The 109583-nt window shown below is 38.6% G+C and overlaps 8 protein-coding genes across 11 annotated transcripts; 2 read left to right on the top strand and 6 right to left on the bottom strand.

Annotated features, from left to right (window-relative positions):
• Positions 1 to 2520: 2520 nt before the first annotated feature.
• On the bottom strand, positions 2521 to 10485 carry slc26a11 (solute carrier family 26 member 11). Its single transcript, XM_087805545.1, has 14 exons — positions 10347 to 10485; positions 9637 to 9967; positions 9378 to 9570; positions 9223 to 9308; positions 7888 to 8107; positions 7515 to 7693; positions 7375 to 7447; positions 6233 to 6344; positions 6115 to 6170; positions 5296 to 5436; positions 5111 to 5238; positions 3831 to 3930; positions 3637 to 3770; positions 2521 to 3573 (listed from the first exon to the last, which is right to left on the bottom strand). The coding sequence occupies exons 2-14, from the start codon at positions 9841 to 9843 to the stop codon at positions 3478 to 3480; spliced, it is 1725 nt and encodes a 574-aa protein (XP_087661671.1). The 5' UTR covers positions 9844 to 9967; positions 10347 to 10485; the 3' UTR covers positions 2521 to 3477.
• Positions 10486 to 10546: 61 nt separating this feature from the next.
• On the top strand, positions 10547 to 16297 carry sgsh (N-sulfoglucosamine sulfohydrolase (sulfamidase)). Its single transcript, XM_087805532.1, has 9 exons — positions 10547 to 10692; positions 10908 to 11068; positions 11203 to 11308; positions 11382 to 11713; positions 11819 to 11900; positions 12243 to 12446; positions 13222 to 13388; positions 13451 to 13668; positions 15203 to 16297. The coding sequence occupies exons 1-9, from the start codon at positions 10611 to 10613 to the stop codon at positions 15384 to 15386; spliced, it is 1536 nt and encodes a 511-aa protein (XP_087661658.1). The 5' UTR covers positions 10547 to 10610; the 3' UTR covers positions 15387 to 16297.
• A 1526-nt stretch (positions 16298 to 17823) lies between these two features.
• npb (neuropeptide B) lies at positions 17824 to 19234 on the top strand. The gene is made up of 2 exons (XM_087805519.1): positions 17824 to 18102; positions 18929 to 19234. The coding sequence occupies exons 1-2, from the start codon at positions 17839 to 17841 to the stop codon at positions 19055 to 19057; spliced, it is 393 nt and encodes a 130-aa protein (XP_087661645.1). The 5' UTR covers positions 17824 to 17838; the 3' UTR covers positions 19058 to 19234.
• Positions 19235 to 19256: 22 nt separating this feature from the next.
• On the bottom strand, positions 19257 to 60067 carry gnav1 (guanine nucleotide binding protein (G protein) alpha v1). Its single transcript, XM_087805480.1, has 9 exons — positions 59678 to 60067; positions 58093 to 58184; positions 35014 to 35106; positions 32390 to 32550; positions 30133 to 30261; positions 25345 to 25474; positions 22865 to 22936; positions 20724 to 20811; positions 19257 to 19821 (listed from the first exon to the last, which is right to left on the bottom strand). The coding sequence occupies exons 1-9, from the start codon at positions 59805 to 59807 to the stop codon at positions 19631 to 19633; spliced, it is 1086 nt and encodes a 361-aa protein (XP_087661606.1). The 5' UTR covers positions 59808 to 60067; the 3' UTR covers positions 19257 to 19630.
• Positions 60068 to 61727: 1660 nt separating this feature from the next.
• pcyt2 (phosphate cytidylyltransferase 2, ethanolamine) lies at positions 61728 to 67754 on the bottom strand. The gene is made up of 12 exons (XM_087805468.1): positions 67507 to 67754; positions 66430 to 66518; positions 65074 to 65235; positions 64850 to 65001; positions 64733 to 64774; positions 64155 to 64293; positions 63917 to 63999; positions 63740 to 63817; positions 63603 to 63668; positions 63434 to 63499; positions 63196 to 63284; positions 61728 to 62273 (listed from the first exon to the last, which is right to left on the bottom strand). Exons 1-12 carry the CDS (start codon positions 67629 to 67631, stop codon positions 62162 to 62164), a joined length of 1203 nt encoding a protein of 400 aa, XP_087661594.1. The 5' UTR covers positions 67632 to 67754; the 3' UTR covers positions 61728 to 62161.
• Positions 67755 to 68207: 453 nt separating this feature from the next.
• Positions 68208 to 75324, bottom strand: sirt7 (sirtuin 7). Its single transcript, XM_087805454.1, has 10 exons — positions 75201 to 75324; positions 75007 to 75144; positions 73510 to 73614; positions 73370 to 73440; positions 73223 to 73295; positions 72333 to 72431; positions 71845 to 72081; positions 70483 to 70563; positions 70286 to 70392; positions 68208 to 69018 (listed from the first exon to the last, which is right to left on the bottom strand). Exons 1-10 carry the CDS (start codon positions 75297 to 75299, stop codon positions 68829 to 68831), a joined length of 1200 nt encoding a protein of 399 aa, XP_087661580.1. The 5' UTR covers positions 75300 to 75324; the 3' UTR covers positions 68208 to 68828.
• Positions 75325 to 76128: 804 nt separating this feature from the next.
• cp110 (centriolar coiled-coil protein 110) lies at positions 76129 to 87479 on the bottom strand. 2 transcript variants are annotated; one of them, XM_087805432.1, is made up of 10 exons: positions 86736 to 87478; positions 86045 to 86170; positions 83788 to 85855; positions 82919 to 83019; positions 81200 to 81265; positions 80633 to 80749; positions 78765 to 78866; positions 78325 to 78441; positions 78023 to 78100; positions 76129 to 76869 (listed from the first exon to the last, which is right to left on the bottom strand). In XM_087805432.1, the coding sequence occupies exons 1-10, from the start codon at positions 86859 to 86861 to the stop codon at positions 76843 to 76845; spliced, it is 2928 nt and encodes a 975-aa protein (XP_087661558.1). In that variant the 5' UTR covers positions 86862 to 87478; the 3' UTR covers positions 76129 to 76842. The 2 variants fall into 2 exon arrangements, with proteins under 2 accessions (XP_087661558.1, XP_087661568.1); XM_087805442.1 differs by lacking the exon at positions 81200 to 81265 and having other exon boundaries at positions 86736 to 87479.
• Positions 87480 to 87908: 429 nt separating this feature from the next.
• On the bottom strand, positions 87909 to 109313 carry mafgb (MAF bZIP transcription factor Gb). Of its 3 annotated transcripts, none has more exons than XM_087805499.1 (3): positions 109207 to 109313; positions 93840 to 93905; positions 87909 to 92752 (listed from the first exon to the last, which is right to left on the bottom strand). In XM_087805499.1, exons 2-3 carry the CDS (start codon positions 93873 to 93875, stop codon positions 92270 to 92272), a joined length of 519 nt encoding a protein of 172 aa, XP_087661625.1. In that variant the 5' UTR covers positions 93876 to 93905; positions 109207 to 109313; the 3' UTR covers positions 87909 to 92269. The 3 variants fall into 3 exon arrangements, with proteins under 3 accessions (XP_087661625.1, XP_087661633.1, XP_087661618.1); XM_087805507.1 differs by lacking the exon at positions 109207 to 109313 and adding an exon at positions 93996 to 94482; XM_087805492.1 differs by lacking the exon at positions 109207 to 109313 and adding an exon at positions 94000 to 94482.
• Positions 109314 to 109583: the final 270 nt, after the last annotated feature.

Genomic DNA, 109583 nt, shown 5'->3' with positions numbered 1-109583 from the left:
ACAGGTGTGAACAGAGCAGACAGACAGTCCTTCATTAAATCGCTGAATAATCTCTAGTCTGTTTCAAGCTACCCTTGAGACAGTGTATATCAGTATGAAAGTGAAATGTTGGTTGTGAATGTGTATTTAAACGTTTAAGCTCTTAGATGAGGCTAGTATTTTATACTCTATATTTTGATCATCTTTTTAGCATTAATTTAACTTATGGCTTATACGTATAGTGTATAATAATTTCCAATCTAACACAACTGTTAGTTAATAATCATTGTTCCTTTTCCTGTTACTGTGATAAAGATTACTTACTTACTTACTTAATAACTGCCATGTTTATAGGTCATCGTAAGTTACATACCCACACGGAACATGAGCTACTAAGTAACTCCAACTAAGTTTATCCAGTGGTTATTGTGGTGTTTAGTGAACTTTATTTTCATATTTATACTTTATAGTCTTGTTTATTATATGCATGTATTTCTTGTTCATGATACAAATGTCAATATCATCACATTTACTTATTGATCCGTGAGGATTGTGTTCTTCTGGCTGCTGTGTTGAATGGATCTCCATTTTGATTCAAATTGATTTTTCCCAACGGATCAATACCGATCTATCAATATATCAACGTGAACTTAAAACAACTTTTATCTCGAACATCTCGTGGGTCACATGAACAGTTTGGAGGCCCATGAGTTTAACATGTGCTGTAACGAGACCACGGGCAGCAGATGACATGACTCAAACCCTTGTAGGAGTCAAGGTCTCAAGCAGTTCCCACTCATTTTAAGATTAGCTAGCGGCTGTTACACTAAATAATAACACTAATATAAAGTTAAAGTACTAGTTTGTGACTCTCTATTTTAAAAACACACCTTTGATTTCTACTTTCGAACCGAGAAAATTTGAAAATGTTCATTAGACGAGAGTTAAGGAAGAATAAAAATACTAAAAAAAGGGTAATATTAAGAGGAGGTTTTGTGGGGACCCCTGAAAAGTATCAATGGTAGCATCACAGAAAAACTGGTGGTAAAATGATTAAAAAAAAACTGTTTATTTCAGATTTGTGAGCCGGCTTGTGTCTTTGTAGGTCAGCGGTTCTTTGATTGACAGCCCAAGTGGCATAAGGAAACAAAGGCAACCTTGTTATTTGACACAAAAGTTGCTGAACTCCAAGACAGAAAAGAAAATGCTTGTTCTGTTTGTTCGCCTTTCATGTGACAACACCACACCTTTCAGCGGAGAACCAACACTTCCTGAAGTAGCAGCGTTACACAATGTGACCGACATCGAGCCAGAGCGAAGAAGAGATGAAGAAAATGTGTTTTCATTTGATGATTACACTGAGAATTCATCTAAATGTTAATAATAAAGAGGTAAATAAAGTTTTCAAAAATGTGATCAGTCACTGAATGGTTTCAGTACTGAAATATTTAGTTTAGTTTAAGTGAAACCAAACTTTTGCTCGGTGAGAAACTCGCTGAGACAACAGAGCGAGCGAGGGTTTTGTGTTCAACGCCGCCATGATGCCAATGTTTAGTCAACACTGCGTTGTCAGGTGCAGTCATGCTACGCAACATTTTGTAGTTTCATAAACTAAACACCGGACAATCAATTTATTATTAATTTTAAACATATAGAAAAATATACTTAGAGAGCAAACCTCCCCCAAGCAGCCCATTCACCTCCTTTTTTTTAAACTTTTTTTATTCCAATGTTGTTGTTCTTTTAAAGAGCAAGTATTGAAGTTACGTTTAATTTTACAAATGTTGAAGAATGAATTAATCTTTTTTTTTTTACACATAGAGCTCGATATACTAATTATAAAAATAGAATAAAAATCAAAATTCAAATTGTTTTCATACTTTGCCAATTAAATTCAATATAAAAATGTTGGTATAATAATGGCAAATATTTGCACATTATATAATGTTTATTTATTATTAGAATAATAATTCATTAATACATTTTCAAATATTATATTAAATTAAATGTTATATTAAAATATAAAAATGATTTAATTCAATTATTCAAAGCAGATTTAAATGAAAAAAAAGAAACACTTCAATACAAAAATTCAAAGTTTCAACTTTTGAAATGTTAAATTCGCTCTGCTATACTTCCACAATAAGGCACCTTGGGATCTTGTTCACAAGTGAGGGAAGATTGAAAGGGAGACAAACCAATCCTGTGGTCACGAGTGACTCCTTTTAGAATCTCTTCTAAAGGATCTTCCAAACTAATAATAACAGTGTTTCACGTCGTTCCTTGACTCAAGCATTACTGACAAACTTATATTGAAACTTTTGAATAATATTAATAGAGTAAATATTACTTCCTTCCTTCGGCACTTTTATATACTGTACATACTTTTCAGGGCCGTGTGGTGATCTCGACCGACTCACAGCAAGAAGTTTGCAGGTTCCCTTTCCAAGATGGCGAGGAAGTCAACTTGTGTCAACCAAATAAAACTATTTGTAAAATTAAAAATGAATTTAAAAAAAAATATACAATATATATAGAAAATTGAGACTTTGGGAATGTTTTATTGCAACAGCAAATGATTTCAAGGAGCAAAAAGTTCATTTAAAAAAATGAAAAAAGGTATGTAAACACTAGAATCATCGTTTAGTGCCATTGTGCAAACGTCCAGAGCTCAGCTAAATGTAACTTCGGCTTGACTTGAGTGAAAAGTTTAAAATTCATCCTTTTCGAGGTAGTTAACAGTTCATGCTTCATTGTTCTGGTGTTACAGTTCGATAAAAGCATGTGTTTCTTATTTAAATATGGTCAAACACGAGTTACCCACTGTTATAAAAGTGTAATTGCAGCAGCGTAAACAGTCGTAAAGTCTTAATCCCAGCTGTTCATAATGGAGAGATAAATGCTATTGTTGTGTAGGTTTTCTTTTTCTTCTGTGAACTAAAAATAAAACCAATCAATGCAATGTTTAAATGCTTTTTAGTGATGTTTTGCTACATATTTTAAGTATGTATTGTTTTCGAATGTTAAAGCGCTTTGTGACCCAAGTCTAGAAAGGCGCTTTACAAATAACTATTACTTACTTTCTTACTTACATTACCTCAAAAAGATGCCTTTGAATAATTTTAAAATCATTCAAATGTATTTCGCGTTTTCGCCAGCAGAGGCCGCCAAACCGTTTCGCACTGCGGGCTGGTTTGTATTTATTAGCGTCATGTTTAAGGACCAAACCTTCCGATAAAAAACAGTAAAAAATAAATCATATGACGTTTTCAAAGGTTTTTTTTGGTGTAAATTGAATAAAAAGTGTCAAGAGTCACAGGCTAATATTACTTCAGAGAAAATACCATTTTTCTTCTGAACATCTTTCACACAGTAATAATCAACATAAGAATTTCTTTTTAGATTAGTTTTTTCTTTCTGTGCGGCCCGGTAATAACTTTGAATTAAAATAGTGTAAAAGTGTTTTCTGAAACATCAGAGTTGTGGTGAGGCAGTGTCTCAACAGGGGACCTGGACCAGAAGTGCTTCCTCCACGTTGTCAGTGTGTCTGAAACCCTGGAGGTCGGCAGTGAGCAGCACCTGCAGGACGGAGGGCTGCGACAGGAAGTAGAAGAATGAGCCGCTACTCAAAATGGAGTCCGTTCTGATGGTTGATACCTGAACTCTGTAGAAGACCAGGTTCACTTTCTGGAGACTGAACTGTCGCAGCAGGTCTCGGAGCTCGCTGACCACCGTGTAGTCGATGACGCTGACGTGGCGGAAGTCCAGGACCACCGACCGCGGAGGAGACGCTGAGGATCACAGGTTATAAGAGGCGACCATGAGGCGCTGGGGTGGTCGGCGAGTCTCACCCTGCAGGGCTCGTGTGTGCAGGACGTGGCTGAGATGCTCCGTGGCGGGAAAGCTGAGTCCACTGCTCAACTCCATCAACAGCATCCCCTCATCGGACACCTGCGCACACGTGACCTTCTGAGCTCCAACAATGTTCCCCAGATTTTCATAGTCACCACCTTCTTTTCATTTTCCCGTTGCAATTAAACATCTGGCCGCTAGATGGCAGCATTCATTACGCCCTCTGCAGCTAAAGGAACAATGAAAATCCCGCAAGATCCTGACAATGACTGAGGGCGAGAGGATACAGTCGACTCCAGCAGCTTTTAAAGCTGATGTTTGGACATATTTTGGTTTCAAAACAAATGAAAGTAGTTACGACTTCATCAAGTCGAGGCCGGATATGTTGCAATGAGTCAAAGATGAAAATCTGCAGGACGGAAGTCAGATTTGCATCAACGACTAGAAATTGCAACTAAGCTCTGCGTTAGTTAGCCAACGTGTGATAGAAAATATGGAAATATATATTGCTTCACACAATACCATAGTCAATATTCAACAATACCTTTTTAAACTTTAAAATACGATTTATTTTTCATTATAGTCCTTTTATTGTATAGTTTTTTATTTTTTATTAAATAATTTGATTAACAATTAACATGCAAAAATTCACAGCTTTTCTTCATTTTTGTGTAGCAATTAAACTGCAGCTCAAGGAACAATGAAATCCTGCTAGATCACAGCGATGACTGAGGACGAGAGGATACATGTGGTCTGTAAATTCTGCAACACCAGAGTCAAGTACTCGACAATACTAAAAATATATTCTTGTTACTACAGTTTCACTAAATACATTATCATTGACCATGTATCACGAAACAAATCACACCTACTTTTAACCAACATTTCTGTACTAAACATGGTTTTAAGTGAATTATTACTCAGTTTAAACTTCAAGTCTCTAGAGAACCTAAAGATAAGGAACATTCGTGCCACACAAACCATTCTGTTGGAGTCAGTTACTAAAGGACTACATTTGCTTAAGGACGTTTGTGATGCCGAGGTCTACTTTCTTTTAGGGATTCAAAAAGCAAATATAATTATTATTTATATACTATAATTAGCATCGGCAATGTTAGCGTATAAGCCAAAAGGATGGGGGTGTTTTGTGTTTAACTGATGGAAGTTTTACATCATTATACACTGTGTACAAATACTCAATAAAAGATGTGTCGCAGACAAAGAGCCTGGAACACTCAGAATGCAGATTAACCTCAAGGGTTTCAAAACAGATCCGTACCGTGATCTTGGGTCTGGCTGAGTGGTAGAGCAACATCACTCCAGACACCGCCACACCTCCCATGATGCCGTACTGCACCTGCCAGAAGCTCATGGCGAAGGTCACGAAGAAGGGCAGCAGGTCCAGCTCTGACGATGGAAAAGTTAATTCCTGAAGTTGAACCGAATCATGTTCTCTCTACTCACTGCGTATCTTCCACATCTGAGCCACGGCCTGGACATCAAACATGGGAGCCACGGCGCAGATGATGACGGCGGCCAGGGAGGCTTTGGGGATGTAGTAGAAGGCCGGCATGAGGAACGCCAGCGAGAGAATCACGGTCAAGCCTGGAGGACACAGTGCAACTCTTTAAAAAATAACTTTTAATAATAAAATCCTTCAGACGATTCAATAATAAGATGATAATTAGATTTACATGGACACTTTTATTTTAATTACAATAATATCGCTGCTATATTGTTTAAATGTGTTTAGTCATTTGTGTATATATGTGTTTATTTTTAATACTTTTTTATTGTATTTGATCTTATTCTATTAATTCATTTTAATGATCTATAAATGGTTTGAACTTAAATTCAAGGTAGATTCTAATTAGATTGTAAACAAGGTTTTAAGTTAAAATCTTCTTTCAGTCTCGTGGGATGAGGCAAAAAAAACACCTTTGATCAAGTTCAAACTGTAATAGTATTTAGGAAATAATGCTTTTACCTTCTTATAATCACTTTTTTTTCTCATATTACAAAAGAGAACTGACCTTTTTGCTACCATTTGAATTTTAAAAAATCAATTATACAACATATATTAAGTGTTTTAAATTTAAAGAAATAAATTAGAATTAGAATCAGCCTCATTTCACACTGTAAAGTATTAAATGATAATATAAATATAACTATTGTAATGAAATATACAAAAAAGGGCAAATTTATTTAATACATTTTACGTTGTTGAGAGTGTTCAACAACATACATCGCCACTAGAGGGCGGTAGAGTACGAGAGGACTCACCGGAGACGATCCCTCCAGCTGGAGAACAAACACCGGTCTGAGAATTCACTGCAGTCCTGGATGAACGAAAGACATGTTGCTTATCTATAAGTATGAAAACACAAACATACTCACAAACCTCCCAAAGCTGCCAGTGACTGGATAAGCCGACACGAAGGAGCCCATGATGTTAGTCACTCCGATTGCCAGCAGTTCCTGGTTGGCATCGATTCTGTAGTTATTCTGACTTCCTGTAGAAACAGAATAAAATACAAAACAAGAATTTATATCTTGTGAGAGGATAGTAACACATCTTTTAATTATCCACGTCAGGTTTAAATAGTGCCATCTTCAATTGTTAGAGTAAATGAAATATTGCAATAAAATAAGTAATCAAACAAATAGATTTAAATTAAAGCATAATGTTGTTATTTTTTAGCATTGAAATATTAAAAGACACATTGGCTTTAAAAAAAGGTGTTGCTTTTTTGTACTAAAGAAGAAAAAACGACGTAGTAATGTATAAACAAATCAAATGAAAACGTTTAAGAAATATATTTATCATATGTTTTGCCATTTGGCTGCGGATTTATTTTATTATATAATTTTTTTTGTCAGATAAGTTTTTTTTCAATGCCAATTGAGCCAAATACCATAAAGACCAGTAGATGGCGCAAACATAGATTTTATCTAGAGAAAAATCTAGTGAATTTTAAGTTCAACGACAAACCATTTTAGAAGTTTTAGACAATCTAACACCATTTTTTACTAACATTACCGTATTAAAATGAATATACAACATTAATAAATTATAATATCACATCAAATAGTGCAATTTTACAAAGAAAATCAAAATTCCAAGATATAAAAACCTAAATCATTGTATTTTTCAACCCTATAACATGCTAGGAACTGTACAATGACATGACATCCTACTTCTGAAACCATTTGTCGTTAAACTTCTGACAATCAAGAGAATACTATAAAAGCTTTTTTTTTAATAATTAAAAAAAGGTTTCAGTGTTTGGTCACATGTTCTGATTGCCTTAGACTAGCATTAGTTTGTTCATCTGTACTTTTTATCTTCGCCCAAAACACAACTTTGTAAGAGCGAATGCTTGTCTGTCTGTCTAGGCCCCGCCCCCTGTTTGTAGTTCGTTCCTGTAGCCCCACCCACTTGACTATATAGGCCTTGTCTGTATCTATAGGCTGCGCCTGTAGGCTCCGCCCCTTGTCTGTCTCTGTAAGCTCCGCCCTCTCTCGAAATGAGTCCAGACTCACCGAAACTTTTGGCGATAGCGATGCTCTCCAACAGACCCATCAGAGGAATCACAGCCAGTCCTGCTCCGAAGTCCTGCCAAACAAAAGGTTCAAACTCCAGATCCATAAAATGTCCCCGTAAAAAAAACACCCGTCCTCACCTCCACGATCTCACCGAACGGCACGACCGTGCCATTGGATGTGACGTCCGTGGTGGGCGGAGGGCGAAACGGCGGCAGCCCATCCGTGGTGTTCCCGGTGATGCTGAACACGTGGTGCCCGGAGACGTCCCAGGCGAACGCCACGAGCGACGCCGCGACGACGACTAACGCGTTTCTCACTGAGAACGAAACAAGGAACCTTGTTAATGAGCCAGAAACCGTCAATAATGACTGTTTAAAAGCACAGGTATTGATCCCGCCTCTGACTCATGGATCATCAAAACGAGGAAACATCTCGGTCAATTATTTGCATCGATGGTTGTCGACATGAACGAGGAGGTGCAGAGATGATGACCCGTGGGTCGGTACTGACTCGTGGAGACGGTCCACACCAGCTTCCTCGCCGCTCTGGAGTAGGCCGGGGCGGCATCGTCGGACCTCAGGTTGGCCTTCATCAGCATCAGCGTGACCAGCAGGAGGAGACAGAGAAGACCCAGGACCACGTCCCCGACCCTGGCCTCGCCGATCCTGCAGAAGGTGTAGTAGACCTGCAGGTAGAACTCGTGCGGGATCTTATTCAGACCCAGGATGTTCTAGAAAAAGGAAACAAAAAACGCACAGTATAAAAAAATATTACTAAGGCACACACACTAGATAAACACATTAACTTAAATACACACACATTCAAAGACAAACACTTGCATAATATACACACAATGAAGCATAAGCATTGACACATTTTAACACACACACATAAGGAATTGCACACAAACAAAACACCAAAACAACAGCTTGCACACACGTGTAATAACACAAACACAACACCTCATACACACACATAATTGCTTAATTACACAAACACAACAATAAAAAGTCATACACACAGAAGTAAATACACGAATACAATACCAAAATGAAAACTTGCACAACACAAAAAATTACACAAATACAACTTCGACAAACAACAGAAAATAATAACAACAAATAGACAAACATTTCATTGCACAACATAAAAAAAAACTTGTACACACCCATGTAATTACACAAATACGAAACGAAAAAACACCTCATACACACACGTTATTAGACAAAGAAGGGAAAAAACAACAACTCACGCCGACAAGTTGTAACACAAACACAACACACACGCACATAATTGCGTAATTACATATAATTACACATGCAGTTACACTACAAACACAGCACTAAACAAAACAGCTCATACATACACACACATATAATCACAAAAACACAACACTAAACAAAACAGCTCATACACACACATGTAATAACAAAAACACAAAACTAAACAAAACAGCTCATACACACACACATATAATCACAAAAACACAACGCTAAACAAAACAGCTCATACACACACACATATAATCACAAAAACACAACGCTAAACAAAACAGCTCATACACACATGTAATAACAAAAACACAACGCTAAACAAAACAGCTCATACACACATGTAATAACAAAAACACAACACAAAACAGCTCATACACACATGTAATCACAAAAACACAACACAAAACAGCTCATACACACATGTAATCACAAAAACACAACACTAAACAAAACAGCTCATACACACAAACATGTCATCAGAAAAACACAACACAAAACAGCTCATACACACACATATAATCACACAAACACAACACCTAGAAACACACGTGTGTTAAAAATGAATCGTCACCTTAACTTGACCGAAGCCGATGGTCACTGCAGCCGCACACGTGAAGCCTTTAATGACCGGGAAAGATATGAAGTCCAGCAGGAATCCTGCAGCGGCGACACTTCAGTTCCTCACGACTCTCTGTACTACCTCTCACGTACGTCTCCGACACTCACCCAGTCTGAGCAGCGCCATCCCCGCCTGGATCAGGCCGCACAGCAGGCTGAGCAGGACGGCCCGTCCGGGTTGTCCGCCCACCACGCCGGAGCAGAGCAGGGACATGATGGCCGTCGGACCCAGAGTCACGTCCTTGGACGTCCCCAGAACCGTGTAGATGAAGCCGCCCATGAAAGCAGAGTAGAGTCCGTACTGGGGCGGGAAATTACTTTTTTTTATTAGTATTTCAACGTTGGGATCGATGGATCTTCACCTCACCTGCACAGGTAGACCTGCTACTTCCGCGTAGGCCAGGGCCTGCGGTACCGTGGTCAGGCCCACGGTCAGGCCGGCCAGCAGGTCCATCTGCAGCCATTTCAACTTGTACCGGGGCAGCCAGCTCAAGATGGGGAACAAGGAAGTCAGTATTCTGCAAGATCTGTGGCGGGACCTCACGTGTCCCCCCAGGAGAAGAGGTTCCTCCATCCGACGGCCAGCGTGAGACGACGCTGTAGAAGTCGAGGCCGACCCGATCCGGATCAATCGCTTACCGGGACAAGCGTTTAGAAGGAACTCGTCGGCCGCTCGTGAAACCTCGAGCGAGGGCCGCCTGTGAAGTCAAAACAAAGAGTATAGTTTGGTTAAAACACCTGATTTAAAGCTCTCAGGTGAGAATCATAAGGGAGTCACATGACAGAGTGTCACTGACTGCACTTAACCATGACCTTACTTGACCCCTAGGTTTATGAGAGCAGAAAGACTTGTTTCTAAGTTATTCCAAAAAAAAACAACAAAAGAGAAACACAGATTCGTATCGACAGGAAGCCTTACACAATCAAAGAGCGAGAAAAAAAACCCCGAAAAGATCAATTAAACATTTGTGTCATTTGCAAGAACAACATAAGAACTATTGTTGTTTTACATTACAAAACCAGTTAGTGTAGATAACACACTAGGACGAAAATAATTAATAAAACATCAAACGTTACCGAATATCTTGCTCCACATTTTTGATATGAAGCTTTCGCTCAGGAGTGATTCATTTTAGTTCTGTGAAATACTTCCTAAATTCAGCTTCTCGTCCTGCTGGCGATCAGATTCCGTGTCTCTCGCTGCCCTGCGGTCACGTGATGCGTGTCATGTGACGCTCAGTGGGCGGGGCTCCTTTGTGTTTACGGAAGTAGTGTTAGTGAGCTAACGGATGTTGTTAGTTCCTTGTGATCGAAGGAAAAGTTTTAGTCATTATTATTATTATGCTTCAGCTGCTTATTTGTCTCTTTTTGGCGTCTTGTCACATCGCGGAGTCGAAGAAAAGAAACGTGCTTCTTATAATCGGTGAGACTAATAAAGTTTTGATTTTTTTTTTAAATGTGAACTTTTGAAAACCTAGATTGATTTCTTTGACAAGGAAATACATTTTTCAGTGAAACATGTTAAGGTTTAAATATATTTCTTGAGCTAGACGACTTGTTTTTCTTTTGTTATGAAAAACTTGCATAGTTTCTAATTGAATCAATGTTTTCCTGAGATCTTTTCTTTCTGCTTCACAGCTGACGATGCAGGTTTTGAAACAGAGGTCTACAACAACTCTGTGGTCCGAACCCCCAACCTCCGCTCTCTGGCTCAGCGCAGCCTGTTGTTCAAGAATGCCTTCACTTCTGTCAGCAGTTGTTCTCCCAGTCGCTCCAGCATCCTCACAGGCCTGCCACAGGTAACGCACAGGTGTACAAACTCAAATGATGGCAACTACAGTTTCAGCCGTGTGTCACTGACACTGTCCCAACGTAAAACTTATCCATTCATTTGGGGTCTGGTTTATTTTTGGATTTCTGTATCATCTTTTAGCACCAGAATGGCATGTACGGCCTCCATCAGGGGGTCCATCACTTCAACTCCTTCGATGAGGTTCAGAGCCTGCCACTGCTCCTGAGCAAGACCGATATACACACAGGTATCATTCAAATAAATACTTGAAATACCAGCCAACTGTAGTTTGTGTATTCAATATCTATTTTCCTCACAAGGCATCATTGGAAAGAAACATGTTGGTCCGGGGTCCGTCTACCCATTCGATTTCTCCTACACAGAAGAAAACAACTCTGTCCTGCAAGTCGGGAGAAACATAACCAGGATCAAACTACTGGTCCGAAAATTCCTCCAGACCCATAAAGAAGAAGTCTTGACGAGAGAGGCAGAGAGGCCGTTTTTCCTTTATGTTGCGTTTCATGACACACACAGATGTGGACACTCGCAGCCTCAGTATGGAGCGTTCTGTGAAAAGTTCGGGAATGGCGAGACAGGGATGGGAACGATTCCCGACTGGACCCCGGAATATTACACACCAGAACAAGTGAAGGTCTGATATCATGTCATTTTAATCACTTTTAGTAGTAGTTTTGGTTTAGTATTTTGAAAACCTACCAATAAATTCTCAAGTATTCTCAAAATATTTTGAATTCAGGTTCCGCCGTTCGTGCCGGACACTCCGGCTGCACGAGCCGACCTCGCTGCACAGTACACGACCGTCAGCAGGTTGGATCAGGGTATGTGGATCACGTACACAAACGGTTGTAATTGTCATTCAATGTCTCAATGTACATGCTGCATCAACCATTTTAAGACTTTATCCACTTGTTTGGGAATAACGATACAATTGAGAACATAAACAAAGTTCTGCTTAAAAAACATTTAAGATTCAGTTCTTTGATTGCCCTCTGTTTTAATGAAAAATTCCCAAAACTTTTTTTTCCCCCTTTATTAGTTATTTTTCTATTCTTCTTGTTTATTTTTTTTATTTCATACAAACCTTCTCGTAAATGTTATAAACATCAACAATATATTGGGGTTACATAAAATGCCTTTTCATTTCCTCTCATTGTCTGCAGGAATCGGATTAGTTCTTCGGGAGCTCCGGGACGCTGGTTACGAGAACGACACACTGATCATCTACAGCTCCGATAATGGAATCCCCTTTCCTAACGGCAGAACCAACTTGTATCACTCTGGGATCGCGGAGCCCATGCTGGTGTCTTCCCCCGAGCAGAGGCAGCGCTGGGGAGACGCCAGCGACGCATACGTCAGCTTGCTAGGTAGGACTTGAGATGTTAATACGACATCATTGAGCTAATTTATTTCTATATTCAAAGTTGAAAGGTTAACTAACTTGTGTTTTCAAATTAAGAATTACACTTCACTTTGATTTTTTTAATTCCAAGAATTCCAAAATAAGCTTTTCTAATTTCAATTTGTTCTAAACCTCAGACTTAAAATTCAATATAAAAATGTAAGTCAAATAGAGCCACCAGACAACACCGTTTAGCTTTGATGAATTGACGCGCGAGTGCTTCTAAGTGGTCGATTGATCTTCTCTGCGTCACACGATTGGCCGAAGATCGATCAAGTAGCTCGGTACTCTTTTGGTATTGTCTGGTGGGACTATTATATCAACATTATTATATTGAATTCAAAAGGCTATGAATAAAAATTGAACAAATATTTGTGAATTATTAGAACTATCATTTAAAAACTACTGTTCATTATTTTAATACTCATCTTGAAAATATTCAACATTTTTTTAATTCAATATATAAAAAAACAAATGCTACCTTTTAATATAACAATTATTGAATTTTGAGTAATTCAATAAGAACAAATGAAACCTTTTAATATTGAAATTGTAGAATTTAATTAAGCGATTATTAGCAATAAGAACAAGGCTTAAAAAAAAAAGTTAAATTGGATCTATTCGATATACTAGTGTTACTGATAAATTACAATAAAATCGTTTTATTTTTTATTTTTTATATGAATAAAAAACCCCTCTTTGATGAAAGTAACAATCAGGGATCTATCTCTTCTGTGCAGACATCACTCCCACCATCCTGGACTGGTTTTCTATTCCATACCCTTCCTACTATCTCCCCGCCAGCTCTGCCACCCAAGTCCACCTCACAGGTCGTTCCCTGTTGCCTGCACTCGTCACTGAACCCGGGTCCCGGAGCACCGTCTTCGCCAGCCAGTCTCTGCACGAGGTTATTGAGCAAAGCAGCTTCTCACAGCAACTCCTCACTGATGCATCTTTCTGCTCTCGTAGGTGACGATGTACTATCCCACCCGCTCCATCCTGCAGGGGGCGTACCACCTCCTTCACAACCACCAGTACCTCATGCCCTTCCCTATCGACCAGGATTTTTATGTGTCACCCACTTTCCAGGACCTGCTGAACCGGACCAGGCGACAGCAGCCGACTCACTGGTTCAAAAGCCTGCGGCAGTATTACTACAGAGAGCGCTGGGAACTGTACGACACCAGGTGTGTTGACACGAGCTCACAACACACACATTTTGATCATGTTTACTACACTTTGATTTGATCAGAGAGGAGACGAGACACTTTCCATAAAGCTCACGCAGAAGATGAAGACACATTTAAGGCTTGGAACAAATGTTGATTTGTGTAGATGTGTGTAGGAATTAGATGTATTGTCGTCATCTGAGGTCCTACTGCACCACAGAGAGTGATGAATCTTCCAAAAGATTTATGGATGAAGATAAAGGGATTACGATTTCTTCAAAATGATACCAACATACCTTAAGTTACTTATTATTCATACTTAATATTAATACTAATGAGCCTCGCGGAGTAATACTATAAAGATTCGCGGAGTAATACTATGAAGACTCGCGGAGTAATACTATGAAACCTTGCAGAGTAATACAAGGAAGTCTCACAGGTTAATACTAGCAAGCCTCGCCGAGTAATACTACTGACCAAACCTTGCGGAGGAATGCTACTGAGCCTCTCGGAGTAATACTATCGAGCCTCTCGGAGTAATGCTATCGAGCCTCGCGGAGTAATGCTATCGAGCCTCTCGGAGTAATGCTATCGAGCCTCGCGGAGTAATACTATCGAGCCTCTCGGAGTAATACTATCGAGCCTCGCGGAGTAATGCTATCGAGCCTCGCGGAGTAATGCTATCAAGCCTCGCGGGATAATACTACCAGGCCTTGCCGGATAATACAACCAAGCCTCGAGGAGTAATGCTTTCTAGCCTTGTGGGATAATACTACCAAGCCTCGCAGAGTAATGCTTTCTAGCCTTGCGGGATAATACTACCAAGCCTCGCAGAGTAATGCTATCGAGCCCTGTTGGATAATACTACCAAGCCTTGCTGAGTGATGCTATCGGAAGTACGGGATAATACTACCAAGCCTCGAGGTATACTGCTACCAAGCCCCGGGGAGTAATACTATCGAGCATTGCGGAGTAATACTACCAAGCCACTCGAAGTAATGCTAACGAGTCTTGCGGGATAATACTACCAAGCCTCATGGAGTAATGCTATCGAGCCTTGCGGAGAAATACTACCAAGCCTCGCGGAGTAATACTACCAAGCCTCACGGATTAATACTACAGAGCCTCGCGGATTAATACTACAGAGCCTCGCGGATTAATACTACAGAGCCTCGCGGATTAATACTACAGAGCCTCATGGCGTGATACTACCGAGCTCCGCAGAGTAATAGTCCCAAAAAGGCAGTATTTTGCATACGTTCACATGATCTCCCTGACGGAGGTGAATATTTGTGCTGCCTATTCCTCCCAGAGCTCCCAGTAAGCTGTGATCGAATCAGAATAGAATGAGACAGAATAGATCACGGCGTGTGAGGTTTGCAAACTGTCTTCATATTAAACTGTGGCATCTTTATAGGTCACCATATCAACACGAATCTACCTTGATCTTCAGCAAACACTCCTAAGTGCCGCATAAAATGACTTTGCCGCGACAGATGTGAATATCGCGGCGATGAGAAAGATGAGTGAAAACCTCTGCTCTGCCAAACAGGTCGGATCCTCTGGAGACACAGAACCTGGTGTCGGACCCGTCCTACAGCGACGTGCTGGAGGGCCTCAGGCAGAGTCTGCAGAAGTGGCAGTGGGAGACAGGGGACCCCTGGGTCTGTGGACCAGACCACGTCCTGGAGGACAAGCTGGAGCCGCGCTGCAGACCTCTCTTCAACGGACTCTAACGATGCAATCTCTGCTGCCCCGGGTTCACCTGGAATAATTGACCATTAGTATTTTTTTATCGTCTAATACGCACACTAAACTCTCGGATAAGAACCAGTTTTTTAAGTCTGTCGCGGTAATTGGACTGATCAAGATCTGTAAACAGTTTGATGCATTTAAAGGTACATTTCCCCTCGTCCGGACCCTTTTGTGACCCGCTTTTATAGAATTACCGGGAGTCACTGGTCGCATGATGGGAAGTCGCCCGTGTCAAGCCTTTCATGAGCAGAGTTCATGAAGCGTAGCAGGTGAGGTCAGTCAATCAGATCAGAGTATTGATGAGGCCGACTTTTCGTCTCTTCAAATGGAGTGATTAGGAAAATCTGATTGAAGCTCAACACACGTCACTGAAACATCCTAATTGATCTTCTTTTGCTCCTAATGCTCTTGATCCTCTCTTTGTTTTTCATGTACGCCATTAAAAAGTGAAGTCCTTCAGTCCGGGAGCATCTCTATGGCTACGTATATAAATCCAGGCCTCATTTCTTTCCCTTCATGTTCCCCCACATTTTGTGTTTGTCTAACTATAATGATTGAATTATTGTTGGGTAATACTTTCCACCGTCTTATAACATCTTCACCGCTTTACTCAGAATCTTTAAATGAAATATATAGAAAAAAAACAGGAAAATAACATTTTGTTTGATTTTATTTTTTCATACCTGCACTTGTTGATATCCTCATTTATAACATTCTCGCTTTTGAAGACTATATTAAATTATTTTTGATCAAAAACTACATTCCTCGCCTAAAAATGATGAAATATTTTCTCTCCTGTCTTATGACTCGTTTTTTTTCTTACTGAGATTGTTCTGAGCATTAACAGAAGTTAATGGGTTTTTATTTTGTGTCACTAAAGTGTGATTTTGGAGCATTTGTTTCAGGCATATCCTTATAATCGGTCCCAACAGAGTCCCTTTAACAAATGCTGTCTGGGTCACTTTTCATACCTGGTACCTTTAGTCAATTTCACAAGTTTTAATTAATAAAATAAAAATAGTAAACATAGTTTTGTGATCGACATTAAACAAGCTAATTATGAATCTACACTTTTAAGTCATTTCTCCAAAAACACAGACTATTTCCACATACAATAAATAGCTGGCAAATAAAAGGTATAAATACATAAATTCATGATGGGCTCTGCAGTGTTAAATACTGATAACGCTCACATGTTATGTTGCTTTTAGTGACAAAACACAAAAACCCTTGCAGGAACCAAGGTCTAAACCAGGGAATTTTCCACACAATGATATGATTTATTTGCTCTTTCTGGTATTTATATGCATGTTATGCCTTAATTTACCACTCTTACGTTTCACGTAAAAATAAGCCATTAATATACATATATTTTAACTGTAATGTTAAGTAAGTAATTTTTATTTGTATAGCGCTTTTCCAGACCAGGGTCACAAAGCGCTTAAACAATCAAAACAATATTCAACAAAGTCTATACTTTAAAGTTTAAGATAAAACTGAGAACAACACAGGAGTTCCAGAAAATCAAGGAAAAGCCTGAACAAATAAAAATGTCTTAAGATGTTTCTTGAAGGAGTCAGTAGATCAAACACAGAGGGAGAGGAAGATCTTAGGAGCAACAGTCTGGAAGGATTTCTCTCCTCTGGTCCTGTGTTCAGAAATCATCAGTAGATTCTGATCCACAGACCTCAGAGCCCGAGCTGGGGTGTAAGGCTGGATCAGATCACTGATGTAAGGAGGAGTCTGACCATGAATAGATCTGAAAGTAAGAACCAGAATTTTAAAGTTGACCTGAAAGAAACTGGAAGCCAGTAAAGAGTTTTAAGGATCGGAGAAATGTAAAAAATAAATACATATAATAAAGTAAAGAATATTTTCACTGAAGTCTGTATTTACAAGCTTAACTCGTAGATAGTAAAGCCAGCAACATCATTCTGATGTGAAATCCACCACCTTGTGATTCTACTCTTGTGTCTTAATACAATGAAATAAAGTTGAATCAAAGTGAATTAAATGTGTTTCTTACATACGCTGCGGGTGAAAATGAGTAACTACTCTGGCAGGGGAACGTCTTTTTAAATCTCCGCACCGCTGGCATGTCTGGCGCTTGAGATAAAACACTGATTTGAATCTGAATCTTTCTAACTCGACAGATTCTTAAAACACAGCTGCTGTCGAAAAACTTTATCGATGACGTCACCGGCGGGTAATCTATGGCCGCGCGTCACAGGCCGCTGACGTGTCCGCGCATCTTCATTCCACACGCGCATCCTAATGAAGAAAACCATCAATCCAAGACCCCAAGACCCAGCTTCCATCACCCGCCCACCTCACGCGTGATTCGACGCGCCCCCCTCTGGACCTCTGTGATGTTCCTCAGCCAGACTATAAAAGGCGCTAGAAGTTCCTCCAGCAGCAACATCTGCAGCAAACATGGACAAGTCGCTGAGCTTCGCCGCGCTGTGCGTCGGAGCCTCGCTGCTCTTCTCCTGCCAGCTCGCCGACGCCTGGTACAAGCAGTCCACCGGACCCAGCTACTACTCCGTGGGCCGAGCCTCCGGGCTGCTGTCCGGCATCAGGAGGTCACCGTACAACCGCAGGTCCGAGTCCGAGGAGTCTCCGGTGATGGACGGAGAGACGGCGAGTGACAACGTGTTGCAAGAGTCCAGCAGGCAGATCTCCATCCTCAAGAGCATGGTGAGGAACCCCCTGAGATATCTTCAAACCATTGATGATCTACTATTATTTATTACAACTATCTGTAGTGTAGAGGGAATCGTGCGTAAAAACCGAATTAATTCAATATAAAATGACTTATTTCCTAAATTAAACAAATTCACGAAAATAAAAACCAATAAACTACGTTTTGGAAAAATATTTTGAGCATAAATCGACATGGAAATAAAACCTAAAATTAATAGTTGGGACAATAAATTGAAAAATAATTTTAATAATTGTAAATAAATAGATACAATATGTACAAACTTGAAAACTACTTTTTAAATAACCCCATTACAAAATATATAAAAATAATTTAACGGGAAATGTATTTTTAATTATAAAAATAACAATTTTTAAAATACATCAATTAAGATTTTTTTTTTTTGCATGGATCGAAATGGAAAAATCCTGATTGTAAGTAAATCCGATTGACGATAGAATAGATCATTTTTTATTTATTTATTAGTTATTTTTGGCATTGATCAAAATGGAAACAAGGCCTAAATTTAAATACAAGTAACTAAAATAAATTAATTATTTGAAAAAAATATTCATATCGAATTTGAATTAATCAATTAGTTACTTGAAATAAATCAAAATATAAATAAAGCGCAAATTTATCTAAAGTGAATTGAAAAAAATGATATACTTTAAGTTAAAAAATTGAATTTTATGTATTAAAATTATAATCAGCTATTTTTGGTACAAAAGCCTAAACTGAATTACGTGGGATTAAAAAAAAAAGAAGTTATTTAAACAAATTGAGTGATTAGTCATTTTTCTAAACGTGAATCCTCTGCAGTCCATCTGCGTGAAGGACATCTCTCCGAACCTCAAGACCTGCGAGCTGATGCAGGACGGAACAGGAACTTTCCAGTGTAAGGCGGACGTCTTCCTCACCCTGGACTCCCTGGACTGCCTGTCTGCATGAGTTGTAGCACGTCTCTGCACCCCCTCCCCTCCCATCGCCCCCCCTTGACGACCACGACGATGGAACAAGCGTGGGATGGAGCTCAGGAAGAGGTCCATCGTCGGTCTTAACCTGTTCTCCACTGTTGCTTTCACTCAGTATAAAGATCACGGATCCTGAAAAAAATGATATAAAAACACGACATCACGTACTCCCTGAGCAGACTTCCTGTAAAAGGCTATTATTTATTTTATCTATTAAAATGAACTGGTAAAACGACGAGTGGCTCCTGGTTTGTTTTTTTTTTCTTTTTTCATCTTGGATGAAGACAGCCGCTGTGAAAATGTAAAAGTTTCAGTCAAAATGTTCAGACGTCCATGCTGCCCGATTTACGCCCCCAGCTCAGATCGGAAGACGTACGAGCAGAAGACAGAGGCACGGACCCCCCGTAAATCCTCTCCCACTCACAGCTCCGCCCCCACACTAACAAAGAGGGGCATCACCAGCTAGTTTTGGGGGCTCGTGAGCGCAGTTCACCTGAAATCTTCTTAAAAGGTTAAAGGTAAAAAAAAAGAAAAAAGGTCCAGTTCTCAGCTACAGAAGAGAGACCGCCTCCAGGTTCTCCTTGATAATGGTGTCCATGACCACCTGGAAGACCACCTGGATGTTGGAGGTGTCGGTCGCCGTGGTGAAGTGGTGATACACCAGTTTGCTGGGAGTGTTGTTGAGTGAGATGAAGGCGGCGGCGATGAACCTGGCGGCGGAATCCACGTCGCAGTCGGCACCTGACAGAGGGAGAGACCTGGATGGTTGAATCATGTGAAACGAGGCCCTCAGGCCATTTTACATTATATCATTTTAAATCATATTTTATTAAGTTGTTTAAATATTAACAATATCAATAAAAAATAGCTATTTTCTTCTTAAATATCTGAAAAAAACATAAAGAAAAAAAAGAATTCACAGAGTGGTGGAGATATTGTGACATTTTAACACAAATCAATATTTTCTATTTCATCAGCAAACACCATCAATAACAGAGACTTATCAATATAATACGATCAGATTAGATGATTAAAATAAAAGCATTGGAATTTCTTGTGGTGTTTGAAATACATTTTAAATATAGATAGATATAAATAAATAATAGAATAAATAGAATTATTTACATAAAATACAATAAATTACATCGATACATTTAGTTTATTTTACAATAATGTGGGTATACACACATTAAATAACTACATTTAGATAAAGATTAAAAGACAATAAAAAAAAACATGTTAAGAAAAGGAGAACATTTAAACTAAATTTAAAGTACTTTTTTTTTTTTTTACTGAATATTTCAATTTCATTTTTTTTACAGTTTCAAAATGAATTGTTCTTTCAATACACAGTGTTTACTATTGTAATTTCAATAATCAATTAAATCTATCATCTAAATTCAATGTTTTTATTTGTATAAGCCTTTTAATTTGATATAAAACGTGTATACCAGTAATTTGAGTCAAATTTCACAATACATTTCTATGGTATTATTAACAATTATGCAGAAGTTTCCAGATAAACCCAGGACAGTTGGCGTCTGTGAGATATAATACGCCTTTTCAATTAGTGTGTATCTTCCAGCAAAAGTAGAGATTGACACACATGCACGAGTAGATGAGCAAGGCAGGAAATATTGCACCTGTGAACTGGGGCAGGTAGTGGCGCAGGTGTCGACCCGAGTGCAGAATCTTGTCTTGAAATAAGTCGATTTTGTTCATAAACAAAATCTGCAAGAAAGAGCAAGAAGCAGTGAATGATCACGTCGACCGACAGACATTGATCCGCGTGTGAAGATAATACATCAACCGTCATCATAACACCAGCTTTATTGATGCTGGATCAATTATCATTGTTCAATCAGAGACAGTCTACAGGGACTTCCACTTTACTGCTGTTGGTTGAAGCAAATAATAAAATGAAGCTAATAATAAAGCTAATTCATGATGCTAATAACAAAGCTAATGCATGAAGCTAACAATAAAGCTAATTCATGAAGCTAATAATAAAGTTAATTCATGAAGCTAATAATAAAGCTCATTCATGAAGATAATAATAAAGCTAATTCATGAAGCTAATAACAGTGCTAATTCATGAAGCTAATAATAAAGCTAATTCATGAAGCTAATAACAGTGCTAATTCATGAAGCTAATAATAAAGCTAATTCATGAAGCTAATAATAAAGCTAATTCATGAAGCTAATTCCAAAGTTAATGCATGAAGCTAATAATAAAGCTAATTCATGAAGCTAATAACAAAGCTAATGCATGAAGCTAATAATAAAGCTAATTCATGAAGCTAATTACAAAGCTAATGCATTAAGCTAATAATAAAGCTAATTAATGAAGATAATAATAAAGCTAATTCATGAAGCTAATAACAAAGCTAATTCATGAAGCTAATAATAAAGCTAATTCCTGAAGCTAATAATAAAGCTAATTCATGAAGATAATAATTAAGCTAATGAGACATTTATTTCACAAAGCTAATTCCTGCTGCTAAATGATTAGCTTAATTCATTGATGCTAATTGTAAAGCTTATAATTGATGCTAATAATGAAGCAATTCATGAGAGGCTAGTATTGAAACTAGTTCCTGGAGCTAATAATAAAGCAAATCCATAAAGCCAAAACAAGGCTAATTCATGAAACTAAATATTGCGCTAAAAATAACACCAAAAAAGGGGCTAAATTATGAAGCTAATAATGAAGCTAACTCATGAAGCCAAAAAGAGGCTAATTTATGAAGCTAATAATTAAGCTTATTCCTGGAGCTAATAATGAAGCTAATAATGAACCCAATTCATGAAGACAAAAAGAGGCTAATTTATAAAGCTAATAATGAAGCCAAAACGAGGCTAATTTATGAAGCTAATAATTAAGCTAATTCCTGGAGCTAATAATGAAGTTAATAATTAAGCTAATTCATGAAGACAAAAAGAGGCTAATTTATGAAGCTAATTCATGAAGACAAAGAAAGGCTTATTCATCAAGTAAAAGATTTGGCTAATTCATGAAGCTAATAATTGTGCTAAGAATGAAGCCAATTCATGAGAGTCTAGCATTAAAGCTAATTAAGGAAGCTAAAGACCATTTTAGACATAGCACATTGTCTGTTGAGACCTTGGCTCCTGAAGGGTTTGAATGAAGTCATCTACTCTCTGCGATGGGATCGTAATGTAACTACCGTATGGGCATAAATCATTACTTTTGCGTTTCAAAATAAAGTTAGGGCTTAGGTTGAAAGAAAATGGAAGTTTTTGGAAGATAAAATGACTCACATACTATGTCTTTTTTTTTTTAAGAAAACATATTAATATTTACCTCTTTATTCATACACTTATGGCGACAATTCTATTATTCTCTCTTCAGCAGACATATGATTAAAACGCCATAAATCAATAAACAGTCAATCCAAAGTTAGCATCAATCCCCCGAAAATGATTAATCTCAGTAATTACGAACCGGTGCAGACAATATGTGGCGTGACAGGCCTTTGGAAAGTTGAGAAAACACATTTGACATCACTGTCAGCGGCCACCGACTCGCCATCTAACTCGGCTTTTAAAGCGAGGTAAGTGGAATGAATTGAAAGACCCGATGGTTTTAACTCCATTATTTAGCGGAAACTTTAACGGAAAAAAACACTGAGTGGGGAAAGTGTCACGGATCTTGTAATCACGGCCGCTGTTTTAATTACAAGTGACGGGCGGCAGGTCTGTTGTGTTTGAGCTTGAAATGTGATTTGTCTGCTCAGACGTGACCCTCAGTCACGCTCCTCACCATGGATGTGCAGCGGAAGAAGACGTTGTTGCAGATGGAGGAGAAGAGCTTCATGCTCTCTTGCAGACGATTCTGGAGCAGAATGAAGAAAAAAAAGAGACAATTTAAAATCTGTGTAAGGATTAAAATTTTCACATTCTTTTAAAAATTAAGTGTAAGTATTTCACTTCCTCAACATTTTTGATTGTGAAATTATCCACGTGGATATTTGGAAGGACACTTGTGTAAAGAAGACCATGTCATCATCTCCATATTGTGACAGATGGGGGGTAGATCGTTGATGTACAAGCGGAATAGTAACGGCCCTAGAATAGAACCTTGTGGGACGCCCGTTGTACAGGGTTTGAAAGGTGACGTTTTGTCGTCCTCCAGGGGGAGGATGTAATGGCCTCAAGCCCTCATAGATGCGTCCGGTGGCGTTGAAGGCAGCTCTAGGTTTAAGTGGCTGCTCAGTTGTGTAATTGACGTGATAAAAAAGTAAATGAAAAGAGGCAACTTTTAATCTGTCTTTGACAGTGGCTTGAGTTCCAGGAGAAGACATAGTGTTAATGGAATTTATGTTAAGTTCTATAGTTTCATTTATAGTCCGTTTCTTTTCCTGATAATTTGTCAATTGACTTTCATATCATTTTACTGTTTCCTATAGCTTGTTTTATTATTTCTAAGAAAAAGTTTGCTCTTGCTTTTCTCAGCTGTCCAGTGACTTTATTTCTGAGGCTTTTGAACATCAGCTGATCAGTCCGCAGACAACATTTCAGATCCTTTTTTAGGGCAGCATCTATTTCCTTCATTAAAAGCCATAACCTCTCATTGAGCCATGGTAAGGATTTTTTACTTTTGAAGTTTTGCAACTGTGTTTTTGGTGAATTTAAGAAGGATTTGAGTGATGGCACTTTTGAGTGTCCTGGCCACAAACAAACTCATTTTGGACAGTATTATTTATTTCAGTATTTAACAACTCCATGTCACGCTTTGGAATACATGAAATAAAGACCTTTTTCTCTATTTAGATTTCTGTATCGAGTTGTTGAGAGTTGCCTTGAGACCAGGGTTAAATTGTGGTCCGACACCCCAGTAGTTAAGTTGTAGGTTTACTAACACGATCACAATTGTTCAATTAAGTCCAAGAGTGTTTTTGAGGAGCTAGTAATCCTCGTTGGTTTCTTTATCATTAGGGTTAGATTGAATTGTTTCATGAGAGACTTAACTTACTGGAGCGAGCTTTATCTAACCAATTTAAGTTGAAGTCACCCATTAGTATTGTTTCTTTGTTATGACAGGCTTTGAGAACATCCTTCAACACGTGAAATAAAACATCGTTTTCACTAGGTGGCCTATAAAGTACAATGATATTAAAAGACATTTCAGGAGATTCACCCCCCTTTTTTATGAAGTCTGTCGTTCCGACGAAATTGTAATTTGGTATAGAGTAGTAACCTGCAGGTGAGTAAATAGTATTTTTTTGCTATAAATTTTTCCTTTGCGTACATTTAGCAGTTTTGCTTGGATTTGGCTTTTTTTTCCTCCGCTAACATTTAGCAGTTTTTCTTAGAAATATTATTTTTGCTAGCATATTTTCTTTTGCTCAAATGTAACATTTGTGCTTACATTTAGCATTTTTTTTCTTTTTCTATCATCTAGCATTTTTGCCTACATTAAGCATTACTTTCTTTTGATAACTTTTAGCATTTTTGCTTATATTTAGCATTTTTATACTTAAAACTGTAAAACTGCTAAATGTTAGCAGTTTTACTTAGATATAGTATTTCTGCTAGTATATTTTCTTTTGCTTACATTTAACATTTTTGCTTACACTTAGCATTTTCTTTCTTCAAAAAGTTAGCATGTTTTTCTTTTGCTAACATTTTGTATTTTTGCTTACATTTTGCAGTTTTTCTTTTGCCAACCTATAGCAGTTTTGATTACATTTTGCATTTTTTCTTTTGCTAACATTTAGCAGTTTTACTAACATAATGTATTTTTTGCTAGCATTTTTTCTTTTGCTTATATTTAGCTATTTTTTTCTCCTTTTTTTTGCTATCATGTAACGGTGGTGTCTACATATAGCACTTTTGCTGGCATTTTTTTTTCTTTTGCTTAAATTTTATTTATTTTTTATTTTATTAAATTTATTTCATTTACTATTCTGGCTACATTTAGCAAATTAGCTTACATTTAGCATTTTTCCTTTACTTACATTTAGCATTTTTATTCCTTTGGCTAACATTTAACAGTTTTGCTTATATTTAGCATTTTTTCATTTTGGTTACATTTAGCATTTTCTTTTGCTAAAATTTAGCAGTTTTTGCTAGCACTAAGCATTCTTTTTTAGCTGACATTTAGCATTAACTTTTACGAACATATATAAAATAGCATGTTTAAGTTAGCATGTATCAGCATTATCTTATGCAAAGATTTAGCTTTTTTTTCTAGCACTAGCATCATTTTAATTTTGCCATCACTGTCATTGTTTTTCTTACCATGGCAGGATCTTCCATCAGAGTCATGTCGTAACCACTGAGCGACACCACGAACAGAACCGCCCTCACGTCCTCGAAACATCCGATCCATTTTCTCCGCTCGGTCCTCTGACCCCCGACGTCATACATCCTGGAAACCAAGCACGGAATGTGGATTCAGAGAAAAGAAAAACGCTCGATAACCTCCAAATAAAACTGATATTGGATTGATAGTGATTATCAGTGAGACTAAAAGTGTTTTTCTGACTCTCTGACACACACATATATATATATATATATATTAGAACATGTGTACTGATGTATACACTCTTGTGTATCCTGTCAAAGAAGATCGTCTCCATGGACTCAAAGGTTATTTTATTGTAATAAGGAGGGTTAAGATATGAGCTGTAGAGAAGATGAATCATCGTTTCTTTTTTCTAATATCAACATTCATTGATATTATTTTTAAAATCCATTCAGAGATTTTCCACTTAAGATGCCAACGGGCAGAAAAATGGCTGAAGTGCGAACACGGTCTGAGATCAGTTATTGAAGTCAATTCAGTTATTCGGTGCGAGCGTCGACGCTCGCTGACGCGACAACATGGAGTGTCCAAAAAGTAAAAGGTCAGACATCTCCAAAGGATCCGGAGAGAAACGCAACAGGACTCCCGGTGTTTTTATCCTGATGCGGCATCACACGCGTCTTCTCCGTCAGCATTCATGCAGCTAACGTTCCTGAGAGGAAGCCTGGACGGCAGGAATCACAGGAAACAAGAACATGCAGAACGTCCTTGATCTCTGAAGAATGTGATTCATTCTGAGACACATGAGCTTCGATTTATTAGCAACAACATCATATCGTTCACAAAAAGATCCTGTCAACATTCTTACAACAAAATCTTTAATCTAAAGTAGTTCCAGCTACAATGTTGCAGCAGACACTCAGTCTGTGTAAACTTCCTGCATGACTCTAATGTTATTCTGCAGGATAATATCATCGTCAAGCAGAAATCCAATTACACATTAACTCTGTTAAATATAAGATACACACTTTTATGTTTGGAAGAAAACATATACAAATAAATAAATAAAAAATAAACAAATAAAATACCATTAAGTAAGATTTAAAGGATGTTTTCTTTGGCTAACATTTAGCATTTATCTTAAACAAACAGTTATCATTTTTTTTTTATTGTTGTTAGATGGAGCTTTTTTTTTTACTTTTGCCAATATTTACCATTTTTGCTAGCATTTAGCTTTGTTTATTATGCTAGCATTTAGAACCTTTTTTGCGCATTATTTTCTTTAATTCGCATGTATTTAGCATTAAGCATATTGGTTTCACTTAAATGTATTATGTTTTGCATCAATCAACGATTTTCTTTTGCCAACATTTTTATTTGCAAGTATTAATTCCTTTTCTCTTGCTAACAGATAGCTTTTTCTTTTTTTTTATGCATTTTTGTTAAAATTAAGCTTTTTTCTTTTACATGTTTTTAGCTACTTTGCTAGCAATTAGCATTTTTATTTAACTAACATTTAGAATGTTTTTTTTGCCAGCGTTCAGCAGTTTTACTTTGCTAACATTTAGATTTTCTTTTGCTTCCATTTGCATTTTTCTTTCGCTAACATTTTTATTTGCAATCATTAACCATTTTCCTTTTTCTTACATTTAGTATTTTTATTTTTGCATGCATTTCACTTTTTTGATAATATTAAGCAGTTTTCCATTGCATGTATTTCGCTTTTTTGCTAGCATTTTATTTTGCTTACATTTAGCATTTTTTGCTAGCAGTTTTAGCTTGCTTAAATGTAGTATTTTCTTTCATTTTATACTTTCTCTCTCATTTTATAGCATTTCTTTAAAAAAAAAAAGGCTATTATTCATATAATGAAATGGGTCAAAATTAAGTATACAATCATCTAAATTAAGCTTTTTTTCCGTAGGACCCTCCCTCTGGTAAACCTGAGACATCCAAATCCTTCTTGTTTCAACCGATAACAATCGACTAAATTTGAGAATATTGTGTGTGTGTGTGTGTGTTTATATTTAATTTAATATAATCTAAGGTTTTGACCTTTCTCAACATGTTTTCTTAAGACTGCTTACAAAACAAAAATGTTTCTTTAATGACCCTCTTGATGCCAACTTTGAAATAATGGTATTCATTTATGCTAAGCTCTCCATCAGCTCGAGGGTCTCTCCTCGACACACACACACACACACACGGGCGTCAATCAACCAAATATTTATCTCCCTTAAACACCGGCTGGTGAGAAGGAGAAGGAGTCGAGACTCGCGTCCCGGGGCCTCCCGGTGGAGCCTCCTCAAAACTGACGCCAAAACCCAAAACGAAAAGAAAAAAAATCAAAGATAAATAAACAATAAACGCTGACGCAAACGTCGCCACTCTGAGGAGAAGAAGAGAGGAATTCACATCTGAACAAAGTGTTCAAACTTTTCCTAATGGACTGCTATCAAGCGTCGAAATGAAACACACACACCTGTGAAGGCGTCGACGGTTGATGAATCAACTATATGAATCAGTCTATTTTATGAGGTAATGTGTCGCACAGAGACGCTCAGGTGATTAAAATGTCAAACTGTGGAGAGGATGAGCTGCTCAGGTACGTGTTACTAAAATATGATCAGATTTCCAGACGCAAAACGCATCCTGTTCACCTTCAGAGGCTCAATTTAATGTAATAAAAGCAAAACTCTGGAGAAGAGAAAATCCATCATGCTGCTGTCATAACAGAGAGACAACATTTCCAGCAGAAGATTAATTGTTTATTCTTAAGAACACATGTTTTAATGCGGTTAAGATTGAAGGAATCTAATATTCCTCCTCAGATGAAGTCAATCAAAGTATCTTCATGTTGAAAAAAATCTATTTCGCCTGTTGTTAGTGTTTCTCTTATCAAAGATTCTAACTACGTAGAATTGTGCACAGAATAAATATGTAAATTGATTTATCAATGTGAACACAGCATACTTTTGAACTTGAACAAATTATTGTCAAAAAATATTTGTTTATGTGTACATGGATTTAGAAAAATTATACTATGTAATGGTATTGTAAATGTGTATATGGGATTGTAGATATGTATCATGAATTGTTACTTACTTTATTATTTATTGTGGGATTTAAATGTTTATATGGGATTCTTAATGTGTATACAGGACTGTTAATGTGTACATGGTATAATAAATGTGTATATGGGATTGGTACTTTATATATGGGATTCTAAATGTGTATATGAGATTCTAAATGTGTATATGGGATTGTAAATGTGTATATGGGATTGGTACTTTATATATGGGAATGTAAATGTATATAAGGGAATATAAATGTCTATATGTGATTGTAAATGTATATTTGGGATTGTAAATGTGTATATGGGATTGTAAATGTACATATAGGAATGTAAATGTGTATATGGGAATGTAAATGTGTATATGGGAATGTAAATATGTATATGGGAATGTAAATATGTATATGGGAATGTATATGTGTATATGGGAATGTAAATATGTATATGGGATTGTAAATGTATATATGGGAATGTAAATGTATATAAGGGAATATAAATGTCTATATGTGATTGTAAATGTATATTTGGGATTGTAAATGTGTATATGGGATTGTAAACGTGTTTATTGGATTGTAAATGTGTATAGGAGATTTGAATTGTGTAGACAGGATTTTAAATGTGTATACGGGATTGTTAATGTGTATATGTGATTATAAATGTGTATTTGGGATTGTAAATGTGTATACGGGATTGAAAACATGTTTATTGGATTGTAAATGTGTATATGGGATTGTAAATGTACATATAGGAATGTAAATGTGTATATGGGAATGTAAATGTGTATATGGGAATGTAAATATGTATATGGGAATGTAAATATGTATATGGGAATGTAAATGTGTATATGGGAATGTAAATATGTATATGGGATTGTAAATGTATATATGGGAATGTAAATGTATATAAGGGAATATAAATGTCTATATGTGATTGTAAATGTATATTTGGGATTGTAAATGTGTATATGGGATTGTAAACGTGTTTATTGGATTGTAAATGTGTATAGGAGATTTGAATTGTGTAGACAGGATTTTAAATGTGTATACGGGATTGTTAATGTGTATATGTGATTATAAATGTGTATTTGGGATTGTAAATGTGTATACGGGATTGAAAACATGTTTATTGGATTGTAAATGTGTATAAGAGATTGTAATTGTGTATACAGGATTGTAAATGTGTATACGGGATTGTAAATGTGTAGCATTGATAGTTACTTAAATGAATATGCACATGTGTGTATGGAATCAAACAGCAAAATCTCCACACAAATGGATTTTTCAACAACATAACATGAAATGAGACGTCCCACGCCCTCTCAGTGAACTCAGTGCTGCAGCTGCATTGTTATTTCTACTGACAACATGTCATGCATCGATTTTGCTTCTTTTTTTTTTAAAAGAAAGAAGACTTGAGACGTTGCTGTGATTTAAACTTTCATTAGTAAAATGATGGATGTTTATTCACGTCAAGGTCACGACGAGCGATTATTGAAGGAAAGCAGCTGCTGCGTCACTGATCGATCAAATATCAACTCTGCAGCTCCACTGATAAGGCATGTGTGTGACAGTAGAAGTTGACGTATCGCATGATCTCTGGCGTCTTAATCCGACATCCGAGTCGATCACATGACTGGAGAGGCCGATAAGAAGGGGCCACGGAAGGGACCTCGCGCTTGAACACCAGGGGGCGGTAGAGAGGGAGTTACCTGAAGACGAGGTGGTTGACTTTGAACTGGGTCTCGATCACGCCGGTGGTCCTCAGGCGCACTCGCAGAACATCCGTCTCCGTGGGAATGTAGTCGAGAGACGTGATGCGAGGCATGTTCTCGAAGAAACTGGAGGTCACGGAGAGGAGAGAGAGAGAGAGAGAGAGAGAGAGAGAGAGAGAGAGAGAGAGAGAGATTTTTTTAACTTCAGGAAAAACATGAGATCAAAAGAAGAAGAAACAACTGGTGTCACAATCAGGTGTGCAGTGATAAGACTTGAGCCGAAGGGGGCGCACATCACAACGTTGGTTTATCATGTTCACACACTGAGGGACACACACACACACACACACACACACACACACACACACACACACACACACACACACACACACACACACACACACACACACACACACACACACACACACACACACTCACACACACACACACAAATGGCCGTGATTGTGTGTTTGTTTGAGAGCAAACCTGTTGTTTGAGACGCACACACAATCCAGCACTAACACCAAGACACAACATTGATATGTTGACTTGAAAGTAAGAGTTGGTACAGTCACCAGTCTCTCCTGACACTCCGGTTTCCTCTCAAAACCTGAATGATTTCTTTCTTTTTTTTTTTATAAAAAAAGTTTTCTGCCCTTTTCTTAACCAAGTCGACTCTGATTCAAACTTGTTTTTTTAAGGATTTAATAACTTTCCTTTTATTTATACTCTTTTGAATATTTATTATTGCTGAAGAGGAGTGAAGCCATTATTGAATCATAACAGACTCCGCTCTCGTAACCTCTGGTTCGCTGAGATTTCAGATGTCGATTAGTTTCCTAAATAATAAACTATTTTCCATTTGTACAGGATTAAGCATTTTTCTTTTTCCAAGATTACATTTTTACATTTGTATAGGATTTAGAATTTTTCTTTTTCTAACATTTCATTTTTACATTTGTGTAGGATTTAGAAATGTTCTTTTTCTAATAATACCTTTTTAAATTTGTATAGGATTTAGAATTTTTCTTTTTCTAATAATACTTTTTTTTAATTTGTATAGGATTTAGCATTTTTCTTTTTCTAACAATACTTTTTTTAAAATTTGTGTAGGATTTAGAATTTTTCACTTGCAAACATCTGGCATTTCGCATTTTTTCTAACATTTAAACATTTTCTTTTGCATCATTTCACATTTTCTTGTTAGCATTTAGCTCGTTGTGCTAGCCTTTTCGCATTTCTAGCTAGCATTTAGCATTTACATTGCTAACACTTAGCTTTGTCTGGCTAGCAATTAGCAAGTTCAATCTCAACAGCAGATCATGAAAAAGTTCCAGTCTATCCCGTTTAAATAACGAAGTATCTTAGAAAACCTTTTCGAAGTTTTTCTTGATCTACTATCTTACTCCTTTAAGAAACATCTTAAGACGTTTTTATTTGTTCAGGCTTTTCCTTGAGTTTCTGGAACTCCTGTTGTGTTATCAGTTTTATCTTGATCTTTAAAATATATACTTTATTGAATATTGTTTTGATTGTTTAAGCGCTTTGTGACCCTGGTCTGGAAAAGCGCTAAACAAATACAAATTACTTACTTACTTACTAGTGGGCAGGGACTTTGTGTATTGACCAATAGAACAATATTTATTCTATACTGTCATCACCTCAACATATTTGTGTGTCGAGTTTTTAAATTAATCTTTTAATTTGATCAATATCAGGGAAATATTATTATTTGTAAAACAGTTATTCCATCCTTGTTATTTTAGTATATTTTATATCATATTAAAGGTCATTTCTCATCACTGACGGCTCATAAATCAATCTTTTTTTTAAACGTTATTCACATTTACGAGCTGCTGAGTTATACGAGTCACTCCAGTGGATGTTTCGCTCAGTGACGTCGCATCAGAAGGCGTCCGCTGACACGAGCTGGTGGTCACAGTGGGTTACGGGGGGCAGCTGTCGGTGTGGATCACCCCAGTGTGGAGGCCTCTGGTCGGGCGGAGGACGAGAGCCGACGGCCTCCTGGAGAGTCGCTGCTCGTCCTCCTTCCTCACGTCTAAATAAATAAAACTCCTCACGTCTAAAGAATAAAATAAAAAGGGTCTTTGCACGTGTTCAAGACAATTAAAAGAACTTGATGTCATGTGACAGCGAGCAGGCGGCCCACCATCGGCCACTAATTCGAGCTCATTAGATCATTAGACCCCCGCGACGGTGTGTGTCCGCGGCGCGGCGTGAGCTCTGGACTTACTACAGCGCCGAGTCGTTGAGCTCGTACTCGTAGCCGCGAGACGCCGCCGCTCTGACGCCCTGGTCGGCCCACAGGCACGTCAGGGCGTGGCTCAGGAAGGGGAACAGGACCTGGTCTTCGTCAAAACTTCGGCCGCAAGACAGCACTGAGTGAGCGTGGACCTGCAGAGAGAGAGGGGGGGGGGTCGTGGTGAATAAAAAGCAATATATTGCAGCATGCGTGTGTGAGTGTGTTTTATGACGGGCGTGTGTTAATAGCATGTTCTTATGTGTGTTTTAGCATGTGTGGGTGTGTGTTTGTATAATCTGTGTGTGTTGGTAGCCTTTGTGTGTGTGTCACAGTGTGTGTGTGTGTGTTTGTAGAATGTATGTGTGTGTTTGTAGCAAGTGTGTGTGTTTGTAGCATATGTGTGTGTTTGTTTGTAGTATGTATGTGTGTGTGTGTTTGTCGCATGTGTCTGTGTTTGTAGCATGTGTCTGTGTGTGTGTGTAGCATGTGTGTGTGTTTGTAGCATGTGTGTGTGTTTGTAGCATGTGTCTGTGTGTGTTTTTAGCATGTGTGTGTGTTTGTTTGTAGCATGTGCGTGTATATGTTTGTAGTATGTATGTGTGTATGTTTGTTGCATGTGTGTGTGTGTTTGTAGCATGTGTGTGTGTGTTTGTAGCATGTGTGTGTGTGTGTTTGTAGTATGTATGTGTGTTTGTGTTTGTAGCATGTGTGTGTGTGTTTGTAGCATGTATGTATGTGTGTGTGTTTGTAGCACGTGTGTGTGTTTGTAGCACGTATGTATGTGTGCGGGTGTGTGTTTGTACTATGTATGTATGTGTGTGTGTTTGTAGCACGTATGTGTGTGTGTGTGTGTGTGTTTGTAGCATGTGTGTGTGTGTTTGTAGCATGTGTGTGTGTTTGTGTGTTTGTAGCACGTATGTGTGTGTGTGTGTGTGTGTGTTTGTACTATGTATGTATGTGTGTGTGTTTGTAGCACGTATGTGTGTGTGTGTGTGTTTGTAGCATGTGTGTGTGTGTTTGTAGCATGTGTCTGTGTTTGTAGCATGTGTCTGTGTGTGTTTGTAGCATGTGTGTGTGTTTGTTTGTAGCATGTGTGTGTGTATGTTTGTAGTATGTATGTGTGTATGTTTGTAGCATGTGTGTGTATGTTTGTAGTATGTATGTGTGTGTGTTTGTAGCATGTGTGTGTGTTTGTAGCACGTGTGTGTGTTTGTAGCACGTGTGTGTGTTTGTAGCACGTGTGTGTGTTTGTAGCACGTATGTATGTGTGCGTGTGTGTGTTTGTAGTATGTATGTGTGTGTATTTGTAGCATGTATGTGTGTGTGTTTGTACTATGTATGTATGTGTGTGTGTTTGTACTATGTATGTATGTTTGTGTGTTTGTAGCACGTATGTATGTGTGCGTGTGTGTGTGTTTGTAGCATGTATGTATGTGTGTGTTTGTAGCACGTATGTATGTGTGCTTGTGTGTGTGTTTGTAGTATGTATGTATGTGTGTGTGTTTGTAGCACGTATGTATGTGTGCGTGTGTGTGTGTTTGTAGCATGTATGTATGTGTGTGTGTTTGTAGCACGTATGTATGTGTGCGTGTGTGTGTTTGTAGCATGTATGTATGTGTGTGTGTTTGTAGTATGTATGTGTGTGTATTTGTAGCATGTATGTGTGTGTGTTTGTGCTATGTATGTATGTGTGTGTGTTTGTAGCACGTATGTGTGTGTGTGTGTGTGTGTGTGTGTGTGTGTGTGTGTGTGTGTGTGTGTGTGTGTGTGTGTGTGTGTGTGTTTGTAGTATGTATGTGTGTGTATTTGTAGCATGTATGTGTGTGTGTTTGTAGCATGTATGTGTGTGTGTTTGTAGCACGTGTGTGTGTTTGTAGCACGTGTGTGTGTTTGTAGCATGTGTGTATGTGTGCGTGTGTGTGTGTTTGTAGTATGTATGTATGTGTGCGTGTTTGTAGCACGTATGTATGTGTGCGTGTGTGTGTGTTTGTAGCATGTATGTATGTGTGTGTGTTTGTAGCACGTATGTATGTGTGCGTGTGTGTGTTTGTAGCATGTATGTATGTGTGTGTGTTTGTAGTATGTATGTGTGTGTATTTGTAGCATGTATGTGTGTGTGTTTGTGCTATGTATGTATGTGTGTGTGTTTGTAGCACGTATGTGTGTGTGTGTGTGTGTGTTTGTAGTATGTATGTGTGTGTATTTGTAGCATGTATGTGTGTGTGTTTGTAGCATGTATGTGTGTGTGTTTGTAGCATGTGTGTGTGTTTGTAGCACGTGTGTGTGTTTGTAGCACGTGTGTGTGTTTGTAGCACGTATGTATGTGTGCGTGTGTGTGTTTGTAGTATGTATGTGTGTGTATTTGTAGCATGTTTGTGTGTGTGTTTGTACTATGTATGTATGTGTGTGTGTTTGTAGCACGTATGTGTGTGTGTGTGTGTGTGTGTGTGTGTGTGTGTGTTTGTAGTATGTATGTGTGTGTATTTGTAGCATGTATGTGTGTGTGTTTGTAGCATGTATGTGTGTGTGTTTGTAGTATGTACTGTATGTGTGTATGTGTTTGTAGTATGTATGTATGTGTGTGCGCGTGTGTGCGCGTGTGTGTGTGTGTCCACCTTGTTCCTGCTGTTGAACAGGTTGATGCGCAGGACGCCCATGCCGTGCAGGACGAACTTCATGGAGGTCAGCAGGTTGTCCAGCACGGACGGCTGACAAAACAAAAACACTTTAAATTATTATTTTTCTTTTCTTTCCCGCCCTTTTCGTTGTCACACTATTTTGGAGGCGCGTGTCGCAGCTTCTCAGAAAAGGTAAAGGAACCATTGAGGAACATTTAAACTCGATGGCGCCCTCTATTGACGACAACACAGAACTGCAGCTTTCTAGGGCGCTTTGTTTTGTTTCTTGGCACCTGACAGATCACATTCCACCGCGATTCCATCACAGTCTGGTCGCCCTCCTGTCAGTGTGTGTCTTTTGTGTGTCTTTTGTGTGTCTCTGATGATGGAACGTGAGAAGAGTGTGTTGTCTCCACATCTGCACGCATCGATTACTGACTGATCTGCTCTGTGATTTCACAGTGATCTTCAGACCTCCATCGCTACTTCTACAAGTGTCTTTGCACTTTATTAAAATACAATTATTATTTAAAAACTCTTTTATTAAAAAAGAAACATCGTTTTTTTCATAGACGTAGTTAATGACTGAGGTCCGGGGGCCAAATGTGTCCAGAGAATGAACCGAAAGTGGCCCTGATGATGTTTTTTGTTGAATTGTTTTGTGTAAATGCTAGTGTAATATGTTCTTAAAAACCTTTACAAGTAAAACGTGTGCGTCATTATTCACTGATAATCCTAGGCAGCGGCGTGTCGACTCAGGTTACACAGAGATGACACACCTTTGGCCTTTACTTTTGTCTGTGTGTGTGTGTGTGAGTAGTTAGTTAGTAATAGTTATTTTATGTTTTATATTTTAATGAACTGTGTTTGAAATAAAATAATTCAATTTACAATTAACTTAAGGTAGTCATTACACCCTAAGCAGCTAAAGGAACAACGAAATCCTGTGAGAGAAGACTGAGGACAAGAGGATACAGAATCTTTTAAAGCTTATTTTAAGATGTGTTTTTTTCAAATATCTATCCTTAAGATAAGTTACTGATAACATTAAATAGTTTCACACACATTTTTTTTAACTTGTTTTTTATGCGACTGTGTAGTAGTGGTTGTGTATCATGTGCACAGATTTAGTCGACAACGTCGACAAAAACAAAAAAAGTTTATCACACCGATCGTAAAAAAAAAAAATCCTCATCTTTCTTGTCGTCCTGAAAACAACACGACGGCCTCGGGCGGCAAATAAAGAAGGGATGAGACAAAGAGAAACCATCGCTTGGGTTTCCTGTCGTCCTCCCTGCGGCGCTGCTCTGTCACGGCTCCAAACAAAAGAGAGGTAAGTATTCCAATGAGAGGTAAGTATTCCGATGGTGCCTTCAGGGGCCGACGGAGAAGGTGGTGGGATCTCCTGTTCAGTTCAAGTCTGGGTCAAGAATCTTGGACCAACACTGAAGGAGAAATGATTTGGTGCGAGTGTGTGAGTGTGTGAGTGTGTGAGTGTGTGAGTGTGTGAGTGTGTGAGTGGGTATGTGTGTTTTTCGTATTTGTGTGTGTGGGTAGGTGTGCAAGTGTTTGTGTATGTGTGTGTGCATGCTTGTGTGTATGTGTATGCATGTGTGCATGTGTTTGTGCATATTTGTGTGTGTGTGTGCAAGCTGGTGTGTCCATGCGTGTGTCCATGTTAGTGTGTGTAAGTGTGAGTGTGTATGTGTGTGGTGTATGTGTGCATGTGTTCTTGCACGTTAGTGTGCGTTTGTATGTGCATGTGTATGTATGTGTGTTTGAGTGCATGGTGTGTACATTTGTGTGTATGTGTGTATGTCCATGTGTCTATGTACGTGTGTATATGTGTGTGAGTGTCTCTGACTGCATGTGTTTACATCTGTGTGTGTGTGGGGGGGGTGTATGGGTGTGTGTAATTGCGTGTGTTGGTGTGTTCATGTGTGTGTACGTCTGTGTGTGTACATGTGTTTCCATATGTGTGTGTGTGTGTATGTGCGCACGTGTGTGTATGGGTGTGTGTACTTGTGTGTACTGGTGTGTGTACGTGTTTGCTTACATGTGTGTGTATGTGTCAGTGTACTTGCGTGTACTGGTGAGTGTACATGTTTGCTTACATGTGTGTGTATGTGTCAGTGTACTTGCGTGTACTGGTGTGTGTACATGTGTACGTGTGTGTATACATGTGTTTACATATGTCTGTGTGTGTGAATAGGTGTGTGTGTGTGTGTGTGTGTGTGTGTATAGGTGAGTGTGTTAGTGAGTGTGTTAGTGTGCGTGTGTGTGCAGGAGCTGGCATGGCTCAGGAAGGGCAGAATCACTTTTCCGTCCAGAAAGAGGCGTGTTGTTACGAGAACAAAAGATCAAACCGACAGTGAAACGCTCCAACAAACCTGCTGACACACGAAAACCGTCACTGGTGTTTTTGTTGTCACGCAAATGGTTATTAAAAGAGTTTGGATCAAAGAAGTCCCGATAGAGACGAAGAAAATTGATTCTAAAATTCATGGAATGTCTATTCTAGGATGGGAATAAAAGGTTGAAGAGTCATACTTTTGAACAAGTAATTGTGAAATTAAACAAGGACTTTGTAAACTTTTTCTAAAGCTTCTAAAGAGCCGATCAAGAGTCTTCATGTACGTTTGTTTCAAACACTATAAGTATCTTTAACTACTGCTCAAACTAAAAACGTACTGTACATTTTATCACCTACTGGAGTTTTATACTTCTTTTATTTTGACAATTTTAAGAAATATAGTTATCGGAACCAGTGGTTTCTACCGCAGTTTTTTTTCCACTTTCTAAAGATTCATGTTTAACATGGAACGTTAAGGTCACGCTAAAAAACATCAAGACCACAAAATTACTACATTTATATTCACCAAACTTTCTTTAATGGGAGTATTAAATTCTAAATTCTATGGGTTTTTAGTAATTTCAATACGACGATATATCGCAATTTTATTTTTGACAAAACTTTATGGATTTTTTTTAATTTTCAAAAGTTCTTTGGGGTATTACCAGAGTTATTTTATGGTTTATAGTTCCAAAAATGTGTGTTGAATAAAATAATTAATTTCTTTTAAATTTACAATTAACATGTAAATATTCACTGTGTTCCTTTTTGGGACGCAATTCAATTTTCCAATTTCGCAGCTAAAGCAACGATGAAATACTGCGAAACCCCTGGCCACTGAGGACAAGGGGATACAGTCGACTCCAAGTTGATGTATCCTCTCATCCTCAGTCATCGCAGGGAGCCTGCACAATTTCATTGTACCTATGAGTTGTGAATGCAAGCGGCCGGAAGTTGAACTACAACACAAAGATGAACAAATATTCCCATGTTCAAAAATGTAATTATTTTATTTTATACACACTTTACTGAAATATAAACGATAAACAATACAATGATAAAACTAGAATATGATTTTAAAGCAAATACATAATAACTAAAAACAAAAATGGTTGAATATCGATTTTCTTATGTTAATCACTTAAGTATTTATAAGAAAATAACCTCTTCTTGGCCATAAATTAGTTGGTTAGTTAGTTAGTAAGTTAGTTGCACGAGACCCTTTTGTAATGAAAAGTTCATGCACAGACTCAAGCGGCCGTGGAATCAAAGCTGGCTGGGATGTTTGCAGCCGAGCCACACGGACCTCAGAGCGTCTAAAAATACAGCTTAAAGACAGATGTTCAACCAATCGAAAAATCACTACTTGCTTTGTTGAAAACTGTGTTTTAAGTCTATATTTAAGTCGACCGAACGGACCGGGCTGCACTAAATCATCCTGTTGTTGAGTCGATGGTTTACTTCAGTACTTATAGTTTCTTACTCTTCTTCACTCTCTTGTGTAACCTGCGACGACATATTTGGGTGTGTTATCTATGATGAGAAGGGGATGAGAAAAGAGGAGGAGGAGGAAGACAAAGGTTTTCTGAGCCATGACAAAACAGGGAGAGTCCGTTCTGTCGTCACCAACTGACCACACGCATGCGGGAGAGTGAAGACCAGGAGGAGGAAGTCGGACAGAAAATATTGAATCTGTTTCCACGTGTATGTCGGCCAAGAAAGAAAATACTTAAGTTTGTGTTTGTCGAACCAGTTTTCTTTGTTGTGAAGCCGTCGACTCGCACACATGTCTCGAGACGCTCCAAAGGGTTTGGTTTGCAAGAGTGTGTTACAGTGATATGAGAAGTGTATTTGACAAATCTACTTTTCTAGGTTTCATAAGTGTGCGCACTAGTTTGTATCAGAGAGCAAGATACTCACTTAATACTAAAACTTTTTTTGTGTGCTCACAAGACGTTTAAAATGTGTGTGAAGAGTAGGTTAAATAAGTTTAACAAATGCTTCAGTTTATATGTGGTTATTGTCATTTCAGTGCCACATGTTTTACTAGTGTGTGATTATTGTTATACCTGTGTGCCACATGTTTTACTAGTGTGTGATTATTGTTATACCTGTGTGCCACATGTTTTACTAGTGTGTGATTATTGTTATACCTGTGTGCCACATGTTTTACTAGTGTGTGGTTATTGTTATACCTGTGTGCCACATGTTTTACTAGTGTGTGGTTATTGTTATACCTGTGTGCCACATGTTTTACTAGTGTGTGGTTATTGTCATACCTGTGTGCCACTTGTTTTACTAGTGTGTGATTATTGTTATACCTGTGTGCCACATGTTTTACTAGTGTGTGGTTATTGTCATACCTGTGTGCCACTTGTTTTACTAGTGTGTGATTATTGTTATACCTGTGTGCCACATGTTTTACTAGTGTGTGGTTATTGTTATACCTGTGTGCCACATGTTTTACTAGTGTGTGGTTATTGTTATACCTGTGTGCCACATGTTTTACTAGTGTGTGATTATTGTCATACCTGTGTGCCACTTGTTTTACTAGTGTGTGATTATTGTTATACCTGTGTGCCACATGTTTTACTAGTGTGCAGTTATTGTCATACCTGAATGCCACATGTTTTACTAGTGTGTGGTTATTGTCATACCTGTGTGCCACATGTTTTACTAGTGTGTGATTATTGTTATACCTGTGTGCCACATGTTTTACCAGTGTGTGGTTAGTGTCATACCTGTGTGCCACATGTTTTACTAGTGTGTGGTTATTGTCATATCCATGTGCCACATGTTTTACTAGTGTGTGATTATTGTCATACCTGTGTGCCACATGTTTTACTAGTGTGTGGTTAGTGTCATACCTGTGTGCCACATGTTTTACTAGTGTGTGGTTATTGTTATACCTGTGTGCCACATGTTTTACTAGTGTGTGATTATTGTCATACCTGTGTGCCACTTGTTTTACTAGTGTGTGATTATTGTTATACCTGTGTGCCACATGTTTTACTAGTGTGCAGTTATTGTCATACCTGAATGCCACATGTTTTACTAGTGTGTGGTTATTGTAATTTCAGTGCCACATGTTTTACTAGTGTGTGATTATTATCATACCTGAATGCCAGATGTTTTACTGGTGTGTGGTTATTGTCATACCTGTGTGCCACATGTTTTACTAGTGTGTGATTATTGTTATACCTGTGTGCCACATGTTTTACTAGTGTGTGATTAGTGTCATACCTGTGTGCCACATGTTTTACTAGTGTGTGGTTATTGTCATATCCATGTGCCACATGTTTTACTAGTGTGTGATTATTGTCATACCTGTTTGCCACATGTTTTACTAGTGTGTGATTATTGTCATACCTGTGTGCCACATGTTTTACTAGTGTGTGATTATTGTCATTTCAGTGCCACATGTTTTACTAGTGTGTGATTATTGTCATACCTGTGTGCCACATGTTTTACTAGTGTGTGATTATTGTCATTTCAGTGCCACATGTTTTACTAGTGTGTGATTATAGTCATACCTGTGTGCCACATGTTTTACTAGTGTGTGATTATTGTCATACCTGTTTGCCACATGTTTTACTAGTGTGTGATTATTGTCATACCTGTGTGCCACATGTTTTACTAGTGTGTGATTATTGTCATACCTGTGTGCCACATGTTTTACTAGTGTGTGATTATTGTCATTTCAGTGCCACATGTTTTACTAGTGTGTGATTATTGTCATATCCATGTGCCACATGTTTTACTAGTGTGTGATTATTGTCATTTCAGTGCCACATGTTTTACTAGTGTGTGGTTATTGTCATTTCAGTGCCACATGTTTTACTAGTGTGTGATTATTGTCATACCTGTGTGCCACATGCTTTACTAGTGTGTGATTATTGTTATACCTGTGTGCCACATGTTTTACTAGTGTGTGATTATTGTCATACCTGTGTGCCACATGTTTTACTAGTGTGTGGTTATTGTCATACCTGTGTGCCACATGTTTTACTAGTGTGTGAATATTGTCATACCTGTGTGCCACATGTTTTACTAGTGTGTGATTATTGTCATTTCAGTGCCACATGTTTTACTAGTGTGTGATTATTGTCATATCCATGTGCCACATGTTTTACTAGTGTGTGATTATTGTCATACCTGTTTGCCACATGTTTTACTAGTGTGTGATTATTGTCATACCTGTGTGCCACATGTTTTACTAGTGTGTGATTATTGTCATTTCAGTGCCACATGTTTTACTAGTGTGTGATTATTGTCATTTCAGTGCCACATGTTTTACTAGTGTGTGATTATTGTCATACCTGTTTGCCACATGTTTTACTAGTGTGTGATTATTGTCATACATGTGTGCCACATGTTTTACTAGTGTGTGATTATTGTCATTTCAGTGCCACATGTTTTACTAGTGTGTGGTTATTGTCATACCTGTGTGCCACATGTTTTACTAGTGTATGGTTATTGTCATTTCAGTGCCACATGTTTTACTAGTGTGCGATTAGTGTCATACCTGTGTGCCACATGTTTTACTAGTGTGTGATTATTGTCATACCTGTTTGCCACATGTTTTACTAGTGTGTGATTATTCTCATACCTGTGTGCCACATGTTTTACTAGTGTGTGAGTATTGTCATACCTGTGTGCCACATGTTTTACTAGTGTGTGATTATTGTCATTTCAGTGCCACATGTTTTACTAGTGTGTGGTTATTGTCATTTCAGTGCCACATGTTTTACTAGTGTGTGATTATTGTAATTTCAGTGCCACATGTTTTACTAGTGTGTGATTATTGTTATTTCAGTGCCACATGTTTTACTAGTGTGTGGTTATTGTCATATCCATGTGCCACATGTTTTACTAGTGTGTGATTATTGTCATACCTGTTTGCCACATGTTTTACTAGTGTGTGATTATTGTCATACCTGTGTGCCACATGTTTTACTAGTGTGTGATTATTGTCATTTCAGTGCCACATGTTTTACTAGTGTGTGATTATTGTCATTTCAGTGCCACATGCATTAATAGTGTGTGATTATTGTCATTTAAGTGCCACATGTTTAACTAGTGTGTGATTATTGTCATTACAGTGCCACATGTTTTACTAGTGTGCGATTAGTGTCATACCTGTGTGCCACATGTTTTACTATTGAGTGATTATTGTCATTTCAGTGCCACATGTTTTACTTGTGTGTGGTTATTCTCATTTCAGTGCCACATGTTTTACTAGTGTGCGATTAGTGTCGTACCTGTGTGCCACATGTTTTACTAGTGTGCGATTAGTGTCGTACCTGTGTGCCACATGTTTTACTAGTGTTCGATTAGTGTCATACCCGTGTGCCACATGTTTTACTAGTGTTCGATTAGTGTCATACCTGTGTGCCACATGTTTTACTAGTGTGCGATTAGTGTCATACCTGTGCGCCACATGTTTTAAATGTGTGCAATTAGTGTCATACCTGTGTGCCACATGTTTTACTAGTGTGCGATTACTGTCATACCTGTGGGCCACATGTTTTACTAGTGTGTGATTAGTGTCATACCTGTGTGCCACATGTTTTACTAGTGTTCGATTAGTGCCATACCTGTGTGCCACATGTTTTACTAGTGTGCGATTAGTGTCGTACCTGTGTGCCACATGTTTTACTAGTGTGCAATTAGTGTCGTACCTGTGTGCCACATGTTTTACTAGTGTGCGATTAGTGTCATACCTGTGTGCCAAATGTTTTACTAGTGTGCGATTAGTGTCATACCTGTGTGCCACATGTTTTACTAGTGTTCGATTAGTGTCATACCTGTGTGCCACATGTTTTACTAGTGTGCGATTAGTGTCATACCTGTGTGCCACATGTTTTACTAGTGTGCGATTAGTGTTGTATCTGTGTGCCACATGTTTTACTAGTGTGCGATTAGTGTCATACCTGTGTGCCACATGTTTTACTAGTGTGCAATTAGTGTCGTACCTGTGTGCCACATGTTTTACTAGTGTGCAATTAGTGTCATACCTGTGTGCCACATGTTTTACTAGTGTGCGATTAGTGTCATACCTGTGTGCCACATGTTTTACTAATATGTGATTAGTGTCATACCTGTGTGCCACATGTTTTACTAATATGTGATTAGTGTCATACCTGTGTGCCACATGTTTTACTAATATGTGATTAGTGTCATACCTGTGTGCCACATGTTTTACTAGTGTGCGATTAGTGTCATACCTGTGTGCCACATGTTTTACTAGTGTGCGATTAGTGTCATACCTGTGTGCCACATGTTTTACTAGTGTGTGATTATTGTCATTTCAGTGCCACATGTTTTACTAGTGTGTGATTATTGTCATTTCAGTACCACATGTTTTACTAGTGTGTGATTATTGTCATACCTGTTTGCCACATGTTTTACTAGTGTGTGATTATTGTCATACATGTGTGCCACATGTTTTACTAGTGTGTGATTATTGTCATTTCAGTGCCACTTGTTTTACTAGTGTGTGGTTATTGTCATACCTGTGTGCCACATGTTTTACTAGTGTGTGGTTATTGTCATTTCAGTGCCACATGTTTTACTAGTGTGCGATTAGTGTCATACCTGTGTGCCACATGTTTTACTAGTGTGTGATTATTGTCATACCTGTTTGCCACATGTTTTACTAGTGTGTGATTATTCTCATACCTGTGTGCCACATGTTTTACTAGTGTGTGAGTATTGTCATTTCAGTGCCACATGTTTTACTAGTGTGTGATTATTGTAATTTCAGTGCCACATGTTTTACTAGTGTGTGATTATTGTTATTTCAGTGCCACATGTTTTACTAGTGTGTGATTATTGTCATATCCATGTGCCACATGTTTTACTAGTGTGTGATTATTGTCATACCCGTTTGCCACATGTTTTACTAGTGTGTGATTATTGTCATACCTGTGTGCCACATGTTTTACTAGTGTGTGATTATTGTCATTTCAGTGCCACATGTTTTACTAGTGTGTGATTATTGTCATTTCAGTGCCACATGCATTACTAGTGTGTGATTATTGTCATTTCAGTGCCACATGTTTTACTAGTGTGTGATTATTGTCATTTCAGTGCCACATGTTTTACTAGTGTGCGATTAGTGTCATACCTGTGTGCCACGTGTTTTACTAGTGTGTGATTATTGTCATTTCAGTGCCACATGTTTTACTTGTGTGTGGTTATTCTCATTTCAGTGCCACATGTTTTACTAGTGTGCGATTAGTGTCATACCTGTGTGCCACATGTTTTACTAGTGTGCGATTAGTGTCGTACCTGTGTGCCACATGTTTTACTAGTGTTCGATTAGTGTCATACCCGTGTGCCACATGTTTTACTAGTGTTTGATTAGTGTCATACCTGTGTGCCACATGTTTTACTAGTGTGCGATTAGTGTCATACCTGTGTGCCACATGTTTTACTAGTGTGCGATTAGTGTCATACCTGTGCGCCACATGTTTTACATGTGTGCAATTAGTGTCATACCTGTGTGCCACATGTTTTACTAGTGTGCGATTACTGTCATACCTGTGGGCCACATGTTTTACTAGTGTGTGATTAGTGTCATACCTGTGTGCCACATGTTTTACTAGTGTTCGATTAGTGCCATACCTGTGTGCCACATGTTTTACTAGTGTGCGATTAGTGTCGTACCTGTGTGCCACATGTTTTACTAGTGTGCAATTAGTGTCGTACCTGTGTGCCACATGTTTTACTAGTGTGCGATTAGTGTCATACCTGTGTGCCAAATGTTTTACTAGTGTGCGATTAGTGTCATACCTGTGTGCCACATGTTTTACTAGTGTTCGATTAGTGTCATACCTGTGTGCCACATGTTTTACTAGTGTGCGATTAGTGTCATACCTGTGTGCCACATGTTTTACTAGTGTGCGATTAGTGTTGTATCTGTGTGCCACATGTTTTACTAGTGTGCGATTAGTGTCATACCTGTGTGCCACATGTTTTACTAGTGTGCAATTAGTGTCGTACCTGTGTGCCACATGTTTTACTAGTGTGCAATTAGTGTCATACCTGTGTGCCACATGTTTTACTAGTGTGCGATTAGTGTCATACCTGTGTGCCACATGTTTTACTAATATGTGATTAGTGTCATACCTGTGTGCCACATGTTTTACTAGTGTGCGATTACTGTCATACCTGTGGGCCACATGTTTTACTAGTGTGTGATTAGTGTCATACCTGTGTGCCACATGTTTTACTAGTGTTCGATTAGTGCCATACCTGTGTGCCACATGTTTTACTAGTGTGCGATTAGTGTCGTACCTGTGTGCCACATGTTTTACTAGTGTGCAATTAGTGTCATACCTGTGTGCCACATGTTTTACTAGTGTGCGATTAGTGTCATACCTGTGTGCCAAATGTTTTACTAGTGTGCGATTAGTGTCATACCTGTGTGCCACATGTTTTACTAGTGTTCGATTAGTGTCATACCTGTGTGCCACATGTTTTACTAGTGTGCGATTAGTGTCATACCTGTGTGCCACATGTTTTACTAGTGTGCGATTAGTGTTGTATCTGTGTGCCACATGTTTTACTAGTGTGCGATTAGTGTCATACCTGTGTGCCACATGTTTTACTAGTGTGCAATTAGTGTCGTACCTGTGTGCCACATGTTTTACTAGTGTGCAATTAGTGTCATACCTGTGTGCCACATGTTTTACTAGTGTGCGATTAGTGTCATACCTGTGTGCCACATGTTTTACTAATATGTGATTAGTGTCATACCTGTGTGCCACATGTTTTACTAGTGTGCGATTAGTGTCATACCTGTGTGCCACATGTTTTACTAGTGTGCGATTAGTGTTGTATCTGTGTGCCACATGTTTTACTAGTGTGCGATTAGTGTCATACCTGTGTGCCACATGTTTTACTAGTGTGCAATTAGTGTCGTACCTGTGTGCCACATGTTTTACTAGTGTGCAATTAGTGTCATACCTGTGTGCCACATGTTTTACTAGTGTGCGATTAGTGTCATACCTGTGTGCCACATGTTTTACTAATATGTGATTAGTGTCATACCTGTGTGCCACATGTTTTACTAATATGTGATTAGTGTCATACCTGTGTGCCACATGTTTTACTAGTGTGCGATTAGTGTCATACCTGTGTGCCACATGTTTTACTAGTGTGCGATTAGTGTCATACCTGTGTGCCACATGTTTTACTAGTGTGTGATTATTGTCATTTCAGTGCCACATGTTTTACTAGTGTGTGATTATTGTCATTTCAGTACCACATGTTTTACTAGTGTGTGATTATTGTCATACCTGTTTGCCACATGTTTTACTAGTGTGTGATTATTGTCATACATGTGTGCCACATGTTTTACTAGTGTGTGATTATTGTCATTTCAGTGCCACTTGTTTTACTAGTGTGTGGTTATTGTCATACCTGTGTGCCACATGTTTTACTAGTGTGTGGTTATTGTCATTTCAGTGCCACATGTTTTACTAGTGTGCGATTAGTGTCATACCTGTGTGCCACATGTTTTACTAGTGTGTGATTATTGTCATACCTGTTTGCCACATGTTTTACTAGTGTGTGATTATTCTCATACCTGTGTGCCACATGTTTTACTAGTGTGTGAGTATTGTCATTTCAGTGCCACATGTTTTACTAGTGTGTGATTATTGTAATTTCAGTGCCACATGTTTTACTAGTGTGTGATTATTGTAATTTCAGTGCCACATGTTTTACTAGTGTGTGATTATTGTCATATCCATGTGCCACATGTTTTACTAGTGTGTGATTATTGTCATACCCGTTTGCCACATGTTTTACTAGTGTGTGATTATTGTCATTTCAGTGCCACATGTTTTACTAGTGTGTGATTATTGTCATTTCAGTGCCACATGCATTACTAGTGTGTGATTATTGTCATTTCAGTGCCACATGTTTTACTAGTGTGTGATTATTGTCATTTCAGTGCGACATGTTTTACTAGTGTGCGATTAGTGTCATACCTGTGTGCCACGTGTTTTACTAGTGTGTGATTATTGTCATTTCAGTGCCACATGTTTTACTTGTGTGTGGTTATTCTCATTTCAGTGCCACATGTTTTACTAGTGTGCGATTAGTGTCATACCTGTGTGCCACATGTTTTACTAGTGTGCGATTAGTGTCGTACCTGTGTGCCACATGTTTTACTAGTGTTCGATTAGTGTCATACCCGTGTGCCACATGTTTTACTAGTGTTTGATTAGTGTCATACCTGTGTGCCACATGTTTTACTAGTGTGCGATTAGTGTCATACCTGTGTGCCACATGTTTTACTAGTGTGCGATTAGTGTCATACCTGTGCGCCACATGTTTTACATGTGTGCAATTAGTGTCATACCTGTGTGCCACATGTTTTACTAGTGTGCGATTACTGTCATACCTGTGGGCCACATGTTTTACTAGTGTGTGATTAGTGTCATACCTGTGTGCCACATGTTTTACTAGTGTTCGATTAGTGCCATACCTGTGTGCCACATGTTTTACTAGTGTGCGATTAGTGTCGTACCTGTGTGCCACATGTTTTACTAGTGTGCAATTAGTGTCGTACCTGTGTGCCACATGTTTTACTAGTGTGCGATTAGTGTCATACCTGTGTGCCAAATGTTTTACTAGTGTGCGATTAGTGTCATACCTGTGTGCCACATGTTTTACTAGTGTTCGATTAGTGTCATACCTGTGTGCCACATGTTTTACTAGTGTGCGATTAGTGTCATACCTGTGTGCCACATGTTTTACTAGTGTGCGATTAGTGTTGTATCTGTGTGCCACATGTTTTACTAGTGTGCGATTAGTGTCATACCTGTGTGCCACATGTTTTACTAGTGTGCAATTAGTGTCGTACCTGTGTGCCACATGTTTTACTAGTGTGCAATTAGTGTCATACCTGTGTGCCACATGTTTTACTAGTGTGCGATTAGTGTCATACCTGTGTGCCACATGTTTTACTAATATGTGATTAGTGTCATACCTGTGTGCCACATGTTTTACTAGTGTGCGATTACTGTCATACCTGTGGGCCACATGTTTTACTAGTGTGTGATTAGTGTCATACCTGTGTGCCACATGTTTTACTAGTGTTCGATTAGTGCCATACCTGTGTGCCACATGTTTTACTAGTGTGCGATTAGTGTCGTACCTGTGTGCCACATGTTTTACTAGTGTGCAATTAGTGTCATACCTGTGTGCCACATGTTTTACTAGTGTGCGATTAGTGTCATACCTGTGTGCCAAATGTTTTACTAGTGTGCGATTAGTGTCATACCTGTGTGCCACATGTTTTACTAGTGTTCGATTAGTGTCATACCTGTGTGCCACATGTTTTACTAGTGTGCGATTAGTGTCATACCTGTGTGCCACATGTTTTACTAGTGTGCGATTAGTGTTGTATCTGTGTGCCACATGTTTTACTAGTGTGCGATTAGTGTCATACCTGTGTGCCACATGTTTTACTAGTGTGCAATTAGTGTCGTACCTGTGTGCCACATGTTTTACTAGTGTGCAATTAGTGTCATACCTGTGTGCCACATGTTTTACTAGTGTGCGATTAGTGTCATACCTGTGTGCCACATGTTTTACTAATATGTGATTAGTGTCATACCTGTGTGCCACATGTTTTACTAATATGTGATTAGTGTCATACCTGTGTGCCACATGTTTTACTAATATGTGATTAGTGTCATACCTGTGTGCCACATGTTTTACTAGTGTGCGATTAGTGTCATACCTGTGTGCCACATGTTTTACTAGTGTGCGATTAGTGTCATACCTGTGTGACACATGTTTTACTAGTGTGCAATTAGTGTCATACCTGTGTGCCACATGTTTTACTAATATGTGATTAGTGTCATACCTGTGTGCCACATGTTTTACTAGTGTGCGATTAGTGTCATACCTGTGTGCCACATGTTTTACTAGTGTGCAATTAGTGTCATACCTGTGTGCCACATGTTTTACTAATATGTGATAAGTGTCATACCTGTGTGCCACATGTTTTACTAATATGTGATTAGTGTCATACCTGTGTGCCACATGTTTTACTAGTGTGCAATTAGTGTCATACCTGTGTGCCACATGTTTTACTAGTGTGCGATTAGTGTCATACCTGTGTGCCACATGTTTTACTAGTGTGCGATTAGTGTCATACCTGTGTGCCACATGTTTTACTAATATGTGATTAGTGTCATACCTGTGTGCCACATGTTTTACTAGTGTGCGATTAGTGTCATACCTGTGTGCCACATGTTTTACTAGTGTGCGATTAGTGTCATACCTGTGTGCCACATGTTTTACTAGTGTGCAATTAGTGTCATACCTGTGTGCCACATGTTTTACTAATATGTGATTAGTGTCATACCTGTGTGCCACATGTTTTACTAGTGTGCAATTAGTGTCATACCTGTGTTCCACATGTTTTACTAGTGTGTGATTAGTGTCATACCTGTGTGCCACATGTTTTACTAGTGTGCAATTCGTGTCATACCTGTGTGCCACATGTTTTACTAGTGTGTGATTAGTGTCATACCTGTGTGCCACATGTTTTACTAGTGTGCGATTAGTGTCATACCTGTGTGCCACATGTTTAACTAGTGTGCGATTAGTGTCATACCTGTGTGCCACATGTTTTACTAGTGTGCGATTAGTGTCATACCTGTGTGCCACATGTTTAACTAGTGTGCGATTAGTGTCATACCTGTGTGCCACATGTTTTACTAGTGTGTGATTAGTGTCATACCTGTGTGCCACATGTTTTACTAGTGTGCAATTCGTGTCATACCTGTGTGCCACATGTTTTACTAGTGTGTGATTAGTGTCATACCTGTGTGTCACATGTTTTACTAGTGTGCGATTAGTGTCATACCTGTGTGCCACATGTTTAACTAGTGTGCGATTAGTGTCATACCTGTGTGCCACATGTTTTACTAGTGTGCGATTAGTGTCTTACCTGTGTGCCACATGTTTTACTAGTGTGCGATTAGTGTCATATCTGTGTGCCACATGTTTTACTAGTGTGCAATTAGTGTCGTACCTGTGTGCCACATGTTTTACTAGTGTGCAATTAGTGTTGTACCTGTGTGCCACATGTTTTTACTAATATGTGATTAGTGTCATACCTGTGTGCCACATGTTTTACTAGTGTGCGATTAGTGTCATACCTGTGTGCCACATGTTTTACTAATATGTGATTAGTGTCATACCTGTGTGCCACATGTTTTACTAGTGTGCAATTAGTGTCATACCTGTGTGCCACATGTTTTACTAGTGTGCGATTAGTGTCATACCTGTGTGCCACATGTTTTACTAGTGTGCGATTAGTGTCATACCTGTGTGCCACATGTTTTACTAGTGTGCAATTAGTGTCATACCTGTGTGCCACATGTTTTACTAGTGTGTGATTAGTGTCATACCTGTGTGCCACATGTTTTACTAGTGTGCAATTCGTGTCATACCTGTGTGCCACATGTTTTACTAGTGTGTGATTAGTGTCATACCTGTGTGCCACATGTTTTACTAATATGTGATTAGTGTCATACCTGTGTGCCACATGTTTTACTAATATGTGATTAGTGTCATACCTGTGTGCCACATGTTTTACTAATATGTGATTAGTGTCATACCTGTGTGCCACATGTTTTACTAGTGTGCAATTAGTGTCATACCTGTGTGCCACATGTTTTACTAGTGTGTGATTAGTGTCATACCTGTGTGCCACATGTTTTACTAGTGTGCAATTAGTGTTGTACCTGTGTGCCACATGTTTTTACTAATATGTGATTAGTGTCATACCTGTGTGCCACATGTTTTACTAGTGTGCGATTAGTGTCATACCTGTGTGCCACATGTTTTACTAATATGTGATTAGTGTCATACCTGTGTGCCACATGTTTTACTAGTGTGCAATTAGTGTCATACCTGTGTGCCACATGTTTTACTAGTGTGCGATTAGTGTCATACCTGTGTGCCACATGTTTTACTAGTGTGCGATTAGTGTCATACCTGTGTGCCACATGTTTTACTAGTGTGCAATTAGTGTCATACCTGTGTGCCACATGTTTTACTAATATGTGATTAGTGTCATACCTGTGTGCCACATGTTTTACTAGTGTGCGATTAGTGTCATACCTGTGTGCCACATGTTTTACTAGTGTGCAATTAGTGTCATACCTGTGTGCCACATGTTTTACTAATATGTGATTAGTGTCATACCTGTGTGCCACATGTTTTACTAATATGTGATTAGTGTCATACCTGTGTGCCACATGTTTTACTAGTGTGCAATTAGTGTCATACCTGTGTGCCACATGTTTTACTAGTGTGCGATTAGTGTCATACCTGTGTGCCACATGTTTTACTAGTGTGCGATTAGTGTCATACCTGTGTGCCACATGTTTTACTAATATGTGATTAGTGTCATACCTGTGTGCCACATGTTTTACTAGTGTGCGATTAGTGTCATACCTGTGTGCCACATGTTTTACTAGTGTGCAATTCGTGTCATACCTGTGTGCCACATGTTTTACTAGTGTGCAATTAGTGTCATACCTGTGTGCCACATGTTTTACTAGTGTGCAATTAGTGTCATACCTGTGTGCCACATGTTTTACTAATATGCGATTAGTGTCATACCTGTGTGCCACATGTTTTACTAGTGTGCAATTAGTGTCATACCTGTGTGCCACATGTTTTACTAGTGTGCAATTAGTGTCATACCTGTGTGCCACATGTTTTACTAGTGTGTGATTAGTGTCATACCTGTGTGCCACATGTTTTACTAGTGTGCAATTAGTGTCATACCTGTGTGCCACATCTTTTACTAGTGTGCAATTAGTGTCATACCTGTGTGCCACATGTTTTACTAGTGTGCGATTAGTGTCTTACCTGTGTGCCACATGTTTTACTAGTGTGCGATTAATGTCATATCTGTGTGCCACATGTTTTACTAGTGTGCAATTAGTGTCATACCTGTGTGCCACATGTTTTACTAATATGTGATTGGTGTCATACCTGTGTGCCACATGTTTTACTAGTGTGCGATTAGTGTCATACCTGTGTGCCACATGTTTTACTAGTGTGCGATTGGTGTCGTACCTGTGTGCCACATGTTTTACTAGTGTGCAATTAGTGTCGTACCTGTGTGCCACATGTTTTACTAGTGTGCAATTAGTGTCGTACCTTTGTGCCACATGTTTTACTAGTGTGCAATTAGTGTCGTACCTGTGTGCCACATGTTTTACTAGTGTGCAATTACTGTCGTACCTGTGTGCCACATGTTTTACTAGTGTGCAATTGGTGTCGTACCTGTGTGCCACATGTTTTACTAGTGTGCGATTAGTGTCATACCTGTGTGCCACATGTTTTACTAGTGTGCGATTGGTGTCGTACCTGTGTGCCACATGTTTTACTAGTGTGCAATTAGTGTCGTACCTGTGTGCCACATGTTTTACTAGTGTGCAATTAGTGTCGTACCTGTGTGCCACATGTTTTACTAGTGTGCAATTAGTGTCGTACCTGTGTGCCACATGTTTAACTAGTGTGCAATTACTGTCGTACCTGTGTACCACATGTTTTACTAGTGTGCAATTGGTGTCGTACCTGTGTGCCACATGTTTTACTAGTGTGCGATTAGTGTCATACCTGTATGCCACATGTTTTACTAGTGTGCAATTAGTTTCGTACCTGTGTGCCACATGTTTTACTAGTGTGCGATTAGTGTCATACCTGTGTGCCACATGTTTTACTAGTGTGCGATTAGTGTCATACCTGTGTGCCACATCTTTTACTAATATGTGATTAGTGTCATACCTGTGTGCCACATGTTTTACTAGTGTGCAATTATAGTCATACCTGTGTGCCACATGTTTTACTAGTGTGTGATTAGTGTCATACCTGTGTGCCACATGTTTTACTAGTGTGCAATTATAGTCATACCTGTGTGCCACATGTTTTACTAGTGTGCGATTAGTGTCATACCTGTGTGCCACATCTTTTACTAATATGTGATTAGTGTCATACCTGTGTGCCACATGTTTTACTAGTGTGCGATTAGTGTCATACCTGTGTGCCACATCTTTTACTAATATGTGATTAGTGTCATACCTGTGTGCCACATGTTTTACTAGTGTGCAATTATAGTCATACCTGTGTGCCACATGTTTTACTAGTGTGTGATTAGTGTCATACCTGTGTGCCACATGTTTTACTAATATGTGATTAGTGTCATACCTGTGTGCCACATGTTTTACTAGTGTGCAATTAGTGTCATACCTGTGTGCCACATGTTTTACTAGTGTGCAATTATAGTCATACCTGTGTGCCACATGTTTTACTAGTGTGTGATTAGTGTCATACCTGTGTGCCACATGTTTTACTAGTGTGCAATTAGTGTCATACCTGTGTGCCACATGTTTTACTAGTGTGCGATTAGTGTCTTACCTGTGTGCCACATGTTTTACTAGTGTGCGATTAGTGTCATATCTGTGTGCCACATGTATTACTAGTGTGCAATTAGTGTCATACCTGTGTGCCACATGTTTTACTAATATGTGATTAGTGTCATACCTGTGTGCCACATGTTTTACTAGTGTGCGATTAGTGTCATACCTGTGTGCCACATGTTTTACTAGTGTGCGATTGGTGTCGTACCTGTGTGCCACATGTTTTACTAGTGTGCAATTAGTGTCGTACCTGTGTGCCACATGTTTTACTAGTGTGCAATTAGTGTCGTACCTGTGTGCCACATGTTTTACTAGTGTGCAATTAGTGTTGTACCTGTGTGCCACATGTTTTTACTAGTGTGCAATTACTGTCGTACCTGTGTGCCACATGTTTTACTAGTGTGCAATTGGTGTCGTACCTGTGTGCCACATGTTTTACTAGTGTGCAATTAGTTTCGTACCTGTGTGCCACATGTTTTACTAGTGTGCGATTAGTGTCATACCTGTGTGCCACATGTTTTACTAGTGTGCAATTAGTTTCGTACCTGTGTGCCACATGTTTTACTAGTGTGCGATTAGTGTCATACCTGTGTGCCACATGTTTTACTAGTGTGCAATTAGTTTCGTACCTGTGTGCCACATGTTTTACTAGTGTGCGATTAGTGTCATACCTGTATGCCACATGTTTTACTAGTGTGCAATTAGTTTCGTACCTGTGTGCCACATGTTTTACTAGTGTACGATTAGTGTCATACCTGTGTGCCACATGTTTTACTAGTTTGCGATTAGTGTGATACCTGTGTGCCACATCTTTTACTAATATGTGATTAGTGTCATACCTGTGTGCCACATGTTTTACTAGTGTGCAATTATAGTCATACCTGTGTGCCACATGTTTTACTAGTATGCAATTAGTGTCATACCTGTGTGCCACATGTTTTACTAGTGTGCAATTATAGTCATACCTGTGTGCCACATGTTTTACTAGTGTGTGATTAGTGTCATACCTGTGTGCCACATGTTTTACTAGTGTGCAATTAGTGTCATACCTGTGTGCCACATGTTTTACTAGTGTGCGATTAGTGTCATATCTGTGTGCCACATGTTTTACTAGTGTGCAATTAGTGTCATACCTGTGTGCCACATGTTTTACTAATATGTGATTAGTGTCATACCTGTGTGCCACATGTTTTACTAGTGTGCGATTAGTGTCATACCTGTGTGCCACATGTTTTACTAGTGTGCGATTGGTGTCGTACCTCTGTGCCACATGTTTTACTAGTGTGCAATTAGTGTCGTACCTGTGTGCCACATGTTTTACTAGTGTGCAATTAGTGTCGTACCTGTGTGCCACATGTTTTACTAGTGTGCAATTAGTGTCGTACCTGTGTGCCACATGTTTTTACTAGTGTGCAATTACTGTCGTACCTGTGTGCCACATGTTTTACTAGTGTGCAATTGGTGTCGTACCTGTGTGCCACATGTTTTACTAGTGTGCAATTAGTTTCGTACCTGTGTGCCACATGTTTTACTAGTGTGCGATTAGTGTCATACCTGTGTGCCACATGTTTTACTAGTGTGCAATTATAGTCATACCTGTGTGCCACATGTTTTACTAGTGTGCGATTAGTGTCATACCTGTGTGCCACATCTTTTACTAATATGTGATTAGTGTCATACCTGTGTGCCACATGTTTTACTAGTGTGCGATTAGTGTCATACCTGTGTGCCACATCTTTTACTAATATGTGATTAGTGTCATACCTGTGTGCCACATGTTTTACTAGTGTGCAATTATAGTCATACCTGTGTGCCACATGTTTTACTAGTGTGTGATTAGTGTCATACCTGTGTGCCACATGTTTTACTAATATGTGATTAGTGTCATACCTGTGTGCCACATGTTTTACTAGTGTGCAATTAGTGTCATACCTGTGTGCCACATGTTTTACTAGTGTGCAATTATAGTCATACCTGTGTGCCACATGTTTTACTAGTGTGTGATTAGTGTCATACCTGTGTGCCACATGTTTTACTAGTGTGCAATTAGTGTCATACCTGTGTGCCACATGTTTTACTAGTGTGCGATTAGTGTCTTACCTGTGTGCCACATGTTTTACTAGTGTGCGATTAGTGTCATATCTGTGTGCCACATGTTTTACTAGTGTGCAATTAGTGTCATACCTGTGTGCCACATGTTTTACTAATATGTGATTAGTGTCATACCTGTGTGCCACATGTTTTACTAGTGTGCGATTAGTGTCATACCTGTGTGCCACATGTTTTACTAGTGTGCGATTGGTGTCGTACCTGTGTGCCACATGTTTTACTAGTGTGCAATTAGTGTCGTACCTGTGTGCCACATGTTTTACTAGTGTGCAATTAGTGTCGTACCTGTGTGCCACATGTTTTACTAGTGTGCAATTAGTGTTGTACCTGTGTGCCACATGTTTTTACTAGTGTGCAATTACTGTCGTACCTGTGTGCCACATGTTTTACTAGTGTGCAATTGGTGTCGTACCTGTGTGCCACATGTTTTACTAGTGTGCAATTAGTTTCGTACCTGTGTGCCACATGTTTTACTAGTGTGCGATTAGTGTCATACCTGTGTGCCACATGTTTTACTAGTGTGCAATTAGTTTCGTACCTGTGTGCCACATGTTTTACTAGTGTGCGATTAGTGTCATACCTGTGTGCCACATGTTTTACTAGTGTGCAATTAGTTTCGCACCTGTGTGCCACATGTTTTACTAGTGTGCGATTAGTGTCATACCTGTATGCCACATGTTTTACTAGTGTGCAATTAGTTTCGTACCTGTGTGCCACATGTTTTACTAGTGTACGATTAGTGTCATACCTGTGTGCCACATGTTTTACTAGTGTGCGATTAGTGTGATACCTGTGTGCCACATCTTTTACTAATATGTGATTAGTGTCATACCTGTGTGCCACATTTTTACTAGTGTGCAATTATAGTCATACCTGTGTGCCACATGTTTTACTAGTATGCAATTAGTGTCATACCTGTGTGCCACATGTTTTACTAGTGTGCAATTATAGTCATACCTGTGTGCCACATGTTTTACTAGTGTGTGATTAGTGTCATACCTGTGTGCCACATGTTTTACTAGTGTGCAATTAGTGTCATACCTGTGTGCCACATGTTTTACTAGTGTGCGATTAGTGTCATATCTGTGTGCCACATGTTTTACTAGTGTGCAATTAGTGTCATACCTGTGTGCCACATGTTTTACTAATATGTGATTAGTGTCATACCTGTGTGCCACATGTTTTACTAGTGTGCGATTAGTGTCATACCTGTGTGCCACATGTTTTACTAGTGTGCGATTGGTGTCGTACCTCTGTGCCACATGTTTTACTAGTGTGCAATTAGTGTCGTACCTGTGTGCCACATGTTTTACTAGTGTGCAATTAGTGTCGTACCTGTGTGCCACATGTTTTACTAGTGTGCAATTAGTGTCGTACCTGTGTGCCACATGTTTTTACTAGTGTGCAATTACTGTCGTACCTGTGTGCCACATGTTTTACTAGTGTGCAATTGGTGTCGTACCTGTGTGCCACATGTTTTACTAGTGTGCAATTAGTTTCGTACCTGTGTGCCACATGTTTTACTAGTGTGCGATTAGTGTCATACCTGTGTGCCACATGTTTTACTAGTGTGCGATTAGTGTCATACCTGTGTGCCACATGTTTTACTAGTGTGCAATTAGTTTCGCACCTGTGTGCCACATGTTTTACTAGTGTGCGATTAGTGTCATACCTGTATGCCACATGTTTTACTAGTGTGCAATTAGTTTCGTACCTGTGTGCCACATGTTTTACTAGTGTGCGATTAGTGTCATACCTGTGTGCCACATGTTTTACTAGTGTGCGATTAGTGTCATACCTGTGTGCCACATCTTTTACTAATATGTGATTAGTGTCATACCTGTGTGCCACATGTTTTACTAGTGTGCAATTATAGTCATACCTGTGTGCCACATGTTTTACTAGTGTGTGATTAGTGTCATACCTGTGTGCCACATGTGTCCCATTTAAGAAAACCTTTGCATGTTCTTTTAGACTTAATTCCTGGCTTGCATCACTACACTATTTCTTATTTCCAAACCACATCCATCTTAACTCAGCTGCACCTCGATTGTTGAACTTCTCTCTATGGATTCCCTCAGAATCACAAACATACTGTGTCACACGTTTGTGTCCATAAACGTTTTTCTGATCAAGTGTTCCTACCTTGAAGCTGCTGAGCTCCTGTCTGGTGAATCCCTGACTGTGGATGATCTTCATCTGCTTCACCAGCGTGCTCTTGCCGCTCTCAGCTGCTCCTGCAGACGACGACCACGTTTGCATTAAGCTGAGACTTTTATATTGACCACACTCTGGGCTGCACCGTGGCTTAAATATAGTGATGGATTCATATATATATATATGAATATATTGAATTTTTTCATTTTCTTGTTTTGTATTTGTTTTTTTTTACAAATTGAAAAAGAAAGAAAATCATAGAATGTTGTGTATATTGTAAACTCTTATTTGTTATTTCTAATAAAAAATATATATCATTATTACATTAAAATTAATGTTTATTTTAAGTACCTTTTGCTAGACAGCTGTCAATCCTTTCTTCAGCTAATGATGTTTTGTCTTTTTTAGTCTGACATGTACAGTATTTGACGACTGGATGAAACAGTGCTTATCAATTTTAGGAAATGTGTGTATTTTATGGCCAATTAATATGCAACACTTTTAACATGAAATTAAAAACAACATTTAAATTGCATAATTTCAAACATCTCCGCTTGAAAACTCAAAATCTGATTTTCATCACTTTCCTCAGATTTACATTATTTTCACTAACATAGACTTAAACAATTTATAGAAAACATATTTTAAATGTTATTTTATGCTCCATGTTTGTATATTTAAGTGAATTATATTTATCACACATTTATTACCACTTGTGAGATAATATATGGGTTTATATTCGTCTCATAAATATTTGTAATTGCGCAGAGGGTGATCCGCAAATAGTCAATAGTATGCATGTGTGTTGTAAATGTAATTGTCATATTTGTAACTTGTAAATTGTAAAAGATAGGGCAAAGGATATAAATGATGTCGAGTCCACAACTTGTTTTGTTTTTTTTAACCGTATCATGTCTGGCTCCGTACATCTCTATAGTTTTTCCTCTTGTAAGGACGTCTAGTGGAAACACCAATGTGTTTGAGGTATCCCTTGTGTTGCATATGGGTCGAGGTGAACGGCCTACCTGGCTTCCATAAATACATATGCAGTCACGGAGGTCACCGGGTCACCTTGACCCCGAGACAACACAAGGGTTAATGTCGATTCCAACGGTACCCACTAGTGGCTGCTATGTGAACCTCAGTTTTGAAGATTTTTGTCATACAAATGTGTCGAAAAGAATGTGTGTAATTGCTGATTCACAAAAGTAAATTTAATTTCACAAACAGAATTTTTAAGTTTTACAAATATTTGTTTTTTTTCTTTTGCTAATAAAAAAAATGTAATTTGTAAATAACAAAAAGTTACAAGTATTACATTTGAGGATATCAAAACACACGTGCAAAGTATTGACTACTTTCAGATTTGGTTTGTATTTACAAACGTGTATGAGACAAATATTAGCCCATAGAACTACTCAACCGTGTTTGTGAAAGTCAGTGAACATATTTAAACTAAGAAAAATAAACATGAAGTGATAAGTCAACATTTATCTGAAGCGTTTGTTTACACCTCAGAATAATCTCAGTGGTTCAACTGACTTCCACGTGATGGTCTCCAGTAAACCCTCACCCAGCAGAAGGATCTTCACGGTGTTCATCTCTCGCTTGGCGGACTCGTGCAGGTCCCGGTCTATCCTGGAGCTCTGGATCCTGGCCCGCTTCTGCTCCTCTGTGACTTCGGTACCGAGACACAGACCCATGCCGAGCACGCATCCCCCCCCTGGTCGGGGGTCCAGACTCAGGTCAAGCCCCAGAGACTCGCTATGAGGTCCAGGAAAGGTCCATATTCCTCCGGGTCAACGCTCCCGCTCCGAGGGCGAGATTTCCTGGATCTGCGTGTGAGCCGTGAACGCACCAACGCGTCCGACTTCGAACCCTCGCTTCAGCCTCTTCGGCAAAGAACCAAAAAACTTCGGGGTTCCTCCTCCCACTGCCTCCAGCACAGACGGAAAAGTTCTGGACTTCCCTGGGAAGTGACGTGGAGGTGGGACCGCTGAGGGCGCACTTTTAGGTCTCACACCTGGGAGGCGGGAGTGGCTCCTGTGCTCCGGGGGCCAGAGCTGGTATTGACGTGTACTGTCCATACAAATATATATTTATTTTAATACATATTTCACGACAATTTAGAAAAACCTTCAACAGAAAATGGCAACTTTTACTTTTTTATTCAAATACATTCAATTGAAATTAGAACAAGTTGAATAAAAATAGTTTTTAATACTATCGTTTGCCTTAAAAAAAACTCCAAAGAACTAATAGATCATATGAAATTGTGTAAGGACTTAAGACCTTATAACTGTAAACAAAATTTCTTGTTTACAGTTATAACAAGTTTAATTAAAGATGAAAAAGCTTATTTACAGTTATAAACAGTTTAATTAAAGATGAAAATTGCTTATTTACAGTTATAAATATTTTAATTAAAAATAAAAATAGCTTATTTACAGTTATAAACAGTTTATTTAAAGATGAAAATTGCTTGTTTACAGTTATAAATAGTTTATTTAAAGATGAAAATTGCTTGTTTACAGTTATAAATAGTTTAATTGAAGATGAACATTTCTTGTTTACAGTTATAAACAGTTTAATTAAAGATGAACATTTCAGAGCTGTTATTTACGTGTACTGTACATACAAATATCAATTTATTTTATTACATATTCCACGACAATTTAGAAAAATGTAAACCTTCAACAGAAAATGGCAACTTTTATTTTTTATTAAAATACATTCAATTGAAATTAGAACAAAATTGATGATGGAAATGAAACATTTCCACTTTTCAAGTTGAATAAAACTAGTTTTTAATACTATTGTTTGCCTTAAAAGACTCCAAATAACTAATAGATCGTATGAAATTGTGTAAGGACTTGAGACCTTGGCTCCTAAAAAGGGTTTGGGTGACATCAGACTCTTTTACGGCCACTGTAAAGACAACACGGACATGTTTTGTGGTGGTTTAAGAGAATGAAATTATATGAAAGAAATACAAATAAATGTATAATAAAAATATAATAATACAAATAAATTACGTTCCCTCTGATGTCTGTGAAAAATATGTAACATATTCTTTTAATTATATATTTAAATAAGATTTTGGTTAAATTTATATTTGTATTACCTTGGTTTTAATTATGTGCGGCACTTGTCGGTTGTGGCCGACTTGGTAAAATGAAATTGACATTGAAAAGTAGATTCATATTAGCAACAACATAAAAAAAAAAAAAATTGTCTCGTATTCACTTGAACTCCAATTGGCTGGAAGGTAAGGCTTAATAAATGTATTTTATCGTAATATATTGAATGCTGGAACTGTCCATTATATTTCTTATGAAAAGCCTAAATCTAGAATGTCTAACTTGGTGAGTTTGATTCAAACTAGTGATTCGAACCGTTTGCAATGAGCTAACGTGGCTCGTTCTTGACTTTGGTTTCAATCAAATGAACAGCTAGACTCGAAAAAAAACCCCTCTTTTCTAGTTCCCGGGTCTTAGCTCCAGTCGGAGCCTGAATAGATCTGCCGTCTCTGCACTGCTGTGGCCTCATTTCATGGAGTCAGTGGACCGTGGGGCTCTGCTGATTCAACAGAGACTCCTGTGAGTTCAGAGACAGACACCATGTGACTCTCCCACACACACATCCTTTAATACATTCAACGTTTGTCAAGGACCAGTGGCGACCATCACTTCCTGTATAAACAACAACACCGTTAGCACAGTTAGCTCGTGATTGTCAGACACGTCAATTACACTATAGCTATTTAGCATTAGCTTCACGTGGCACTGCTGTAATTGACAGCCTATTTTTTTTATTTAGATTAAAACACAGTTTAAACCTGATCAACAAGAGATCAATTAAAGACGAGACACACATTAAGATGTTGTTAATAAGTTACAAAGCGGTGATCAACAAAAAAAGATTAAAATAAATGGGATACGTTCAAGAGTTTCCTAGATTCTGATGGAATCCTATTAGAAAAGTGGCGTCCACAGAAGCAGCGTGAGGGACGGTTTCCCCCGAAATCCTCAGTATAAATGACGGTGGAGCAGAGTCTCTATTGCGCCTCCTGGTGTGCGTCCGCACTCTGCTGCTCTCTCCTCCTCATGGCCTCGATCACGGCCACCTCTTTGGCTTCTTTTTTCTGGTTCCTGGCTTCGTACTGCAGCCTGTCAGAGTCACAGGAAGTCAGGGATGAGGGATTTAGAACGTTGGTTTTAGGCCACACATTAAAAAATAAATAATGCATATCATTTATGTTCTATTGATTAATACTGTCTGAAAGGTGTTTTATTTTGAAAAAAAAGGGCTTTTCCCCTACATTAGTCTTAGACTCAACACACTCGTTTCACTCAGGTTTACTCGTGAAATTAACCTGTTAACTAGTGAAAATGAGTAGAAACAAACTATTAAAAAACTTTTTTTTTTGTCAAAGTTTTTCATATAAATGATTCTAAAACAAATATTTGCTCACACATTAGGGATGTGAGTCAATATTGATATATGAAAATAATATTTTTACAACACAGTATTCTTATTCGACATCACTGCAGTGATTTATTATTTACACATCCGAGTACTTCAGAAGTATTTATCAAACAAACCAGTGATAATTTTATTTTACAACTGACATGCCAATTCTGCGTTTGTTTGTTTTTGTGTAGCCACTAAACCCCCGGCAGCAGTCATTAAAAACAATGAAACCCTGCCAGATCTGAGCTCTGACTGAGGACGAGAGGATACAGTCGACTCCAGCCGCTTTTAAAGCTGATGTTTAGACATAGTTTGGTTTCAAAACAAATTTGTCAAGAGTCATGTGGTCTTTAAATTCTACAACATCAGAGTCATGTACTCCACAATACTACAAATATATCCTTGTTATTACAGTATCTCATTATATTGCAATACATTGTCCCTATGTTTCGTCCCTGTATCAAAGCACACCCCAGTCACAGTTTGATACAAAGTCTCTAAATCTGAGAGAAACTATGTTATTATTACTTATTTTATCTGAAGGTCAGTCTGTGAACAGCGATATAAACGATACAATGAAAGGTCTGTTAATGTCGACAACAGAGGAGATCATGTGACCTGTTCTTGATGATTCTCTGGACGATGACGTCCGTGGTGAGGTTGTTCCCGCTATCAATGCTCCTGAAGATCCCCCTCTTCTTGGGCTCCTGGCGGGAGACGGCAGAACCATGCATTAAAACGACTCATCGAGTGAATCATGCTTCATAAACACGCGAAAACACAAGTCAAGGAAGTTATTGATGTTTTTAAATTATTAACAAAAAATGAAGGAAGGAATCTTCTTAAAAATACTCACTGCGTAAGGATCAGAGGTGTCCTTGTCAGGAAACACCTCCGTCTGGCCGTGACACACGATGTCCACCTACAGAACAAACTCACGTTTATCAACCTGCCTTTTGCAGTTCTGTCCACAAGGGGGCGATATAACACTTGTTAATCAGAAAAAAACAAATACTGATCCTCGCCTTGAAGTGATCCAGCAGGTCTTTGCTCACAGCGTAGGGGGCGCCGATCACCACCTCAGACACGTACTGTAAAGTCATTTAAACTTACATTTAAATTCCAAACTTTAAAAAATCTCTCAAAAGTCGTGTAAACTCACCCGACAGGCGAGCACGCTCAACGTCCTCTCATGGATGTTCATGATGGGATAGTTCTTCCCCTTGTACCGATTCACTTCCTGCGACCAACAAAATAAAGGTAATGAAAATAATGCAGCCGGTCATTTGATTGACACATTTTCTGTTTTCTAGGTTATTGATCGTCAAGAGTTACACACCTGGTCGAAGTGGAGTCCCACGATGACGTACGGCCGCTCCGCTTGATTGTAGACCATCTCCAGGAAGTCCACGTGACCGATGTCTGGCAGGATCCCAAGTTAAGGCAAAGACAGAACTGTAGAGCAGCAACACTTCTCTAAAGGACGTGGACATAATAACTACTCGCGCCATCTTGTGGACTAAACCACGAGACGTCAAAAGCAAATCGAGAATGTCTTTATGTTTCAAGAAGGATACGAAAGAGGTCGAAGGCGCCGGCGACGTAGATGATGGAGTCTCCGGGCTGAGGCTCCTTCCCTGAAGCAAACTGGATGATCTTCTGTGAGGTCTGCAGGAACTGCGACACGCCGGTCCAGGGGCTGGTTCCCTTTGGACCCTACGAGAGTATACCAGTGCCATCAGAATATTGAACAAATTGATTTCAAATGTTGAAAGTTTTTTTTAATTAAACAGTTATTTAAAAAAAAAAAATACATTTTTTTAGCTTCTCGCTAATAAAATTCAATTTTTTTTTTTTTTTTTAATAGTTTCATCTTGTAATTCCAATAATAAAAACAATGATATGTAAATATTCATTTTTCTTTTCTTTATTAAACTATTAAAAAAAGGGAATAACTTACAAAATACAAATTATTGAATTAAATTATTTAAAAATATATATTTTAATACATAAAGGCAAAATGTGAATTAAAAATATCAAGATTTTAACATTTTAAACTATAAATGAATTCCTTCAATTTTCCTTACTTTTCCAAGTATAATCCAAAACTTGATAGGATCCTGTTAATACGTTAAAAATAAAACACTGAACCCACCTTCCCGAAATTGTCTGCGTGCTGCTGGTATTCCGGATTATTCTGACCCAATAAACAGATGTCATTAGTCTTCAAATCTCAGGAAGAATGACAGGGATTGCATTGACGACGACGTACCATGTTGCTATGATGTGCTTTGGTCATGAGCAGCATCCGTCCCACCAGGTCAGTGGTGGAGACTCCCTGAGTGCGTTTGCATTCCCTGTACCGTCCGGCTCGCTTCACCTCCTCGTACGTGTCCTTCCCATCCACCGTCAGTGTGATGTCATCTACACACAAACAATCTTCTTTATTAAAAAATGTCTTCACCAGAAGGATCTCAGACATGAAAGCCCACTCACCGCCGTGCACACAGGAGTCACAGTTGTACTGGTCCAGAGTCTCCAGCGTGGTGACGTACGGCGCCCCCTCCACGATCTCGTCCACCCACTTGATGGCGCGCACCATCTTGTAGCGTTCTTCTTGAGTAAAGACCGGAGGACCCTTGTGTTTGGAGATCTCCTCTGAAAACAATCAGACTGTTGGTCACGAGAACAACAATGGTACGTCCTTATCAGGAGTTTAAACCATGAAGATGAACAAAACATCTTGTTTTAACTGCAGAAAATAGTTTGATTACAGTGATGAAAATTGCTTATTTACAGTTATAAACAGTTTAATAAAAGATGAAAATTGCTTATTTACTGGTATAGTTTAATAAAAGATGAAAATTGATTATTTACAGTTATAAACAGTTTAATAAAAGATGAAAATTGCTTATTTACAGTTATAACCAGTTTATTAAAATATGAAAATTGCTTGTCTACAGCGCTTTGTGACCCTGGTCTAGAAAGGCGCTATATAAATAGAGATTATTATTATTATTATAAACAGATTAATTAAAGATGAAAATTGCTTGTTTACAGTTTTAAACAGTTTAATTAAAGATTAAAATTGCTTATTTACAGTTATAAACAGTTTATTAAAAGATGAAAATTGTTTGTTTACAGTTATAAACAGTTTAATTGAAGATAAAAATTGCTTATTTACAGTTATAAACAGTTTATTAAAAGATAAAAATTGCTTGTTTACAGTTATAAACAGTTTAATTAAAGATGAAAATTGCTTATTTACAGTTATAAACTGTTTAATTAAAGAATAAACTTGATTATTTACAGTTATAAACTGTTTAATTAAAGATGAAAATTGCTTATTTACAGTTATAAACTCTTTAATTAAAGATTAAACTTGATTATTTACAGTTATAAACAGCTTGAATAAGTATGATCAGGTGTCTCCAAAACGGTCCTCAGTTTTTGTTCCATCCAATCAAGAGCACCTGCTTTTAACCCAATCAGGAGTCTTAGTGTAACTAGTTGACTGTGACTAATTTGAATAAAGATGAAAATAGTTTAAATAAAGATGAACTAAAACTGAACATGTATAATGTGTGTATATTTTACGTGTATAATATACAGAACAAAAGTTGTGTATGACTCATGAACGTCTGCATCTAAACTGGTGCAGGCGACAAAATGAGAAGAAAATAAAGTTAAATACATGATTTGTTTGGATGTTTTACTAAAATATTTAAGAACGAAAGCATCAAAAACACATTTGCACAACGTCTTCAGGCGAAGTATTTGGCATCAAATGACTCTGGGGGACTGGATGAAGATTTAAAGATTTGTTGCAGGTGTCAGAAAGAAAAACGTTACCATCTGTGTGAACTCCTGCGATGAGATAATCTCCCATTTCTTTGGCCTGTCGCAGCTGGTTGGAGTGTCCGTAATGCACCATGTCATAGCTTTGAACACAAAATAAAAAGCTTGATTTAATCACAAATACAGGAACAGAACATTTTTTAATTCATCTTTTTTTTTTTCAAACAATCCTTACTTGTAATTCTTCTTCCACACACACACACCATGTGCTGCAGTTGAATCAACTCTGAGTGTGTATCTCTACATGTGTCTTGTGTATATATATATATATACGTCTCCATTGAACAGTTTATGCACTTATTCAACATCACAGAGGTCGACGTGTTATTTTTACACACAACATGAGACGGAACATTTCAACACTGCCATCCAGCTCAAGTGATTCTAAAAGAGAATGTATGAATTAAAACCTCAACCTTTTTACGTTTAATACGAGGAAATAATTTCCAACTTTAAATGAATAAGTAAAAAGAGTTTTATTTTATATACTTTATTCAGGGAACATGGTAGTATGTCTCCCCTCCTTCCTTTCTCAACCCTAAAAGTGAGTTGAAATGTTAAATTCATGATGATGATGTCATTTATTTAAAAGAAAAAATACATGATTTTTGGTTTGTATAAATACTACGTTTGACTTTAACAGAAGGTATTGAAAAATATATAGTTACACCTCTGATATAAAAATAAATCTGTACGTTTGCTTGATAAATTCAGCGCTAATGTTGTGAGAAGAGACTCATAAAAACACGTCACAATATGACAGGTTTATAGTTCAATAAATGAATGGTGTTGGTTCGGATTACGCCAAAGAAGTGGGTCACGTGACGACAATAATAACGCGTTCGTTATCAAGGACGGGCCTCGAACCGGAAGATACGAGGATCGATTCAAACACAACTTTATTAGTCAGACAAAACAAAACAGTATTATTGTAGTTGCTTTGGCTAACTAGCTTAGCATGCTATCAATATGGGAAGCTACATGTACCGGAATGTTCTTTTTCGCGGAAAGTAATTTTAAGGAGTTATGGCGGTTAAGAGGAATATTAATACACAAACGTATTTTACTCACCAGCCGTCGCACCACAACCGGACGAGTCGCTTTCTCTTCTCGGGACTGCAGCTCGATCCCGCCGGCGTCTGACAGCCGGCTTCCTGCTGCTGCTCGGCGCTAGCATGGCTCCCGTTTTTGATCATGTTAAAACGACAAGTTAAAACAAATGTACCTGAATATAAAAGTATTTTTTAATTTTAAAAACGCTGGGAAAAGTTGAAATAGTTACAAGATCAACCCCCGCGACACCACGACTGAAGCGTCGACCTCCGCCCCACTAGAGAACATTGCGTAACACGTCACGTGAGCGTTGTTGACCAATGAGCGACGAGGAGATAACACGACCCACTGACAATTGACGTCACATTTACCGGGTAATGAATAATGATTTAAAATAATGTTTGTATAGCTTTTCAAGCGTATTACTTGTCAAATAACAAGGAACTTTAATTTCGTGGTTCTAACACTTTTGGAACGCGGGTGTGGCGTTTGATATTCTAATTACAAAAATTGGAAATCAATTCTATTTATTAAATGTTCTAAATCAAACACCATTTAAAATGTTAAACTCAACCATTCGGCACTGATATACTTTCATAATTATTTTATAAAAGCCAACTATATTTTTTTCCAGCCAAGAGAAATAATTTTTCCAACTTAATAGTGTTTTTTAACAGGGTCAACATTTCTACCACCTTTTTAAAATGATTGAAAACACATTTTTCCTTTTTTAAATCCACCACTTTTAATAAAAATGTATCAACAAGTTGCAGCAAGTGGATAAATCACCAAACAGGAGGAATATCGAGTAAGAAAAAAACATTTCCGAAGCATTTATTTTCCAAAAGACATGTCTTTGTAACAAAGTAATAAATAAAAGGTCATACCTGAGAAATGATACATCTATCCCAAAATGAATGTAAACCTGTTTGTTGGCCCACAATATTCAAAAAATGCAAGCGTAAAAAAAAAGGCTCAAGTAAACAAAAAGAAATCTAAATCTATGCACCATAAAGAATGTTCGTATGACCCGTATAAGACTGACTGCTTCATTTCAACACAACATGTAGCATGAGTGGCACCACTGAGGATGTAAACTCTGTAAACACATTTTAATAGAATGTTGTCGGACTGTTGTTACCTCATAACTTAAGTTACCATTTCTTCATTAAATCAGTAAAAAAAAAGTCTATAAAGACATGTGAGGAATGTGAAGAAAACAGTTGTGTCACAAGGAGTGTGTAACACTTAGCTGCCACACATATAGAAATATAAAAAATATAATGTAAAAAGTCACAGTCATAATGAAAGCACCTTCACATGTATTCGTGTCTTTGTCACTAAACTTTTTTCTTTCTCCTCCCTTTACCATAGCCGCGTCCAAACCATCCTCCCTGCACCGCCGCGGCGTCTGCGGGGTCACTGGAGACGTCGTGATCGCAACAGTGGCGAGTTATGACCTCACGGGTGTGGCTGGCCCCGTCGTTCGGCAGCAAAGGCGTGGCGAGGGTGAAGATGGGGTCCTCGGACCTGAGCAGATCAGAAACGACAGTCGGGACGAGAAGCAAAGACACCAAACATGACCTAGACAACCAAAGATAGCATAGAATAGGGGTGTTTACCTTTAACTTTCTTTGTGGGAAAACGTCTTGTAAACGAAAGACCTCAGATATTTATCATCTTTCTAAAGCAGTTGCACTACATAACCACTAGAGGGTTCAGTTTCCAATCAAGCAACTACATCAAAGCCTTTCTGGTAGTTATTAGATTAAATACACGGGGCTCCCTAGCATTACTCAGCGAGGCTCCGTAACATTACTCAGCGAGGCTCCGTAACATTACTCAACGAGGCTCCGTAACATTACTCAGCGAGGCTCCTTAACATTACTCAGCGAGGCTCCTTAACATTACTCAGCGAGGCTCCGTAACATTACTCAGCGAGGCTCCGTAACATTACTCAGCGAGGCTCCGTAACATTACTCAACGACGCTCCGTAACATTACTCAGCGAGGCTTCATAAAATTACTCAGCGAGGCTCCCTAACATTATTCAGCGAGGCTCGTAACATTATTCAGTGAGGCTCTGTAACATTATTCAGTGAGGCTCTGTAACATTACTCAGCGAGGCCCTGTAACATTACTCAGCAAGGCTCCGTAACATTACTCAGTGAGGCTCTGTAACATTACTCAGCGAGGCTCCGTAACATTACTCAGTGAGGCTCTGTAACATTACTCAGTGAGGCTCCGTAACATTACTCAGTGAGGCTCTGTAACATTACTCAGCGAGGCTCCGTAACATTACTCAGTGAGGCTCTGTAACATTACTCAGCGAGGCTCCGTAACATTACTCAGTGAGGCTCTGTAACATTACTCAGCGAGGCTCCGTAACATTACTCAGCGAGGCTCCGTAACATTACTCAGCGAGGCTCTGTAACATTACTCATTGAGGCTCCGTAACATTACTCAGTGAGGCTCTGTAACATTACTCAGTGAGGCTCTGTAACATTACTCAGCGAGGCTCTGTAACATTACTCATTGAGGCTCTGTAACATTACTCAGCGAGGCTCCCTAGCATTACTCAGCGAGGCTCGTAACATTATTCAGTGAGGCTCTGTAACATTACTCAGCAAGGCTCCGTAACATTACTCAGTGGAGCTCTGTAACATTACTCAGCGAGGCTCCGTAACATTAGTCGGTGAGGCTCCGTAACATTACTCGGCAGCGTAGATGTTGTCAACCCTTCATACAATAGTAGGTGTAAAGACGCAGCCGTAGATACGACTAATGAACCAACTCACCTGTCGTACGATGGACTCATGACGTTCAGCTCGTCCATGAGAAGCTTCATGACATCATCACACTTGCCGTTGATTTTTAACGTAGCTAGGTCGTCTTTCGGGGTCCACTGATGGTGAGAGCAGCATGGAGAATCATTTTATTCATCATAATTACATTCTCTAGAATTAAAAACATATTTTAAGACGAAATAACTCACCTGGAGGTTGACTATGTAGAGCTTTGGTCTTTTGCTGGCTGGTCGGTTCATGCACCACAGACAAGCATATTTCTTAAGTACCTGCAATGAAACACAAATGTGTTCGGATAGAAAAATGAAGGCGACTACAGTGTAAGGAGCTGCGCATGTTGATTTCACCACTATAGAATTGTTACAATGTTTTATGAGAGTGTTTTTGCCCTTTTTCTCCAAAATAAATTACATTTTAATCAATAAGGCAGTTGTTTATTACTAAATTTAGGGTCGTTTCAAACTTGCGGCCCTTCATCTATTGTCTTTGTTTATGCAGTCAGAAACTGTCAGATTGTAAAGAAATGAAGATCATCTAAATCTAATCATTTGTATAACTTTAATTACATTGTAAGAAATAAGATATTCATTTTTTGTCTCATGGTTAGTGTTGGTCTGATGAAGCTTCATGAAGCAGTGTCATTATTGTCACAGTCCACTAGAAGGCAGTCTCTGCACTATTTTTCTTTGTTTGGAACAACTGTTCCAATGAAACATAATTTTTAAACTGATGCCGCCACCTACTGACCTCTAAACAATGTGACACTGTTTCATGAAGCTTCATTAGACCATCACTACTCACGGTGGGGAAATGTGAGACATTTAATCAGAATCAGAAAACTTTTATTGCCAGTGTTGTTATGTATAACACCGTTTATTTGTGGTGGCAACATAAAATAGGATTTAAATAATGAAAAAAAACAACACATTAACATATAGGATTAGAAAGGCCTAAATTGACAATGGAACCACAACAAAAATCCATGAAAAAAAACATAGATAAAGAACCACAACAAGTTATAAATCAAAGAGGAAACTGTTGAAAACCCGGATGAGTTTAAAAAAAAAAAACGGTGAAAAAATAAAAAGAATAAATGAATAATAAAAAAGAAGAAATAACCATTATCACGTAGTAAAATTAGACTAAGACGATGGATTAGAATCTTTGGAAAACTATTAATGTGATTATCATCAATGATTTTAGAAACCACTTTGACAACACATCAGTGCTGTACATTTATTTTATTGAAATGTTTATTTTTTAGTTTTCTAACAATAGTAGTCAATAATTGTAATATTTTTGATTAAATAATTATCCATAGTTACATATACCTTATATTGAATAATTAAATTCAATGAAAAAAAATCAAAATGAATTAGAGTTTAATATTCTTATTCCAATCATTCTAAATCCATTATTATCATTTTTAATATCCTTTTAAATGACCTAAATAATTGTTGGTAAATAGTGCTTGTAGACTGTACCAAAAGAGTACTGAACTACATGATCAAACTCTCAGCCAATCACGATGATGGCACCATCATAAATACCTTCAGACTGGAACCCAGGCAGAGGATGACATCTGCATTCTCCGCTGCCTCTGCAGCTGCCTTCCAGTTGAGAGGTTGTTCCAGGGTCCCCCGCTCTCCGAAGTGCACGATGGTGTCCCTGAGTTCGCCTCCACAGTGGGTGCACTTGCGTCCCGTCCCGTGTCGGTGCAAAGACGTTCGTTCCGTGACGTCAAACAACCGCACAAACTCCCTGACAGGAGAGCAGGAAACGCAGACCTGGGGGGGGAGGAACAGCTTGTGAGGAACACCAAAGAGACAGATGCATGTCGCACTTTAGCCCAGTTTGTTTTTGACGAGTTTGAGGTTCCAGCTCATGTCTAAATCTAGTTCTCTTTTTAATTGAAACGCCTGTAAGTTCCTGTATTTCAATTTTCAATTAAGTAATTATAACACTTCGACCTCTGTTATCCAACGATGTCTTTATATTTCAATTCATGTGAAGACATTAAAAAAAAGGAATCTCTTACTTCAATAAACATGTTTCCATGGAGCTCCGACAGGGCTGCTCTAGGAAGACCACTTCGTAGATGAAGTCCATCACAGTTTTGAGACACAACATGCTTGACCTGAGCAACAACAATAATGAAGAGAAGACGTTTCTTCATTCGTTCTACAGCGAGAAATGTTGGGTTTTTAACAGCAGCAAGTTCACAGGAGAAACAGAAATAGAACATTTGAACATTAATACGTGTTGAATTAATCATGCAGTGAAAAAAGTTATACGATATAGTTATAATAATAATAATAATAATAATAATAATAACACATATTAATACACAAACTAGTTTTTCCAGAACAATTACTCATGTTGCAATTACATTTTTACAATTAAAAGGTAATTACTTCTTCATGCCATCATTACATCCTCAACAGGTTAAGGATAAATTAATTCTTGCGAGTGATGACTGAGGACCAGAGGATACCGTCACCTCCAGCATCTTCAGAATCAGAAAACTTTTAATGCCAGAGTTATAAAGAAAACACTGGAATTTGTTGTGGTGGCGTTAGATAAAATAAAAATAAAATAACACAAATGAAATAAGAGATTAATTAAAATACAATGTATTAAAATAAAAATAAGACACATTATCATAAAATGTCATAGGGACGAGAGGATACATTCGACTCCAGCAGCTTTTAAAGCTGATGTTTGGACATATTTTGGTTTCAAAACAAACAAAAGCAGTTACGACTTCATCAAGAGTCATGTGTTCTTTAAATTCAACAACACCAGATTCAAGTACTCGACAATACTACAAATATAAACTTGTTACTACAATACATTTTGTCGTGATACTTATCATATCACCAGAGTCTAGTAAATACACACACCCATTTATTAAAACACTTGTCTCACCAGCATCTCCTTGTACAACATTCTGATGCACATGTGTGTGAAGGTGGGATCTGCTTTACTGAGGTCAGACGAGCTGTTTAGAACAGAATCAAAATGTGATTTAAACACATTTCGCTTCAGATCAAAGATGTCAAAAAGACTGGTCACCTCACTGTCCGGCCCTTCTGAAGCTGCGTCCACACCCCGTTGGGGCCTCTGTAGTCTGGGATGGAGGCGGCCTGAGGCGGAAGATAAACTGAGCCACAACCTGGAAGGTGATGGGTGGAGAGAGAAGATGAAAGACTGACCGTACTGATGCCAGCTCCAGTGTAGACCACCACATGTCTCGACTGCTTGATCGCCGCCGCCAACTGCCGGACTTTACTCTTGACTTCATCTGCAGAGTCAAATACCTTGAAATACAGAGAGGGAAATCCATCATGTCCCTTTAATAACGTATAACAATATATCATATTTTTTTTATAATCAATTATAATATATAATAAAGTATAATAATCCTTTAGCGATTAAGTTTCACTTTTCACATAATTTGCAAAGACATTGACAGTAGACAAACAACAATAATTACTAAAGGAAAATTAATTAATTAATACAAATGATAATAATTAAAGAAAATAAAAAGGCATCACAAATTTTATTTGTATTGTTTAATTTAATTGTGCAATTATTTTACAATATTAAATGAAGGTTTACACATTTCTTTGAACTCTTCTGCTCTCCCTTTAATAACAGAGTTTATTTTTTCCGGGTCTCAGAGAGTTCTATCAAAGTTTGTTTGTAATTTTTATCTAAAGAAATGTTGCAGTATAAACAGAAAATAAATAAATCTATGGGCTGAATGCTCTTGAAGGGCTGTCAATCATAAGTCAGTATTAAAAGTAGGGCTGTAAAGGAATATGGATACAATTCCATACCAATGTATCAACATTTTTTCTCAGGCTCCTCCTTACATCACTGATCTGATCCAGCCTTACACCCCAGCTTGGGCTCTGAGGTCTGTGGATCAGAATCTACTGATGGTTCCTGAACACGGTTCAGGACCAGAGGAGAGAAATCCTTCCAGGCTGTTGCTCCTAAGCTTTGGAACGATCTTCCTCTCCCTCTGTGTTTGATGATCTACTGACTCCTTCAAGAAACATCTTAAAACGTTTTTATTTGTTCAGGCTTTTCCTTGATTTTCTGGAACTCCTGTTGTGTTATCAGTTTAACTTGCCCTTTAAAGTATATACTTTATTGAATATTGTTTTGATTGTTTAAGCGCTTTGTGACCGTGGTCTGGAAAAGCACAATATAAATAAAAATTACTTACTTACTTACTTATGATCTATATTTTAACAGTGTCTATAAAATACATTTTATTTACAATTTCCATGTAAATATTCATTTATGAGTTGCAATTCAACTTCAAATAGCATTAACTCCTCCCCTGCAGCTGAAGGGGGGAAAAAAAAAATTAGATCCTGGCAATGACTGAGGATGAGAGGATACAGTCGACTCCAGCGGCTTGTTTTAGATACGTCTTTGGTTTGAAAACAAATGAAAGCAGTTACGTCTTGATCAAGAGCTAGTGGTCTGTAAATTCTGCAACACAAGAGTCAAGTACTCGAGAATACTACAAATATATACTTGTTCCTACAGTATCACAATATATCGTATCGTTGTTCCTGTACAATGATACAGATCTTATCGCCAGATTGATGCCAAATACACATATAGCTCGTTACTTTTCAACAAGATAAGTCAAAATGATTGTGTTAAATCTTCATAACATCTTGACCTCTCACCTCCTCCTGCTTCCTCTTGAGGACACTTCTCCTCACTTGTCTCCTGCACACTTCCTCCGCAGCCTCGGTGTGGAGCAGCAGCGCCGCCGCCTCCTCCTCAGACCTGTCCGCCTCTGGCTTCTTCAACACGCGTCCGACCTGCAGCAGGAACCATGTCAACAGTGGGCAGCGACGAAGAAGACAGACATTCTTACCAAGCGAAATATCTCCCTCTGACTCTCCCGCTGTAGCATTCGTGCCCTTTCTTTCGCTTTCCGTTCCGCCCGCGATGGAGCCGCAGACACCTCTGCCATCCTGACGCCACTATCAGCTGAGGGAGCTCCAAAACAAAGCTGACAGGAACGGAAGTGGAATGTTTGTGAGCTGCGAGGGAGTTGGACAGCGCCTCCTGTCGGTAGGAGTACGGAAGCGACTTTATATATATATAATTTAACACAAAATATTTGATATAGTTTTAACAAAATAAGATAAAAATAACCATAGACGGATTTAGAATATTTAGGATTATTTGTTTATTCAATCATGGTACTGATGTGAAAAAGCTTTGTGACCCTGATCTGGAAAAGCGCTATACAAATAACAATTACTTACTTACTTACTATATTATTTTTTAATTTCCTCCGAAAGTAAAACATATATTAGATATGTCATCAATGTCATCAACGCCCTAAAAAATTAAAAATGCAATTCCTGTGACAGATGTACATTTCGTTGTAATGTTTTCCGGTCGTTTATGTGTCAATGTTGTAAAGGGAGTGCTTTATTTGTGGTGTATGTTTTGTGTCACACACACTAAAGAAAAAGATTTTAACTCTTTCAACTTGAACCTAAACATTTATCTCTTGTGTCATCCATACAAACTTGGGATCAAAAGTTATTTGAGTAATATTTACATGGCAAAAAAATATGGTTTAACCCTTGTGAATATTAGCGAAAGCAAGTTTTTGTGTTCAAAAAGAGAAGTTCTACTTTGAGTTTCTCTCGGGAAACTGCTCCGCCCTTCCATCACTCGTGAACAAGACCCCAAGATACTCTAACCCCTCCACCTGGGGAGTCTCTTCTCCAACACAGGACCTTTTCACAACTGAGAATAGTAGTGTGAGATTTACAAGAGTACGAAGATTTCCTTTAGTCATAAATATTTATTGAAAAGCATCATTAAATACACACAAATGTACAAAAAAGTCACGACAAACAATAAAACAGTAGTTGTCAAAACAACAGAAGAGACAGAAAGACCTTCTGACTGAACACGAGTATATTCAAGATGTTGATCTGCACATCAAACTGTCAACACCTCGACAACGTCGAAATATCCACATTGTGCTTTTATTTGTGTCTTGAATAAAATATGAAAGTCTTCTTGTTGAGGCGACATCTTTCAGTGACGCTTCTTGACAATAAAAAAGTAAGAAAAGTAAGAAACAACAAAGGGATTATTGTTCGCTGTGCTACCTTTGATCTGTAGAATAAATGATACTTTTATGATTGCAGTGCGAGTGACTATGGGACTTGAGTGTAATTGAAATAAAGTAAAGTACTTCAATATTTTGTGCTTGTTATGCAAGACAGACAAACAAAAAAAACTAATAAAAGGTGAGTCGTAGGTCAGCAAAAAAGGTAGAAACTTTAAGTAGAAAAAGGTTTGTGAAAGTGTCTCGTCGTGACTTATCCAATATTCATGACCTCGCCGCCGGCTTTATTAGGAACCCTCGCAGGGACCAATTAGAGAGCGAGTCGGTGTTTCTGGGAGTCTCTCGGAGGGTTTACTGTGAGCGGCCGTCATTTGAGTTTCAGCTGAGTCCTTTCTTGTGGCCGCTGGACGGATTTCCCTGGTTACACTTTGCCGCCATCTCCTGGACCCTTGAGCAAGAACACAGAGGTTCATGAAAAAAAAAAAGGTTCTGCTCTGCATACACTTATGTCATCACTGAACTCACAGATCATCCTCCATCTTTTCTATTATTATTAGTTCAGGAGAGGAAAGTTCAGCACTTTTGAAAAAGTGCTGAGGCTGAAAAGATTCAGTATTACTTTGGGGCTAAATTGTGTCAATTTTAACAGATCCTCGGTTAATTCTCCCGTCAGTATCATTTTGGGCCAAAATAGTGTCAATTGTAACAGACTCTCAGTTAATTCTGTCAGAATCATTTTTGGGCTAAATATTGTCAATTGTAACAGACTCTCAGTTAATTCTGTCAGAATCATTCTTAGGCTAAATAGTGTCAATTTTAACAGACTCTCAGTTAATTCTCTCAGTATCATTTTTGGGCTAAATAGTGTCAATTGCATCAGATTCTTGTTTAATTCTTTCAGTTTTTATTATGGGCCTATATAGTGTCAATTTTAACAGACTCTCAGTTAATTCGTTCATTATTATTTTGTAGCTAAAAAGTGTCAATTGTAAAGGATTCTCGTTTAATTTGTTTAGTATTATTTTGGGCCCCAAATAGTGGCAACTGTAACAGAATCTCAGTTAGTTCTGTCAGTATTATTTTGGAGCTAAATAGTGTCAATTGTAACAGACTCCCAGTTCATTCTGTCAGTATCATTTTGGGGCTAAATACTGTAATGGCAATTGTAAAATACTCCCAGTTTATTCCGTCAATCTGTCAGTATCACTTTGGGCCTTAATAGTGTCAATTGTAACGGATTCTCGTTTAATTCTGTCAGTATAATTTTGGAGCGGTATAGTGTAAATTGTAACAGACTCCCAGTTCATTCTGTCAGTATTATTTTAGGGCTAAATAGTGTCAATTGTAGAATACTCGTAGTTCATACGCTGAGTATCATTTTGTCTCTAATTTAAGTTTTCATTAAGGGAGTTTTCCAGGAGAGTTCCGATGCAATCCTCGGAGTCACTTTTATAACAGATTTTGAAATACATGTTGAACGTTTGTATTTCACACCGAACATTTTATCAGACGTAAACGAGTCATGGAAATCGTGTGTTGCATCTGATCTGGTTACTAGCGTCGTCAGAACCAGAGCATCAGTGCTCGTCTCACAAACTCACTTCTCTCTTCCTCTCCAGTGATTTTCGTGTGGCAGCTGACAGAAACTTCCTTCCTCCGGGCGCTCGCCTGTCGACACCCTGAGCAAAAACACACACAACTCATCAGTGTCCTTGTGTTCATCACGACTATAAGGCTGCGGAAATAAAAAACCCTGAGCACAGACGCACTAAATTATTCTGACAGGCAGCACAAAGACGCAATAAAGGCGTCGGGACTTTGATGTATCACTCTTCGCAGTCTGTATCGTTATGACACGTCAATCCTTAAGCACTCCTCAAACTGAACCAGATTGCAAACCAACCTGGCGTCGCAACTGCTTCTCTCTCTCCAGCTCTCGGTCCGAGCGGATCAGCTGCATCCGATCCTCCGCCGACAGACTGAAGAAGACGTCGTAAACATCGAAGCGTGCGGCTTGTAGCTGGAGGAGTAAACAACACAGCAGTTGTTGGTTGTATCGTTACGCGTGACTGAGAAAGATCTGTGAATGAACAGAACGATCGACTGGCGAAGATGTAGAGAACATGTGTCCAACTCGATATCTTGAGGTCAAATTTGGCCCGAGGAGTCATTTAATGTGATAGGAGAAAAAAGGCTGAAATAATTATGCTAGATGAAGATCAAGAATATGGAAATGAAACTCAAACTAAATATAATTTGTGTAATACCTGGACTGATCAGTAGTTTTATCTGCTTGTGTGAGTAAGTTTGACACTGATGAGGTCAACGTGTTTGTGTTTATACCTGCTGAGCGACCCTGGCCAACAACAAACAGTCCTGCTTGGTGTAAACCCCTCCTCGGCTGGAACTCTGCAGCTGGGAGGCAACGAGAAAGTTCTGCATATCCTGCAATTTAACAAACATACTTGTCTGAGTATCGTGAGGCAGAAGCGGAGAAGCATAACTCTGTAAAGGAGTGGGGGGGGGGGTTTATTAAATAATTTAAACAGCAAGCAATATAGTATAAATATATTTTTTTAAATCACATATCACTGCACTGTGAACTAGTCGACTTTTAAGAATATCTATATTGAACATACATGTTATTTTTTAAATATGATCCATCTATTTTATTTTTTATTATGTTTTTAATTTTACAACGCATTATTTTAATTAATTTTTTCGTAAAGAGTGCTGCCAGCAGTTTAAAGACTCTAAACTAACTAAACTGAATTTAATTGTACAGCGCTGTCCCAACAACTTTAAAAACAACTTCAAAATACGATAACAATTGTTTTGGCTCAGAATTAGACTTCCTGACCCAAATCAAACTACTGACAATTTAATGGCTAAAAACATTTTGAGTAAATGACTTATTTTGTTATTAGTGTCACATAAAAGTTAATGTATTTTAGTGGTTCGTTTATATAAGTTAGTAGCCGTACAAGTTAAAGACTAAATGACACCTTAACAACATTCCAGAATCCCACTGGAATAACAAAACACCAGTTATTTAGCTAATAAAGTGGTCCCTCACCTTACTTGTGGTGCCAACAAAACAGTGAACCCCCATGATGCCCTTCTGCTCTATTTAGTGACGACTGATTGATTGCTACAATACTGTATTTAAATTCTATGTCACTGCGTCAAAATTGGCTGGCAGCTGTGATTAGTTGACTGGGCGGCAAAGCATTATGGGAGCTGTTCAGGTCACCTTAACTGTACAATAAACTAAAATAAATTAACTGATCAATAAAGTTCTACCTAATCTAACCTAACTGAGAGGGTTGTACTCTAATGTTCAATGTTGAGTTTGCAATTTCAAATTATTGTTGCTAAATTAAGCCAGCTATAAATTAAATGGTAAGTAAGTAAGTCATTTGTATTTATAAAGCGCTGTTCCAGACCAGGGTCACAAAGCGCTTAAACAACCAAAACAATACTCAATAAAATATATACTATTAAGGTCAAGATAATACTGAGAACAACACAGGAGTTCCAGAAAATCAAGGAAAAGCCTGAACAAATAAAAATGTCTTCAGTTTCTTGAAGGAGTCAGTAGATCATCAAACACAAAGAGAGAGGAAGATCGTTCCAAAGCTTAGGAGCAACAGCCTGGAAGGATTTCTCTCCTCTGGCCCGGAAGCCAGGAACCATCAGTAGATTCTGATCCACAGACCTCAGAGCCCGAGCTGGGGTGTAAGTCTGGATCAGATCACTTATGAAAGGTCTGACCATGAATAGATCTGAAAGTTAGAACCATCATTTTAAAGTTGATCCTGAAAGAAACTGGAAGCCAACGAAGAGTTTTAAGGATCGGAGAAATGTGAGTTCTTCTACTTGAGCGGGTCAAAATTCTCGCTGCAGAGTTTTGTATTAACTACAGGCTAGACGGCTCCTTCTTGTTAAGACACTGTAAGATGGTCACTTCTTTGCGTATTTAGCTCATGTAATGCGGGGATAAGCAGAACGCAAACCGACCGTTTTTGACCTCTGAGGCGGAGCTACATTACATATGTATAAAATATGTGTTGCAACTTAAAAAGGAATCACTTTCGGATTGCAGCGTTCAGACAGATGTGTGCGACTTCTAATCCGAGCCGCTGACATCCCTGCATGCTAATCATTTTTATTTGTTTACACGGAGAGCCGCAGCATCTGTCTTTGCTCACCCGGATGGTTCGCACCAGCTGTGTCACCCTCTCCGTTCTGAGGAGCCTTCGAGTCAGGAACCCTTTCACAGCTGCCACCAGCAGGGGGCGGTGCAGCTCCGGGAGAGACCTGGGCGGCTGGAGAGAGAGAGAAAAAAAAAAAGAGGGTAGAAAGAGCGATGAGCAGGTGAATGATGAGAACTGGAGGGCACGACAGAGGAGAATGCTAATTCCATCAATGACAACCAATTAATTTCCTGCGTGGACTCCCAAGGTCTTATGGTTTGACATCTGTTTAGCAAATCGAGTGTTCGTGCGGCTCGTAGATATATATCCGCGGAAGAATAAGCACCGAATGCTTCGACGCTCACTTGTTGAATCCAAACTGTTTATTTAATCAAATGAAGAAGACTAAAGATAGTTCATTTAGTTAACAAAAAAAATAAAGCCTTAAGCAGTTAGTATTTATGTCTCTTAAGGGTTTAAAACAAATTAATTTGAAATGATTAAAAACAATTATTTTCATCACTCGTAGTACGACTGAACAAATAAGATAATAGCACCCGAGGGTGGGGCGGCAAAGGTCACCTTGTCCTCAAGACGTGAGCGTGGAACGGATGCGCTCTGGGGGAGACCGCAACGCATCGTCAAAGCCTAGGAAGGTGACAGACGTAAGGTTAGAGAGAGAGAAAAAAAAAAAGAGCCAAGATGTCTGTGTGTTGCCGGGGAATGCCAGCGCACATTTGGGATTGGACAAGGTCGGAAAACATCCAATGGAAAGGAAGGCAAATGAGGCGGAAGGAAGAAATTAATTGAGGGTAAAGAGAAAGTGACAGGATGGACACAGGAGATAAAAAAAAAACAGTAGAGGAAAGGATGAGACAAAACAAAAGGAATAAGAAAATAGAAAAGAGGGAGGGGTTGAAGGGGGCCATTAGCGGTGGCACTTGGCGGGACTATCTGGCACTTAACCACAGACGCTCATGAATTAAACAAATTATCCTTTTTCTGTTTCTGTGTCAATTCCCTTCGCTCCACTCTTTTGCAGCGCCACGGTCCGGCCATCTCTCTCATCTCGTCACAATTGATGAAGGGACAGCGGGGGACTTGAGAAGAAGAATGCTTTTATTCAGCGGCTTACAGTAATTGTACAGAGGGAAGGGATACACAAATTTAACGGAGGCTGTGATTAATAGGGCAAGGACGCCGACCAAGAACAAATAGAGACACGAGGCCTGGATGCCAGAGAACAGCAGGCGCCCTTGGAGTGCACGCGTACACTCTGATGGAGAAACCATGCCAGCGTGTCTTTTAGGGAGGTAATGAAACATTAATGTTTCTGCATCTTCTGCCTAAAGAACTTCTAAAGGTCGTCTGCAAAATACAGTTCATTTTTTGGCGTTGTCTGGCCTGGTCTGTCAAGTATTTGTTACAGGGTCGTGATTTCTGTTCCATTGATTATTAGTGTCTGGAAGGTACTTTATTTCTGAAAGAAGACCAGATTTCCTCAAAAGTGACTCCTGACACGTCAACACGCTTGTTTCCGTCAAGTTTACTTTGAGAATGTAAAGGCCCCGGGGGGCCAAACGTGGCCCGCCAAATCGTTTTATGAGGCCCACAGGATGGTTGGTTCAAAATCAAAAGTAGATTAATGTTCATACGGTGACATTTCAAGTTTTTGTGTAAAATAAGGAGATTATTCAGAGACTTAAAACTAAAATATATGCAATTCCAAATATAATTAAGATAAATTAAAGAATTTAAAGACTATACCACACTTATTTTTCCAACTACAGACACTTTGGTAAATATACATTTGTTCAGCCGCGACATAGTTGTTAAAAGATGTTGGCTTTATTCCATTTTTTTTTTTATTTAAAGGTTGAATTAGAATTTTTTTAAATAATTGAGAATTCCAATAATTCTTAAAATAATTTACTTTTAAATTAAGTATAAAATATTGGTATAATATTGCCACGAGACAATATTAAAAGATTAATATGATCATCTGCGCCTGATTGGCTGAAAGTTGGATCAAGTAGCTCAGTTCACAAAATTCAATCTTCTGATGGCATTGATACACTTCCATATTTGAATGATAACAATCATTGAAAAGAATATTGAAATGGATTTAACGGATCTGTTTGTAGTAAACAGGAGATAAGTTCTACTGTACATAAACTAAATCAGTGGTGTCATCAGGGGTACGAGTTGAGGAAACGGCTAAACTAGCCCCCACAAGTGACTGGAACTTGTAGGAAAGATAAACATCAAATACATCCCAGAAACAAATCAATCTTGTCATACCCTGAGTAAGTCTTTCTGCTGTCTCCTGTGCGCATCCTGCAGGGCTCGGATCTGTTCAGCGTGGATCTGTTTCAGTTGATGTATCGGGTCCTTCTCATCTTCTAAGGAAGCAGCAGGAACAGGAAACATGTTGTTAATGAGCTCCGCGTGTGAATGAGAAAAGCACTCAGAGGGTGTAGACCTCTGCCAAACTGCTCATTTGTTGAGAGGTCCGACATCAATAAATAATACATTTATATAATTATAATTTATATTAAATTAAGGGTGTGTATTGGAAAGAAACTGGAATGACGATACATATCACAATACTGAGGCAAAGATACAATATACTGTGATACTGTAGGATATATTTGCAATATTGTCGAGTACTTGACTCTGGTGTAGCAGAATTTACAGACCACATGACGAAGTCGTAACTACTTTCATACATTTTGAAACCAAAATATGTCCAAACATCAGCATTAAAAGCTACTTGAGTCAGTTGTATCCTCTCGTCCTCAGTCATCACCAGGATTTCATTATTTTAAATGTAAATAAATTAATTAGTTTTTTTCTTTATAAAAAGAGGAAAGAAAATCAATTTTAAAAATGGTCTTATACGAGCATATCAATATTTTCTACAGGATGGTTTATCCTTTTCCTCGTCTCATTATCAACATTTCCAGAAAATTCCTTGAAATCGTATATTTTAATACAAGATAAACCCCAACAAAATGTGTTTTGGTGGATCACTGCAATTTGTAACATGCGATTATATATTTTAAACAGCCACAGTGATCCAGCTGTGGCACATGTGAGAATTGTGCAGATATTGGTTGTAAAATACAGAGTGTTTACAGACATTTGTATACATCGACAGTGACTCTTACCTCCGTTAGTAACGGGTCTGAAAGCCTCAGCGCCGGCATCTCCGTCCTCCGTCTCATGCATGACGAGCCTCCGTTTCACCTTCAACATGCCACTGTCCGCCTCACCATCGACACCAGGTGTCGTCTGCTTCTCCTCACTGTACCGAGCGATGGAACCCGGGTCAGAGATCAGGGTATCAACGGGCGAAGGTTCAGATGGTCCGTTAAGGATGGACGAGGAGAAATCATGACCATGGATGTCTTGAAGCTCACACGCCATGTCGAAGGAACTCTCTCCCGAAGGCGCTTCAACGTCGTCACCGGCCGTGAATTCTGGTGAACGACCCCTGAAAACATCAGGTACTCGCTTCCACTGTGCAACAGACTGTATGCGTTTGTTGCGGTTTTGGAAACTTTGAGTTGACAGTTTGTTTTTTCTCTCCTGGGCGAGGTTCTTCACCAGCTTTAGCTCCAATAGGTCCAATGACTCATCGGCAGTCTTGTCGTCAAACCCGTGCTCTTGTACGGATTGCTCGAGAATACGAAAGTCTCCTTGAACCTTGGGTTGTCCTCTCGTCCCATCCCTGTAGTCTCGGCTTCCACAGTTGCTTTCTTCACCGCAACCACTCTCAGTGTTCCCGACATCAGACTCTACTTCTTTTGACCCGGACACCTCTAAATCTATTTGATTTGCGTGTGGTGAACTTTGAGGCAAACGGTTGGTCTCATCTCCGTCGACTCCAACGGGTGAAACGGGCCAGATGTCAAGTCCCAGACGACTACCTTCATGAACGACCTGGTCGAAGCTTATTTTCTCACTCAAGGCGTCCGATTGCTTTTCTATATTATGCTTGTCAAAGCACTTGGAGAAAGTGGGAGCTAAAACCTGAGGGTGCTTACGTAACTTTGGAAAGTATTTAGTTGAAGGGTCGCTCTGTCCGGTCTTCACTGATCCCTGGGTCGGGGGGGTTTTGGTTTGCTGGTGGGAGAAGACAGAGACTTGTTTGGTCTCAGATCTGCCTTTCACTGAAGTGTTCAGTGTATTATACTTGAGGGTCTCTTTGTGCACGTTTGATGCATCGTTTATGCTTTTTTTGGAGCCCTTCTGGTCAGAACCAACATATTCCTTCTTACATACACTTGGCTCCCTAATATAGGGGGATTTCTTGCTAGAATATTTCATCATTGCTGTAGAGAAGTGATGTGTGTTTCTCTTCTCTTTAAAATTATTCCGCCATTCGCCCGCTTTCTTATGGCGGATCTCTTCATTCTCCTTATCAGAGTGGTTCTTTTCCCGCTCTTTTGGCTGTTGAGCGGACTTCTCATAGGTCTTTTTGGACTGGTTCCTGAGTAACCTTTGCTGCTGTCTGTACTCCTGGGATTTCTGAAGGAGAGTCTGTAAGCGCTGAGGTTTTTCAGATGATTGACAATTTATTTTGTCTTGCTCGTCTTCCGCTTCTGAATACTCTGTGATTCTGGTATCGACGCAGGAATGCGGCTGGTCGGGTCGTGTGTCCTGTGAAGAATTCTTGGCAATTTCTCCTGAATATTGGCTGTTTTTTAATGTGCAAGAGCAGATATCTTTGACTGAAATGAAGTCGCCACATAAGGTAAATTCTTGGCCACTCCTCTCCAGTTTCTCTCCATCAATGGGGGGGAAGTTAATGATATCAGGTGTTTTGAAAATTGTATCACAAGAGTTGTTGCCCAAAGACTCCTCATGTTCAGAAGATCCACATCCAAAGGGCTGCTTCTTAAAGTCGCATACTTCTGAGAGATAATTTTCAATTTCGGTTTGTGCGTCATCAACTGTAGACGGGTGTGTTGCATCACTGAGGAAACTTGAATGCGAGTCTAGAGGGGCATCATGGTGGTTTCTAAGGCCTTCATCTTTGTTTTGAGAACTCACACTTGAGGCAAATAAGGCACTGGATGCGTTCGGAGATTGAGAGGCACAGTCGGTCCGATTTATCTGAGGCGAGGAAGGCAGATTCTTATCAAAGCTTTCACCCAAGGTGTCTTGCGATGACGTGCTTTTGTTCAAGTTCAGTTCCTGAAGAAAGTTGTCCAAGGTTGGTGGATGTCTTAGCTGTAGAGACACCAACACATTTAATGAGAAGGGAGGAGTAAGCATTGTTGGTACAGATGGCACTATACACAGATGATGTCTAACATATTTTTTGGCTACTAGATTGCAATGCGAAATAGTTTATTAACAGGTCAGTAGGATGTGTTACTCATATGGAGAATTGTTGCCAGCTGTACAGCTATTACTCACCTGTACGGAGTCAAGAACATTGAGCACGAACGCTTTTACTTGTTTTTCTTTCAGTTTTGTGTGGACACCAGTCTTTAGTGCAGCTTCTCTGTGTAGTTTCATCTCCTCACGCTGCTCCTGTGAGACCTGTCAAGACAAAAGCACCAGTTGAACAATATATAGTTGTTTTGTATATAGTTTTGTACATGCTAACCATTTATGATGGTTTCTACTTGTCAAAACTGGATATCTATAACACAACAGGAGTTCCAGAAAATCAAGGAAAAGCCTGAACAAATAAAAATGTCTTAAGATGTTTCTTGAAGGAGTCAGTAGATCATCAAACACAAATGGAGAGGAAGATCGTTCCAAAGCTTAGGAGCAACAGCCTGGAAGGATTTCTCTCCTCTGGTCCTGAGCCGTGTGCGAGGAACCATCAGTAGATTCTGATCCACAGACCTCAGAGCCCGAGCTGGGGTGTAAGGCTGGATCAGATCACTGATGGAAGGAGGAACCTGACCATGAATAGCTCTGAAAGTAAAGTAACTACTACCTTTAAAGGTAGAACAATAACGACAATGTCAGTGGGTATGAATACATTTATATTTTGGAACTTTACAAACGTAACTTGGAAGTAGTGAGTGTTTTACTTAACAATAATAAAGGGCACAGTGGACGATGAGACACGTTAGCTACATGTTAGCATTCTTACCAGCGGTGGTAGGATGGGCTTTCCATGGAAGCGGATGAGAGATGTTGCCGGCGATGGTTCGGTGTTGTCTATACTCTTCCTCAGGTGGTCCAGGCGACATGTAACAAACTTCTCGTAGTCCTCCATGTGGAGACATCAACTTCTGGAAGTTAAAATCGATGCTAACGTCCTATGATCTTTGCCACCGATGTTCCATCTATTTCCCCCACGCTAAATACTTTTATATTGGACAACCGAACTCAAATTATAACAGTACTTAAAGAACGGATGAAAAGGTCCGAGAACGATTGGCCAGTTCGTAATTTGAATCTCAATAAGAGACGTCGCCTGGAGTAAGCTAACCAAAACAAACCGCCGGTTTTGTCCGCCTTTCGTTCCGTAGCAACAGCCGTTGACAGTTGTAAGAGGTGGTTGTAAATCCTGGAGCGGATCGAGAATTCGACTCCTCAAACATGGGTGGAAAGAAAATAATTTCACTTTCACTCAGTTGATGAGAATCACACCGTCATTCTTAACTCGACAGAAGGTAAATTAAACAAATTAACAATAGTTACTGTCGAAAGAGTTGCACCGATCCCGATTCAATGATCCAGTCCAGCTATTACAAACACTGGCGAATTCGCCTAGCCAAAAAAGTACTACTCATATTACTACTAATACTAGTACTGCTGCTAATATTACCGCTGAAAGAATCCCAATCTGGGGAAGAAAAATTGTTTTTTACATATATCATTTTGCTACTGGTACTTTTCTGCAGTTATAATAAACTGCTATTACTAATACAATCTTTACGACAAGATTAACAAACAGAAAGTATAGAACCACTTGGGAGAAAATGGTATTTTAAAAAAAGAAAGGCCAATTGTCATAAAGTTCATTGATTCATTCAACATTCTGTGACATCAACAATAAATAATTATAAAGTAAACATTAAAGTAAAGTGAAACACAAAAGTATAAATGATGCTCCTTTTTCTGTCTCTTATAAGGTAAAACAAGTGTGATGCAACAAAGTGTGTGATGGTATACGTTCAAATATACCTAAACTGTAAAGCACAAGATGAGGTTGAAATCAATACAAAAAAAAAAATGTAATAACTCACAAAACATGTGTATAACTACAAATACCATGTGCAGGAAATTTGAAAATAAATTAATTGATAGTCAGGAAGTTCCTTTTAAACATGTTTATTGGTCATATACAAAATAAAATAAGCTGTTTATTAACAAACATACATTATATACAAGGAATAAATTAAACAATACAGGAGACCAGCGATGAAACTGTATATTCCATGAATATTATTACCTCGTCATCATCACTTCGCTATCTACAAATAAATGGAAATAATTTAACATAAGGTAAATACTTACGATGACGGTCACGTTGTTTTTTTCTGGAGAAAGTACACATTACTTTAATACACTCCATACAGAAAATTACAAAACACAGCTTTTTCTTAGTTGTAATCACAGACTTATCTTTAGACTTGTGTCAATCTGAGCCAAGGATATTTTCCAGCCCTATTATAACTTTTTTCTTTAATGGAAGATGATCAAATGTTGGAGTCGTTGCATCGGAGATGTAAGCGCACAACTGGAGGTAGCTTGGAAAATAAGCTCAAATGATTGATGAGAAAAATAAATCAGTCATCCTTTGCTATTGCTCACTTATTGGTGATAAGCTGTCAATCATTCCCACCTTCTAGAGACTTCAAATTGCTGTTTCCTGTCCTCAACGTTCCCTTTAAATGATCACTAAATGTCTTCTATGAATGCCTCCAGTCGTGCCGTGAGTTTACGCTCATCATTGATGCTCTGTAAAGGTTCAACGCCTCCAGGAACAAAAAGAGAGAACACTCCGATAATACTCCTATCCTTGAGTATTGTTCCTCAATGTCCTTCTTCACACAAACTAGTAAACACAAGCTGATGACTGACGGGAGAAAGGAAATGAAAACGGAGATTAAACGTGGATAACATGAAGTCGTTTTCAGCTGAATCACATCACACTGTACCTGCACAACTTTATATAAATGACTATTGCCTTTTGTACGATTCATAATGAACAGCAGCGAACACCAAGTTTACACAACACGCACGAGAGAAAGTATAAAAACACATCTATAAGGCAAAACAAACATTTTAGCTTAAAAAAAACAACACAATTTAAAGAATAAAAATAAAATTGTTTTTGGTTCTTATGGCAAATGTATATCAGTGCCATCGGGATATTTAATGGTTGTTTTTGACATTTCAGATGTTGGAACTTTTCTATTTAAAGCTTTATTTAAAGATTTTAGCTGTATTGTTTTTGATTGTTAAAGCGCTTTGTGACCCCTGGTCATCACTTACTTTGTTACTTACTTTAAATTATATTTAGTGTCACTATTATACTAACATTTTCTTTAGGTCTAGAAAAGCGCTTTACAAATAACAATCACTTTCTTTCTTACTAACTGACCTTAAATTATATTTAGTGTCACCATTATACTAACATTTTTTTTATTTAATTTAAAATGCTACAAATAAAAATAATAATTCAGAAGTTTTATTTTTGAATTGTTGTAACTAAAATATCAAACTCTATTAAATAAGCGTTTTAAAATTAAATTATTTAAGGAAAACATAAATTTGTTCAACCTTTGGATGCAGAAATAAATGAATTAAATAATTCAGTAAAATAGTTAAATGCTTAAGAAATATTAAAATGTTTAATTCAACCATTCAATATTCTGGTAACATTGATATACACACGTTACTGAAGTGACCCTGTGACGTTTGATAATGGGCTTCAGTCGACCTTCATTATTTCTCTTTCTGCCTGAAAAACCCCCGAAAATGATTTACTTTTATCTTTGCAAACATAAATCAGCCCATCATCTTCACCTTCCTGACATTTGCACATTGATCAAATAAACAATATACATAATTAAACACACAAAATATAAAATGTATACACACTCAAAAAAGGAGTTTTGTTTTTTTTTCCTCCTCAATTTTTTTGTGAATATACAACAACATATGAACCATTTACAACACGGCAAAGACCACATTAAAGCCAGACAGGTCCGATATAATCCTGTCCTTTGATGTTTAAAAAAAAACAAACAACATAAATACACATTAATCTTCAACTGATGATGCCGCAGTAGAATTACAATTAAAGTCAAAGCAAATAAAGATGAAAGATAGTTACCTCATCACACATCGATACACAACCACCACACGCTAATTCACAGTTACACACGTGTGCCTAGTCACAAGAGGAAAGACAAAGCTATTGAGTAGTTAAGCCACTTTTGGTTCAATTGCAAAATAGACATATCAAACAGATTCACACGGATTTGTACAGGTCGGTAAAAACAATGCAAAGATATTTATCTTTATAAAACTCCAGACTACGAAGATAAAGATTCTTTCAACTACAACATGACTTTTTATTATTATTATTATTATTATTATTATCATAACGCTTATGACGAATGGACCTGGAGATTTCCTTTCAAAGTCAATGTTTGTAGTACATGTTGGTATCAGTCCATCAATATTTCTGTCTCCAGTGTGCAGATTGAATGGTTGAGTTTGGGCTTTTGTATGATTTGTTAGTAGGACTCTGTTGTGTAGCTGCTACTTGACTGTCATAGCAATATATTTTTAAATGACAAAACAATGTATACGACACATAGTTTTATTTAACTATAGAAGTGTCATTGAATGGTTGAATTTCACGTTTAAATGTTGTAAACTTTCACAAGTTTTTAAGTATTTCGTTATTTTTTGAATAATTGAATTCAATCATTTGTTTTAGTTGAATACTTTCATTAAATTATTTGTTTATTAAAACTTTTTTTAAATAATTGAATAAACAACTTCAATATTTTCCAAATGAATTGAATTTGTTTTACATAGAAATTCCAATGTTGAAAGAATCTAATTCAACATTACAATATAGAAAACATTGACTACAATTATTAAAAATTAAAGATTTTAATAATTAAATGCTCAAGAAAAGCAACATTTTAATTGAGAAATTAAGAAATTGAAATGTTAAATTTAACCATTCAATATTCTAATGACACTGATATCATTTCCTCATCAGCTAAATACCAGATATTTTGCCTCACTTATCAACAGTTTATTCACAACTAGGCTTGTGTATTTGCACCAGATAAACATAATATTCAACATCGTTAAGTTCCATTTTTCCTTCCAATAACTTCTTACCATAGAAATACAAGATGAGCTGAGGTCAGAATCGGTTTTTGCTTCAGACTTTTCGCTGAATTAGATATTATTTTTCAACACTGTAGCTAATTTGGTGACCGAGATAAAAACATCACAGAGGGACGTTGGACGCGGACGTAGAAAACAATACAGCTAATCCAATATATAAATACCAAATAGAACACTTCGTCACAGAATTTCACAGAATTCCTGATATACAACTATTCACACACAGAGAATACACTGTGGACCTCATGTGAATGACAACACAATCACAGTAGAAATACATTTTTGTGGAGTAGACCAGGTCTCTTATACTCTGTCGCTTGAGAGGCGGTACAGCCACTGAAATCCTGAACGTCAAAGAAAATGTGATTTAATTCTCAAATGGGATGATGTTGTTTCATCCGACACCAGTGCCAAACTGATACTTTTGAAACCTTGGATTCTTTGAACCGGTGCAAAAAAAACGGGCATTTGGGGAACAATGTAGAGTAAGTGAATGTTTGTATTTTTGACAAATCATTCCAAAGTGGTCACTTTGCAGGGTTTTTGACGGCGGTTGCTACTGGATTTAATGCAACCGGCGAAGTAAAAGATCACTTTTAATAACATTATTTAACCTTATAAACTCAACATTGCGATCCATCCCTCCAACCCTCTAAGTTATGGTCACCTGAACAACTCCCAAGATGCTTTGCCGCCCAGCAGCACTTTTCACTTAACAACATAGCCATACAATACAGTACTCTAGCAACCAATCATCTCTCACTAAATAGAGCAGTGTGTAGAAATGCATCATGGGAGTTCACTGTTTTGTTGGCACCATAACTAAGGATGGATGTGGCGATGACAAGTAGTTTCCCTGTTTCTAGTAACAGCTTGATATGGTTTATTTAAATACGTAGTACTGAGTACAACATTAATAAAAAAAACTAAAACCATGATAAGGGAATCACGATTACGGAGAGCGACCAATTTATCGTGGAAACAAACACAACAAAACAGAAATAAAGGATTCAATTCTGTGTAATTTGCCGGTAGATTTAGCCATTATGAGTATTTTAGGCCGTCCCTGCTCAGTACTAATGTTGTTCTGGTTACACAAACACAAAAACATAGATAAAAACTTCATAGGGTTTCATAGTAATAACCTGGGAACAGCAGCTTCAAGCTGGATTCGTTTCTTTGACTTTCATGGACTTCAGTGACCGTAACAATCTTGTCACATCTTCACCTCTATGAAGTCCCTTCAAGCCCTCGTTGAAACCATCAAGTCGGTCCACCTGGAGGGCGAGACTCCCTCCTTCAAGACCGCGCGTCTGTCTTTGACTTCACTATCGTGATCACGCTGGTGGCCGTCGCCACCTTCCCCGGGATGAGCGGCCCGATGACGGACGACGGCACGCCTCCCCCGCCGCCGCCGCCGGCCCTCACCCCGACCCCCACTTGAGGACTTCGTGCCACAGTCCTGGCAAAGGTCTGTAGCGCCTCGTACTTGGACCTGAGCGCGTCCAGCTCGACGCGCATGGAAGCGTTCTCGTTGGCCAGTTTGTCCACCTCCTTCTGGAGCAGGGACTTCTGCTTCTCCAGCTCCTCCTTCTGGGTGACCCTCTTCACCCGGCAGCTGGCAGCGTAGCCTCGGTTCTTCAGGGTCCGCCGCCGCTGCTTCAGCTGGATGATCTCATCTTTGGAGAGCCCTCGCAGGTGCTGGTTCAGCTCCCGCACCGACATGGTCACCAGCTCATCGTCCGTCAGGCTGGTGCCGTTCTCCCCCGGCTCTCTCTTCACCTGCTCGTGAGGAGGCGACATTAGTGCGACTCTTACTACACAATTAGGTCGTAGTTTACTCAAGGAATTAACCTGTAGGACTAATCTTTCGACTGGTAATCCTGTGTATAATTCAAACTATGCTTGTATTTACTCATTTGTGCTGTTATCAGTTGCATTAACACCCTCCATCTATTTTACAAATGAACTGATTAAATAGGCTCTGAGCTTAAAGTCAAACATGAATGAACGTTTAGCTAGTTTTACCATTTGACTTCTCACTAGTTCTTGTTTAATATAGCAGAAAACTTCACAATATATTGCTTAAAATCCCCTTCAAAAAATAGAGGAAATAAATATTTTAGTCATCTGTGCAACTGTAAAAATATTGTCCAATATTTGACGACGGCCTGTCAAATACGACTGGATAGTGATATTTCTTATAATAACACATTTAAATTCAACATTGTTTTGAATTAAAACTGTCTTTTTTTTTCAGGCTTTCCCATTTTGGCCACGCCTCCAGAGCTCGATTATTTCAGAATCTGAACCCGAAAATGTGTACGGCCAATAAAACAGGAATTTTCTTTTGGTGTATATACGATTAAGAAAAAGAATAAATAAATAAATACAATTGAGTAATAAAAAACAACAACAAGTGACTCAGATTGAGCCTGGTGTACAAAAATGTAATCATTAAAATTAAATGAAAATAAATAATAAATAGCAGGTAAGAAAACAATAGATGAAATGATAATGAACATAAACAATAAATATGTTTTTTTTTTCAGTATATTTACAGTATGGTTGCGGGGAAAAGAGGGCGGGACAGTTGAGTTTGATTGACACATCACCCTCTAATCCTTTAGAGGATCTACTTAAATGATTGGATATCAGTGACCGGTAGAATTTTTAATAAAATTTTAAAAAAGCTTGAGGAGAACTTTTAGCATACGGTTGCTTTTTAGTTCTTTTAAATATGGTTGAATGTTTTCTCCAGCTTATTGAGTTTATGTATTTAACCAACATTTCAAACAGTGTCCGCTTCTGAATTAGTGAGTCTTTAAAATAAGTATAATTGGAACACAAAAGATGGACGCCATCTTACCTTCAAGGCTTTATTCCCTTTGTTAGTCGTCGTCATGCCACAAGAGCCTTGCTCTTCTGAACAGACCTGGGGACGAATAACAAACGTTTTAAGTTGATCGTCGATGAGGAGAATAATTATAAAAGTAAAAACAACTTTTTACACGTGGCGTTTTACCTACCAACGCTCGTGGAAACACACAAATTCCCAGAGTGACGAGTGTGTTCGTTGAGCGTGTTACGGCGCATACTACGAAAGTGACTATTTCTTAGAATTTCCCTTTCTTCCTGTTTCCTGATGGTAACCGAGACTACCTTTGTGTTCCGGGCTTTAATCGGCTGGCAATCGTCCAACGCAAGTGAAACATGGGTGAAGAAGAGGAAGTGGTGGCGAGGCGCTGATGGGAAGGACTCCAGGGGAAAAAAAACGACTGTTTGCCCAAAGGCACGAGAGGCGTCGGGGCGTGAGAGATAACCAGAGAGCGAAGAAGCATCCGAACAAAAGACAACAACAACAACAACAACGACGACGGGGATGGCGAGGACCAGATGAGGGCCCAGATGAGATCGGTTCTGAGGACGCAGGGCGCCGCCGATGAGCTCTTCATACAGAGAGGCTTTGTGACACGTCTGACCCTCGTCTCCAGGACCTGTGTGCTCGTGGGGTTTGATAAAGGGCGACTGTTATTGCTGCCGCTGAGTGATCATCGGGAGACCAGTCATGATGACTCAGCAGAATCCGGACCCCCCCCCCTCCTCTCCCGTCCACTCCTGCCCTGCAGGTTTTTCTGCTCTCAGGTGTCAACCTCTCAGGCCCACATATCTGTTGTCGACAACCGTCGCACTGTTTGTCTTGAGCCTTAAGATTACGTTTATTTCAGGATTATATCGTTTTATTAGCTCTCCCTCTCCGTCTTCTTGTTGCACCTTCATCTACTTTTTCATTCCCTGTCCTTGAATTCGAGTGAAGTGATGTTTATTTTCAGTTTTTCCTCAAAATGAAGGTGATATTTCTAAATATTTATTATAGACTTGATACAAAAAATGTACAAAAGTTTACATGAAAAATGATATCCATCCATCCATCCATCCATCCATCCATCATCCGTCCATCCATCCATCCATCCATCCATCCACCCATCCATCCATCCATCCATCCATCCATCCATCCATCCATCCATCCATCCATCCATTTATCCACCCATCCATCCATCCATCCATCCACCCATCCATCCATCCATCCATTTATCCATCCATTTATCCATCCATTTATCCATCCATCATCCACCCACCCACCCACCCATCCATCCATCCATCCATCCATCCATCCATCCATCCATCCATCCATCCATCCATCCATCCATCCATCCATCCATCCATCCATCCATCCATCCAACCATCCATCCATCCATCCATCCATCCATCCATCCATCCATCCATCCATCCATCCATCCATCCATCCATCCACCCATCCATCCATCCATCCATTTATATAGCGCCTTTCTAGACCAGGGTCACAAAGCGTTTTGACAGCCATTCACACATACTGATGGGAGTAGGCTGCACCACATCCATCCATCCATCCATCCATCCTCAGCGTTCGTCCATATATGTCTATTTGCAGCCTCCATTGTCCTCCGCAGCTGAAGGAACGATTAAATTCACGATGTTGACTGAGGACGAGAGGATACATGAGACTCTAGCCGCTGATGTTTGGACACACTGGTTTCAAAACAAAATGTAGGAGTTACAACTTCGTCAAGAGTCTTGTGTAAATTCTTACAGTATCACAATAGATATATTTTAAAATTTCAGTGACTGTATATATTTTCCTCACATCCCTAGTACATTTGTGGGACTTCGCAGTTATCTTCTTTCATCCTGTTCTCTTCACTGGAAGCCAGTAAACCTCCCCCACAATCACATCTCCCGACGTCTCTGAAGACTCCATGACGACTCGAACGGCACTAAAATCCCTCTGTTATATATATAGCCTTTAAATAAACACATGCTTCCATATCACACACATGTTCGGAAGCGTACGACACTCTTCTTATACAGTGTACGAGTGACGAACCAGGTCGAGCACATAATGAAGCCTCTCTTCTTTGTTTTTTCTATCTGCATGCTGAGATAAGTAAACAACATGTGAAGTGGTCCATCTCTGGTGATTCGGTGGGTTGCAGCTGGAGGGGCATCATCACACAATGGCTGGATCAAAGACATGAAGGTTGCTGATATCAGTGGGGGTGGGTGATGATGAGAGACGGGGAGTAAAGGGGGGATGTCTCACTGCCAGGCAGTGTTTTATTTCCCCTGTGCCTGTAGCCCGCCTGCAAACACATCTCCATACAAACAAAAACATGCCAACATGCACCTACATACATTTTCTGCTCCTGCTGAGATGCCAGCGGGGCCCAATAAAACCAACACGTTAAACGTCTGAGAGCAACAACATGCACATTATGACGGGAGTGGGTTATTTAAAGTACCTGGAAGGATGCGAGAAACACAGCAGCTTCACTTTTGATAACACATCAGTTTCTTTGAGAGAGAGTAACCTCTATGTGATCCTTCCTTTACGCTACAAAAGAACAAGGCTGTTTTTTTTTCTTCTTCTGTAAACTAAAAGACGTTAATAAGTAAGTAAGTAAGTCATTTTTATTTGTATAGCGCTTTTCCAGACCAGGGTCACAAAGCGCTTAAACAATCAAAACAATATTCAATAAAGTATATACTTTAATGATCAAGATAAAACTGGTAACACAACAGGAGTTCCAGAAAATCAAGGAAAGCCTGAACAAATAAAAACGTCTTAAGATGTTTCTTGAAGGAGTCAGTAGATCCATGAAGCGCAAAGAGAGAGGAAGATTGTTCCAAAGTTTTAAGGATCGGAGAAATGTGAGTTCTTCTAGTGGAGCGGGTCAGAATTCTCGCTGCAGAGTTCTGAATCAACTGCAGGCGAGACAATAATAATAATAATAATAATAATAATAAGGGACCTGGTGCAAATTTTATCCTGATTTTCCTTTTTATGTTGTTTCCAAAATATGTTACAATTTTTTTCTTTAACTGTTGTGTAAGACTTTAACATAACAGAAGTTTTTTTTATTAAAACATTTAGATTCTTTAAAAGGTTAAATATGACAAAACAGACACCATTGAATTTGTCAAAATAAACAAGATCACATTATCAAAAGGGGTTTGTTTTAATTTTGTATTATTGTATTCTAATAATAATATAATGTGGTCGTAGTTGCTTCAAATTGAAGTAAATGACGTATAGTGTTGTTTATGTGACCTTTAAAGTTGCCAGTGTTCAAGATAAGATAAGCAACAAATTATTTCCAGGTCAACAATTCAAGAGAAACTTCTAAAATGAGTAAAAACTGCATCATGGCAAATATATTTGATGAGAAAACAAACAAAAAGACATCAAATCAACAAACTCACACGCTTTATCTTAGAGCATAAATAGACTAGTTCAATGAAGCAACATTAGACCGTCATGTTATGTTTATATCGAAGAAAAGTTATCTAGCGAAATACACTTTCTTACCACTTTTTCATGCAATTCTGCAGCAAATCGGCAGAGAAAACTAGTTTATTAAAGCAATAAAGAAGAACAAAGAGGGGAAGAAACTATCAGATAAATTCTGACATGGTTCCTCGCTATATAAGACTCTATCTCAATAAAATTTGCAAGACTTTATGTAAGTTTTAATGTGAAAGAATTCTAAACTGGACGCAATAGACAAGGCTAGTAAATCGGCGTCCAGATCCACAATTGGTTTCTGACAGATAACTCGGATTCCGCTTCCGTCCCTCGGGAGCGTTGCAGCTGCTTACATCAGCCATCTTTTTTTTTCTTTGGGTGTCGGCCTGAAGTTCTGTGTTAAAAAATGCATGAGAAAATAAAGACATTCGAACCGGCACTCGCTCGATTCGATGCCATCGGAATTTGAAGTTGAAAGGAAAGTAGTTGTCTCACCTCATGCTTTAACTGACACTTTGTATGCACAGTTTCATGCCGGATTGCGTTGGTGGGTTCTATTATTTGAGTAAGAAATTCATGCGAATTAATCAAGTTGTTACCTTTACTGCGCTAACATTTAAGCTGCGGACGGTTGAGCAAGTACAGCACAAACCACCGGTGGAAGTTGTCCAAGTCCAGCATTTAAAAGTTGCACACTCTGAACACTGAAGGTTTTCAGGCACAAAATGTTCTTTTAATTACAGTAAAAAGACATAAAACACTGACATCAAACAATCCTCTGTCCGGATACATGTTGTAATTTCATGTGGCAAATGACTGAGAAAATTTGATTGAAATTAAAGCCACAAATCAACCCTTTTTAAAGAGCATTTGATTGGAGTAGTTATTTTAATTTTGGGGAATTATATACTTGTTTAAAAAGACAGAAACAAAAATATATAAGGCAACTTACTCAGCAGTTAGTAAAATAATTAATGGATCAAACATTTGTTTTCTAAGGCAACATTAGGTCACATTTTGACATTGCTTTCTCTTCATATTTTCTGGATTTTTCAGACACTCAATTTGCACAAGTTTATTTATAAATATCCAAGGTACTGAAGTACTTAATGAAGGAAGGTAAAACTGGAAACTGACCCAACAAAAAACAAATGCACAACCTGTATGTGACAATGGATTATCCACAACATTGTAGTTACACTGTTTGGCCTTTGCGAGGGCGCCAGAAACAACATTTCAAACTTACGTTATTGTTGCTTTAACATGAAGCGTAATACGTGTTAAATATGGAGTCCTTACGTATATTGTTTCAATATAATTTTTTAAAATAGTGATTCATGCACATTACAACTTGTGATTTCTCTGATTCAAACTAGTTTGAGAGTGTAGTTTCACAGCACAGGCCATGGATTCCTCGGGGTTAAGGTTCATCTGCTGAGCAAAGCTGCAGCAATTCGTCTCCTGTGCACACACACACACCCCCACACACACACAAACACAAAGTGGCAGGGATGTCCTTCCCCTCCTGCTCTCAGGGTGGTCAATGCCACGACTGCCGTCGCAACAACAGACAGCTCTTTTCTTTTTCTGCTGTGGCTCGCTGTATTTTTTATTTATTTATTTATTTTACAGAACATAGAACAGGAAGAACGCTGACAAGTCCAGAGTAGAGCTGCTTACAGTTACACCAGGAAGACAACACGGAGGACGCCGGAGAGAGATAAACACGAGCTCAGTACAAGACGAGGGAAACGGGGAAGAAGGTGAGAAGTTGACGGGATGGTGGGATGAAGACAGACTTTGGCGGGAGAGTGTTGTTGATGAAGAGGTAGCGAAAGAATGCTGACGTCTCTAGAGCTGATTAGCGTTACAGCGGAGACATCACACCCACAGCCCGGAAAAATGCTGAGTATGGAGGGAGAATGGGGTGGTGGGGTGGATGGTGGGGAGGGGGTGCAAATGACAAGGGAGAAAGAAGAGAAGAAAAAAAAGAGAGAGGCGAGTGAGGAGCGAGGAAGAGAGTGAGGACAGAGGTGGGGACGAGGGGTTGGCGAGGGGGGGCATGAGGGGTGGGTGGGGGGTGGAAAATGCATCCTCAACACATTTGTAAGAGCTTAGCTGTTGGGTACGGAGGTGGGTGGCAGGGGGGCGGAGGGTTGGGGGGGCGGCAGGGGGATTGAGATCAGGGGAAAAAAAAAGCCTGAACTCAGCAACGACCACGACTAAAACCTCCAATTAGAAAAAGTTGTGAAGCTGATCCAGTGCAATGAAACTACTGCTGACCACCACAAACGTCGGTAGAAAAAGTCGCGCACTGAAAGCCACGATTTAAAAAAGTTGGTTTTTCTCGCCGCCCTTCAGCGTCGTTTCGGCGTCTGTTTTTTGTAGTCGCCGCTTTTAATTCATACGGGTTTTCTGTCCGCCGTCCGACACTGTCACACTCTGAGAATATTCTTAGAAAGGCTGGCACCGACTCACACAACGCCACAATAAACAGCCTGGATTAGGTATTTGAGAAATGGCCTGGGGGGGCTGCAGCGAGTGGGCGCTCGGCGGCGGCAACATCTCACGGCGCCGAGGAATAGATCATGCGAGCATACATGTCATTTACAGTGGCAGGTTTGTCTGCGGTGAATTACGGCACCATAACAAGGATTTCAAGCGTGCCCGGGAGACCCGAGGGCTGCCAAGACTCTTTCCCCGCCAGTGGAGATTTAACGCTGTGTGTACATTTACTCGGAGGAAGCTCTTGTGATGTTTGCCGCCAGCAGATCGGATTTTGAAGGTTCGCTCGATGTACCTTTTGTGATTATTTTCATCCATGGTGAGGTCAGCAGGCGTCACCACCTCTACGCCCACAGGAAACTGACAAGTAAGAGTTGGTGCAGCCCAAGTGAGCTGAGCTAATAGGCTGAACAATATTACGGCAACGACACACTAGAAAAGTAAGAAAATATTTATACACTAAATTGTCTTTTTGTTAGGGTAATAAATGTTTATCATATTTAAAATCATGTATTTATTTTAGTTTTTTAATTATATTGTATTTTTATTTCGATGTTTACATTTAACTGTGTATAATATATTTTTTAATACATTTTTTTTAATAAAATTCCAATACAAATATTCACACCATTTGTTTCTTATTGTGTTGCACTTAAACTTCCGCCCACTAGATGGCGGAATTACTTGTGCTCCGCAGCTAAAGTAGGAAGGAAAACGCACGAGATCCCAGCGATAACTGAGGACGAGAGGATACAGTGACTCCAGCAGCTTTTAAAGCTGATGTTTGGACATATTTTGGTTTTTAAAACAAATGAAAGCAGTTACGACTTCGTCAAGAGTCATGTGGTCTGTAGATTCTACAACACCAGAGTCAAGTACGCGACAATACTACAAAAATATACACCTAAAGAGCAATTGTATGGAAATATCACTTTTATTCGGCAAAAATCTTTAATGTAATCCCGTGCTCAACGCTAGCCGGATCATAAATGAAAGACAGCAATTAAAGCTAGTTAGTTAACATTTATAAACTTTAATAAAGAGGATTTTTAAAGTGCTGATATTTAGAAACATTGCAAAAGCAACATGGAATAGTGCAGACCTTGTTGCGATATCTTGGAAATTGACTGGTGATTGTAGATATTTTAAATATAAATGTATCATTGGCTTACACACGGTTCAGGACCAGAGGAGAGAAATCTTTTCAGGCTGTTGCTCCTAAGCTTTGGAACGATCTTCATCTCCCTCTGTGTTTGATGATCTACTGACTCCTGTAAGAAACATCTTAAGACGTTTCTTTTTGTTCAGGCTTTTCCTTGAATTTCTCGAACTCCTGTGTTGTTCTCAGTATTATCTTGATCATTAAAGTATGTACTTTTCTGAGTATTGTTTTGATTGTTTAAGCGCTTTGTGACCCTGGTCTCGAAAAGCGCTATATAAATAAATATTACTTACTTACTTACTTACTTACACAGCTAGTGTTTGAATTACTTGGTCATTTGTCTTTAAATAAATGCAAAACAAACGCAGACAATCACTTTGGTGTGATCTCTAGGAAACTAATAAATATAAGGTTTATGTCTGTTGATTGTTGGTGTTTGAAATTAACCAACATACCCGAATTTATATTCCCACACACGTGTGTATTTCTTGTTTAACCTTTTTTTATATATAATTATTTTAATAAAAAATAACATCTGATATCTTAAAATTTCCCTAATGGCTAAGAAAATAGTTTTGTATTGTAATACATATTGTTTTTTGTTTTTTCCTCACGTATTGCATATGAACCAGTCATTATGACTAAGTGATCAACAACTCTTTTTTTCGGGCGTCAACATCATTTTTCTCCTGTTACCTGGCAAAAAAAGTGTAATAAAAATTTAAATAAAGTCCATGGTGTGTATGAGGAGTGTGTTAATGTGTTAAAGTGGAAGCAACAGAACGCTATTGAGTTTGCAGAGCGTGAAATAAGCATGATATAATAAAGACGGCAGAAAAACAAGCTGCTAAGATAAGCAAGTCCCTCATGTACTTATTATCAAAAAGGAAGGAAGTATAGCTCTCACACCTTTTTAACACCTCACTGAGTGAGTGTGTGTGTGTGTGTTAGAGACAGTGCTGTGCTGGTGTATTATTAAAAGCGAAAGAAAAAAAAAAAGTCCTGGCGTCGACACGTTTTTCCCATTCCAGGTAGTAAGTTGGAGTGTAATGACAAATTTCCCAACACAAGCAGAAAAAAACTGCACCGTCAGGCAATCGAGCCTCAACTCCTTTTTTCTTAAAACATAAGTGTTTTTTTTTTTTTTTCTAAAAGGAGAAAAACACATCGTAGGTTAAGCTTATTCTGTCAGTGTGTGTGTATGTGCGTGTGTTTGTGTGTGTAGGAGGGAGATAACAAGTTAACAGAGTCGTTTATAAAATCCACTACAAAAAGAACACCATCAGCGTCGGGATCAGTCGGAAAGTTCACATTAATACTGTTAAGAAATGTAGTTTAAAGCTGGTGTCGTCGTCAAATCCCCTCCCCCAGCTTGATAAGGTTTCCTCCAGGTACTCCTGTCGCAGTTCAGTGTGTCATTACTGATGGGTTGAACAACAAAATAAATCTTTGAACTATTGTTTAAATGATGATTAAATTATTTTCTCTATTGAATTACAATGTCTTATTCATTTATTTTTCTTTACATACAAACCACTTTAAGATATCTGCGCTATATGTTTGATACTTTGGTCTAAACTGTCAATTTAACGTTTTAAATTCATTTTAGATTGTTCTTTTTAGCATTTTAAAAATCCTTCAAATAAAAGTATAAAAGAAAGATATTTTGGTAGAAACAGTTTTTTTGTTTTGTATGTTTTTTTATATTGTCCATTTGGTTTTATGGTAATTATTTGATAAAGTTTAATGCCTTTGATTCAGGCCATACATTGTGTATGTAACCCTTGTGTTATCTCAGGGTCAAGGTGAAAGCGAAGGACTGAAAACAAATGTGTTTGTGGTATCCCTTGTGTTGCTCCTGGGTCAAGATGTACGACCTCCACCACTGCATATGTATTTATGGAAGCCAGGGACCCCGAGACAACACAAGGGTTAAAAAGAATTACGAAAAGATATTGTAAAGAAAGGTCTTTGAAGAAATGACTATGGAAATTCCATCATAATATTGAATGACCGAATTTGTAATGTGACTTGTAATTTTAAACATTGAATTATATAGATTTTTCAATTAACTGAATTCAATAATTTGAATTGTTTATTATTGAATAGTTGTATTAAAACATTAACAAAAATAAGTAAATGAATAAAAATTGATTTTGTTATACTAATTTCAATAATCAAAGAATATTCATATTTGTATATATATAGCCTTTAAAATGTAGTATTAGAATTGTAGGGTGAAGTGCGAACATTCAATTTCTTAATTTAAAAATCTAATCATAGAAAATTAATACATTATTTGAATAACAATGTCAAACTGAGTTTTTGAAAAAAAAAACAACTTTATTTTAGCTCTATTTTACGAGCATTTCATGTTCAATTTAAAGGCTGCCAAATAAAGAAATATTGAATTCAGTGTTGTTATTGCAATTTTTTCTTTTTGGAATATCAAACTATGCGTGATAAACTGATAAACTATGTGTAGTAATATAATTGTATTAAGGTAAACTATTTTAACCTTAACTCTAATATAGAAATGATAGAATAAAAACGTTTGCTAAATTCAACCATTACATATACTTATGGATCTGATATACTTTGAAACGTTAACATAACTTCTCTTACTCTCAGCATAACATGAAGTAGAAACTCTCTGTTCAGCAGAAAGTACCTCAAGGTGCAACAGTTGTGAGGTACCTCAAGACGCCTCAGTCGCCCCTTTTTATTCCCCCCTCCACTGCTCCGGGGGATCCACCCATGACTTGTTGTCCGAGTGTTTTCACTCCAAAGCAGTCGAGAAACTAAGAGCTCACTCTGGAATCGTCACACTGCAGTTTGAAACTGCGGCACACTGTTGGCGCATCGACATGATGCAACGGCGAGACAACCTCAGGTTCAGCCTCTGAAGCCGATAATCTTCGCTAACACTTTACGACTTTCCCCCCCGACTTCTTAACAAAGCCATCGCTCTGACGGCGGCGTGTTTGAAGAGCTCAGGGCCGTGTTGAGAAGTGAGACTTGAAGAGAAGTGAAAACATTACATCAATATCTTCTCGAGAGGGTTCAACGATCGCTGGTTCGAGGTCGTAGAAGTGAGACACCTGTAGAGAGACACCCCCCCCCCTCACTCGCACAAAGACTCCGTGAATCCACATCAAAACAGAGGAGCAGCGATCATGCACCAGATCTGCTTACACCATATTTCATCATTACCGTGGAGAGAAAACACTCAACTATTGATCGGCCGCTTCCCTTCCTCTCTAACAGCTCTAACTCGCCAGATGAAAACACAACCAAGAAAGTCACTGATGCACATGTATGTTTTCTCAACGTTCTTCTACTTTAAAAGTCACAGATATTAACCGAGATGATGGTACTTTTGAAATACTGCTGTGCTTAAATAAGGGAATTAATATACATATTTTGATGTTCTGTGAGTATTATTTAGGGCTAAATTGTTTCTAAATTCAATACAATTCTATTTGACGCTTGTGTTGTCTCTGGGTTAAGGTGACCCCAAGGACCGAATACAAATGTGTTTGTGGTATCCCTTGTGTTGTCTCCGGGTCAAGTTGAACGACCTCCACCACAGCATATGTATTTATGGAAGCCAGGGAGGTTGTTCATCTTGACCCGGAGACAACACAAGGGATACCAGAAACACATTTATTTCCGGGCCTTGGGGTCACCCTTGCTTTATCTTTACCCTGAGATTAAACAAGGGTTAAAGTGTCAAATAGGAAAAAAAGTTATTTAAAGACCAGAGGAGGGCAATTTATAATAACAGAACCACAGAACAAAGCATGAATTGCAAACTTAAATTGATTTTCAGTGATAAAATAAAAAGATCCAAATCTCATAATTAAAGTAGCAAAATTAATAAATGAATTTCTTAAATAAGATACAGAGCAATTTATATTTAAATTGGTCGAACCGTAAAGCACAAAGTAGAAATGGTGGAATAAGAATAAGAAAAAGAAAAACACAATGAGTGACAGAGGCGAGGAAAACACCCTTTTAAGGCAGAAACCTTGAGTAAAACCAGACTCAGCGTTAGAAAAAGAGTCTGAGAGTGACTAATTCTGATGTGATTCTATTTGAGGTCACTAGTTCACCTCCAGGTCGGGATGGAGCCAACTTGTGACCTTTCTGTGTGGAGTTTGTATGTTCTCCTCGTGTCGAGTGGCTTTACTCCGGGTACTCCGGTCTCCTCCCACAGACCAAAAACATACCGAGGTTGATTGAAAAATTGGGGGAATTTTCCAAAGGTATGAGTTTGTGTGTGAAGGGTTGGCATCCTGTCCAGGGTGCCCCCTGAATTTTGGGACAGACCCCAATAATGGATTAAGCAGAAAAGAAAATGAATAAATGAATTAAACTGAGACACGAAACATCAACATCCTCCTGGAATGAAGCCTAAATCCAGCACTAACAGAATGGAACTGACCTTTTGACCCGTTCACTCATGGACTTATCAACCCTACCAGCTTGCTGGGAACGTTTTTTTTGACCTGAACTATGAAGGAGACGAAACCATCTGGTGTCATAAAAAAATGAGAGAGAGCTCCTCCTCTGAGCCGATCCGGGGTCGAGCACGCAAAGGTCAGCTGATCAACCGTGATGGACAACCGACAATGAATCTCTTCCTACATCTGGGTCGTCCGTCCACCAGGATCTGAGTTCTGGCGGCGTCCACGCGCTCACGCACGTTCACACGTGTGCACGGCAAAAAGAAAGTAGCTGTGGTAAGTAACAAGTGAAAACGCCATCTGTCAAGCGAGAGCGCATTTGCTTCGCCTCAGCATTTTCAGGGGAATGCCTTGAAGACAAAAAGGTCCTTGTTCTCAATCTCTCCACAAATCCCATCTCTCATTCTTCCTCCCTCTTCCTTCATCCCCCTTGCTCCGCCACCATCAGCAAAGTTGCACACATAAGCATTGGTCAGCGTTCAATTACTGCGAACACCAGGGAGGGATGGGGAAAAGTACTTGACAGAGAAATGCACTTCAAGCACTGATTAAATACTGATACCAAGTATAAAAAGCTTAGCCCCTAGGTTGTGTGTGTTTCCGTGTGTGTACATAGATTGCACAAAGGAAATAGGCAGAGTTGTGTGTGCGTGTACAACAGAGAGACAGTCGGGGAAGTGGGGTGTGTGGGGTGTGGGGGGGCTCTTCTCTCCAATACTGATACAACTGTTTCATCATTATGACCCTCTATTACAGTACTTGCCAACTTGCTTACTACATACTTTTGATACACTCCGCAGAGTGCTGACTCGCACTAAAGCTGCTGATATGGAGTCATTAGGGGGCGAAAGTTTTTTCAGTTTTTTCTTAAGCCCACTGAGCTTCCCTGTTCATACCCGTGTGCTTTTTTTATTGTTGTGATGCTCGACCGGTGTCCGTCCGCAAGATTCCTCGACCCCCAAAAAGTCAGTCTTGAGGACCAGAAATTTTACCAAATGATCACTTGTTTTGAGTGTCAAAGATACCAGTGGAGTCAAACGACTTCATTGGAAAAATGTCCACTCATAACTCTCGACAGTTGACTAAAGAAAATATTTAAAAATAATAAAGTCAAAAGAGAGTTTGAACTTGACGTCGTTGATCAGTTTGTCGTGAAGATGTCATAACGTCTTTGCTACTGAAGCCAAGAGACATTTACATGATTGTGGTTAAAGAAATTTGTCTTTTTATGTATTTTATGTATAAACAAGACAGACATAATTCATGATTTTATACTTAAATAATTATAATCATACTTTAAAATGTTTTTAAATAAAGTTTGATATTTGTTTGAAAGAAGGCATAGTTTAATATAATGAATGAAAACTTTTGAATTCATATTTAGGTGAAAAATCCATGTGGCTCTCACCATACATAAAGATTGATGAGAAAATGCATTAGTAGTTTAGTAAAAAGGAAAGAAAAACAACCAAAAAACTTTGAGTTCTAAGTGTCAGAAGATTATTTTAGATTCATCTTCTCTTGCGTACAAGGGACGATTCCTTTCTAATAGAAATCAATTTTATAGATTATGAGCAAAGTCTTAAAAATGATGTGTTTTCGTAGCTAGAAAAAGCAATTTTTTAGATTTAATTGGTAACTTGTTTGATTCTACTAAACACATTTGTTACCTGCTCATTTAACAAGCTCTGGAAATTGAACCAAAACAGAGTCACAATTAAGATCGGTTTTGTTACATTTTAAATGTTTGTAAGAAAATGAGGCACCAAAATAGCTGTAGCTTTACAGTTATTATTGTAAGATGTATTATGGGTACAGAGCATCAGTTCTTGACCAAGTCAAAGCGTTAAGTTGTAGATATAAATAACACAATGTCCCATTTAAAATATATAAATAATTGTAATTCATTTTGTTATTAAGAAGCAGCTGAAAGTGATTTAAGAAAATAAGGCTTAAATTCAAGCTGACACAAGAGAATAACTTTGTAAGGTGTTGAGATCTCAAGTATAAGATGAATTTAACTGGTTTCATTTGGGTTTTAAAACACAAACACTCTGTAAATCTCTCATCAAACTTCAGTTTTTACACCTTCATCTTTAGTCCCTGGTTCAAAAAAAAAATCCCACAAGGATGATTTCCTTCTTCCTGATTCCACTTGAACCACTCTCTCCAAAAAAAAAAAAAGCAATATATTTTTGTAAGATGTATTATGGGTACAGAGCATCAGTTCTTGACCAAGTCAAAGCGTTAAGTTGTAGATATAAATAAACACAATTTCCCATTTAAAATAAATAAATAATTAATTTTGTTATTAAGACGCAGCTAAAAGAGATTTGAGAAAATAAGGCTTAAAGTCAAGCTGAAACAAGATAATAACTTTGTAAGGTGTTGAGATCTTAAGATGAATTTAAATGGTTTCATTTGGGTTTTAAAACACAAACACACTTTTTTTACACCTTCACCTTTAGTCCCCGGTTCCAAAAAAACAAACATAAACAGTCTGTAAATCTGTCATCAAACTTCAAAAAAAACAAACCCACAAGGATGATTTCCTTCTTCCTGATTCCACTTGAACCTCTCTCTCCAAAAAAAAAAAAAAGCAATAGATTTTTGTAAGATGTATTAATGAGTATCAGTTCTTGACCACGTCAAAGCGTTAAGTTGTATATATAAATAAACACAATTTCCCATTTAAAATAAATAAATAATTGTAATTCATTGCATGATTTAAGAAAATAAGGCTTAAAGTCAAGCTGAAACAAGAGAATAACTTTGTAAGGTGTTGAGATCTCAAGTATAAGATGGATTTAACCGGTTTAATTTGGGTTTTAAAACACAAACACACAACCCACAACACACAAGGATGATTTCCTTCTTCCTGATTCCACTTGAACTTCTCTGCCCCCCCCTCAAAAAAAAAACACTTATCCGTGTAAATCCTCAACACCCGCCACAGCAGCGTCTATTTCTGACAAAGCCAAACCAACCCCCCCCCCCCCCTAACCATGAACCTTTGTCCGCCGGTGCCATGTTGCCAGAGCCGCCTCTCGTGCCTCTGCTCCGGTTCACAAATAACGATGATTCAGCAACACAGCCGGTCCACACCGAGACACCCCACACACACACACACACACACACACCCCTACACACACACACACACACCATGAACCCCGGCAAACAAAAGAAGTGTTTGACACAAAGCGGGTGTCAATATTGTTGTAGCCGTTTGACAGCGACCGTCGCCCGGGCGGGTCACTGTGACCCACGATCGAGGATTTTTGATTAAAAAATGGATGTTTCAGATCCGTCTTTACCTGCGAGTCCAAGATCCGCTTCAGCACCTCCGCGCACGGACAGCTGAAGCCCCGACGAAGCCCCCTTAAAAAAAATTCCCGGGTCTTACGGGTGTGTTTTCAGCCCCGAAATAACCCAAAACGCGAAGGGAATCCCTCGCAAAACACAAATAAAAATAAAGCCGATTTACTGTCAACGCGACTCATTCCGACACATGGCTTCTGTTGTCTTTGTCTCGCGCACTCGCGAGCCCGGGCGTGCGCGAGCCGGTCCAGGACGGACGGAAGCCCCCACTGGACCCGAGATGATCCGGGTGATCACACACAAGGTTCGGTTCGAGGTTCGGAAGGCGGTGGGAGAAGAAAAAAAGAAAGGGGGTCGCGCACACTCAGCAGAAAACACAACTGCTACACACAGCACTTTTAACTACACAATCTCACTTTCTTTCTGACAGCTGACTCACCAGGAGTGACGCCGCCCGGGTTGGGGTTCGGGTTCCGCTCGATGGGTCCCGCTGGAGCCGGTGCTTTATGGAGAAGGACAGCTGGAGGAGAGAAATGTGTGTTTTTTTTTCTTTTTTGGTTGACGCCTCCTCGCGGGTCTGAGGATATGATCCGCGGCTTCCTCGCGTGTTTTTTACTTCACGGTCGGAGGCGCCAGACGTCAAATGATGTTTGGATCACATGGTTTCATTCATGAAGCGTCGACGCAACAACCTGCTTTTAAAGAGACACAAGTCAAGATGTGTGCGAAACACTTGGACTGCACTTGATCTTTATTCATGTCAAAAAGTATAAAAAACATGAAACAGTTTTGCCAGGGGCCACATTTTATATGGTG

Source organism: Callionymus lyra, chromosome 1, assembly GCF_982586985.1.
Source record: "Callionymus lyra chromosome 1, fCalLyr1.hap1.1, whole genome shotgun sequence".
NCBI lineage: Eukaryota > Metazoa > Chordata > Actinopteri > Syngnathiformes > Callionymidae > Callionymus > Callionymus lyra.
Note: the sequence above shows the minus strand (reverse complement) of the source record. Positions and strands in the feature narration are given on the sequence as shown.

Excerpts from the sequence above, each read along its gene's own strand:
- slc26a11 (XM_087805545.1), bottom strand. The coding sequence starts at position 9,843 with ATGGAGGAACCTCTTCTCCTGGGGGGACACGTGAGGTCCCGCCACAGA. Across the intron at positions 3,771-3,830 it reads GCACACACGAGCCCTGCAGG|CGTCTCCTCCGCGGTCGGTG; the intron begins GTGAGACTCGCC and ends TGTGATCCTCAG. Across the intron at positions 3,574-3,636 it reads TGGTCTTCTACAGAGTTCAG|CCCTCCGTCCTGCAGGTGCT; the intron begins GTATCAACCATC and ends TTCCTGTCGCAG.
- sgsh (XM_087805532.1), top strand. The coding sequence starts at position 10,611 with ATGCTTCAGCTGCTTATTTGTCTCTTTTTGGCGTCTTGTCACATCGCG. Across the intron at positions 11,069-11,202 it reads TCCTCACAGGCCTGCCACAG|CACCAGAATGGCATGTACGG; the intron begins GTAACGCACAGG and ends ATCATCTTTTAG. Across the intron at positions 11,714-11,818 it reads ACACACCAGAACAAGTGAAG|GTTCCGCCGTTCGTGCCGGA; the intron begins GTCTGATATCAT and ends TTTTGAATTCAG.
- npb (XM_087805519.1), top strand. The coding sequence starts at position 17,839 with ATGGACAAGTCGCTGAGCTTCGCCGCGCTGTGCGTCGGAGCCTCGCTG. Across the intron at positions 18,103-18,928 it reads TCTCCATCCTCAAGAGCATG|TCCATCTGCGTGAAGGACAT; the intron begins GTGAGGAACCCC and ends AATCCTCTGCAG.
- gnav1 (XM_087805480.1), bottom strand. The coding sequence starts at position 59,807 with ATGGGTCTGTGTCTCGGTACCGAAGTCACAGAGGAGCAGAAGCGGGCC. Across the intron at positions 58,185-59,677 it reads CGTGAAGATCCTTCTGCTGG|GAGCAGCTGAGAGCGGCAAG; the intron begins GTGAGGGTTTAC and ends CGTCGTCTGCAG. Across the intron at positions 30,262-32,389 it reads CTCAACGACTCGGCGCTGTA|TTTCTTCGAGAACATGCCTC; the intron begins GTAAGTCCAGAG and ends CGTGACCTCCAG.
- pcyt2 (XM_087805468.1), bottom strand. The coding sequence starts at position 67,631 with ATGATCAAAAACGGGAGCCATGCTAGCGCCGAGCAGCAGCAGGAAGCC. Across the intron at positions 63,669-63,739 it reads TGAGCGTGCTCGCCTGTCGG|TACGTGTCTGAGGTGGTGAT; the intron begins GTGAGTTTACAC and ends ATGACTTTACAG. Across the intron at positions 63,500-63,602 it reads ACCTGCTGGATCACTTCAAG|GTGGACATCGTGTGTCACGG; the intron begins GCGAGGATCAGT and ends TTTGTTCTGTAG.
- sirt7 (XM_087805454.1), bottom strand. The coding sequence starts at position 75,299 with ATGGCAGAGGTGTCTGCGGCTCCATCGCGGGCGGAACGGAAAGCGAAA. Across the intron at positions 73,615-75,006 it reads TCAAGAGGAAGCAGGAGGAG|GTATTTGACTCTGCAGATGA; the intron begins GTGAGAGGTCAA and ends CTGTATTTCAAG. Across the intron at positions 72,432-73,222 it reads TGTTGTACAAGGAGATGCTG|GTCAAGCATGTTGTGTCTCA; the intron begins GTGAGACAAGTG and ends GTTGTTGCTCAG.
- cp110 (XM_087805432.1), bottom strand. The coding sequence starts at position 86,861 with ATGGAGGACTACGAGAAGTTTGTTACATGTCGCCTGGACCACCTGAGG. Across the intron at positions 81,266-82,918 it reads AGCAGAAAGACTTACTCAGG|GCTTTGACGATGCGTTGCGG; the intron begins GTATGACAAGAT and ends TCACCTTCCTAG. Across the intron at positions 78,867-80,632 it reads AGCTGGTGCGAACCATCCGG|GATATGCAGAACTTTCTCGT; the intron begins GTGAGCAAAGAC and ends GTTAAATTGCAG.
- mafgb (XM_087805499.1), bottom strand. The coding sequence starts at position 93,875 with ATGACGACGACTAACAAAGGGAATAAAGCCTTGAAG. Across the intron at positions 92,753-93,839 it reads AAGGGAATAAAGCCTTGAAG|GTGAAGAGAGAGCCGGGGGA; the intron begins GTAAGATGGCGT and ends CCTCACGAGCAG.